Genomic DNA, 118,706 nt, shown 5'->3' with positions numbered 1-118,706 from the left:
CACACTCTTGTTTTTTTGCCCACTGTGGCCCCTCAGGCTGCCTGGCGCGGCACACACTCCTGCAGTGTCGACATTCTGTCGTGCGCCAACCAGTTTGTTCATATCTGCATCTCACGGACCTGAAGCAGCGTACATCTCTCTGTACACTGACACGCAGCTCACATACTGTGTATTGCAAATATAGCTCAAATACAGTAAACGATAAATAGATGCACTTCCTAGTGCAGTGTTTCACGATGGACAGGGTCATTAATGAAATAATTAATGTATTAATTAATTGACTGGTTGATTCAATGACTGGACTGACACAATCCTCTTGAGCAAATGGAAAGAGTTCATGGATGTGCTCACTGTTTTGCAGATGATGCCAATCTAAGCAAAGCCAAAAGACTGAAAACTTCAAAGAAAAAGTGATAATTAAAACCTTTATTTTTAAAAAGGCACATCTAATCAGAGGAATGCGGCGTTTTAAAATATATATTCCAAATCAGAGTAGGCTTCTTCAAGCATCATATTAGATTTTTAAAAACCCTAATTACTGAAGTATTTTTATTTTCTTCCTTTGAAGAAAATAATGCTTTTTTTTCTTTTTTAATTTTCTGTACAGGAATGATTTTAAAGGAAATATCATTCATTTTTCCCTCATATCTTTCTCTGTTGCCACTTACCTCTTGATGGCATCTCTCTCTTTAACTCCAGTTCACCTAAACTGGTAATTCTTATTATTCTTATTTTTCTTATTATTATTATTATTATTATTATTATTATTATTATTATTATTATTATTGTTATTATTGTAGCAGGTGTTTTTCTCCAAACTAACATACATCTCACTATGCAATCTTACAATGTGTGCAATATATCAGCAGAAAAAATGACTTTGATGCAGATGCATGATTCTAAAGTAGTTAGTCTTCTACTTTCCACCATATGAATCCATTGTTGTTGTTGCTGAAAATCTGTCCAAAGAAGAGATTGTGTCCTGTTCTTTACTGGTTACTGTTAAGGACATGATAGAGATATAAAAATGTATTTACAAAGATATTCATTCAATCATTTTGACTTATGTATTTATTAACCCAACATTGGCATAAACGTGTGCCACCTGCCCAGAAGCACTCTCCCTGTCCATGTCTCTGTCCCTGTCCCTGTGTGTTGCGCCCCGTCCGAACAACTGGTTGCTGTTCTGAGGCTCCTCCCGCACACTCAGCTCTCTCTCTCTCTCTCTCTCTCTCTCTCTCTCTCTCTTTCTCTCTCCCTCTCTCCCAGCCTCCATCTGCCCCCGTGCTAATACAGGGATATGTATATGACTTAATGGGGTCAAAAGTTTTCCTCCCTTTCTTACAATGCTGCAAACATCAAAGAACTTTAGCACTGCTGCAAGACCACCATGTTGGGAATTGTTACAATCCAAATGTGTCACTACGCAGTCTACTTCATTGTTCGTTTTGTCATTTGGCGCAATGGCTCTTATATGAAAGAAAAGAAATTCTACAGTGATGGTAGTCTATAGGACTATATGTTTTGATTTTCTGAAAGATTTCTGCATGGTATCATATTGGCCTTTCCTGTTGACTCTGATAGGTCCACCAAGTACGAATGTCCAAACAATGTAAGGTTTTACAAATGAGCATCAGCCGGTCACCAGAACTACAAAAATGTAACAAGAGGTGGACTTCAGCAACAGCCCTTGAGACATGAACACTGGAGCGGAGCAAGATCAGGGTATCTTTTTTATTTTAAGAGGCAGACAAAAGTGTGGCAGAGGCTGGGAAATTTCCCCAGCAAGTTGTCCAAAGCCTGCGAGAACATCCAACGGCAATATTAAGTCATATTCATATGTTGGAGTTGGAGGTCTTCATGGAAGCAATTTTGACCCTTGAGTGAAAATGCACAGGTTCTGCATGCGACCTGAGCTCATAAAAAGATGGCGGTGAGTCATGAGCCACGGCCTTTCCAAGCGCACCAGCAAGAGAGCCAAGACAAACGGCCCAACGATAACATCCAGGAGCCCGAGCGCCTTTGTGAGCTCGCAGCAGACACACACGGCCCTGTCAAAGTTTCCTTCAATGCGCACAGTGCAAACAAAGGGACGGGCCACTGATGTAGCCTGAAAATAATTCCTGGGAAGGGAGGGAGGGAGGGAGGGAAGAGTGTGTGTGTGTGTGTGTGTGTGTGTGTGTGTGTGTGTGTGTGTGTGTGTGTGTGAGAGAGAGAGAGCAAGGGGGAGAACTGTTGTACTGTACAGTTTATTACAAGCAAAATGAAATTCGGGACTGGGGTTGAACCCCAGCACCCACCCACCCTCCTACCACTTTAGTACAACCCAGGAAAAGCTTGACATTAAAGCGTGGTAAAATATACTCCAAAGGCTTTAAAAGTAAACTCTAGTTGTTATACTTGATCGGTACCGTAAAGATTATCGGTGTGTTGATGTAAATGTACTCAAAGGCTAAAAGTGAATGAAGGGGAATGAATGATAGGGGACACACTTGATTTTTGTTATCATTTAGGGATGTCGAAATAATGCATGTGAGTCGAAGGTAAACAGTGGTAATTCCTGCTTTAACAGAATGTATCGAAACACAGTAGGTTAGGGTTAGTGAAATCAGTTCAAAACAAGTCATGAATCTTCATTGCTGGTTGTGGAGCCTCTATGTAACATCACAGCTATTCTCAGCACAAATGATTCATGCTTTTACATTTATTAATTTAGCTGACACGTTTCTTCACAGCCACTTACAGTTATTTACTCATTTATACAGCTGGGTAATTTTACTGGAGCAATCCAGGGTAAGAACCTTACTCAAGGGGGAGGTGGGATTTAAACCAGCAACCTTTGGTTAGAAAGGTAGCAGCTCTAACCACTCCACTACCAGCTACCCTCTTGCACCTGTGTTTTTATAAATTATTTATCTAAATGCTGACTTATTTTGTTAAGCACTCAGAAGGAACCTGGATAAGAGGAGGAGAAGAAGGGACTGTGCTGGAAAGGAAACACTCGTGAGCTGGACTAGTATGCGTATTACCTCATGTCCGGAAATATAGTACAGTACTTATCTCTGATATCCCACACCTTGATTGTCTTTACACTGCTCTGTTTCTTCGTGAACTTTCAAAGTGTATTCTTTATATCTATTCTTTATAAAGGTTATTCATTTAAGTTCATTACTTCACTTTGCAGCTGGATCATTAAAAGCAAGGTTTGATTTTTTTTATTTACTTTTTTCCCTCTTGGTCTTCCTCTACATGCCAGCATAATTATAGACAAGTTTTAAATTTAATTTTTCAAAACCTTCTTCTTTTATCTTCTGGGGAAGGGAATCAATACAAAAATTCCAATCAATCTGTGAATTTAAATATGCAAACAACATATCCCACTTTGCATTGCATAACCTTTTCTGTCTCATCCCTGCCTTTTGCTGTCACATTGTTTCTGTACCCCCGATGTGAAGGTTTGACTTATGTTTACATTCATCACATTGTTTGTTTTATTCTGTATTTTTCAAAGTCAAACACCAGACAACTTTTTACTAGTTGCAAATAATCTATATATACAATATATATGTATAAATATATTTAATCCTTGATTAATTTTATTTTAATACTGGGAAAATGTATGCGACATTGCAAAACTGCTAATAATAATAATAATAATAATAATAATAATAATAATAATAATAATGCATGTCAAATACATACCTAAATGAGCAAAGCTCTGTCCAGCATTGAGGGTGGCAGAAGATGGAGTCTGTTTAGCAAAGTCATGCTGGTTTTCTGACAACCTTTTTCTTACAATGTCATTACATACATAATATCATAACCTCAAGTGTTCTGATGTACTTTATTTATCATAAAAATTCAATAAATATTATTTTCTATAAAATGTGTTTCAGGGAAGAATGCCTTTTTAACAGGTTGTAATTGTCTTCTCAGTACCTGTATAATGTTTAAAAATGCTCCACTCATTTCTGAAACCATATTTAAATGATTAATAAGAACATTAATAATTTAATAATTTAAGAACATGAGTGTAGTGCACAAGTTAAAACATATATGATATATATTTTTTTTTTTCATTTTTAAATTTAGCTACCTTTATTCGAGCATGGTCATTTCCAAGAGAAGTTACAAATTAAAAATTCAATAATACTTTTACAAAGACATTTCAGGAAAGATTTTTTTCTGTCATGGTATCATACATTGTATTTTAACAGTCCCTCTTCATTTTTTACCTAAAAAAAAAACAAGATGAAGAAAGTGGAATTTTTTTCTCAGTTGAAAATACAGTGTTTTCACAATATTGTATCAAAAGTTCCCAAATTTGGAATTTCCAGTAACTGGAAAAAAGAAACAGAACAATTAAAAATAATAAAATTGAAAATTTGCAATTCACAATTAATGTTTCAAAACACAATAAATGCTCTCTTTAAGTAAAATTTGCCCCAATGATCAACGTCATGTTCCTTTTTACTAAAATATATCTATATATTGAAGAACTATAATACTGTACACTACAGTATGAAATAAATAAAATTAGGAAATATAAAATGAGCCACATAAATAAAATGTTATTTAACCTAAAAATAAAATGAATGCAATTTTGTTTTTGAAAAAAAAAATGGGGGGGTGGGGGGGGTGGGTTGGTGTAATACTGACAAGACGTTAATGGAAAAAAAAAAAAAACTGAAAATTGCACAAAAAAATGTAAACTAAGGAACTGCTGCCTATTCTTCTAATACTGACATGGATGCTTCAAAGGACAAGGTGAACAACTTTTTTAAATACTGAAGCTGGTGCAAAGGTAACACAGTCACCCTCTTCACACTATACAAGGATGGCACTTGCAGAAACACACAGATTAAAAGGTTTGCATATAAGGCTTTTTCTTTAAAAAAAAAAAAAAAAAGGAAAAAAGGAAAAAAAAAAAAAAAAAACACCTTACAAAGGCTCTCTTTTCCTTCTGTGCTCATACCGACCTTCTACGTTTATTTCTTCATACCAGTTCTCCTTCACGCAACTGTCGCCTTAAGACTTCAACATCTTAAAATCACACAGGTGTCAATTAAGTTCCTTCACATAAAGAAATTCTGAGGCCCAAAACTGTGTGGTTAGTTGACCTGAAAACAGGGCAAAACTATAGACAACACATTAAGTGATAGATAAGTAATAATACTGATGTAGTGCGCACACTACCGTTTTTTTAAACACTGTATAAATATACATAGGCAATACTTTTTATTATTTTTGTAGTGATTATAGAAGCAGAGTGCAAGTTGTACAAGTTACTAGTTTGTGCTATAAATACTATGAAACACAGGGTTTAGAGGTTAGCACCACACATTTTTCAGGCCTTAATACTGTACAATTTTTAAAATGTATTTCATTTATTTAATAATTATTATTTTTAACTTTTTTGCATAATGCAGCTTCTTAAATGACCCTTCACCCGCCAACTTGAAATGAAAATTAAAGTCTCTGAAATGTGGCCCCACCCCACCCCCATGAGTCCATCCGTACAGCTTCCTGGAAGCTTCAGGCACGTGCATGTAAGAGCTTGAACACAGCAGCGTGTTGGAAAACCAAGCAGGTAACAATTCTACTGGGGAAATTAAAGAAACAGAAACGAAAAACCGGGGAAGCTTTCGAATGCAGTAGTTTCATTACATGCCATCCTCCATATTGTCCTCGTGATCGGATTTGGTTTCTGTTTTCCCGTCCACCGAGCTATCGTCCATCGAGTGCTCGCCGTTCTCTTCCTCGTCCCGCAACGTGTCTGGGTCCGTGTCCACGCTCTTGTTCTCGCTCTCTTCCTCTTCCTCGAACTCCTCGTCCCTCCGGCCTATCTTCGCGTACGTTCCTCCGACTTCCTTCTGTCGCTCTCTGATGGCACCCTCCATGCCATCCCTCAGGATGGTGCCCCGGTCCTCAAGATCTGGGTAGCCCTGAGGGGTCATACCCTGAAGGAAGGCCCGGTTCATGAGCAGCTCCGTGGGCTCCAGGTGGCCCTTCTCGCGTGCCTCCCGCTCTGCCGCTTCCCGCTCCTCAGCCTCCCGCTTGCAGTAGGAGTAGCGGTGGTTCATGTGCTGCGAGTAGGAGCCCGAGTGGGAGAAGCGCTTGCCGCACTTGTCACACTGGTAGGGCTTCTCACCTGAGTGCAGGCGTGAGTGCTCGATCAGGTGGTGCTTGTGTTTGAATGCCTTCTTGCAGATCTGACATTGGTGTGGTCGTTTACCTGTGGAGACACAAGCGACAGGAGGCGGCGCGTCACTACAGTCGGCCCACTCGACTGCTACATATTTCAAAAGAATTGTCAAGTAGGAGGAAAAGGAACAAACAAACAACACACAAACACACAAATAAAAGGCAAATTAAAGGCCAAATTGTTAAAAATCAAACCAAACAAAGAAAAAACTATTTCAGTTAACAATATAAGAATAAATATTTAGGTTTATGAACGGATTATAGATTATGGACATATTCATAAAGGAATGAAACATTCATTAAAACACAGTGGAAGCTGTGCTTGTATTCATGTAAACCTCGAAATTCCCTCCTATCCCTGAAGGAAGGTAGGAACAGTCTAGCAAACACTTATTTTAGGCTTGAGTGCCACACTGCAAGAACGTAACACAAATAAACCATTAAGCCAAACAAAGAAACAGAAGGGCCGAGGCAAACAAATAAACGAATATAAAATGAAATTAGATTAAGTCAGCAGCTCTTGTGACAACATCGAAACAAAAATTCAGTCTTCTACAAGGAAAAAAAAAAAAAAACAAATTCTATTTTCGGAAATCCCACTAAAATGTAATATTAACCCTGTTAGATCAGATGTTTAAATTGCTGAGGCGCGTGGACAGAAACCAAAGCAGGCGGCATTGATGGAGTGTGATTTCATGACATCACGCCTCCAAATTAACTCGCTGTGCGACACCTCCGTTGTGTCATTGCTGGGCGTGGAATGTGTCTGAGGGCAGGGCTTGTTTACGGCCCTCCCCTTCAGACATATCTAGAAATACTGTCTGTCGCATACAAGCCACGAGACGGAGTTCCTCCTCCGACGTGCCAATGTGCCCGCGATCGCCCTCGCAGCCGAAGCCTTGCCAAGGAGATGCGTACTAACACATCTGGCTTATTCCCCGCCGCAAATAGCTACGGAATGCCTGCTACACCTTCCATAGCTGCCATGCTTGAAGTTGTCTCCCCGCCCCTGCCAGTTCCAAAATAGTCAAGGCAGCAGATTCTTGTCGGCCGGCTGCTGTAGTGCACCGCGGAGGAATGCGAGTGAGATGATGCAACCTGGTGAAAGAGCGGCATGGAACACGGGGGTTGCTAGCTGGTTACACCGGTGCACGTTCAAACGGCCAACACGCGATACCAAAAACGCCGCCCGGTCTTTCATATGAGACAATTGGTTCGAGGGCAATAGCTGCACTCTTCCTACACGGCCCTAAGGCTACAAGGGCCGAACAAAGTTGGCTCGAAAGAGAAGAGGAAAGGCCAGCATCCTTCACACTTTCAGGCAATACAGATGCAAATATGTTTAGGATGTGTATATATTTCTATTGATAGCTTTTCCCGAAATGATCTGAAACATGTTGAAAAACTGACGGGGTTGCAGATATACAAAACCCACTTCCGTTCCTCCCATGCCTTCAGAACCATGTGGGTGGTTGCTATCGGTCAGGTCTGACTCGGTGGCACCGATGGCCGCGGCACATGTATAAAAATGGCCATGAGAAAACTGTTCGAAAAAAAATCTGGCAACTAACATCCATTTTAAAAATAAAAATAATACTGCCTTGTCACATTGTTCTGAAATAATTAACCATCTACATAAGAAATATTAACTTATATCTGTAAATAGGAAAGAAACAGGTTAAAGGATTTCAACTAAAGCTAACACATACAACTGAAATTTAAAACAAAAAGAATGAAACAAAATGCATAAAAGGGTTTAGTAACACAAAACATGAAAGAAGCATGGGGTAAAATAAGTGTCTAGAACAGTATATACCTGTGTGCTCATATTTGTGTCTTAGGAGGGAACTGCTCTTCTGGAATGTTTTGTCGCACAAGTCACACGCGTACATACCACTTTCTGTCTTCTTAATCTTCTTCCGGGACAGACAGGAGTCAGAGTCTGTCAAGTCATCCAGGCCTGACATATAATCTGCTGTTCCGTCAAGCAGCTCCCCCTATAAAATAACCACATTTCTTCAATCCACACCTGTCACCTATATATAGGAGCCCCTTTCTGCTTGTTTCATTCCGAGTCTGGTCTGGATGGAGCTTTTTGCAACCTGTTAACAAACTGCTCCCCAGGAGGTGCATGAAAAGCACAATATGAGCTTTTAATTGGGGCTCTTTTTAGAGTACGACATAAAATACGGGTATACTCATTGCAGAAATAATTAACTGAGACTTATGCACAAAAAAATGCCTCAAAAGTGGCATTTTTAAAAACTGTTTTAAAGAGTACACACACACATACACACACATATACACGACTGCTCTAGGAGGATTTGCCAATAAGATGCTAATATTCCAATATACCATATATTTGCTTTTAAGTTTGCCTTTAATTTTATACATGAAAGACTGTTAATTCCATATATATATATATTCTTCATTCACAGCAAAGATTAACCCGATAGGCTACCTTAAATTAATGGGAAAAAATATTATTACATTAGGGGGTCATAATAATAAGAGGAAGCCTTTGCGGGGCATATTGCCACAGTCTTCTAATTTCCAGCTTGTAATGATTAAATCAAGAGGTGCAGTAAAAGACCAAAATTGAGAAGCCGCAATGCCCTCATTAGAGGTTGCTCCGGCCTGACAATGAGTCCGTAGCCACTGCACCACTGGCTTTTAAGAACAGAGCACTATCATTCCACAATCAATTTGAGCTAAATGCCCGTAGCTGTATTTTTAAAATCTAATTTAATAACTTAGAATAGGAAACATTATTAATACTTTTTATCAAAATGGTTCCCTCTATGTTAAACAGCCTTCAGCATTCAGCAGTAATGAACATGGGGCCACTGCATTATTAATCCGCATGTTGAAACTCATTTTAGCTTTTCTCTCTGTAACAAGAAGAAAAAGCAAGAGAAGAAAAAAAAAAAACATTTGGAGGCGAGTCAGTCAGATCTTCCAGTCTTCTGACAAGGAGTCGTCGCCTTTGCTCGCATGATGCTTTCGCTAATTAATACCTGCTGAAAAAAGCAAACTCGGCCGCAGTGCATTGAGCGGAAAACGGGGCAGATGTGCACCCTAACTGGAGGAGCTCTGGAAACAGCTGGCACTGGGATGCCGGCTGCTCTCCGCCACGCAGACAATCCGCCGCGGAGTCTGGCGACACCTGAACATCGTATTGCCACCTCTAAAACACCAATTACACGGTGATTCCTCTAATGAAGTGTACAAGGGCACGAACAGACTCAGAGCCTGGGCAACAGCTGTTTCAATCCTCAGCTCTGCCAGCCCATTGTGGTGCAGCTGACTAACATGCTTTAGAGAAAAACAGCAAAAAGAAAGATAAAGTAACTGAGGCCTTAAGCTGTAGGTATCCAACTTACCTGGAAACCTGGCTTCCGCTGATATTTCCTCCTTTGCTGCATTTCGGCAAATGTTGCTGCTCCCGCTGCATATGTGTAGGCCATGTGCGGTAGGAAGCTCATCTGGTCCAGCCCTGGGTATGGCCTCAACCCTGGGATGCTGGCCTGAACCGGAGGCATGAAAGTAGCTGGTGGAAAAGCGCTCTGTGGTGGGAGTGACGTGTACAGAGGCTTGGCACCAAAGGGGTTAATGCCAAACATGGGGCTAGTGCTTTTATCGAGGTTGCCGTTGTTAGAGCTGGCAAACTCTTTCTTGAGATAAGCCAAGTTCAAAGGCTCTTCCAAGTGCTCACGTGGGGAGGAAACATTGTTGTGGTCAAGGGTAATACTGTTAGGTTTCAGCCGACTCTTTGCTGCCAGAATGCTTTTAGGCTCCTTCATGAGTTTTGGCAATGAAAGGTCCAGCGGCTCAGCCTGGAGGTCCTCGGAAGTGAAGCTGTTTGGAGTGTAAGAGCTACTGTGGGAGTTTTTTGAAGATGTGGAGGAGAGATTCAAAGGGGAAGGAGTGTTGCTCCTTGAGTGGTCCAATTTCTCACCCATCGGCTTGCTACCGGTGAACTGGGCAGTTTTTGAAACCCGGAGGGGAGCGTCGCAGTTGTTGACATTGTTGTGGAGCTCTGCAATGGCGGGGGATGTGATACGGTCGGTGGGCTTGACCAGGGACACCGGAGACCTGGCTGCCATAGAGTCTTTGGTGGGGGTGTGGTTAGTTGGATTCAACACCACTTCCCCATTGTTCCGCTCTAGTGGTGGGGTCCGAGGGTTGGCATACTGGTATACTTTCCGCTGCTCAAACCACTCTTTAACAAATTCCTGAGGGAGGCCGACCGCTATGGAAATCTTCAGTAGTTCCTCTGAGTTCGGCTCCATGTTCATGGCAAAGTACGCTTTGAGCACGGACATGTGGTCCTTGTAAGGGTGGATGGGGCTTGTTACTCCCTTCTCAGAAAGCATGGAAGAAAGAAGGAGAGCATGTTTCTCTGCAAAAGTCCCAGGTTTGCTGGGCGCAAGGTTCTCGTTTGGCTGGAGGACCGCCTTAATCTCCTCGTTCATCTTGCACAGGTATCGCTCATGCTGATGCAAAGGAATCGGACCTGGGAAGGTTTCCTTGCAGTATTGGCAAGAGAAAGGTGTAAACATAACGTTGTTTTCGTGCATCTTGTCCTCAGTACCTAGATCTACCATGTGATTTGACTTCTCCTTTTTGATATTGCTAATTTGTCTCTTTGAGTCTGTGGTCAAACTCTGTAGGCAAGCTTTGGCTTCGTTCACCTTTTCCAGAGTGTAGTCAATGATGCTTTTAGTGGCGCCATTGTGGCTGACGACTGGAAGACTGACCGGGGGTGCCACTGGGGGTGTCAAAACCTGCTTCTGCTCCTCCCCTTGTGAGCCAAGCTCCTTCATGTAAGCCTTCAGCTTGGAGATCTCCTCCGGTTTACAGTCCATCTTTTGCCTACACACAGTGTTGTCTACGATCTGGAGGACCTTCTGCACCTCACTTAGATTGTTTCCCAGGCTGGGGTAGCCGAGCAGCTGTGAGTCCATCCCCAAGCTCAAGTGTTGCATGGGGCTTTGAGCTGAGCCGTGAACCCCTAGTGGACTTCCGCTGCCGACTCCTCCATTCAAGAAGGGACCAGGGCCGCCAAATCCCTGTGAGGCCATCATAAGCTTGTAGTCATTGAAGTCAAGTGGCTCAGTCTTGATGTTGATGTGGCCAGCCTGGTCAGGCAGCCCCAGTGGCTTGCCGTTCTCCAGTTTGTGGCGCAGCTGCGAAATGGCCGAGTTGGTGGGTGAAGATGATGCTGATGTGGGGGAGGAGCCAGCCTTCATACCACCACGCATGCGTCCGTTGACCGTGATCAGGCCAATGCACTTCTTGCTGCTGATGTGGGAGCTGTAGGACCCAGAGTGGGAGAAGCGTTTCTTGCAGTTTGGACATTCATATGGTTTTTCACCTGACAAAGAAAGGAGGCAATTTTATTTCTCACATGCCTGAAGTAAGGAGAAGAAACATTCCCCAATATAATTGCCCTATTCCAAATATAATACAGAAAAGAAGTATGTCGTGAATAAAACACAGAAGTGTTGGTATTACAAAAAAGGATTATTCAGGAAAAAAATGTTGCTTTCTAGGCGCACTCATTCGAGTGAACTAGTAAATGATTGGCGGGCAGAATGTTAAAAAAAAAAAAACAGTGAGTCATTCATTGACAGTAGGAGGAATGAAAATACCCATTGATTCTCTAAGTTCCCTGAAGTTCAACAATCTCAATACAAGGTAATGAATATTCAAAGGGAGTGCAAAGGGCCCCCTCTGGCTACCCACCGCTGTGAATCCGCAGGTGTTCCTTCAGATGGTGTTTGTATTTGAAGGCCTTGCCGCATTCTGTGCATTTGAACTTGCGGTTGCCAGCTCCTTGGTTCAGCAGTTGGTGCTGTGGAGGAGACGGCATTTACTGTGAGCTCTACACAAACAGTTCTTCGGGGGAAGAGCGCTGCAAATAATCGCAGTCAGCCTGCATCGCCATAAGCCAAATGGCACAAGTTGCCACGGACCATCTTGCCTTTCTACTTCCAACACCAAAGAGCGGAAGTGCGCTTTTGATAACGCAGTGAATCACATACCTTTTCATTCCCCGACTCTCAGATCGAGGGGCGTTTACATTTAGAATTTGGCAGGCGGAGGAAAAAACAATAAAAAGCATCCTTTTAAAGAAGTTTTTCCTCATTAGAAGCAGCGATCTGATCTGTTTCTATTAATCTGTGGCAATCAGCAGGATGTAATTCTTATCATTTTACAAGCCCGCCCTATAAACCATCAACCCATATGAAATAAACATAATTATTTATAAAACAAGGTAGAGTTAGGTGAATCATAAATTTCTTAATTGGTAGCAAATTCACAGAGCACTTAAACCTTCAAACAGCCCTTTAATACATGTAGAACACAGAATGTGGGCTGGGTCTTGATTTACTGTTCAAAGGTAAACATAGTCCCGGCATTTGCAATTCAAACGAGACGCTGCAATCGGAATATGTAACAGCGGCAGCAGAACCAACAACAACAACAGCATCGGCGTCGGCGCGAAACCCGCGCACCAGCCGTGCTACATGTCCGTGCCGAGTGGGAGGTGGGAAGCACAAAAGATCTCTCTGGGTGCGGGGAGGAGCACCAGCCCCCCACCCCCCCAATCCAGGCTGACAACTGCAGGGGTGTGCTGACTCTGCCCACGTTCCCGGGGAGACAGATGGTCTCACACGGCGACACAGGGAGGTTTTGTTCAAACAGCAGCAACCTTCAAAGATCAAGCAGGACTCAGGGTGGCCCCCACGCCCGAGAGGGACCCCAGTGCTCACACACCGCCGAGTCGCATAAACAAACAGCAACAGCTGTTTCGTTCCCCCCCACCTCCCTCTGAGGACCACGGTAAACTTTAATTGTGCCACTGTTAATATGATACAATCATTTTCCTTTACTAATTGCAAATGCCACTAGCAAATGAGGGGATTTTTCCAAGCGGAATCTACTGTTGTCGTTCGCTGGAAAGAGGTACCACCCCAGGGACTGAAGGGCTCCACAACATTCACATCCTCGATCCTCCGAACACGGGACTGTCTTTTTTCACGTTAGTCCCATCCAACCTCCTTTTCACATTCCACGTTTTAGTTTCACATTCATTGTAAATACTACATCTAGAATATACACTTCTGCTGTGTTTGCATACCTTCTAAAATTAAATTTCAGACTTCAATTTTGAGATGTCTCTTTAACTTTAGGATTTCTTGCCTCAGCCTGAAAGATGGATTCTTTACATCACTGGCTCATACGTGTACTGTTGGCTCCTTCGAGTTTCTCTGGAAATTTCCGCACTGTATGTGATAGCAGAACGAGGTTTGTGGGGGGGAAGTATCGTTTGCAGAAGTGCTCCGCTTCGGGACTCTCATGCATTTCATCAAGGGAGATGTGACCCTGTCGCCTTCCCCAAATCGCCGGGGCTCACGGCCTGTTCACGGCGGATGGACGCCTTTGCAAGAATGCGACAGTGCTTCCACATTGCGGTCAAGCTCAGGGCAACCATGGGAGTACTCAGCAAGCCCCTTTAAAAAAGAGGAAGTACACGCATAAACAGGCACTTAGGTAATTTGGGGATTAGGGCATGAATGACAAAAAAAGGCCATCTGTTCATGTGTGGTTCACTCGGGGCAGTCAGGTGAGAGGGACAGCACTTCCGCTTTGCTCCGTCACGCCACGCTGGCTGCAACAAATCTGTCGCAGCTGAATGCAGAGAAAGGCAGTTTGCTGTGTAAACGGAATATCAAATGTTTAAGTGGGTGATTTACAGTAGCGGGGTGGTACATCAGTATGGTTTCCCAGGCAGGGCTCCCCTTGGGAGACGTAGGAACGGCTCAGTACTTTTTCATTTAACGCCAAGTGTGGTTGTGTTTCGCAGAAGACGATGCCGATGCTGGCCCCTACGTTTCTATGTGTCACAGAGCGAGCAAACTCGAGACCATGTTAGCATAAGCAGGACGGCTGTGTGTTTGTTTCTCTCATTCCCGGGTACTTAAACAGTGTCAGTGCGAAAGAGCTCAGTTAATTATATCAACGTTGTTATGTTTGTTTACAGTCAGATTCTCCCGAGCGCAATTTTCCTTCCAGTACTTTCGTTCTGAGCTGTGATGCAAGGGGTCAGGCAGTCAAAGAATGAATCGAAAACACTGCGTTATTTATTTACTTTTTTTTTAAAGAAGGAAAATATGTGACAAATAAACAGCGAAGAATAATAATGGTCATTGACGCAACGGCTGCTTTTGTCCAGTTTTAAGAAACATGAAAGCTTAAGAGTAAATTGAAGTTAAAGACCAGATGAAATTTCTAAATTGGAAATTAACACAATCATTCGATCGTGAACATAAGACTGCTAAATCATATCAGAGGAGGCCATCTAAAAACCATTTAGGCCTCAATTAAAGCTATTACCATTAAAAGATGTGCATCTTCAAAATGCCATGAAAAATTAATAATGATGGCCAATCAAAATGGTATCTTTTCTCCAAGGGGTTATTGCACATTAGAAGTTAAGAGACAGAGGGAAAGAGGAGAATGGTGTGATGGGAAGAACAGCAGAGACGGAGGGCCATGGGCTCACCTGATCTCGGCCTGGCTTGTGTGTAGCCATGTGCCGCTCCAGCTGCGTGCGGTAGGCAAACGTGTAGCTGCACAGGGGACACGCAAAGTTCTCCTCGTTCTTCTCATGTCGGTATTTGATGTGTTCCTTAAGTGACGTCAAGCGCTTGTAGCCCCGGTCGCAATACGGACAGGTCAACAGTTGGGCAAAAGCATCTGGAGTTCCAGGTGGCAGGTCTGCAGTGGAGGGGGAAGGGGGGGAAGGGGGAAGGGGGGAAGGGGGCAGGGGGGTGGGCCGAGAACGGTGGGGGGGGGGGCGGAGGGGGTCACGGTCCAAAGGGTCAGCAAAATCAGTGGCAGCTAATGGGCACGTTTCCCAGGATGCTATGGTAGGTGTCTCTGCAATCTGCCATGCACAGCACCGTCGTTGAAAACTGGCATTCATGCCCCCTGACACACACACGCACAACCACACAAACAAAACAGTACAAATCCGCCAGGTCTGTGTCAGCAGAATCAATTAAGAGACAAGTATAGCCTGCTATTTTCATGGCACAGTAAAATGCCAAGGGCTAGAAATGAACTTCAAATAGACCTGCCTGTTGTTATTAACATTCCGCATGTCTGGTGCTGTAATAAAACTACCATAACAAACAAACAGGGAAACATAGTGTACGTATGAAAGGTACATATAATATAAGCTTCCTAAAACAGAAAGTCACCCGATGAACCGCTAGCAATTTAATTATTTTTTAAATGACTGTTGGACGGATAGAAGTGACATCAAGTGAAGCCTGACTCATAGCGACCACGTGCATGGTTTCTCAAGCGAGGGAGGGACAGGAGTGGGTTATGAGTGCCTTCTTCCGTACGTGACTGCGGGGTTGGGGGGGGCAAACACAAGGAGAAACATGCAAACGCCACTGTACCTGCTGTGCCACTGTGTCCCAAAATGACTGCTACCACACTTACTTTCTAATACCTTCCCATAAATAAAATGCCTCTTCTAAATATTTGCAAGTGGCTTATTCAATGATACTGGAGCTAGCTTTGGCTATAGTTTTGCACAGTTTCGTCATTTCAGAAGTGTGCATTAAAAATTATTTTTTTCCCTTGGTGCTTTGGGCGCCCTCTCAGATTTCAGGCCCTGACAGCTGCAGCTCCATTCTGAAGGTAAACACAGAGGCATGCAGCAAATCTGCGGAGCCAACAGCTGTCCACGTCGCTGAGCACCCATCGGCGAGCGCCCGCCGCTCCCAGCATTCTTACCGCTCTCCTCGGGCCCGTGAGCCTCGGGCGTGCCCAGGCGGGACAGCTCCTCGGGAGCTTCCGGGTAAATGATAGCGGTGTCGCCGCGCTGCAGGTACTCAGCGATGCTTCCCACGTGGCCGTCGCTCTCATCCAACTTCCGTTTGCCAAAGAAGTCCTCGAACTCCGAAGCGCAGTCCATGTTCTTAACTGAGGAAGGAAGAGCGAAGCCAGTGAGCAAGGCTGTCCCACCCCCCGTGGAATCCGATGCTGAGGACCGGCACAGGGAGCACGTTTCTCCAAATGTGATGAAAAAAAGCAAGAAAAGCATTAAGGTAGCAGTTTGGGAAGTATACATCTAAGTTACCGTACTGTCTTGTCACATAATGGGCTCTAAAATAAGAAATATGACTTAATCTTAGTAAAGTACCATCTTGAATAGTGGAAAAGCTTTTAAAGATAAACAATTTTACTTTAAACATATTAGCAGCTACACTACAAATGCTCATGTGGAAATCAGTTTTGCTTGGGTTGCCAATTCCACTTCTTATTTCCCTCATCATACTTGAAATTAACTTGGATGTGATTAACGTTGCTGAACTTACGAATCTCGAAGGTAATGCGGACAGACAGATATTTATTAAATCGAGCGTCACTCTTTAACAGCATTGCGACTTTCCGCATTCGCGTTGTATTTTAATCGCTACGTTTGGATTTTTCGGCTTAGAGAAATGAAACGGTCTGCAGCCCATCGTGCGAGAGCGAACACGTGACACGCGGGGCACACAGGGCATGCGAGGAGAACGTCTCCATGCTCATGATAAAAGGCGAAAGGAGGAGCGGGGCGGCAGATGACGCGCAGTATGTCTGGGAATGCCGTGTACAGTTCCTGCTCTTCAGGGAACCCGGGGCTGCAGAACGAAGATAGTGACCCCCCCAACGGCAAACAAGACCAGTACAACAAGCTCCGCCTCCTTTAGGCAGGAAGCGACAAGCAATCGTTGGCGCACGCTGATTATGGGCCAACAACGCTCTGCCCTGCCAACCTGCCAAGTTCTTCTGCTCTATCTGCTCTCCATTATAGCGCAGCCTTGCTGCCCACTCATGTGACTCCACACATTGTCGTGCCCCACTCTACTTCTTCCCGCTTTCTTCTGTGTTTCTGACAGCTAAGCTAACAATTATACAGCCGCTACATGTATTTGCAAATTATTCGTTCATTATTATGCGCACAAGGGGGGCGCGGTGGCGCAGTGGGTTGGACCGGGTCCTGCTCTCTGGTGGGTCTGGGGTTCGAGTCCCGCTTGGAGTGCCTTGTGTCGGACCGGCATCCCGTCCCGGGTGCGTCCCCTCCCCCTCCGGCCTTACGCCCTGTGTCGCCGGGTTAGGCTCCGGCTCCCCGCGACCCCGTATGGGACAAGCGGTTCAGATGATGTGCGTGTGTGCATTATGCGCACAATGGACTTAAAGAGACTTATTCTCAGCTGTCTCAGCCTGGAAAACAACTCGTGACAGCTTTGCTGGGCTGGAAGCGCTTTTGCGCGGCAATTTCTAATAAGTCGAGGGATCAATAATTAGATTGACTTCCATGGAAACGAACGACAGCGCACAGGAAAAGTGCACAAAGGAGGAGCACTCTGTGGCGACGGTTTATAAGAGGGTGCGGCCGCACGTTGACAGCGGTCGCGATGATATCATGGAAGGAGAAGTAAATTCTCCCAGCGGCTGGTGGGCGGAAATCAGATTTGTTTGCTTGATTGGACATGGCAGGTAGGACTTGGGCCGGACCGTAAAGCCAAGACACTTGCGTGCGTGAGCACACACACTTACACACACACAGACAATGCAGCTGGCCATCTGTGCCATCCTGGAGAGCAGACTCACCTGTACCGTTTCCCACCGCGTGGAGAGTGGTGTCGGTCCCCAAAGTATCGTAGTCATCCTTCATTTCGTCTGTTGAAGGAACGCGGGAAAAGAAAGGGCTGCTCAGTGAGGAAGGGCCAGGGTTTTGCGTTCAGAAGCACACAAGCAGAACTCACAATGGCGCCTTCGGAGGAAAGTACGGCTAAATGAAAGGGCCGCTGTGCTCCCGCATGCCGCTGCCTTTTGTCGGGGATTTTTTTTTGTAATGAATGCTATCACCCGAACCAGACAGAGACTTATTTACCTTAAACATGACAACAAGCAGCGCGAGACGGCCTTCCGCCACGCCAGGGAGCCCGAGTCGCCAAACACAAAGATTAATCCAAGAAGCTCGGTCCACCTGAGCAATCAGAGCGAGGCAGCCAACAACAAAGGCCCCCGGCGGCCCTACTGCCGCGACGCCACGAGCACCGGCAGGGCTGGCTCGGGAGGGGGGGGGGGTAAACAACGCAGGCCGTTCAGCTCATAATGTGACGCCTTTATCTCCTGACCTTTCCCGTCTTATTGTCAATCGGAGCAGTCTCTACGTGCGGAGCTGGGGTTCCCACTCGGCCTACGTCTAGGTAAGACGCACGTAAACAAAAAGGCTCCTGACGGACAGACGGGCTTGTAAACACAAGGCCAAGCGACACATTTCCGCTTCGGGGAAACTCGCCCGGCACAGCCAACGAGAGCACGCTGTCGGTGCCCTCAGAAGACTGGTGAACTTGTCTGCAGTAACTCTTTCCGCCGCATCTTCAAAAACTCAGTCTAGGTATTTCCGAGAAGATGTAGCTATCGTGCTGGTACCTCCTTGCCGTGCTTACGTGATCCCGGCTGCTGGGAGTCACACGTATCAGCACCTTCTCCTTAGAGGGTACGTGCAGCAGCAAAGGAGAGCTCTGGCCTAACACCGCTTTTCACAACAGCGTCAAACCACATCGCTTCCTTCCTGCTCATTACCGTAACGTGCAATGAGGGAGAACTGTTCCGTCAGCTTCAACGGTCACTGTGGATACTGCTATGCAAAAGGCCACGGTCAAATAATGTGCCACATATTAATTATCGCATAAAACACAACTCTGGAAAAGTGCCAGCTGTTATGCAGGTGGTCCTCAACTTACGATACACGTGACTTATGACAACCCGCACTTTCGACAGACATCCCATAAGCCACATTACACTACTTTCAGGTCCTGAAATTTGGTCATAACCCTTAATGACGATCACTCCACCTGCTATATGACAACATTAACTGCTACGCTACTGCAAGGCACCATATTTCTTATTTTTTGTGTCTGAGTCAGTGTCTTAGTGGGCAGCAGCGATTGCGGTTTCCTTTGAAAACCTTTTGTTTGTGATTCGATTCAAGTTACTTTTTATTTAAAGTGAATGTGAAAATAATAGTGCAGGATGCAAATATACTGCATTGTACTGCTTTGATATTATCATCATTATTCCATTTCATTTTTAAAATGAATAATGTGTGAAATTAGTGGAAAGAATACAACATACATTTACATTTATTTATTTAACGAACGCTTTTCTCCAAAGCGACTTCCAACGAGCTCTCTGTAGTATTATCAGCCCACAAACCTTGTTCACTGCGGTGACTTACACTGCTAGATACACTACTTACAATGGGTACACATCCATACATCAGTGGAATACACACATTCTCTCTGTCACTCACACACTATGGGGAACCTGCACATCATGTCTTTGGACTGTGGGGGGAAACCAGAGCACCCAAAAACTTACACTGCTAGCTTACAATGGGTCACTCATCCATACATCAGTGGAACACACCCACACACACTCTCTCTCTGTCACTCATACACTGTGTATGAACCTGAACAGCATGTCTTTGGACTTGCTGATAACAAAGATAGCACTCATGCATGTTAGTCGTTTATATATCCTTACGGTTTATATAACACAGTTTAGGTGGATCTGCAACTCGATGAAGAAAACTTACAACAAAAATGGTCGGAACGGTACCCCGATCGTAAGTCGAGGAGCACCTGTATTTGCATTCTGCACCTGCACTGTATGTTGAGCTGACACCAAGCGTTCAATTTGCTAAAAAAAAAAAAAAGTAGAAAATAAACAAAGAAAATAAATACTTATATTTTGTTCATAGCAATCTGCACTGCACAGATTTCGAGGAAAAAAAAATCAACCTGCGGCACTGCGGGCCAGAAGGAGACCCTCCTAAATGAAAAGCGCAAAGCTATTTCTCGACTTGATTGAGCTCAGCTGGCAGCAACGCAGTGGCCGGCGCACGTGGGCACAGGTGTGGATTTCCGACGTGTGTCTCTCAGTGATGACATCACACGGGGCAGCTCTTCGAGGGCAGGGGCCCTATCAGCGGTGTACAATTCACACTCAGCTGCGCCTCGCTTACACCAGCGCGCAGTTCACACCCGCAGATTAGCCCAGAGCCCCCTGCACACACCAGTGGCAGCTTTGGCGGTACACAATATGCTGAATGGTAATCAAGGAAGTAAAAAGCCAGTGAAATCAGCATTACGTTTTCCAAAGGTAATCCAGTTTTACGCTCCGAGTATTAAAAACATGACTCAAGTCCTGCACAACTTGATTTGTTTGCCTTTCTGCCCGCTTGAAGTCATTCCTAGTTTACGCTGGTCAAAGGGTATTTACTCGTACGTTTGAATTGATCCATTCAGCAGATGTTTTCTCCAAAGCGACAAAAGACTCGGAGTAAAGAAAAGCGCATCTCAGCAACAGGTGAAGAATTTTAGATACAGACGTTGGTTGAGTTGTGGAACCACAGTTAGCCTGTTCCACACCCTGCCTTCACGGGCACGCGTTACACGCGTAGCTGCGTGTGGAATCGAGCCTGATAGGAAATACAGATGTGATCCCGCCAGATGAAGTGACGCGAGTTTATGAAGTTTTAAGGAGATCGGGAGAGAAGTTTGTCCGACACCCTCCCTGACCGTTAAGAAGGATTTAGCGATTCTGAGGCACAGAGGAAGCTTAATGGCACCACAACAGAGTTAAAACAGAACGGGCAGACTTCATTTAGGACCTATCATGAGTGGGACCAGCGGGTGGCCGGAGCACAGCGCTCTTCCTGAGATGTACGTGGGTATTAGCTCTTGAAGGAACTGGGGTGCGGATCCTTTGACTGCGATGTAGCCGGTAACTACGGCAAAACTGGAATATTTCCACCAAGAAGCAAAGCGAGACCACTCACCACAAACTCACCAGTATCCATTCAGTAGTTTAGGTTCTTTTAATTAAAATAATTTTATTTATTAATTTAATTAACTTGTAATTAATTTAATTAACACTGCCTGAATCGCTCCCTTCGCTGCTACACATGACAGGCTAAGGAGTCCCAAGTGCCAGCGACTGAGTGAAATTTGTGCAAACCGAGGGGCGTCTTGTGCACGTTCTGGAGAATCTAGACGACGGACCTGTTGCCTTTTTCCCAGCCTGTTAATGTGGCACTTTCAAAGCTGTTTCACGTTGCGAGATTGAGGCGCAATACAACCGCACAAGTTTTGCCCTTCTCTCATTTCGTGCACAAGACTCAGGCAAAAAAAAAAAAAGAGAGAAGATGCTGGCGAAGGAGGAACCAGGTGATTTATTTAAAAACCTCTGTCGGCGATAATGATGTCAGGGCTTTCCTGCACGCTGTGTTCGGACCATTGTGGGATGAAAGCATGTCGAGGACAATTCCCAACACAAATCCCTGATTGTGCCGGGACCGGAAAGGCACAGCGTGGAGCTCCGCCGCGCTCCCCAGCTCAGAACCCGTGTCCTGCGGACAAAGTGGTGAGGCGCAGGAGAAAAGGCCCGTAGAATGGAGGCGCTTATCTCAGGGAGAAGCTATGTGCTGAGGTATCGTAGCAGACAGGCAGGCACCGAGAGGAGGAAAAAAAGAAAGAAAGAAAGAAAAAAACTCCGGCCACAAGATTGAGCGTTGGCCCCGGTGGCCCACAGAAGGCCTCTGCTTGGTTTTCTCAAAAATGCTCCATATTTTATGCTGCACCACTGTAACACCACTGAGACACTCGCAACGAAAACATGCCCTCTGTTTTAATGTGCCATCGCTGTGCAAAAGGAGCACTTGTGCTGACTTTCTGCAACATCGCCAGTGTTTTCCGACCCCTTCGAAATCCATACTTTTCGGGCTTAATGTGGAGCAACTCTGGCAGCCGCCTCTGACATTGATAGCCTTTTACAGGCTCTCTGATGATGATTACATCCACCGAATCAAACACTTTCCACCACACGTACATTTCTTTTTTGACAGTATTAAATTTTTAAACTCCTGAAGGGTTCGCCTTTCAGCGCAGTGCACAGCTAGTTCATTAGCCGAAATGAATAGCCAACACCGGCTCATTTAAATGGGCTGTCGTACATGAGTTCTCGCCACTCTCTGTTTCTGTCACATGGCTCTGAGAATCATTGACTCTTATTATACATGTAAATGGCTATCATAAAAATAAAAATTTCATTTAAGATTGTTAATGACTTTTGCAGCAGCCTGGCTTCCTTTAATGATTATCCTCTGCCCCTAATTAAAAGTATTTATCTTTCAAGCATCCAGGACCTGGCCTCCCCTATCAGTGATGGCGTGTTGGGGAAGGGGGGTTTGGAGGAGGAAAGAGCCGCATAAAGATGTTGCCAGGCGTCACCTGTCCAACTCGCTCAGCATTTCCGGTGCTGACAAAAATATTATTTTTGGTTGCGCTCGCAAACAATTTTATATCAGAATGCGAGACCCTCCGTTCAAATCTGCGCTTCGGAGTCTGATTTAGTTATTTAGTTATACAGAGGTTAGAACTTACCAGAGGCTGAAAGCGAAATGTAATTTTCCGCAGCAGTGACGACGACAAAGTGTAGGGTTGTTAATATTTTAGAAAGAGAAGCCACGGAGCAGTCGGAGGTGTGGTGTAACGCAAGGACAAGTCCGCGGAGTTAGTGTGGCGAGAGCGTGTGAATATAAACCAGACCGCTGACAGCCTTTTAATGGTATGTGTGTGCAGATCTCCACTCGTCCCCGTGAAGCTAACGCCTCCCGACTTGGCGTGCTCCTGTCATGTCACCGTACGTCAGACTGGGATGGGGGGCTGTCCGACCTGGGCCGCAACCACGAGCTTGTGTGAAAGTGACAAACCTGCATACTGCGAGTGTAAGCGGCACCGTGCCAGGCGGGGGCACTCACCGGCACCGTCGAGGGAGGTGCGCAGCACGTCGCCGTCGTGCCACACATGCTCCACGCCGCTGTCCCTCATGTCGTCGTCCTCGTCCTCCTTGGCTGTCAGGGCGTGTCCAAGGCTTGGCGAGGCCTCCTGATTGAGTCCACTCGCCGGGCTCACCTCGCCGTTGAGCAGAACGTCTTCCTCGGAGACCAGCAACCTGTCGTCCTCGTCCGTCTCCGAACCCGTCTCCACCACGTTCTCATAGTTCAGCACTGCCAAAATAAGGGAAAACAACAGAACAAAGTGAAGCGGGGCCCATGATTTTCAAACTGGGCAGCAGGTTTTGTAGCGGTTAGAGTCGCGGCCTTTGGTCTCAAACGCACCCAAATTCGAAGAGCAGCTTCTGCTGCGCAGTACCTTTGATCGAGGTACTTACACAGACTAGACACAATAAAAATTACCCAGTTGTATAAAATGCTAAATTAGTGTAAGTAGCTAAATATTATGAGTCACCTTTTAAAAAAGCGTCAGCTAAATATACAAATGCAAATGTGATCTAAGTTGGTCGTTCACTTTATCATACAGTATCTTCTATTTTGACAACGGAAAGGGAAAAAAGACCGAAGCTCAGACCCCTGGCTGCCCTGATCATCAGTGTTGACCCAGAGACCCCCCATTTAAGGCACTGACGCTCAGTGGACATCGTTGCTCCTGAAGTGGAATGCGAACCTCCCCGTCTGGGCAGCGTGCGGTCGGCAGCCACGCTAAGCGCCTGCACCATAACGCCTTGCGTGCCAGAAGAGCTGCACCTTCTGGGAGCACGAGTCGCCCCAGTGCACTCCTCATTTCCAGCATGCCTCATAGGGTTCGGGCAGTACGTATTTCTCTCATCGATAAAAAAAAAAAAAAAAAAAAAAGACAAAATGCTGCGCTTTGGACATTAACTTCAACTGAGATCCAAAGTACACTCCCTCTATTACACATACAACACGCTTGTGTGGCAAAAAGAAAACACAAAAAATGGTACAAGTGTGTGACCACAGCTGGGCTTTAAGTGTCGCGTTCCAAAACAGACACGATCGACCACTGCTATTTTCTCAAAAAATTTTTCACCGTCTCACTAACGAGCGGGGGGGGGACAGAGCGTTTCTCCGAGTCGCCTCTGGTTTGGAATGTGTTTCCCGGGAGCCGCGGCCGGGAAAACGCGGCACCGTCCAGACCGACGTTAAAATAAGTGAAGGCGAGCGGGTCGGCCAGCGCTGCAGCTATTCGGGTGCAGACGCGCTGCACTTTTCTTTTCTTAGAGCAGACAGCCTGTAAATAAGGTCGGCAAACTCAATCGAAGGTGGCTCTTTCGGAATTAGTCCGTCCTGAGCGGGCTCTCGAGCGTCCATGCCAGTACATAAATCTTCCACTTTAGCAGGCCCGAAAGAAAGATTAGGGTTATAAGCGCGTGGTGTTAGCGCAGCCAGAGGAACAAGGCGTCCCACGCAGGCTGCGTCCCCCGACAAAGCACTCAAGGCACACGTATGGGGAAACACTGGCAAAAGCAGAATAAAAAGCGAAGGCATGACATCATGGGAACTGCTCTTAGGAGAACGGCTAAGGGCATAAAAAAGCCGGCACAATTTTCGGCTTTATTTTGAGCTTGGCGTATGCCTAATAAAGTAATCTCCACAAGCTCACTAACACGTTATCTCCAGTATCTCTTGGTTTTTTTTTCTTTTTTTTTTTTTGCCATTTAACTACGTTCCTGCTATTTTTCCTTCCTTCCCAGTTTAAAGTTGTTAACCTTGTTCTTCATATCTGCATTTTTTTTCGACAGATTCCCAAGGAAGAGCAAGGAAGAGAGAGGGGAAAAAAAAAAAAAAAAAAAAAACCGCACAAAAAAGCCAGACTTTTTTTTTTTTCTTCCAGGCTCTACTAGGGACAAAAAGATTACACTGCGCATATCTGTTCATAATATGATCTTTGTATAATCCGCGGGCCCGCACTTGCCTTCCGAACAACTGCACAACAGGTGCAAATTAAAATGAGAAGGGCCTCGGAGGCGGGGGCCGCCGGAATCCGCTGACCTGGTCTGAATACCAATTGATGGGGGAAAACAAAACCTTTTCAAGAGGTGTGACCACAAGGGTTTAGGCAAGTTCGGGCCGAGTAATGCCCTCCGAGATGAGAAAAGAAAGGGGAGGGCCAAGAAAGTGAGACATTTCAACTCGCTGTGTGGTCCACATATACCTTGGCACAATTGATAATGCATTTTTATTTTAATTTCTCACTCCGATTCCCCCCCACTCAGGAGCCTCCACGGTCCCCACCCAACCCCTCCGTCCCAGTAGCAGCGGAGGTTTAACCACTTCCTAGCAACGTGGGGGGAAGAGCCCCTTTCTCCCTGGTTTCTATAGGTGTCCAGGCCGGGGGGCACCAACAAAGGGCCAGGAGGCCTGGGAAGCCATTGGCCCACCCCGAAAAACTGATCTGCGGACCAAAAGAGAATAATGGCGGGGCCAGAAGGCCTGAAAGACATTATCTAAGGCTGGACAGGTTCTAAAAGCCCTTTGTTCTAAAAACCGTGCCTTTTGGAGGTTCGCTTTTCTTTCCTCTCCCCCACCCCCGTTCATGTCATTCCCGAGGTTCAGAGGAACGCATTAACGGACCTACGGTCCACTATGTGGGCACTTTAAATGGAGGTGGGAGCTGGAAGGCAGCAGGAGAAGGACATAAGGCAGGGCGTGTCGAGTGGGCCACGACGTGTGGATCGCTGCACACTCAGAGGCAAGAGCCTCACCTTCCGGCAACTTCGTCTCTGCACAGGTCCTCCTGCGGACACAGCGATAAATGTATCTCACTTCCGCACAACAAGCTGCTCTCAGTCAGATGCAGGTTACAATCCTGCCCCTTGCTGTAGTACCTTTGATCAAAGTACTTACCCTGAATTGCTCCAGTTAAAAATTACCCCGCTGTATAAATGAGTAAATCACTACAAGTAGCTCAACGTTGTAAGTTTCTTTGGAGGAAATCGTCTGCTAAATAAACTCAATTGTAAATGTAAACTAATGTCTTTACCATGGTGAGGTTCGGTTGCAAGCGCACCGGTGTTTTTAAGGCATGCTATATGCCCTGTGCCCGCAGACAGTCCAAACGTGTGTGTGCCTGCGTGCGCGAGAACGGGACTACTCTGAATTAAACTCGGTGACAGCGCAGCGAGTGCATGTTCCACAGCGCCGAGATGCTTGCGTAAAGGTATCGACTGCAGAAACACGCAAGGCAGCAGAGTGACGGAAATGTGATTTCTTTGTTTCACTGTCACCTCACTTTGGATGTACTTTGAATCTGGAGTACATTAGAACTGGCATCTTAAAACTTTCACAAAGATAAAAATGGCTCTCACAGAGTAGAGAAACGCACACAGCTTTAAAAATGTAATGTGTGTGTGTGTGTGTGTGTGTGTGTGTGTGTGTGTGTGGGGGGGGGATGCTTCATCACACACTGGTGTGTGCTTTAGACGGGTTTGCCTTTAATATAGAGCTCTCACCAAATCTAATTGAACTAATTTTTTTTTAGTTGCTTATCCCTTTTTTATCCAGAAAAATGGGTGCCGGGTATTCTACATATCAACGGTTGAGTAGAGTAATTCTACTTATTTCTTCAGTTATTTCTTAATGGTGTAAGTTAGTTTCACAAAGGCAGAACAGTAAGGCACATCACAGGGAGTGGTGGTACATTTACATGTATTTATTTAGCAGACACTTTTCTCCAAAGTGACTTCCAATGAATTCTGTAGTGTTACCAGCCCACACACCTTATTCGCCGCGGTAACGTACACTGCTAGATAAACTACTTACAATGGGTCACTCATCCATACATCAGTGGAACACACTCTGTCTGTCACATAGAGTCACCAATCTACCAGAACATCATGTCTTGGACTGTGGGAGGAAACCAGAGCGTCCGGAGGAAAGCTGAGAGAACACGCAAACGCTCCACAGGCTGATCTGGATTCAAACCCACATCCAAAAGGCACCGGCGCTAGCCTCTGAGGCACTCTGCCGCCTGCCTTCCGCACACCGGAATATAAAAGTGCTTCATAAAGCAGCGAGAGACAATGAGAGTGAAGTGCGTGAGACGGCGTAGGTTCTCGGGGAAAATAAAAAGAGCAGCAAAGTAGGAGAGACAGTAGAAGTCGGTGGAGTGAGGCTTGCGGCACGGCGCGGCGCGGATGACGTCCCTGACAGACAGGCGCTATAAACAGCGCTCCACTTGCTTTGTGCGCCTCTGTGCACTAATTCTAACCTGCTAATGTCACAGAGGCCAGTGCTTTGTTTCCTTTACCTCTTTACCAATCAATCTTTTTTGTGCTCATCCAAGTGCGGGGGGGGGGGGGGGGCAGTCGGAGGGATCCGGGGGGGGGGGGGGCAAGAAATGATAATGTTTACTTCTCGCCTAAGCTCTCTCCAGATGACACTCGCTATTTTTCCTCCCTTAGTTTAAGTGTCACATGTAACAAAGGCAATTACAGCTGACATTTTCTGACTGATGCTACCTGTTTGATTTCATGTGCTTTCTTTTTTCCCCCCACCGGGTCTCGGGTAAATAAAAAGAACGTCTTTTATTTGAATGCCAGAGATAATTAGGATGGCATTCATAATTGCCGGAGCCTCGTCTAATATTAGGCGTAGCGCTGCCTCACCTAGGCCGGCTACGGCGGCGCCATTGTGCTGTCAGTTCGCAGAGCGAGGAGGGCAACTGTTGACAATGTGTATTGTATTGATTACGACAACGAGCACCTTCCACAATGACTATTGGCACGGAGAGGTGGGGCGGGGGGTGCGAGTCATCTTTTTAATGTCTGCAGCTTTACAGAAAAGACAGAAATGGGGAGGGGAGGGGTGGGGGGTGGGGGGGGCGCAATTAAATACTCATCAGCCTTTTCTGCGTTCGCAGAAGTAAATAAAGAAGCCGGACAAACAATGCTTCTTATGTGACGCAAAGTCCTTCTGGAACTAATGGAAACTATCATAAAATCATTTGTGGCTCAAGGGGAGACCGGGTTCAATAGCCTCGGAAAGCCTTCTTGCCCCAGAAGAATGGGCACCATTACTCTCCGGCGCTGGAAGCCTCTACAGACGGTGGGTCCCGTCTGAGCTCTCCCTCCCCGGCGGAGCGCAGCAACGCTGTGGCTGCAGACAACACGGGCAAATAAACGAATAAACAGATAACAAAGTGAACGAATGTTTGTGGCTGTTTTTTTTTTCTTTTTTTTTTTCCTTCGGGGGGGGTATGTTGCCACGACAGATGCAAGGAGCTCCCAGGAGAAAGGAGAAGCAAACAGAGGAAAGTGTGGAAGACGCTGCACCGCTGAACGCCACTCTCAGGACTGTTCACGCTGCTGCTGTCGTCAAAAAAAAAAAAAAAAGAAGAAGAAAAAAGAAAAAAAAAACTACAGGAGCAGCAGCAGCCCAACACAAACAAACATGAAAAGATCTCCGCTGCACGTCTGACGGAGCAAAGTCGCTGGTCTGTTCATAATCCATGTGGTTCACAAGCACAAAGATGTGTGAGGAGGCTGGGGATAACATGGCCTAGGCTGCAGCTCCTGGGTAAAGCACTGCGGTAAAAAGCACGAAACACACTACAGAGGCACCCATCGCACGGCTACACGTTAACACCTGTTTCTCCACAGCAGCGCATCTTGCGTTTCTGCGCCATCCGGAGAAGATCCTGAAACACCAACAAGTTTAACGGAATGTGGGTGCAGTAGGGCAAGAGTCCGGCTGGGGGCCGCTGCCTTATCGCACCCGTTGAACAGGGTGTTGCAGTGAGCCCCGAGCTCTCAAATATTCATCTCACAGAGTACACAAGTAACTGCCGCAGTCATGTGTCGGGAATAACAGTGACACACACACACACACACACTGTTTGAACCACTTGATCCATATGGGGTCGCAGGGAACCAGAGCCTACCCAGCAACACAGGGCGTAAGGCCGGAGGGGGAGGGGACACACCCAGGACGGGATGCCAGTCCGTCGCAAGGCACCCCAAGCAGGATTCGAACCCAAGGCCCACCGGAGAGCAGGACCCAGTCCAACCCACTGCGCCACCGCACCCCCCCATAACAGTGATTATTTCATGGGATATGAAAAATAAAAGTAAAGAAAAGGAAGTGAAATTTAAAGAAATAAATAAAATGAAGAAAAAGAAAGAAAATTAATACAAAATCCATTGCCTGAAAATGCCTACATGGCATCACAAAACTACTGTGCACAGCATGTAGACTGATAATAATAATAACAACAACAACGACAACAATAATAATAATAATAATAATAATAATAATAATAAGGACTGACATCCCATCTCGGGAATACCCTCGTCCTACCCTGACACCCAGTAGCTTCACAATAGACTCTGGACTACTGCGACACTCAGAAGGACAAGCGGTTAATGAAAGTGATAGATAGATAGATAGATAGATAGATAGATAGATAGATAGTGGGTAGAACTCCTGCTGCACATGTTTGCGTGTGTGGTTGCACTGGTGCAGGCACACCCAGGGGTGTGTGCGCACACACACTTCCGCAGACGAGTCAGCAAAGGGGGCGGTTACATCTGATGGCCCCAGCCCACAGAAGCACGCCTCTAATTGAATTAAACTCCAGTTCGTTCGCAGAGGCCCGAGCAACAGGCCGGAGGGCGGAGGCTGCGGGGTTTCCTCGGCCTCTCCCAGGGCCCACCTTTCCGCGCCCTGGTACGGCTCCGCCATCTGTGCCTCCGCGCACACATGTTCCGGCCCTCGACAAATGTTCGGGGCCCCCAGCGCGCACCAAAGCCAAAAAAAAAAGGGTGGGGGGGGGAGAGCAAGACACACAAAAGCTCCCTAGACTGCCCTTAGGAATCGAGCAAACAAAAAAAAAAAAAACGCAAAAGGAGAAAACAAAGCGGAGGGAGCGAATAAAAATAAAACTCGGCGATCTCTGTCGACGACGCGCTGCACAGGTGAGCCTAACGGCAGGAGATCCTTGCCGATGTGATGCCCGACAAGCAAAAGAAAGGTTAAAATTAGAAAATTTAATTTATTTGATAATTTCCCAGAATAATTAGAGTTAATATGGGTTAATTAATATGCAAATCTCTCAGCAGATGTTCTGCAGCGGGGCCTCGCGCGAGAAAACAGCCTCCACTTTCTCCAGCGCGATGCTGGCTGTCAGTTATTGCCTATAATTACTGTAACTAACCAAATACACACAAAACCTTGGGCAGGATGAAACCGTTCCAGTTGCAGTCTCGATCAAACTGGTACTTTGCTCGCACAAAGGCAGACAATTTCTTATTTTCTCTGGGTATAAAAGGCTTTTTATGGGTTTTTCCCCCTCTCCAGCAGTGAATGCATCGCACTACTTAAAACATGTCAGTTCCACGTGCTTTTGTTCGCGCTTCCAAATGTAAATCAAGAAACGCCAAACAAAATGGAAAAATAACAAGGCGGCACCTGCGCGTCCGTACCGTCTGGGCCCGGCGACACGTCTCCTTACCTATTCCCGCGCGGAGCGCCGCCAAACGGAATCTGCAACTTTCCGAACGAGCCAGATGGATAATTTGACGTTCCAAAATGAGGGATCAAAGAGGTTTTAAAATGGTGCTTTACGATCAGGAATCAGGCTGCCCATCTAATATTCATGACGCTCCAAAAAGTGTTCAGCTGGGAAAGGCCTGTTTTTTTTTTTTTTTTTTTTTCTTTTGTTGTGACATTTAAACTGCAGCAAATTGGAGGAAAAATGAAGCAGACTGTGATTTTCTCACTTTATGAGGGACACGTGTGCACTGGTACAGGACTGGGTGCATGAGCACATCCCAGCCATAAAAAAGAATGGCACCAAGGTGAGTGAAGTGCTGCTCATCTTTAATAGAGGCCTTTTAAATAATGGATGGACAAAGCGGAGGCAGAACGCTCCTCCAGCCGGCCGCCATTAAGACCGTCCTTTCCGCTGCTGTATCTGCTTCTACCTGTGCTCATTTCCTCCTGCTAGTGACTTGCTGCTGGCCTGATCAGTCCCCGAACCCCAGTGAAAGCAATACACTCCACCACTTCTGGCTGCTTGGCGATCCCACGCACAAGGGATCCAAAATCAAAGGGGCGTAGGTTCTCAGTTGTGACGGCATATTGGAACGAGCTCCTTTAGCCCCTCAACACTGCTGAATCCCTTGCGATATTCGAGAAGGGCGTCAGAACCCATCTCTTTCAAATCCACTTCTCTCCTCATCTCCTCATAGGTGCATACATTAGCATCAGACCATCGGTCCCAATCACTGTTTTATTTATTTCCTATCAACTCCACATGCAGGTACTTGTTTGATGTGCGCCAGCAGAAAGGTTATACCAAACGAACTGACTGCTTCAAGAATTGCATGTCTGCATCGAAAGCTCTTCACCTGTTGTGAAATAGACATCTGTTTGTCGGACTCAGATGTTTTGGAGAAAAGCAGCTGCCAAATGAATAGATGTAAATATAAATGTGTGTGACAAACAGCTCCCGGCTTGGCTATGGATGCCCACAATCGGGTCCATATATGGGGTCCGGCGCTCCACTGGAAACCCCTCTCCCAGTGTCTAACCTGGCTGTGTACACACAGGCTTGGCAAGCCACAAAGGGCAGACACCTAACCCCCCTTACATGCACCCGTTTTTGTCCACCCTCTCTCTCTCTCTCTCACACACACAGACACACTCACTCCCGGGTCCAGTCTGGCGATTCAGGTACAGGAATCCGCTGACGCGGCAGAGTTTCGGACCTTATTGTGGTTCTGGTTCAGGGGCGGGGTGCTCGCTGGCTCCGCTGTCAGAGCGGACCACCTGGCGCTTGGCTTCAATGCGGTCGTGAGCTGCTGTAGTGTACAGCACCTGGCCCAGTCTTGCAGGTGCCCCCCCCAATCCCTCCTCCCTTGCTCAGCCTTCGTTTATTTATATTCCTCCGTCTTCAGTTTCATTTTGCTACAAGAGAGGCGTGGGGAGCGACCGCCAAGATCCATACAGAAAACAAATACCTGAAGCTGGAGGCAGCACAGTGGTTATGGTCAAAAAGACCCAGGTTCGAATGCCATCCCCTGCTGCCGTACCCTTCATCACGGTACTTACCTAAAATGATAGAGTAAAAATGACCTTACTGTATAAATGGTTAAATCACTCGGGAACAATGTACAAACCAAAGACTCTTAGGAAGAAAGGAAGAAAAGCATCAGCTGAAAGAATGAGCAATGAATAATAAATAGTTTTCATGACTGATCAATGCCATGTCACCACAGCGAAGTTCAAGACCTCTTGGCACAACCAACAGCTAAAGGACAGAGAAGTGTCCCCTTTGACACCACTTCCTTCATCACATGTCCAAACTTACCTCTACTAGATACCTCTTACAGGCCTTTTGCGTTCTCATATAAATCTAAGGTGTTCAGAAGCACTGACTGCATTTCATACAGTTTAAATAAAAGACGAGTAACTAGGTAATCGTAGGAAAAATACCAAATGCACAAACTGGAAATGATTTTTTTCCCCCTCAATGGCTTTTTAAAACAGTTTGTTGAAGATATTTAGTGTAGAAATCAGCAATGTTTTGTAGCTGAAGGCCCGTGCGTCACATTTTAATAAAAAGGAATCCATAAAAATAAATTACTTGCACTAAGCATATGCAAATTCAAATGTAAGTAATCAGTGCAAAATTAATTTTGCCAGAACTGATTAAAAGCATTAATAAATCCATATACAGTATTGCCTCAATCTGATATTGTAAATTTATTACACTTTCTGTATGATTAATTAGAATGCTACAATAACATATTGCTCTGCCAGAACAGATTACTGTACGTTTTTGTTAATAACAGTTAAGCAGAACCTGAGTTGTAATTACACACTGTAAAGAAGTCATTTGATGGTGATCTTTTTTTTAATGCTAAGAAGCACATGAGACGAATAACGGAAAACGGTGGAAACTGCCTGAATGGCTTCCTCAAACTGTTATTTTTTTTGCCCTTCGCCGAGCTGTACAAAATTACACCTTCGCAAAGTTCTGAAACATCTAGTGTGGTTTACGTTCCCACAAATTCCTTTCACCTTTCCAGACACGCCAAAACTATCAGGCAGTCCCTGAGATAAGGGTGGCTTGAAAACAACACTTTGCTCTGGTCAAGGCTGCACTGCATTCCTGCCGAAGCTCCTGCGGCCTGCAGTTTGGAGATGGAGACGTTAATCATGGGAACACCGTGGATTCACCTGAATCCCGTTTTAAAGCCTTGGAAGACTTAAAGACGCACATTATTTAAGGAAAAAAATATATATAATAAAGCACCAGTGAAGGGTTGTTAAAAATAAGAAAAAAAAAACTGCTTTCAGCTTTTGTTCAAATTCTCCACCACACACTTTTCCGCCAACCTCAGTGAGTCACTCGCATAAATTATAACTTTTCTGGCATAAAGTATTATAGCTTCCGTGCGTATAAATAAAAACAAATAGATTTAAAAAGAGGGTTCTGCCTGCAAATGATTGGAGGAACGAGCGAGGGGCTTGCTGTCAGGGAGCATCCTGGAAGACTTCCAAGCGAACGAGCGCAGTCCAGCGTTATTGTGGGCCGAATTTTCCTGATGTGTTTTAAACACAATGAAGGCGAAATCGGTGCGAAGGCACATTTTCCAAATAGCATCTGTGCTCCGAGCTGTGGAATAGCGCTTACTGTCATAAAACTCTGCCAGTCACCAGCTGGGGGTCTAGGGTCGGGGGGTGGGGAAGGGGGGTTAAAGGGGTCAGAGAGGAGGGCAGCAATTCAAGACCCCCGAATAGCAGGATGTGAGCAGGACCGGTGCAGGTGAGGAAGAAGGTCCCCTGTTTGGGCCAATATGAGCCGCTCATTCAGATGCTAATGAAAGTATGAATCACATCTGTTGCCCCCCTTCGGCGCCTGCATCTTTGCCACCTGAATAGCATCCCCCCAGGTAGGAGAGAAGCTCCAGGAAACGGGCCCTCTTTCCATCACGACCCCCTCGGCGCTGCACTCGGCGAAGCGCCCCAGAGGGAAGTGAGCCTGGCACTGCAGCCTTGCTCATTAGTCGGGGAAAGACCACTCTTAAAAGCCCACTCATGAGCACCAGGAGTGGCCATCTTCTCGCCCTGTTTTATTTTCGCGGATTAATGCTGCTATCTCCACATTGATGGTCTTCGTCCATCGGAAGCAAGAATCGCTCTCCTGGAAAAACCAAAGATGAGCCCACTTCTTGCTTCGACCTCTCGCTCCCCAGATCAGCGCACCCCTCCATCCTCCACACGTAGGACGGGGGATTGGCCGCTGGAACTGCAGCGTAGGGGGGCACTGGCCTTTGGAGTCTGCTCTAATTACGATCATGGATGGGACAACAGAGCACCCTGGGACCTCCTGTGGTCCTTTCATATGCAAAAGGGACCTTAAAAAATATAATCTTTAACTGAAACTGTTAAACAAAACAAAAGGGCCTCTTCTCACTCATGTTTATTGCGTAACGAAACCGTTTAGCATAACAAAGCTCTTAAACTGAGTAATATCCATCTTATCTGTTTCGAACTGCAACAACCCTTTCCACTTAGAAGATCACTATATACTTTAGCTCATTAATGGCTCTATGCTTGAATCAAGTCCTGGAAATTTTCATACTGCTGCTTGACCAGGAGGAATAAATTGTTTAATCTATATAAGGAATAAACAAAATGCTAACACGTCATGTGCCTGAGCTGTACATTCACGTGTAGGTTAGAATCCCACTCAGGGGGTTTGGAGTTTCCATGTTCTCCCCATATTTGCAAATGAAAGTCACTACTAGAAAAAGGCAATGGTTACTATGAACACCATGTAAGTGGAGTCCATGACACTTACACTGACCCTATTCAGAGGAATTATTATAAGGAAATCAATTGTCAAGAAATCCGTTAATTGGTGTGTATTTATCAGCTGCTCTGGCGCGACTGATGTTTCGAAGGGTGAGGTGTGTGTATACCAGAGGTGCAGTTTTTTATGTGCCAGCCTGTATCTCACTGTTTCTTTTTTGACCGAGAGCATGAAAGGAGGAGGGAAGGGGGTACCAAATGCCTGGGTACCTGGGGTACGGAACGTAATAATTAGCACAGCAGGGTAATTGATGTGTAGATGACGGTGAGAACAGATGCCCTGGCCCTGTTTCATGCTCTCTCTGCTCCAGTCCCAGCCTCTGTTTCCCTTTCCTGTCCTCAATACCTTCCCTCTCCTTTCCAGGGTACTCCTCCTGTCTTGATAAGATAGCAGATAAGCCCACGAGTGATTATAAAAGGGGCATCTATGCCCAAAGGGGCAACACCTTGACCTCCTTGCACCTTGCCATGTCTTTTTGCAAGGGCAGAAGCAGCAGGCCCCGTTCAGAGAGGAAACAATCTAGGAGTGAAAGAAAACATCATCAGACCTCCACTGGGCCTCCATTGTGATTCCTCTACACCATTTCCTTGAGTCTTTTGTCTTTGGGAGACTATTATAAGGTAAGCGCTTACAGCTGTAAGCACATTCAGTCGGTATAAATTGGCTCATTAACAAATGAATATCAGCAAAAACATTTGTGGTAAAAGCGCCACAGCCAATAAACTAATAATGGTGACTTCATTCTTCAGTAAAAGGGATGAAGAGACAGTGCTGGGCAGCAGCTCGACTCACCAAACTATCACCATGAGCGCTGGGATCGGTCTCCCTGCTTTCCTGGAGTTAAACGCATTATTTCTATTCTGGACTCGTGTTCCTCCGACTTCGCTATATAGTCATCTTTCTGATGAATTCCCTCAAAGGTGTGTTTACACACCAGTATATGCTCCTTCCAAGGACTGCATGCATGCTTCTTGGAAACTGTGTCTTCAAACTTCAGAAACCCCCCAGTGACTAAGCATGTATCAAACTTCCATCCAAAACCGGAAGTCATATTAATTCACTGTACCGTGTTAGTGCTCTCTCAGGCAAAATGATTTGCACAACGTAAACGGGAGGAAACACAGGGGAAAAATGCTTCCAGTCCCTCCATTAACTCCTTTAGCGCCAGCTGAAAGTTGAGAACAAAAGTTTTTTTTTTTTTTTTTTTAAATCTTATTTTTAACATGACGATGTCGAATTTCTAAGCAAAGGACATTGATGCAGAACACAAAAAGCAGGAGAGAAACTTGTTAGGCATCCTGTTCAACCCCCCCACCCCCTTTCTCCACCCCCCTGCCGGAGCCTAATTGGCTCAGCGCTGTGTGTTTTTTAAGTGTCTGTGTTATTACATAAAGCTTATTTTATGGGCTTCTTTGTATCCTTGGGGAGCCACAATTGAGAAGATAAGGTGAACAATCACAAAATGATTCCCAAAATAGTCCAAGTCAGCTCCTTCAGTCTGGACCACACTTAGTACTATTGAAAAGGGTGTGTGCGGGGGGGGTGACGGAGGGGGGGTTCGGTTTGCTGCTACATTAGAAGTCAGACAAACTGGCAGTTTCCGTCGCCAACCTGATAATTCTCCCAACATCCCTAACCCGGTCTGGCCTTCTGTTTTTATTCCCAACCCTCTTCCTGTCGCCATCTCGGTATTTAATCTAACACCGGCAGGCCGCTGGAAGGGTTTACTTTTCCCCTCGAAGACAGCATGTGCGAGACAGCGGGAGGAAGAAGCAAACGCTTCGAGGGGACAGGGGAGTGGGTGGGCACAGGAAGCCTGGACTCAACACAACTTTTCACAAAAACCTTTCATCTTCCTTGCATTTCCTGCAGCATGCCATGCTCAACGCTAGAGCTCTTTCAACTTCCTACCTGGAAAGGAAGCCGCCTTAATGTAGAAAGAAAGATAAAGTATCCCCACTGCCTGCTTTTAGGCTGTCATTTCTTTGAACGCTGGGCTCAGCTCTTTTACCCCCGCCAAAGTGTCTCCTTTGGCTATTATCTCAAATTTGAAACAGTTAATTAAGTCCGGCTACCAGAAATGTGGCAAGTCTCTGGATAAGTACTCTTCAAATCCATGCTGGCAATCAAAAAAATAGTATAAGAAGCAGAACTGAGGAGCAGCTCAAAGGATCTGCTCCCCAATACCTACAGGAACCGATCATTACCTACACCCCTATAAGAGTGCTGCATACCCCACCTCTGGCTGCCTGTTGGTTCCATGGTGGAGAGGTCCAAAATCGAAAATCTGCAGGGTATCGACTGGTGCTCTGATGTAGTGGAACGAGCTCCTCTGTCCCTTAGCACTGATGAATCCCTTTCAACATTCAGGGAAGTTCTCAGAAAGCACTTATTTTGGACCCACTGATCTCCTGACGGCTACATACATTTGCATTACAACATCTGTCACAATCACCTTCGCATTTCATCAGTTCTGTAAACAGCCACTTGTGAAATGTGTGCCAGCAAAACTGACTGTGCTTCGATAATCATGTTTCTGTATTTAAAACTTTGTCTGTTGTGAAATACACTTTTGGTAACTTTGAGCATTTATTCAAATTTCTTTGGAGAAAAGCATCTGATAATGAATAGGTACAATGTAATGTTTAAGTTCACGAGAAATGGAATTGGTAGTTAATAGTGTAATGAAAAGCACACAAGAGTGTACCCCAACAATGACACCTACTCACTAAAAGAGTAGACCCTCAGAAGAAATCCAAAATCTTTGGTAGCTATCGCCGCCACGATTGAAATAGTTTCTCCAGCTGCTCTATCTGTTAATATTGGGTTTCCTGATGTTGCTGTTGGGCAACTGTTGGCCAAGGTGTTATAGCTATGGTCATTTCCCAGTGTGCCTATCATCACTGGCTGCACTACTGTTATCATTTCTGGTGCTATTGCTTTAGCTGTAACCACTAGTCCTAGAATCATATCTATCATTGTCGGACTAATCGCTAAAGGTATCACCAATGGCCTTAGCGCTGTAGCCATCATCACCAGTAACTACCCTTATTGGTCCCACAGCTGCAGCGATCAGCTTTTCCTTATCGCTGTACCTATCACTGTTGGCCATAGCGCTCTGACTAGCACTGCCAGTCCCACGGCTGTAGGTACCGCTGCTGCTCTTGGTGCCGTAGCTTATTGGTCATAACTCTCTAAGTGTCATTGCTTCTCCCATTTCTATAGCAACAATATTTGGCAGAGTCACCAAGCACACCCCCCAAGTAAGATAAGGGCAAGGATGCTACACCAGTAATCAGAGGTGAAATGTTGGTTTCACACCCATCTTGTCATCTGAACAGGAAGCCTGAGACATGTTTGGCACTGCCCCCTGAGAACAAGAAATTCTTTTCTTTTTTTTTTCTCTTGCTGTTGGTCTGACTGTGACTTTCATTCCTTTTTGCCTGATGTCTATTTGCAGATAGGTAAGGCCGGGCCTCCTACAGCTACATGCCCTTTGTTACGGGAGATGTTGTTCACTGCTCTGCTCCATCGTCTTGTGACAAGTTAGCAAAGTTAGCTTTCCAAAGCTTCAGAAGCCTGTACCCTTAAAGCGGCTCTATTTTTCAGAATATAATTTAGAACTGACGGAAGGTCTTAAGGACACTTCCACAAATGAGATGTGCTCCACAAAGGAATCATTTGTTGGAGTGAGAAATACCAGGGCCTCTGTCTCCAGAAAAGGTCTTTATTGTATTAATACTCTCAAGGTGACTAATACATGTTATACACACCTCAGGAAACACACTTTTTCAGTACACTTTGACATGATGGGGTGTTGTAGGAATGCAGGTCTTCTAGGAATGCAGACACAGAAGTCGCAAAGCTCTGCACTTCCTGCAGTGTGAAACGGGGGGACATTACCCAGTCATTTTGGTCAGGTGCTGAAATTGCTCACTGTGTGTGTCAGTGTTTTTCTTCCTCTGAGATCTTATCAGTTTGGGTGTAAGGTGTGATGGAGGGAAAGACCAGTTCCCCTTTTGAGCGTCATTGCAGGGCGACAGCTGTTAATACTCTGCAGAGAGGAGCAAATCAGTCTTTTACACCTTGAACCATTTGCTCCTGCTCGCTGGCAGCACGGCAGAACTGGCGTCTTTCTTCCGCGTAAAGTGAATAAGAGCCACTGCACAAAGCTCCGAATTCATCCGTCAGCTTTGCGTGACAAAAAAACAGACCCGGCTTCAAGTTTTTTAAGCGATTTGTTTGTTTTCCCATAACTAAGCTATTAATATCATCTGATCTTCTTTCTTTTTATTTCAAACAAAGTGTCCACTTTACACAAATAACCAGAGAGATTTGATTTCTGGTCCGGCGATCACATGGTGTTCATTTAGTAATTTTTGCCGTCTACATTTGCTCATCAGTGCCAGCCTCGAAAGTATCATAGAAAAGCCTGAATCACTCCTTGCCCATGTCTCAGTACATTTATTTATTTATATACACACACACACACACACACACACACACACACACACACACACACACACACACACACACATATATTTAAAACGAAAGCTGGCTTCATTCAACAATGTCCTTTTCTCACAAATTCTACGTAAATTCTACGCGTTAAAAATAACGCACAAATACGGCAGGCATGAAAACAGACACCTGCGCCATTGAGTAAACAAGCGTGCCGAGGCAAAGCCGTCGCCCGTTAGACAAAGTAGAAATCTCGGCTTGACAGAGAGGATTATATTTTGTCCTGGTGCGACTGGGGAACCGATTTCATTTCCTGTAAAAACCCCTCGGATCCTCCGGAGCTACCTGACTCAGCTGCTTGTAGGAATCAAATTCAGTCAGAGATAACAGCTAATCATTTGTCACCCTGAGAAGCAATTCCCGGCGATTGCTGAAGAGAGGCCCACCACTTTATTCTGCGGGTCTGTCAGGTGGGAAGAAATTGCATTCTGCGCCACCTAACCTCTGCTCTCGGCGGTGCTAACAGCGGTGCTTCGACTTCATCAGAAAGGCGATCCGAACGAGACCCTCCACCATCTCCTGTGCCTCCCAACCCCCACGCCCCTGGCCCCCATTACAGCCACAGGCAGCTATCGGCTGCCTGCGTACACTCCTAGAGATGTAACACAGCATCACACACTCGCTGTGTCTTCATCAACCGTGCACTTTGACTCTTGGGCTGCTATGACCTAACGTCTCTTATGTAGTTATTCTTTTGACTGAGACAATCGAGCAAAGCAACTTACAAAGCTACTTACAATTATTTACCCATTTACACAGCTGGGTAATTTTTACTGTATCGTTTCAGGGCAAATACCCGACTAAAGGGTACGACAGCAGGTGGAGGGATCAGAACGTGGGACTTTTGAGTGCACGGTGGCGGTTCTAATAACTATGCTACCTGCTCCCCGCTGTCATCACAGTGCTCTCATCTGTGAGTAAACGAATTGTTTTAAACGCAAGCCACCCCAGCATCATTATTTTGTTTGCATCGCAAGAACTTCCTTATTGGCAAACGTGTTTTTTTTTTTTTTGACGGTTTGCTGGGAAACACCAAAAATGACCTGTTTGCAGCTTTCAAGTTCCGCAGTACATGTTAGCAGAGAGAATCAGGAATGCAGCCATGTATCGTGGGCCATGGTTAATGCCATTACGTGTATCATGGGAATGACCAGAGCAGACAGGAAGACAGGAAAATACAATATTACCACTGTGCCATCGCGCTGCTAACAACTAACACATTTAGCGATTTGCTACTTGTTAAAGCAGCTATTCTATTGGATTAGTGATGGCACATTAGAGACAGTTAGGGGAACGTCCCGAATGCCATTAAAAAGTGGTAACGTCACCGCAATGGCGCCCTGTCGATTACATAAAGGCAAGGGCTGCATGCTTCAGATAAGGCCTTGAGTCCAGACACACGGTAGACAGAGAGCTCGCGTGCACGCACCAAGGGGAAGGCCAGAGGTGTAAAATATCTTATCTGTTTTCCAGAAAAAGAAAAGAACTAGTTGGTCCTTTGGTTGTTTCAAAGGACACCTCGGCCTCCCTTGGCCCAGGAAGTTACAAACCTGACACTTTGTGGTGGTTCACAGGTTCAGAGCTAAGCTGAAGGCATCTCAGCTTTTCTTCCCTTTTGTTACTTCTCATCAAAGCCTAATAAAATGCTGCACAAACCTACAACTTATTCTGGTTATTCTGAAACTCACGCAAAATAAAGGTCTCGGCTTTGTAAACCACAGACGATTCTGAGAGTATTTCTTCAAAATCATTTTGAATACGTCTCGTTATTTATTAATAGCTGAATTATTTATTTGATTATTTATTAATTATTGCACGAGGAGGAAGAAAATGTCCCGAGTTTAAGCTGCTGTCCCAAGGAGATGTCTGATTTTCTCCAGTTAGGCTGAATAATTCATGCATACTTTGGTTTACTTTGGTTTGATGAAGCAATTTTAGCCTTAACAACACAGAAGTGCTCATGCGGGAAAAGGGCCCACTTCCTGCAAAGCTAAATAATTCAAATGTTCAGGTGGAAATCCTTCCACTTTTCTCTCCTTTTGTAGACAAGTATGCCAACATTCCAAAAACCAAGAACCTCTCATAGAACATTCTTTAAAAGAACAACAATAATATATTCATGTATTAATGTATTATTTTCATTTATTAATAAAAAAGTATACATTGTTTTTTTTTTTTTTTTTTTAATTACATATGTATTTGATTTATTTATTTATTTTAAATTCCTCTGTGAAAGAGGAATCTACCTCCTTGCATGCTGCCATGATTAACCATTCTTCATGGTCTGAATATGTAACTGGTTAACAAATAAAATAACCAGTTACACAGAAATGCACAAAAAGTGAATAATACTGAAAAAGAGTGAAAGAAGAAAAGCCTAATATGACGGAAAGGAAGTGCTGTAATGGGAGAAGGTCACAGTTGGTTACCTCCCTGGTCCGCGAGCGTCAGAGCAAACTCGGTTCAGACTCGGGGTAAAAATGGCATTCTGAGTCAACACCCTCCTGGCCTTATGTCAGGTTTCAATATGCGGCCCAGGGGAGTTGGCCCTCCCTCTCGCAAATCTGTGGTGACACGCTCAGGATAACTCATCGCCCCGGATGCTTTTCCCCCCACTTCAGGTCGTCCTTTTTGGGGAAGAAAAGAAAAAATGATTAGAAACGTGTTAGGAAAACTGGGGCTGAGGCTGGGCCGAAGGAGGAAGGCAAGGCAGTCCCCCCCTACCCGTGCTCCCATGTCTAGGGCACCTCCATGGCTGTGCCATGAACAGATGTGGGCCTTCAGGACAGAGCCAAGAGGCCACGGGGACAAACAAGTGACATCAGCCTATTAAATGGAGGCCTGCTGTCAGAAATTTAAGACGCCTCACGACTGCCAGGCCCACACAGAGGAGGATTATTTTAGGAGATTTTACAGGTAGCGCAACCTCCAAATGGGCAAGCGAAAAAAATAACATGCTAAGCACACACCTTGCATCCGCACAAACCGAAGCGCTGTGTCGCTGGTATAATTTTGTTTGGCAAAACAAGAGCTGGCTGATATGAAACTCTTTAAAAAAATATCATTTTACTGCTTAATCTGTCACAGAGTTTATTGCTGACCCCTACAGCACCCCTTGCTCCCACTTTAGATGAACGGATAGTGTGATAATTTACTTCAGTTCAAGTAAAACTGAACAGCATAGGAGTTTTATTTATTGCCCTTAGTGACCAAAGAAAAAGAAAAATGAATAAAGCAGGCATACGCCACACAGGCCCAACCCCTCGGCCTCAACATGTTGCAATAGTTTGGACGCCCAGTGATGCAGCCGTTCCCACACCACCAAAGTGACGGGGCTGCAGCCAGCTCCGCCGCATCACTGTTTGCCCAGGAGTGTCTCAGGGAACAGACAGCCCCCACGCCTGCCATACCCCTAGGGACCATCACACACTCTGCAATGCGCACAGTTCCTTCAAAATCCAGCGGAATCTCGTGCAGCAGATGAGTACAGACGGACCATAGTGTGTGGGTTACTGTCCTGCTGATGTTCAGCATTTATGTCCACACCCCTGATCCTTTCCCTTGAAAGCCCGCCCCCTCCTCTTGAGACCTGTGCCTGAACCTTAAACATCTTCCAAGCCATTTTTTGTTCTCTTAATGGACAGCTGGAAGCATGTGACCGTGGATCTGGCCATCTCAGCTCAAAAGGCGTCCAGGAAAGCCTGTTTACCTCACGTCCATTCATGCAGCGTGGGCTGATATGCTTCTCTTGTGTTCGTCGGCTCTGCCTCATGAGAGCCACAGAACTCAGACGTGGAGCTTATGAGATCAGTATGCCTCAGCTGTGGTCTATTCCTGACGTGTAACTGCTTTTAAAATGTTTGAGAGCGCGGTTTTGCTGGTGTGTTTTTGTATGGTTTCCATCAGGGGAACGGTGTCTCTGTCGGGCTCGTTCTGTCATCTTACTGGGGCCCACCTACGTGGGGCCCTCGGTGGGAATGGGCAGGGACCACTGCAAACTGACCGAGGCCGAGCTGTTCTTTTCAGCAAGGAGGCCGACACAAAGAAGCACACTTTGTCCAGCAGTACAGAGGAAGGTCCAAGAAAAACTCACCATCACTCTTACCTCTTGAGTTTGCCTTTCAGATGACTGACAAAAATTCCAGACAATCCCTGCCCATAAGAAATGTTAGTGCAACCAGTGTCTTCGTGTCACACTTAAGGATTATCAAGACAAGTTAAACAAATATGATCATATTTATTGTAAGCACCTTGCTTGGGAGTGTCTTTTCGATTAGTGTTTCAATTCCCAGTTGATATCTGCCATTATTAATCCTTTTCCAAGGGCCACAGAGAAAAAGAAAAATGAGATTCAAGTGCAGTTTTGAAATGTTGAGCTACATTCCCAAAAGGAGGCCTCTTCTCCTTCACCCCCTTCCCCTTGAAGTGGGAAATTTTGAGGACAAGGACAGGATTTTTTTTTTTTTGGTTAAATAAACATGACCCTCGTGGATTCTTCCAAAGAACGCTGGCTGCCAGTTTTGAGAGACCCTTGTCGAGGATGTGCCCCCCAAACAAAAGGGACGAAGGGTTTTATGAGGCACAGGTCACCAATGATAGCACTCGGGCTAGCGGAGTGCCACTCACCGACACTCAGCAGCGCACCGCAGTGCAAACGCAGAATAAAGTCATGCTGTAAATGAGAAATTATAAGACAGAGCAGTACAAGTGTTCTTTCTGGTTCCCTCTCGGGGGAAGGAGGGGGTATGTGGAGTGGTACTGCCACGGGTGGGGGGTTAACTTGTACAGCAGTATTTGCAATCTTCCAAGGAAGACTTATGACACAGATAATAAATATACTCAAGCTTATAAATATTTTAGCTTGGCTACTCCCTCGGCTTAATGTGCTCTACTGGCTCTAATTAAGCATGCATCTGATAGATGCCACTACATAATGATGTACTGCTGTCTAGTGGGTTGACCAGAGGCGAAGCAGTTGTACAGCTAATACTAAAGCTAATACTACTACATCTACTACTGCTAATAGTAGTAAACCGCTCTCTCGTATGATAGGGTGTCATACAATGAAATACCGCAACATCTTATGAAAATTGTTTTCATAAAATGGACTTAATATTTAGTACAATGGCAATTTTAACAACTAATGAAATGGTCAGCCTGGACTGTCCAGCAGCAATGGGTAAAAAGCATTGTGGGACACGACCATGTTTTGTTTAACTGCCGCCACTCAAGGATGGGATGATGTAACAGCTGTAGCCAGTATTGGTCAAACAGAAGCCTAAAAAAAAGATATTTGGACTGCAAGAGTGTATTCTGTAAAAATTATTAGCACTGAGCTACTAACTCAGACAAACACACATAGACACACACGCAGTGTCTATAAATGCTCATCCCAAGCGGGGTCGCGGCGAACCGGAGCTTAACCAGGCAACACGGGGTGCGAGGCTGGAGGGGGAGGGAACACACCCAGGATGGGACACCAGTGCGTCGCAAGGCACCCCAAACCCACCAGAAAGCAGGGCCCGGCCAAACCCGCAGCAGCACCCGCGTCCCCCTGCACATAGACACAGAGACATACAAAAATGCCCCTGTCACAGAGTGTGTCGAATTACGCTGCTTTCCCTCTCTTCTTGATTAGGCAGAACTAGCTTTTCAGCAGTTAACGTATGTTAAGAGGCAGTATTATTTCAGTCCACCTATTTGTACACATCCTGCTAAATTTTGCAGTAGTGAAACTAGGTACGTGTTCTGCTGATGAGGTCAAATTGACTTTGCAAGACTTGCTTTGCCAAGCGCTACCGAAGCCACGGCATAATAAGGTTTACGGCAGCCAGAAACATCTCTGGCAGTCTGAACCTGAGACTTGTACAGCTCTGTGCTCCACCAAACATGTGCACCATAAAGGAGAAGTTAGAAATGCTGAACAAAGCCTCTTGAGCAAAAGACACACAGAGTCCACTTCTTCTAACCTCAGACATAACCATAACAGAAGCAGCTCTTGATCTATCAAGAAAAAAAATGTTGCTGAAATGGGTAGCTTATGGGGAACCTTATAATTTGCTCATGTCAAAGAAAGTTTGACGAAAGCTTACGAGTTTCAATCTTCCCGGAGTTTATGGTATTACTGGACCAGTGGCACAGTGGTCTGTGCTCACAATCCGGCGTGTACTAACCATCTGCTTCCATTACCAAGTATAAACGCTGACATAACCTAGCAGGAGAGTGAAAACATGCTGGATAAGAAGAGCCCACAGTGAACTGTGATCTTTACGTGTGACTGTTGAGCTGGTCCATTAACTAGGGTAGGCAAATAAATGTAGCACTGCAGAAGAGGAGCTCAAGAGGTGTATCAGTCTACCAACAGACCGATCCTTGGATGTGGACACCACTCCCTAGATGTCATGCGTGATGAGCCCTGCTTACCATACTGATCCACAGGCCAGCCACAGGTAGATCTGCTCCTCCACTATCTGATCAGCAAACATCTCAACCAAGTGCTCGTGTAACAGCCCTAATGAGGACATTATTGTGTTTACCTGAGATAAGACCAGGCTTGAGCAGATAAAGCCCACATAGGATCTGTTTGAACAAGCAGAGGTTTACATAGGTGGCCTGCCATTTACACCTCTGGCCCTTCTTACTGTTTATATGACAAATCAGGCTGCCACAAATCGATCAGCTGTAATACGACAATAAAGACACTGAGAAATGCAGCTGCAGTTGCAAGGAGGAAACAACACACACAGCCATGAAGACAGATACCATTTATTACTTTGGTTCCTTCAAGACGTCCAGTTTGTGCGCGACGATTCAATCTAAAAACTGCCTCTTAGGTGTGCTAATTGCTAACTGATATTTTCACTGGGAGCAACCCGAGTTTCGGCGTAGCAGTGAGAAGTGACCTGGTAAGCTCTCGCAGGGAAAAAAAGGTCACAGAGAAGTCCTTCATTTTATCATTCCCACTGTGTCAGTTCCCTTAGCGCTTCGCATTTTGGAGCTTCCCTCCAAAACGACGGGAGCGCAAACCGATCACTCGCTGACCAGGGTCTAGCTGAAGGTCACCAAGTCCAGGAGCTCCAACAGTCAAGACATCCACAGTTCTCTCACTTCAGTAAGAAGAACAATAAGTGGGGAACAAAGGACAAATACGCAGTTGTGACAAGGCGGGGGGGAAAGGTATCCTCTCCTGTCATTTTTATGTATTTACACTTCCCAAATCAAAGAGCTCTGTCCCCGGAGGCACCTATAATGTGGCAGATGTGTGTCTCCTGCATGTGACCTGAGACAGGCCCTGAGCAATCGCTGGATAATTTCTCGCTCGCATTCTACACCGCAGATCGCGGCGGCTTTCTGAGGTGAGGGGAACTGACAGCACCAACTCTCCAGGGCAGAACTTTCCAGTCAAGTGGATCAGCAGACTGAAAATCGCTTATGAATAGTCATTAGGCCTTCATTACAAACCCCTCACAACCCAGTTCTTCCCATGCAACCAAATGCCTTTTGTCATCTTCACAAGGTGCATCATTTAATTGCCAATTGATTTTTTTTTTTTTTTTTTCTAATATACGACAACATGTCACATACCAAAATGCAGCCTGGCTTCCCTTGGGACTGTGACACAATTAACTGTTTGCAACCTGGACGTCTGCAATATATTACTTTAAGGAAAATCCTCCCTCACTGACCCAGTTTTTACAATGATTACATTTAGATATAACCATTCCTTAAATGTGGCTTCCTGTTGAAATAATTGTGTGTTGAGATTTACTACATTTTGTGTGCACATAATGGAGGTGAGTCATGCTGCTCAGAATAGGTAACATACAAGTGTGTCCTTCCTCAGAGGCATCTGAGTGGCCGCTGTCAATTACATTGACAGATACAGTGTACCTACAAGCTTCGCCGTGAATGTAGGACAATCGCCCCGGTCGCAACAGAGTAAAGCCGTCAAAATGTTGCCGGGCTACATTTTTGTGACAGGTGAGCAGATAGCCTTTCCGAAATCCTCTTTCCGACATTCTCTCCCCTGTCGGCATGTTTGACACACCTCATGTTTGAGCTGAATGACCCCTGAGAGCGAAGGGAGCCCAAAACACACACACACACACACACACACACACACACACACACACAAACATGTCACTTTCCTCGCCTGTCCAAAACGGCAGGAATATCTGTCTTTCCAATGACTGCGAGCACATCTGTCTGGCTTTTTATGTTAAAGAATGTGACTGCGTCCTCTATGGTAACAACAGATCCAGATCAACGGTGCTATCAGTCAGGTGTGCTTCGCCACTTTGCCTCCCAGAGGATGAGTACTGAGCGAGCAGGCAAAAAAAAAATGCAATAAAATAAAATAAGTTACAAAACAATTGCATATTCCTTACCAGCCTGAGCCGGCGCGCATCACCCCCTTCAGATGCGGCAAATCGGGACAGCCCCCCACCCCCGCCCAAGCTCGAAACGCAGGCACGATTATCGAGTCGGCGCAGCCTTAATAAGCTGAATAATGAGGGAATTTCAGAAATGCCCAAGCGCTATTATAACTCAACAATGAGAGCGAGAAGTGAGTAAACCGGCACGGGGCAGGAGGTAGGAGTAGTGGACATAATGAGAGCAGTGTTGCAGTAATGCACTCTCCATTGTGCGCGCCCGTAAATGCCCGCTTCTCCGCTGTACACAGGCACGGCATTAAGCCTGCCTGAGATGTTCGAAGAATGCCGCTGTGGTTTCCTTATGCCCCCCGCCCCCCGCTCCCCGCCGTCCCCACACACTTTTTCCCGGGTGTCTGGCGGTGACAGACACCGGAGCCTGTGCTGCTTCTCCAAAGCGGACATTATACTGCAAGATGTGCTGCAGGTGCAACAGCCTCCCCAAAGCGCCCAAATTACACATTTATCCGCTAAGCGACAATTAAGGTCACTGGAATGATTGCGGGTTTTTAATCCAGCTCCAGCGAGGGACAGATCCACGTGTGGCGTGTCACTGTTTGGACTGTCGCCTCTTGTTGGGCTTGACCCCTACGCACCGTGTTTTCCCATAAACCCACGTGCCCTTTTAAAAAACGGGAAGCAGGGCATTGTGGGAGCCATTACCATATAGCATCTATGACAGTGAGATGGAGGTAACGTTGTACTTTTCTGGTTGAGTGTTTCTCGCAGCATTAAAAGCTTGGCATACGCATTTCTTTTGACAAAACGGCTCGTTTTAGAGCAGATTTCCTTGTTAAAACAGTGAACAAACATTTGCCTATTTTAAACTCCACAATTTTGCAAAATGTCAGAGTTGGACAAGAGCAGGAAGTTGCCTGACTAGACAGATTTTTTAAAGAACTTCTGCTATTGCATCATGACGCAGGTGCAGAACTTAACAGCGCAAAAGTGTGCTGTTTTCTCTTCCTTCCCCAAAAAGAAATAAACTATTCTCAGCAGTCATGTTCTTCTCGAACAAATGTACTGAGAGAAGCATCCCGCCCCGCTTTCATTTCGCTGGCTTCTTCTGGCATGGGCCACCACTGTCCAGGTGGACCCCATTTATGTATCATGTTTCAAACGTTGAGGGATGCAAACAGCCGAGCTGCACTCCTAGACACGGAAATGCCACCATCTGAGGCTGAAATGCAACGTTAATGTTGTGCGCTGTGTGGAGCGCAGAAGCTGAAGTAACATGGCCCCGGAAACTCCACAAGGCCCTTGTTGTAGATGTAAAACTGGACACAACGCAATTCAACCTGCCTCTCATTCATTCTGTTCTCCCCATTCTTGCACTTGTTTCCACAAAGCTATTGATTGCTACAGAAGAACAGAGATATTCCAATCACAGTAACAGCAGGCTATTATAAACTTGGAAAGACAAAGCACTACGTGTGCACCTCACAAAGAGCAATGGCCTCAAGTACAATCAAACCGGCATGACACCAAATTATCTGCGTTTCGATAAAGAGAGACGACACCTTGACGGATGCAACAGTCAGTCTAAAAGAGGTCACCATATGCACCGTGTGTACTTTCTGTCATTCCCAATAGCCAGAACTGCCGAGTGAAATGGTTACAGTTCCATGTTGATTCAAACAAATGTCCTCAGCGGATTTCCTCGGGAGGTGTGAGTGAAATGGATGGAACCACAGAAAAACACACCATCAACAAAAACCTGATTCAGAGAGGCACAGTGCATCACATCCAATAACGATTCTCACACCAAGATGCACTTTGACTTAATTAACTTATCACCAAAATGAATGGCTGCCCTCCCCATGATAAAATATGTTAGAACCTCTCTACTGAACTCCTATGCGTGTGTGTGTGTTTCTTCAGCTTCGCTGTCTTGCGCCTACTTCTTTTTGATGCATGTCAGCGCGAAGACAGAATCAAGATGACAAATCAAAGTGAGGCAACTGTCACTCCAAGCACAACATCCCATCTATTTGCACATATTCAGGGCTGTCTTATTTCAAGCAAATGCAAATAAATTGTGTACCAGCTTGGAAAAAAGAAAAAGGAAAAAAAAAACTCTTTTCACTACATAAGAACACAAGGCCAGTGTAGATGACTGTTATTTCATTTCCTGGAACTAACCAGGGAGGGTCCACCTATTTAACAGTGAAGTCCTCCAATGTCAAAGGTGTTTTGACTGTCATAAGGAGGAACCAGCATCAAAAACTGCGAAGGGAAGACTGACGTTACCCCTTGGCTTTGAAACTGCCAGTTGTTTTTTCCAAACATCAGTTCACCTACAAACAGTGTCGTAGTTGGCATCCTTTTGCATAGTTATGATCGTAATAAACCTTCAACCCTTGTCTCGAATGCAGAAGGATGACCTCAGCTCAAAAGAATAACATATGACCCACAATGTAGTCTCCAGAGAGCGGCTATGTTGACTTTTGAAACACCGCATTCCTTCAACCGCTTACAACCGGAAGAGCGCTGGGCTGTTCAACCATTTGGTGACTTAGCATGGAGCGGGGATAATGGACACTACCCTGCCTGCTCTCTAGGGGCTTCAATGGAACGCCCGTCTCAGGGGACAGACGTTACCAAAAGAAAGCCTTTTCTCAATGGGCGGGCTGACACCTGCCCCCGCGAGACTTGAGTAAATAATGGGAATGTAGGTAAAAATCAATGCCAGTTTGCATTTCCATCCCAGCCCATATTTGCCCATGAGCTACACATGCTCACACATTACGAGAGGTCTCCATAGACAGCAAACAATCAAACAAAGACTACAAACAGGTAAAACATGACCTGTTTTGTGCAGCATATGCAGAACAATAGCAAAAACACATTCGGTGGTGCCTTTCTCCACGCAATGCATTATGCAGCGTTTCAGAGCACTGATCAAAGCATCTGTTAGGATTTCAAGCCCCCATATGAAAGAAACACTACTGTGTATTTTTGTGATCAAAACAGCAGTGTGAACAGAGGAGCTCTTATTTAATCTAATTCAGAAGTAGTCTCTGGTGTCTCACCTACACACTGGGCCATATGCCTGCACCTTTTTGTAGTTTACTTCTGTTTGTTTGTTTAGCCCACACTTCACAGCTGAATACACACATAGATTAGGAGTTTCTGAGCAAACGGTCAAAAGTGGTTTAACTTTTACTGTATTTGTTTGTCTCAAGGAGGAGCGACGGGGGGAGAGTTGTGTATAAGCACAGGTATTTGTGTGTGTGTGTGTGTGTAGTGTGTGAGTGCCATATTCCTGAACTTGTGTACAAATATGGGAGGTAGGTACCCTCTGTGAGTGTGTGTGTGTGTGTGTGTGTGTGTGTGTGTGTGTCTGAGACTTTGTGCTTGCTCATGGCAGTGACAGCGGTGGGAGAGAGTTCCATGCAGGACAGAGGATCAAATATTGAAGGCCAACAAAAGGCAGTGTCATGGGGGCTCTTGGTCTCGGGCCCCAACTACTCCACCAGCAACATACCTCCCAAACCTCTCAAATCTGCACCCCCATCACACACACATACATAGTCTGTATTTCATGGACACACACACAAATACACAGTCTGTATTTAAGAAGCTCATTAAAAAGGACAGAACGTAACGTAGTGGTTAGAGCTATGAATTTTCGCTCAAAAGACCCAGATTCAAATCACCACTACTTCTGCAGTACCCTTGGAGAATGTACTTACCTTGAATTGATACAATAAAATCTACTCTGATGCATAAATCACTGTGAACAGCTTAACATTGTATGTCACTTTGGAGAAAAAATGTCAAATAAATCAATGTAAATCTAAATCAACACGGCACCAGAACCGTGCTCATGTTGTAAGGCCCACAACACAGAGATAGATGGTCAAGACTTTCCAAGCGTGACATTAACACTGCCCCAAACCCAGAAGGACAAATGGACTGAACAACTCCCAGCACCAACTGACAAGCCATGAGTGGAACTGCTGCTGAAACTTATGTCATGGTGTCAGGGCTCAGGCAGAGCCAGTGACCCACAGCGCTTGCTCCTGCCCTCTCACAGTACATCATCTCATGCTTGCTTCTGAGCTAGCATGAGCTCCACGCAGTTTCTCCTCAACTTTGAGGTCTGGCTTTCAAGCTGGAATGATGGAACTGCATGTGTTGTTACAGCTGGGAGCCCGAGCGATGTGCGACGATGAGCGACTGACTGATTAAGACCAGATGGGTGTGCGCACATAGGTGCGACAGAAATAGAAGCATGCTGTGGGCATTCCTGAGCACCCTGCCTTCCAGCGGTGGGAGAGGCAGCTAAACTGCATTGCTCCTTATTGTCCTCCTGGAGAACTTACACGCAAGACTTCAACCATCACCCACATTTGTGGAGAGGCCTAGCACTAAATTAGTTTGTAGGATGTAACTCAATCGCATACAACACACAGAGCATTCAGAGTCTCTAAAATAGCATGTAGGACGTTGAAAACCTTTCTCGGTTTCGCCTCTGGATTGATAAACTAATTCAGCTTGGTAAAATCGAGGGATTAACAAATGAAAATGAAAACCAGCCATGGTGTATCGGTTCACACATAATGCCATTGTAATTCCTTAATTGTATGCATTTAGTATTCCCACAGCGGTAACACTCAAGGTGCACTCCAAATAGTTTGTCAGGAGCGCTCATTTTTTTATTATTCTGGCAGGCCATCACGGCAATTAAGCACCTAAATTAGATATTGGCTTATCTTATTGTTGTATGTCATCAGTTTCAAAACCCCTGGGTAAATCCCACCTAAATCCAAGCTGAATACCTCACAGTCCACACACAGACCTCAGCGCTCAGGGTCGCACATGCAAAACGCCAGGGCAGTGTGACACCAGCCGTGCAATTAAGGGTGGCTGGGCTCTGGCTCGCTGCTAGCCTGGCGAGATAAGTCGCCTTTTTAAAAAGGCATGCGTTTGCCCAGTAATTCGGATCTCTGAAAGGTGCCATTATAGAAGGATGGGGACAGTTGTGAGGGAGGGTCAGAGAGCTGAAGCCAGTTCTGCAGCTCTCCAGTGGCCATCTCCTTCAAGCCTGATGTTTTATTTCACACACCGAGCCACAGCCTCAAGCCCCTACCTTCTCGTTATAAACTGTCTCGGGTTTCACCTTCGGGCGCCTGGCCACTGATCTCTGCTTGGCATTCCCAGCAGCTACATACAAATCTTGCCTCCAGGGCACTGGTGAAGCTGGACCCTTCTGTCCTTGCTCTGTCATACCCTGTTTCAAATGAGCTATCCTTTTTCCAAGACGACTGCAGTCCTTTCAGAGGAGATGTACATGTTTTGCGCTGGGCATGTGCAGAAAGGATCCAAACACCTTCTCCTTGCTGGGCTGGTTACTTCCAACCAGAAGTCAGACTAGCGACAGTTCTGCAAGTGATGAGGCCCATCTTACTGTGGCACCTCTGACACGTGTTTCTTCTCTCAGCTGAACCGTGGACTCAACGTGCATGTGCCTTGCACACTTTGGTTTTCAGCAAATTGACACATTTTCAAAATAGTACAGTACTTCAGAGTTTGTGGTGTAGGTGTTCAACTGCCATGTCTATTGAAGACAATGCTTTAACATTTAAGGCTTTTTTGACATCTCCATCGACAGTTATTGTCACTGTAGCCTTACAAATTGAAAAAAGAGGTCTTCCGTGTAATATTGTTGTCTTTTTATGCAAAGGCACGTCTGTTTCAGCATTTTAAGTCAAACCATTCCTGTAGGAATTTTCATTTTTTCAGTTTTTTCTTAGCACAATGTCTGCATTGAGACTCACTGCAGCCAAGAAGACAGGTAAAACCACTTCTTCTGAGGTTTTGTCTAAGGTAAGTATAATACGAGGCTCCCCAAGAGATAGTACCTTTTACCTTTCAAGTGAAATGGTGAAATGGTAGAAGTAGCCTTGAAAAGATGTGTGATACCGCCCTTCAGTCCCTTATGACATTCGTCAACGCCTTATTTCAGATGCCGAAATGTGAAATCTATATACTGTCATAGTTATGCTTTTCTTCCTCATTACAGGTTCCATTTTGTGAATCATTACTGCTTACTCAAGGGAACCCACCCTGTGCTCCGTAGTGCTAGTCGGAAGTGCTTCCTCGCGGATGGAAAAATTCATTTCAATATATTTACCTCTATGAATACATTTTTGTATGGAACAATAATAAAAAAATCATGGAATTCTGTTCATGAATGCATGCCCAGCTGCCTGATGTTAGTTGGAAGCCCTAGCAAACATTAGAAAGGGAAATTGCACTCAGCAGGAAGAGAAATCATTGTGTTACCCCAGGTGAAAAATATTGTTGCTTTGCTTAAAAGTGCATGCAAGGCAAGCCACATTATTAGAATGTTTAAATATTAATTCTTCGGCTGGGTAGTAAAGATGATCAAGTGGCAGTGTCAACTGCTTCATTTTTCTTCGAAAAAAAGAAAAAAAAAACATTTTTCCAAGAAACTTTAGTATTAGTTACCAAGCAAATAAACAACTCTTTCTCAAATGTGTTTCAACACCACAAGCATGTATAGATATGTAGGGCTTTTCTATGGGAATTAAAAAAATAAAAAAATAAAAACAATTAAAGGATCCCCCCCATCAAAAGCAGACAATTCAAACCATGCAAATTAAAACTGATCTGTGGAGCTGATTCTTGCCTTTTCCAACCTGAGCTTTTCCAACCTTGCCCCATTACAACATACTCTTCAAATAAGAGATTAAGGTATTCAGTATCAATATAATGTCTTGCCTTCATCCTTTAAAGACCCAGTCACTTTAAAGCCTTTCAGTTCTTTCTTGTTGCAAAAGACATATAAACAGACAAGGGTTTAAAGGTTTAGACATACCAAGCCGAAATGTTATTTTAATGGATCTTTTTCTGGCAATCAGGTAAAGGGAAAAGGAGTTCTTTTTCTTTTTTTTTTTTGCATGTCAAGCTCAGTCAAAGTCAGTGGTTTTGAGAGGGATATTAAGGATCTAAGCTGTAAAACACTTGGGGAGTCTTAAGAGCGAAGCAGACAGATAGAGAGTGAGAGGGAATGAGAGGGATGCTGGGAGAGAAAAGCGCACGAGAGAGAGAGAGAGAGAGAGAGAGACAGAGATGTTGAGAGTAGGAGCTCCAGCTCCTGCCAGTCACCCACGGCTGCTCTGCCAGCGCTCCTCACCTGAGACAGATTGCGACGAATGTTCGACCCGCTCATGCGCGAGAAGCAATACACAAGTTCAGTGTAAAGCCACTTTAAAAGCTCATCAGGCGCATACTTGGCTTGTAGGAAATACCTAATTCATGACGGAGCAGCCGGGGCCTAGGTAATTACTCGAATCAAGGTGGCCTCGGAAATGTTTAAATCTACAAGGACGCCGAGAGCATGAATAATGCAATATAATTTGCATCTAAATTTTTTAAGTGTTCTTTATTCAAAAAACGAAAATGCGGCTTCGATTAAAGTTTGATGAGTGAAAGCTGAGAGCGGGCTGCCTGCTGTGAAAAGCTACTTATTTGTAGAAATTATTTAAAATAGTGATAAAGGCAGCAGCACAGGAAGGAGGCCAGGAGAAATGCCAATAGATAGTAATTAAGAGAGAGGCGACGTCAAGGTCCGCCGTGTAAAGAGGCAGCGCTGGCCGGCCTGGGCCGTGTTCCGACGGGGCCTTTTTTTGGGACGGTCTGCGTGCTTCGAAACAAATGGCAAACACGCATGTCCGTGTGAGACTGTAGACTGCAGCAAGCCGGTGTGCTTCAAATAACCCCAGTCTTCGCTCTTTCAAACCTTTCAATTTACGCATTCCCCGTACACCCGTACGCCTTCTTTCGGAACTTCCCATAGAAAGTGCTTCCTACATTTTTTATATTCACACCGTTTCTAGCAACTTTTTTTTTTTTTTTTGTGAGTGCTTGGCGAACTATGCGAAAAGTTAAATGTTTCTTCACACCACAAAACACTGCTGCTCACGAAATTTTTGGCCTACCTTGCCTCCCCACAAAACTTTAAATTACTGCAAAGTGACTGAAGGTTGCGTAATATATCAATTACACCTCCCGGACAACCGACATTTTGGGTCCTGGTTTATTTGGACCACAGAGAGATGTCAGGAATTCACTTACAGTCAAAAACGAGAGGAGAAAATAACATGCATGTGCTTCTAGCACATTCTGTCCCAAAGCGGGACAAATCCTGAGCGACAACACTCAACGACTCTTTCGGTGGAAACCGACCTCAGGACAACCTGGAAGCACTGCGATGGACAATACAAATCAAACTTTCCTTACCTGCTTCCGAAGTCAGCAACAGCCACGCAAAGGCCCACCGCACCGGAAAGAGAAAGAAACATGATTCCCATTAATTTGAATTCATTGTACTTTCCCCTCTCTGAGAAACCTGACAACTAAAACACGTACAGTACGTATCACTGAAATGCATTCATTCCTCCAGACACACTCCCATGCCGAAAATAAACACGAACAAATGTATCTTGCTTGTGACCTCAGGTTTCTCACCTTCTGTTTCATATGTCTCAGTTGCCACTATCGGGATCCTCGGCTAAGAGTGTAACGTTACTATAAGCAAGTAATTTAATTATAAAAATCTGAATTCCTCTTTCATACAAACCGGCGATGCTGCCCCTAAACAATTGTTTGCGTTGCATGTATTGATTTTGAAGGCAAATAATAAAAGTCCCCTGTTGACACAGCTTCTTTCCGGTCTATTGCACGTATATAAGTAACGTGTTAATTACCGCTGTCTGGTAAAGCTTGACTCATTTGGGCTATTTGCATGTAACCTAGATTCCGAGTCGAACAGGACCGTGCGGTTTACTGCTACACGCTTTCATCGCAGAAATCAATACAATTCATCCAGCACACCACGCCTATATTAAAAGATTAAAATACACACAAACATATTGTACCTGTGTTTTGCTACCACTCAGGGTTTCTTTCACTTTAACACAGAAAAATGCTGCGCGGCCTAAACGAACACAGTACATGGGACACAATGCGCCGTTTTTTGTGCCCTTCCCTCTGCTAAGGTTGTCATTAAACAAACGGCACGTCGGCAACTTCTCAGGCAGCCAGCAGCCCAGATGCAGGGCGACCGTTTGGAGGTGGAGGAGACAAAGGACTTTCCCCAGGGTGGACCCCCTACCCAGTGGGTCACCTATGGTTGCCACGGCGCCCCTTTTCCCACGGTAACCCCAGGGGCTCATTTGCATGGGGCTGCCGTTTGGGACGATTATTTTCAGGTGAGCTGGTTTGTATGGACGTAGCATAGACCCCGGGGCTCCCTCGATCCTGTCCCTAATTGCAGCCGACTGGCACCAGACACAATCGGCCCCTTGATTTAGCCAACCGTCCCCCTGGCCGGCCCGGGCTGACCCCGCGCGGGGCAAATCATCTCGCAGCAGCTGGCCGAGGTAAACGGGAGGGGGTAATCTCAATGCAGGGAGGACACAGAGGAAGCCCCCTCTTTCTTTCTCCTTTTCAAACGCCACTCGTGAAAAAGAAATGCGTGGCGGCACGGCAGAAAAAGAGCCCCATAAATCCGCCCAGTTTTGTGAGTGTTTTATATGAGCTGATATAAAGGGTCTCCCGTTGGTAATGGAGCACAGGAAATGATCACATGACAGCTGACTTCACTGTGTATTCATAGTGACTCAGTAACACCCCAGTCCATTGAGGACCTCCAGATATGATCCTAAAACAGTGGCACGGAGCAACCCAGCCATTTGTGGCCCAGTGTCCTGAAGAACAATACACAGCAACCAGGTAAATTTCGGGGACAGAGGCAGGAATTGCCACTGTGCATCTCTAATATAATCGCTAGCATCTGGGCCTTTCCCTCTGTAGCACTGGGCGGCCACCAGTGCTCGGCGTTCACCACACACCAGCGTAATTATCGTGCATCCGAAACGGAGGGCGTAATCGCCAACTCTGATTAAAGGGAACGGAGAGCAAGCGAAGCGTCCCATGCAAGTGTTTAGAGTAAGGGGCACACCTCAGAGTTGAAAGGGGCCCTCCGAAAGTGTGGCTTGGTGGGGGTGAGGTAGCAAATGACGAGAGACTGACTGTTCATGATGCAGCAGAGTGCTTTCTGCTCTACGGCTATATTTTTCAGTTGCCCCCAAAATATGGAATGAGCTCTCTTTGTCCCTCAGACCTGCTGAATCCCTCCCAGCATTCAGGATGGGTCTCAGAAATCACCTCTTTTGAATCCATTTCCCTCCAGAGCTCATGCCACCTCTGTAAGTTTGTCCTTCACCACCTGCTCCTTTATAAAAAAAAGCTGAGCAAAAAAGCTGTGTTTAATAATCATTAAGCCCCCTGTCTGCTGCCACTTTGGAGACAAGCGTCTGGAAAGTGCACGAATGAAAAGGTAAACTTCCTGCGGCTCTTGGACTGACTGGCCTCCTCCATGGAAAGCAGTGAGAAAGAGTTAAATGTGAGCATCAGTCATGCTTCACGGAGGTTTTCAATCTGCCGGCGTGTCAGAACACCGTGCATCCTGTGCAGCGTCCATTTGAACTTCCCTTGAGAGGCTTCTCGACACACCAAAGACGCATCTCGTGTGACACACTCGCATTTTTTACGGAACGTATGGCTGATCTAGAGCCGAGGCGAATAAAAAAAAAAAAAAAAAACTCGGAAGGCAAGTACCCTTAACGCGGAGCTGCTTCCAAGCACGTTGGTACGGCGCTTTGAGTTGATTTCGAGAACTCGCCCGAGCCTCTGTCAGACACCTGCTACATCCAACCGTTACCAGTCCATCGCTTTTCACAGCCCTGAAAGTTTCTGTGTGTCACACAGTGTAGTCATCTCCCGTGGCCAAATTTCGGTAGCGTGGGGACCAACGTACAGTGTCGTGCGAGGACATCCAAATCAGCGTGCCCTTTCTATATAAATAAATAAATTAATTAATTAACTGAAAACCTTTGAAATGCGAGAGGAGCCATTTGGGAAGACACAGAGCAAACACCTGCACGGTCCACCTCGCTGGGACAGCCATTTCCCCCAGACTTCCTGAAATTAATCAAAGAAAAAACGGCGGCGGCAGAAACGGCCCTCCCCTCCACTTTATTTCATTTATACATTACAAGGAAGACACTATTATATATGATCAATTTGTGCTGTTCTTTAGCCGAGGCGTGCTCGGCGGTGAGCGGCGGATGTCGGAGCAGTTGTAATTACGTTCTAGCCGGGCAGTCATCCGTTTCCTTTCAGAAAAACGTACGGGATTCTTAATGACGCCGCTCATTTGGCCGCGCGGCAGCGGCGACGGCACAACGCAAACAGGGCCGCGTCTGTTTACACAGGAACACCTGCTTAGCATTGATAGCAGATGTCAGTCAGTCAGACAGAACAAGGAGAAGAAGCAAAATGGAATTAAAAATGCAGGCATCACCAACTTCGTATTATAGACCGCACTGAAGATGAACTGCGGTAATGGTAAAAATGGGTGACAAACGGCAGCTAACGAGGCACAGTAATTGTGCTTCTTGGGCTCCGCCTCCAACGCCCCCCCCCCACTCCCACCACCGCCCCCCGGTTTATCCCACCTGCCTCGAATGAGGGCAGAAAGGCAGCAGACATGATGCGATTTGACTGTGAAATTCAGAACCCTGATCCCCCTCCTCCCAAGGAGGCATCCATGTGTCTTATATTTCTATCCGTTTGCATCAGTATTTACTGCATAATTCATTTACATTGTACCATCGGTGGGTAATTAAATCTTGCCAGGGTTGTAGCTGTATTTAAATGAAATGTGAATATTCAAGTGATGAAAATGTGAAACGCCGCTAATCTAGTTTCCCGTCTCTTATAAATAGATGGCTATGGGCAAGCTCTGAACCACCACATTGTTCGCCTCGGTTACAGCAAACAGTTTATTTTAAGTATACTTATCATAAGACAACAAGCGCATTGACAAGCATATTTTTGCCAGATTGAAGTGAATGGACATAGATATGTAATGAGGGCAGCCCCTTCCCACCTTCATTTACTTTGGAGCCCTTTCTCTGTGCAGCAGATTGATATACGTATATAAATATATAGAGTGATGCCGTGTCTTTAATGCCCATCTGGCCTGAAGATGTAATAAAATTGACATATTGATTCCTTTGAATTTACGAATGCCTGTTTCATAAACTCCATTTCCAAAGCTTGGGCCTCTATAGAGCGCGGCCATTTTCCCCCCCAAATGGATCAATTATGGGCCCACGTAATCCTGTTACCTGTGAAATCCACGCATACTTCTCCCATTCGCGGCGCTTCCCAGCCGCTCCGGCGAAACATTACGGGCAAATAAACAAACTCAAGGTTTTCACTTACACCACACATTGTTTCTTTACCGTGTCTTAGAAACTGAAGAGCAGGGTTCCCCAAGGGCTTTTCATAAATAATCTATTGTATATAGTATGTCTTTCTCCATGTCCCTGTGTGTGGTGTGTGCATGTTCTGACGCGTGCGTGCGTGCGTGCGTGCGTGCGTGTGTGTGTGTTGCTGTGCACAAAGAGATGTGCATTTGCTGTAATGTTAATTGACTGAAGCATTGATAACCCACGTCAGGGACAGGGTTTGAGTCCTCGTAGTGAATGCGGTGCCCCATTCTCATCCCTGAACCCATTACATCACCCAACCCCCGCCCCCACTTAGCCCCCTTATCCCTTTCCCACTCCCCTCTACACACACCCACACACACACTTTATTTCACAGTCCCTAAAAGCCTCTTCCAGGTCCCTAAGTGGCTATAACTGTATATACGGCCAAAACAGTGCTTTTGAGGCACACACGGAGAACACGTAGACATGATATCTCGATCTCCAGGAACAGGCCGTGTTTACGCAATGCTGCTTCCTATCAGATTGAACAAAGGGTGGAGAGGAGTACCCCACCTCGGCCCGCTTGGCCGCACAGCCCTGATGAAATTAGATGTAACCAGGTGGGCATAATGCGGTGCCGTGGACGACGGCGTTGCAGCCGGTTGGGGCTCCCTTGTTCTCCACACTCCAGCGGGTCACGTCGGCTTTGGCGGCACCACCCTTCCACTCAGCAATCCGTCTCACGAGGGTTCACCGAACTCTGAACTACCTCGTCGGACAGCGGGCAGACCTGTTTGCCACAACGCCCCGGTAAATCATGAAACAAAATAAAAACAACGTAATGAAGGGATGTGCCAGGGAGAGGAGGGGCGGGTGGAAGGAGGCTGGCGGCTCCCCACAATCAGGCCCGCACACCCCTGGTGCTCCGTGAGAGGCCCTTGCAAGATAAATGGCTGCACGTTAACCGCGTTTGACATGCTCCACAAAAGCAGGCACCTTGCCCCCCCTCCCCAATGCAGCCGTGGCTCAGGGAGGGGGGCAAGAAAACATGTCCAGCATGCAGGAAAAGCTCAACAATTTGTCACGTAGCTGTAAAAGTTTGGGCCTTTGTGGCTGCCTGGAGAGGGTCGTCTGAGTGCACGGGGGGGCGGGTCTCCATGGGGGGTGGAGAGGGGGGTGGGGGCGTGGGTTGGTACATTAAGACAGCTCCCTCACCGCGCTGGACGGCTGCCGGAGCGCGGACTGCAGTGAGACCCGCGCGGTTCGGTCACCCTGATTCTTCGACGGCTCATTTCCATTCCCATTTGCTTACGTTACACAACAGAAGTGGGCAAAACGTACGGTTTTTCCTGGCAGCGTTCTTCACCCTAGAGCTTCCCACTCTGTCCAGAAACACACCGAACATGAGAGGCCCGCTGTCCGCTTTCTAATTTTCATCACATGTGACACACAAATGAACACGCACATCTGAAGTGGAAAAAATGGGCCCTTTTATAACCCGAACCTGGGTGCGAGTGCAGACCTGGATCTGAATCCTAGTCTGTCACACAGTCATGTACATAAAGCAAACATCCACTTGGCCTCATTCATTCATTCATTCATTCATTCATTCATGTTTAATTTTAAAACACGTTTACATATCACTTTGGTAGCACTGGATAAATTCCAAAGTATCCCGGTAAAATCACTTAACCCTTAAAAACATTACTTTTTTTCGTAAAACCATGCATCGCTCTTTTTTAAACTAAAACCGTGCATTTAATTTTCCTTTCAATATAAATATTAATCACATTAAAGACTTTTGTCTTTATGCTCTGCAAAGCACTGTTTCGCTAAGCGATTTTTTTGATATTTTGATATCCACGACGGGAAATGACATGGCATTAATACACATTGGGTGAACAAAATGCATTTTTAAATGGCATGATCGCATATCCTGGTACGCATTAATGAAATTCTTTGAAGTCTGAAACATTTGGCTCCATCTAATGCTGGCGCTGACTTAATCAGGGCAGTCTGATGATGAACACTACATTAATTAAAACACGATACATTTGGAGGTGCGAGCCATCAGCGTCGAATCGGGCCTCCTCGTCAGACGAGCCCCAAAATGTGACAGGGAGCCGGGCTACGGGGCGAGAGCTTCATTAAAAAGAAGCATCGCTGCCGAAGCGCCCCTCCGTCGTCTCCATATGCTGCTCCGAGGGCTAGCGGAAGAGGGCACCGTTAAGGACGACAGCGCCACGGCAGCAGTGCTCCCACTCTTCCTCTAATAAAGCCAGGTGCTCGCCACGCTCCGCCTCCCACCTGTGACCTCCGGCCCGCCATCAGCCACCAAACGAATGCGAAACCTGCCGCTGAACTTCCAGAGCAACTCCACTGGCGTTATGGGACAAGGGCGAAGCAGAACGGCGCGGCGGCGGACGGACTTTTCCGCCCACCTCACCTCGCCCGCCCCTGAAATTAACACCGATTCTCGCAGGCTATTTCTCAGTTTCTGACGCTAATTGCGTTTTTTTTTTCCCCCTTTTACTTTTAAATTCCGTACCACCTGTTTAGAGGAAGACATCCAAGCCGGCATTGCTGCATTTAATCACAATTTTAATTAACCACCCCGTAGATGTGAAAAAGAAGCAATTATAATACAGATGAATGATGATTTTTTTTTTTTTTCCACATTAAACTGTTTTGTTTCTTCGTTATGTTGATTGCATAAATACGGGCAAAGCGGCCTACAATTTCTGTCTATTGTAATTTTGTAATTGTTTTGCTAAAAACGTTACAGACTGACTCCAGTTCGTCTATTTATAAATTGCTTAATTTTGTTAACCCTGTAATTGCTTTTATACATCTATGTAATAATTTCCATTCAGACTTCTGTGATTGTCCCATTTTTTCCAACAATGAACAGCAAATAAGAGAGAAAGGCTGGTAACAGTGTGGTAAACAAACATAGAAAGAGGCAGTTAATTGTTGGTTAAATTACTGTGATGTCAGAATTTGACCTAAAGGCAAAAAACATCTGTTGGAGACATTTTGTCTGTGGTGAGCTGCTTTCAGAACTTGAATTTGACTCGAAAAAGTTACATTGTTCTTAAGTGTAAAAAATGAGTTGAGCAATAATAGGCGATGCAAGGCACACCAACAGTGTCGTAACAGTTGCACTATGATACACAGCGAAACAGGGCAGTATGGTGGCTCAGCAAGTAGTGCTGGTGCCCTTTGGCCCTGGGTTCAAACCTGGCTCAGTCTGTGTGGAATTTGCATGCTCTCTATGTGTTCACGTCTGTTTCTTCCCACGGTCCAAAGTTGTGTTGAAGCTGTGTTGGGGAATCCAAAATTCCCTGTGTGTGTTTACGTGTTACGTCGGTCTAGTGCGTAAATGGGTGAATGACTGTAGGTGGTTTAGAGTAGATTTAACACGGTAAGTCACCTTGAATAAAGGTGTTGGCTAAATATCAGTTAACAATCATTTTGTGCCTCTTTGAGGAAACACATCTGCTAAATGAATAAATATGACCGTAGATTGTTCTTACGGAAGTGTGAGAGGATAACTGTTGGGATAAACGAAGCCAAATAGAGAGCTCCACTGCACAGTCATTTAAAATGGGATCTTAAACTTTTACTGCTGTTTTTACCTCGCGTTCAAATCGGAACATCTCTACACAGAAGGTCCTGTTCTGAGCAGACGTGCGTATGTGTGTTCGACGGTTCGACCACACTGCCGCAGGAGAACAGCATCGTCTTCGCCTCAGCCTCAACAAACCTTTTAAGAAAATCAAAGTGGCTCACTCCCGACTCGTATTTTTCAATTTAGCATACCGTTGCAAACAGAATCACAAATGGGTACTAGAGGAGCGCGCTCATAATCTTTAAAGGGCCGTAAAAACATCATTGGATTTGAAGACGACTCCTGTAGACCGAAGGACTTTACAGGCCTCAGTCTCCACGGTTTGCATTTATATTAACGTCCCTGGCTGGCTCGCTACATTACTCTAAAGTCTGTCCATTCTGCCGTTCGAGAACCACCCAGACACGTGCTATCGGATGTTCTATAAATATCCTTTCCGCCGCTCTTCCTGCTACTGTGGCTCTCTCAGGCCTCCTCCATACGTAAATGTCTGAGATGCTCCTCACTTTCCCGGGTGAGTGTGTTTCTACGTGGTTGTGTGTGCTTGAGAGATTAACAGGGCGGAGCACTTCTGACATCTGACAGGAAGTGAGATAGCAGGCCTGGCGTCCCCTAACCTGGCTGCCAGCGGTGTCTAGGGCGACCCTAAGGCACCTTCCAGCAAAAAGCCGCGGTAGTTCACACACGGGACTCCGCCCAACGTAAACCTGACAGCCTTTCCGTAAGAGCCTTACGTGTCCAGACACTACGCACGTTGTTTTCAGCTGGATTGATACTGAACATAAAAAAGCTCCAGCTGTATCCCCTCCACTGACCACAACAACTGATATGTGCGGAATTCGAGGGATCACAGAACATCATTAGTAGGAAAAAATATGCTTGCTTCTCATGTTACGAATGTTCAAGGTACGGATTTTTGAAGATACAAACGCTTTCGAGTTTATTTCTTTCTGTCTTATTTATTCACTTTTCGATTTTCAAAAATGTGTTTGTCCTGGACCGGACGTCACCTGCACTTGTTAGCACTCAGGGAATGGCACGCAAACAATGTGTGTGTTGAACTAGGTTAATTCAACTCCCTTCCACTGTGCTTAGAGCCCATGTGTGGTGTTCCACAGCGCTAGAAATTAATAACAAGACTTTTCCGGAACCAACTCAGCAAATAAATCAAGGTGTATCCAAAGCATAACACCTTCGTTGATCCTGCACATAATAATGCAAACTGCAAGTGGCCAGATACTGACAAATGCTTATGTGATCAGTCAGCAAATGGTCCTAAAAGGAGGTTGTGGTGTTCTGTTTTTTTCATAATTTTAAGTAAACATATTTGAATATTGTTTCAAGTCAAGGTAATAAAATAAAATCTCTGGGTGTATGCTATATACCCTGTGCTTCCAGGATAGGCTCTGGATCACCGCAAACCAGCACAGGATGGCAGGTTCATGAAAACGAAAAAAAAGAAATGAAAGTCTTATAGAATTTTTGTCCGTTATAACTTATCTGAGTTTCAGGCACTCATTTCAGTTGCCTTTACACACATACACAAATGCACATGAACACACAGAGATATATGACTCTTTTGAAAAAAGAGCCGCCATATGAAAATTAGCTCTGATGACTAGGAATAAACAGAGCATTAAATCCTGCAAAACTGTGACAAGGCCAATATGCTCCCAGACAATGGTGGCCAACTCTCTGCAGTCCTTTGTTCCCAGCTTAACAAAACTCCGCCGTCGCTCCACTTTAACTCAGTGGTGACTGTCGGACGCACATCAGCTTGTCACGCTGGGCCACTGCATGCAAAACTTCCTGGGAAGAAAGGGAGGATCTAACCAGGAGCACAGCGCACTTCGCCAGGGGTCTGCAGCTAACACCCAGGGAAACAGGGGAGCGGTAGTTTGAGACCCAGTGCAATCCCAAAGCTAGGATAGGGGTCAGAGGTGTATATGGCGCACATCACGCCCACATACAGGTGCATGAGTGAGCAGACACATACACGGACACAAACGCTTCCACCCTGAAACATCAACACAATATCCATAGCTGCATGTGCTTTTGGGTTCCAGCCAAAGCAAAGACATTCACTGCACTGAACTACATGTTACAGTGCATACATCACACAGGGAAAGAGCCAGGGCGCATTCAGAGCCTCCGGCACCCCGACAGTCCCTGTTGATCCAGGAAAAAGAGCTTCTTTCAGAGGGCAGGGAGAGCAGGATGCTGTGCCCCGTCCCGCTAACTTTGCGCCCATTACCCCTGTGACCCGAGTCGCCCTGAGGCCCGATGTGGCTCTTCAGCTCCACTGCCGTCACCTCGCTGCCTGCCCCCCCCTTCCCCCCCCCCGGCCCCCGCCCTGACCCAGCCCAGCCCTGTCAGGATCAGTCCTGCCAATTCCAACTTGAAGCCTGACTGGGCTGATTTGACGCACGACACCTCGGGGGGCAGGGGGGAGACAGTCCTGAAACTGATGAACAGTTGTGTCAAGTCGATTTTGCACCGTTGGGAAAAGGTAACCTCTGCGTCAAGAGGAGAGGAAAAAAAGAAATGAGGCAAGGTTAAAGAGATGGCGAGGCTGTGCACATGTACGGGCGTCTGCCCCCTCAGCCCCTCGCCTTGCCCTCACCCCCCCAGAAAATGTAACTGTCAGTCGAAGTACTAATTGTAGACGTGCCAAGCTGCCATTACAATAAAATCGGCGGCAGTGCGGACATTAACTGTGGCTGTCTCATTTGTGAGACTGCTGAAAAGGTAGCATAAATGAATATTTCATTACTTTAATTACTAAGGAATACTCCTTTCCGCCTGTCTCCGAATGAGTGCTGCTGTAACTAATTATGAGCACAACCCACTAAAACATGAAGTAGTAATAACACAGGAAATTCTCCGATTGCCACTTCGTGAGCTGCCGTGAGAGCTGAGGAATAAAATCCACACGTGTACACTTTATAAAGCAGAGTGGTGGACTTGTGAAAAAGTGCATGTTCCGAAAACGGCGAGAACGTAACTTGCCACAAACCTGTGTTTTCCTTCAAGGCTTTGATGCTTTCAGGCGCCTGAATCGTGAAGTAAAATTAGATTAATCTCAAACTCAATGACTAATAACTGCCCAGCTTCATCCTTACAGCTGAGCTATGACAATGCATTTATTAAAGCCCAACAATCGAATCAATGTATTATTATTATTATTATTATTATTATTATTATTATTATCACGTCCAAGAAGAGAGCCCAATGCTAAAGGCATGCTAAATGGAAAGCGCTACCCTGGGGCCATTGATGAACCCTTTGATGAACATGTCCATTCTAATGTCTGCTAAGAGGGAGGGCAGGCTAATGGATGCATAGTTCATCTCAGGAATGGTGGATTGAGGAGCTCCGCAGACAGCCAGACCGTCCTCCCTCACGGCGAGAAGCACGCTCTGGCAGAGCCAGGCCAACTCACGGCCCACAGGTGAAGGGGTCTGGAGACCGCGGGAGCCCAACACGGCATGGAAAAGGCTTGGGGCGGGCTGTCGCTGCGATTACGCTGCCGCTACCTGAGGAGGTGTGTGTTTGACATTTGCGTCTGACAGCGGAGGGACGCAGCCCGTTCCGCCCCGCTCCCTGCCCAGTCAGGTCCGATTAGCACGTGAGTCCGCCTTGCCGAGCTTCACACACCGTCGCCGCCCGTGTCCTACTCCGTAGCTGACATTTAGGGAGGCGGCAAATCGCTTCTTCCGTGGCCCCCGCTGCGCTTGCCAGTCCGTCGAATGGAGACGCTCCTGGGTTTGTTTCTTACTGAAGGTTAAACACGTTTTTAAACAGCTGAGTGAGTGCGTTGACGGCGTGCTTCCCTGGCGGTTCAGGGCCTCCACGATTACTGATGCGATGTCAGCGATGCTCCATGGACTAAACAACACTGCTTAAGTTCATTGACTCTCCTTAACAATCGCCTTAAACCCTTTCGACACTGCACCTCAGAGCGTGTCCATGCTACGTGAGGGCAGATGACGGAAACTGAACCGGACACGGAGAGTGTTTTTCACAGCCCGAGACAGGTAGCAGCACAAAAACATGCCAACATGCCCATTACAAGTCAGCGAAAGTGTAATGAGATAATGAGAACAAGTTGCAGCCTGGTCCTGCTCAGGTCAGCAGCAGGTGATGTCCGTGGCACCCATGGCAGCAGGCGTTCGCCCACATTCCCAGACGCCATGATGCTTTAATCTGCCAGTCTACTATTGATTGTCCTACGCACCCATGACCTTGCCCACAGTGGTCTTCCACCCTGTGATGAAACACACATCCCAGCATGCCTCGCAGTACGCACACGTTCCAACACCAGCCCACATGTGTCAGAGGGTCCGGACCATTATATTAAGGGCTGCAACTTCTTTTCACCAAAACCGAAAAAGGAAATGTTGGTCTCTTTCAGTCGAAATGTGGAGGTAAGAACCCTGTTTCTCTAATGCTATGACAAATTATGGATTGTTTTTTGAGACCATTCTTTTCTTGTTTCTCTTTTTCCCACAACTCAAGAGTGGGAAACTCCTGTTGCAGCCAGGACCTCATCTCTTAGCTGACCTTGCAAAATCTGTGCCAACTCGGCTAAGCAGGAGAGTGATGCTGCACATGCAATAGGCCATCACAGCACTTGTTCATATAGAAAACACACATACTCCTCCGAAAGAACATCCTCTAAAAGACATTCCCCAAATGCCATGAATGATGAAATGTTACATTTCGTGGTTTTCTTTCAGCTGTTTCTGGTGAAGTCCAAACTATAGCCTCTGGGTGGATAGAGAGCAGAGAAACTGCCCTTTGACATGTAAACGATGGAAAAAACAAATATTTTCTGAAATGCAAATTTGTTTCCCTTCTCTATTCAAAACAGCAACAATAAAAATAAAAATAATAAGTGCAATTTTTACACTGCCTTTAGATGACGTTGAAATCTCACCTACCATCATTTTGTACCAATACAGAACAAGAACTGGATTTTTCAAATAAATGACGCACAGCGCATTGCAAATCAGCCCGCTCTGGTTACCAATTAAAGAGTGATGAGGAAACAGGAGCAGAACACAAAAAGAGATCTAATTTTGTCAACTGAGATGAAAAAATCAAGGACAAAAGAAAGCTAACATTGACATGTCAAACTGAATGCATTAAACATGACTTCTCTGTATCATAGGATGTGAGCTGATAAAACAAATATCCTAAATACAGGAAACTTATTCAAATGCCAGATCAGTGACGTTTTAATTGTGACAGGAGGAAAAAAGAATAATATGTGTGTGGAGCTGAAAGGCTCTGACAGGGAAGGGGACACAACTGTCAAATGACAGGAGCGCCGCGGCACAGAAGCTTAGAGGCCCAACACAGCCAAGACACGCAGCGCACGCCTCTGATCCCGCTGCCTGATGACACCCAGTAGCGATGCTGCAGACTTGACAACACACATGCACACAAACACATACACACACACATGCACAGACTACTGCGCACAGCGCTGCCTCGCTGCGCCTGCTGCGGGGTACAGCATCACGGGGACCTGGGTGTGCACAGCGGCTGGAGACAGCGCCCAGGTGAGGTCATCGGGGCGTGAGGCAGCAGGGGCCGGCCGCCTTCTCCGGCTCCTCGTGGCACCACCGCACTTAGTGCTTCCTCACTGTTTTTTCACAATCGCTGCTCCATTGCAGCAACATGTGAGGCACTGCGAGGGGGCAGCCCTGCTCCTGCGTGAATCATGCACCCGCCTTAGTCACCGATGACGCCAGAGAGCAAACGCCCCGGTGGTGTTCTCCGCTCCTCGGTAGTGACAGATGTCAGGGCTGCAGAGGACAACGAAAGCAAACCCGCAGCAACAAAGGGCGTAGCACTCGGTCAGGGACGGGTCCACCATCCACACTGTAATTAAGAGAGAAGCCACAAAGATCCCCATTTACTTAAACATGGGACACCGCGTTTTATTTTTTTTTTAACTGGCGTGCTTGTTTGACTGTTTGTGTATTTCTGAGCAGAAGAGATTCGTAAAGCCAGCGACAGTCCTCAGTGAGCTGGACTCTGTCCCGATATCCCCACCCGGGTCGCCCCGATACGAGAGCGCCGCTGAAGGGGTTAAAGCTGAGGACCCAGTGAGCCGCGACGGCAGGAGGAGGCACTGTGCACCTCCCCCATGAGACAGAGACAGACAGAGAGAGCACAAAGAGTTAAGCGGGAGCATGGGTTAATATCACGCCTGCCTGGTAAAGCATTCTGCTCACCTCCTGGAACAAAAGGCTCCTTCTCCAAACACACCCATACTTTGCCCAGTGTCCAAAGGTGTTTGCTGAAGTAAATCTGCCTAAATCCCGCACAGCTTGGGGGGGGAAGGTGTGCAGATAATCCTTTTTCTTAACAAAAAAGTTCTGAGAGAGGAAAAAAGCAGGAATTCATATCACATGACGCATTTAAAGTTGCCGCATCCTCTTTCATTCAGCCCGGCCATGGGTTCGAGTGAAGGATTACAGGCCAACTGGACAGGAGGACTGAGAAATCACACACAATGAAGATATGCTCTCAATACTTCGATAAGAGCGGCGGTTCCCATGCGCGCTCTTAGAACTTCACCGCGTTTAATCCGGAGCGGCACGGAGAAATGAAAAGTTTGGGAGGGCTGAGGGATGAGTTAAAGCTGAATTACACAAAATTGGATGTGGTCTATCTTATGCAAAAAAGAAGTGGTCTGGTAGTTTTCTTTTTCCGCTGCAGTCTGAACCAGCTTCGAAACCCCCGGTCTCACTTCATTCACAGGAAGGCAAAGTTGCCTTAGCAAAACCGTAGGCTGCCAAGCAGAAACAACACATTAAAATTTGTTTTTTTCTTTTTTCCATAGGAAACCATAAATATAAATAACAGGGGAAACCACAACACGGTTAAAAAAATTAGGTAGAAAAATTAACTAAGTCGTTAAAATTAGCTAAGTCGTTAAGATTCCATGTATCTCTTAAAACAAAGAACCACCAGTCAGAAAAAATACAGGCACATGGATATACATTTAACACGGTTCTGTAGGACAACACAGCTATGAGGCATAGAGGCCTGACTGCTGTTAACATCATGAGTAAAATTAAAAATAACAACAGTATCAATAATAACAACAGGCAAAAAAACAACAAAATTACAAGTGCAGTCCCTTCTCTTATTGTCATCATCATCATCTTCATTATTATTATTTTTATTATTATTATTATTAGATTACGATGTGCATGGACCCAACTGCTGTGAACGTGTACAGATGCTGTACAGTAAAGCTGCTTATGCCCATTTTGACCACTGTGGCCAGGCGCTGAGAGCGTGGCTCTCAGCAGAGTGCCCATGCCATGGTGTAACACTATCTGCCTGTCGGAGGGGTTAGGCCCGGCTCGAGTAGGAGCTATATAAGGCCTGTAACCAGGGAGGCCTGACAAACAGCCACAAACACCTAAGTTATTTTGCTCGCCACCCACCCTTCCGCGTCTTCTTCTTTTTTTTTCTACTCCTCTCCTCTCCTCTCCCGCTCTCCCTTTTCTTCCCCTTTTCATCTCGGCCCTTTCTGATGCTGAATGCAAATGCAGCCTGCTGGCGGTGAAAGGGCTGAATTGTGATTAAGAAGAAGAAGAGCTCCTTTCTTTGTTCTCCCCTCGGGGGATGTTTACTGGGAGAGACACGGCGGATCAGATATGAAAGGCATTCAGGTCAGCACTGATGTGAGCGAAAGTGAAATCATACCTAAGGCATTCCAAAGAGCGCCGTGTCAGGGGTTCAGCTCACGGTGCCTCTGCTGTGTGTGTTCTCCCCGTTAGGCGAAAATATCTTCACAGGCGAGGCAACGAGAAAAAAAAATTGGGGAGGGGGGGGGTAAAATTAAAAAAAAAAACCTCGAACAATTGAGAAAAAGGAGTTTTTCGATTTGCTACTACTGACGGTTGGAAGAGATGTTTATTTTCTTGTTGTTTATTTTTCCGGTCATCGGCAAAGCCAAACGGCAGCCTGGTTGGAGTGGCACACCATGAAGGTCTGTGGATAATTATATGGGTCCAAGAACAGCAGATAAAGCCTTCAACTTGGTGTCACACCCCTGGAATTCCGGCCATGCATATCAGTTTGGGCAAGAAATTCTGCGTGTTAATAAATTGCGAGTCATGTGTCCCCAGACTGGAAGCCCCAAGTAAGTAGAGCCTGTGGCTCCGTCAGGCTGCACAGCCTCTCTGCTGCCTTCCTCTACAAGTTCACCGTCAGAACATCTCATTCTCCCTCTTTGGCCGTGATGTAAAAGCATGCTGACACTAAACAAAGTGTGTGAGCTCTTCCTATGATGGACACACACCAACATCACAACACCATATTTGTACTGTGGGTTACATATCACTACACAGGTTTTTATTTTACGAACATTATCCTCGAAAGTATAGTGCATGTACAAAATGTACGAAGCACTGTAAATTTTAAATGAATAAAATTATTATTCCAGATAAGTTAGTAGAAGCACCGCAAATTGGTCACAGCTACAGATAAGTGTGCTAAAAGTGGCCACCCAAATGGAGGCATCTGGGGACATGCGTGTAGTGCAGACAGGTAAGGGGTCAGTGAAGTGCGGTGCCGTGCTGGTCACCGCTGGCTGCCTTGCTCTCCAATGGCCTAAAAACAGGCACACTTACGATAAGCACAACTCCACAAGATATAATTGTGGCGTGGCACTCTGAAAACGGCGCAACCGGCAGCGATGTTGCTTATTCACTTTGCTGTGTAAATAACTGCAGCTGTTCAAAGTTGTATTATTACGAGTGTTGTGCTAAAAAAATAAATCCCAAACTGAACGTGGTAGGAGTGGATTGACAGAAAATCATGTTACCGTTCGAAAACACTGAAAACTCCGAGGCTGAAAACGTGTCTCAGAAAGGGGCAACAGAAGTGAGCGAGACGAAGCGGATATGAGGACATGATCTCGACAGCCCCAGTAACACAACCGTGTGAGTTTGCCCGCGTTACGGTCGCGCAGCTCTGACAGGCTGTCATGTCATCGAATGCCTTCATGAGGCTAATAAAAACACTCTCAACATGCACAGCAAGTGAGAGAATAAGAGCGCATCCACAATGAAACTTCTAACCGGCCTAAGAGGCCATCCCAAATAGTGGCGCGTCTCTGTTTGACTGAAATTACATCTCGGCCCGCTCGTAAGACCCATGGTAATTATTTCACCTACTTAAACAAAATAATCCTTTTCTAAACAGTGATTGACAGTGCTCCTCTCCTCCCCCGTTTTCTGCCCAAAGCAGGGCAGAGCCATCCGAAAAAGGTGTCTGCTGTGGCCCCGCACACAATCGCACCCTTGTGGGACGGCTGGCATGAATGGTGCAGTGGGTGCCCCTGCACGGCTGACGTTATAAACATGTAAATGAAACACATTACGACTGACAATCAATTGTCTGTGAGCACGGCCGACCTGCTCCCTCTCTCTCCCTCTCTCTCCCTCTCTTTCCCTCACTCACCCTCTCACTCTCTGTCTCTGTGACCGCAGAGAATCGCTTTCTACCTTGGGACGCGAAATTCGTGGAGGAGAAAGAGCTTGGGAGAACGGGTCTTTTCTCTATACCAGAGACCAAATGCACCTTAAAAGCAAATGAATAATGGAGGTGGACAAAATGTTTAGGCTGGAAGGAGCGTGCCATTGTCATTGGCTGAAAGCAGGGCCACGGCGCACAGATCGGTGGGCCTCCCTTTATACCTTTACCATGAATTCACAGCGCTCTGATAATCACATCCACAGCATTGTGTGGAACTCCTGAAGCCACAGAAAGAGACATGCGAGTTCCTCTGTTTTTCTCCCTTTCTTCTTTAACCTTAAATTATGTAATCAATATATTGTAGTGGGAAAATCTATAATTAAATGGCTGTGTTGATTGAAAGTGAACAACTCTTTGTGTAGCAGGAAATCCTAAAGAAACTAATTGCATAAAGAACTTGTGTCGAAATGCAAAACAAAATCTGAAATGCCATGAACTGACTGCACACTGCGCATTGAAATGTGGCACTCCAGAAAGGGGAGAAAGACAATTTGATAATGCAAAAGTTTCCCTAAACTTTCAAAAACTACAAAATTACTACACTTGCAGACATATGCAATACACAAGTTATTTTTCTATTACAATACCCAGATATTGATGCAAAACAAGTCTGCAGGGGTACCGCTCTTTGATCTGAGATAACATTTTAGTAAAATCCGGACATAGAGAAACAGTTATATCATAATAAAGGGGGAGGAAGCACTGGTTGCAAAGAATAGCTTTTGCCTGTTCTGGTTGACTAATCAAGTTAAGAGAGCAGGCTTTGTGGAGACACTGCCCAGCTGAAGTGACTAACATGGGGGCACACACTCACAGCTGGATAGTACCATGGGCACCTAGGCTCGACCTCGCACTGCTGGGGTCGCGGCCAACAACATCGCCAGCCTACTAATATCACTTACACACACGTGATCCGGACCTTTCCTTTGCTTCGTAAAGGCACCGCACGCGTGGTACGCAGCAGCACTTTGTGTATATCAGTCCTTCCAAAGACCACCGAACAAGATAAAGAAAAGCACTGGCATGCAGCATGTGCCACATCCACAACGGATGTAAGACATGTAACGCAGCACATGTGGAAACAAACACTTTGACTGTGCATTACAGAGGATGTCCAAGGAGGGTACGAGCCACATGTAATATTAAGACATGTCAGAATACACACAGGTCGGGAAAAATTAAAAGGACTTTACTTTTCCCATTGGTGAAACACAGACACACATGCTGCACATTTTACGCTGCAATCTAAATTTTAAAAAAATCAATAATGTAAAGAACAGGACAGAGGTGTCTCTTGCAGTTAATGTTAACTGTGTCCATATTTTTGTTTTAATTATGACCGTGTAATATGTAACGAGTCTTTAGGTTACAGACGCAAGATAGGGTCCTGTGACTAGCGTGAGGGCAGAGAAATTATATGGCGAAGTGTAAAACATTCACCAGTAGTTCCTGTTTTACCTCTGTACCTGGTCATTCAGGTGTGCGGGACCATGTCCACTCTTGTGTAAGTAAACCGTCACTGCGTTCTAATCTCTTCAGGCGTCTATTTATGTATTTTTTCCTTCAATACTGGAAAGGTAGCTTCCTGATAATTTCCATTTCCCCACATTTTTGGCTGAATGTGCCCCCTTTTGCCCTGTATTTAGTTATGCAGCAGCTGGAGGAAGCTGGCGGTGCTTCGCGCTGGCAGCCAGGATGCAAAGTGACATATTTTACATGTTTTTCTTTCTGTCCACAATGCCATGGAAAAGGTGTAAGAGGAGCTGAGAGGGGAGACAAAGCCAAGACCCGCGCGGCCCCGGAGGAGAAGACAGCGGACAGTGGACGCTCTGCAGGACAGGACACAGCGGACAGGGCCACAAAGCGACTTCCCTGAGCCCTGCACTGACAAGCGAAAATCACTACATATTAATGACAACATTCAAGCTTGGTGTTACTGAATTTAAAACTGTCAGTAAATAAAATCTGATTTTTTTAAACAACTTCCAACTGGTATAAGTGGTGACCATGTACCGTTTAAGGCACATTTTGTTCCAAGTTGTAGACATGTCGGTGTGAGCCTGAGGTCATTTAAAAAATATTTTTACCTCAGAAATATCAATTTTAATACGTTTTCCGTTTCAAATGGACATGGCTCCCGCAACAAAAGCTGCGAATTCCGCGCGGCCGTTTTAAAAACATTTTGATTAAAAAAGGAAAGTATGTGAGACACAGCAGCAACGGCGTTGTGCGTTTATTGTGTTTCAGTGCCCTCTTCACAACACTCTTCTTCTCCTCCTTAAAGAGCTCCTTTAGTCCGCAAGCCTTTGTTATTCAATAGATCAGCAACGTGCTTCAAGTCTTACTTCTGAGCAGAAAAGGAGGCTCGACTGCTCACATTGATTTTAACAAATCGATAGGCAGCATTTAATAAAGAAAAGGAGCTCGGCGCGAGGCGAGCGCGGCAATATGACATTAAAAAGAGCAGCATAATAAAGCACTTGCCATGTAAATCAGTGTGTGTACAAGGCTGCTGATGTGCTCTAATAAAGGCTTTGGAAATGCACGGCTATTGTGCTTCAGCAAATGCTCGGAGTTGTGTTTTTTTTTAACATCTTGCCATGGTAAAAAAGGGCAGAAATGCACTTCATTGCGAGCAGCTGAGTACCGTGGCGCGTGAGGGAGTTTGTTAACAGAGGGGGACAAAATAAAGGCAGCAAGCCGGCGGTGCTGCTTTCTTTTTTGTATTTTAAAAATACTGAATTAATAATTTTAACTAAAACTCCCCGTTTTGAGTGAAATCCCTGTAAAATTCCAGTGAAATTCCTCAGTGCCTGCTGCCCCCCCAGTCCCCCCCCTCCTCCCCGGCGCGGTCCAGTGAGCGTGGGACACGGCGCGCGGGTCGGCGGCTCGTGCTCGCCGAGAGACACCTCGAAGGGCAACGCACCGACAAACAAACAAACACGCGGGAAGAAGTCGCGTAACTACAACTACAAGAGCAACCACAACATTAAGCGGCCGCACACGCGCCATACACTTTGACAAGTGTACAGGTACATGTGTTCCTGCCCCAACACAGCACACACTGCTGTCACGCTCGAAATGGCCACAGATACTATCACCCAGCAACTCTTCGTTTCAGGGTTACTAGGACAGAAACCTCTCTCTCACACACAAACACACACACCCATAAATGCCTGGCGAACATATCCACAATATGGAAAACACACTTTAGCACAGCAAGATGATTTCACTGGAACCCACATGTGGTTCGTCCACATACACTGAAGGATGAATGTCATAACGCAGAAAACGCAACGAATGAAAATGTCTTTCTGCAAAAGTGAGCGACACGGAGTAAAGTAACTCTGACTAAAGTAACTCAGTTACTAAGTTACTCTGACTAAGCGCTCTCTCTCACACTCACACACACACAGACACACACACAGGGAGAGCGCCGTGCGCTGGGCTATCTACAGGTAGGGGAGAGAAGTGGGACATAACGGTCCCACCAGGGTTGCGCGCCCCGCCGGCAGGAGCCGCAGCTGGGAAACACGAGCCCCACGGCGCCGGGACCCCCAGCCCGGCTGCACGAGCACCGCCAAACTTCTCACAACTTTCGCGAGGCGCAGCGAGAGGCACGCGGAGCGCCAGTGCGGCGGTGGAGGCGCCGGCCCGCACACATCATGACAGCGGCGAAGTGCAGAGCAGGCAGCCCGCGAGCGACCGCGCGCGATGAGGAAGGGAGCGCCGCTCTCACTCAGGGAGCCTCCGCCTGGAACACATGTGAGGCGCGCGCACACGTCTCGAGGTAGCCCCGCTCGCGCCCGCGCTCCGCTTTGTTGACGTGCTTACCGTTTTTCCTCCTCGGGTTGGCTTGTTTTCGCCTCTTACACCTGGGGCCATCCGCCATGATCTGCTGCTTCATTGATAAGAGCGGATCAGATGGCAGCTCGCATGGGGCTCCGCGCCTGCGATGGGCTCCACTCCTCCTTCTCAGATGGTGATGTTGAGGATGGTGCCGGTGGTGATGATGGGCTCCCACTCCTCGGACCTCAGTGTCTCTAGAAGAGCCAAACACACGATGACAGTGTGGACAGTGCCAGGTTGCCCCCTCACTTCGCACGCCGCCAGCGCGAGCCGGTGTAGGACAGGATCTCCTTCAGCACGCGCGCGAGAAGACGGTGGAGTCCACCTCCGACATGACTCACGGTCCAGCCACCCCAAACACCGCACAACTTGACACCAAACACACACACGCGCGCGCGCGCGCGCTCACCCACACTCGAGTACACACAAACACAGCAAACAACAACGGCTTGGGCTGCAACAACTGAAAAAGCGACTTAAGGCGCTAACAACCGCAATTTGTACCATTTCCAACAAAACACTGTTCTATTATTGTGGAATTACTGTTACTTTACAGTACAGCACTGCTTTTGCACAAAAAGCCACCCGACATGGGAAAAACAAACACTGCAACAATACACATCTGAATATATCAGAAGTAAATATAATGTCATGATTAAAAGTTACATGTACGATGCAGCAGCACGGCTTCTACATTTTGAAAATTCTGAACTGGACAATACTAATTTAATTCCAACAATTATAGAAGAAGAATGAATTGTATCATTTCGAGCTTTTGAAACATGAAGCACTGAAAGATTCATTATATGATGTAAAGTGGTTAATGTGCAGAAAGGAGACGAGGAAGAAATGCGAAGGAAGCAAAAGTTTTTCTGTGCTGGAGCTACAAGCATCGTGAGGAGCATATTTGCGAATTGCTACAGAAACGGGGCTGAAGGGAATCAAAGCGAAAATGAGAGTTAAGTGGAAATTGTTCACATGTTGTTACAATGTGAAAGAAAGTTAGAAAAACTGCATCGCGCACTAGGAAACGAGTAAACTGACAATATAGCAAGCAGAACACTGAACCGAGAAACTGTTGCTGTAACCTCTTTTCATTTATAAAACACATACATTTATTTATATATGTATATATTTCCTGGATGGCGAAGCTGTTGTGCACACAGCAAAACGGACCCGAGGAACAGTGTCCGTTTAAAAACAAACGTTTCCAAATGACAGACGTTAAAAGGGAAAATTGCTTCACTGAACTGCCTCCTATCTCTTTCTCTACAGTCAAGTTTTTTTGGAATCCGAATGAAATCCACTAGCGAAACAGTTGCAGAATTTCACCGAAAAGCCTGAAGATCACGTGCATTTTATCGCATTATTATTATGAATATTATTTTATTATTATGTGTATTATTATGTGTATTATTATTACGTAAAAGTTGACGCACACCTTTCTACCTGCGCAGGTGGACAAACTTTAAAAGACTGCTTTCAAAACTAGGTTTTAATATGATTTATACGCGAGAGCGCATCTCGATCATGATAATAAGGCAGTCGTGCCAAAAGACAATTAAAGAGAAAAGGAAGCAAATGACACCTACCTGGTAATTTGTGCGTTTTCAGGCGGTTCGGTGGTGGAAAACGGATCGGGATCAACAGCGATGTGGAGAGAAAAAAGAAAGGATCCTCGAGAAACGGAAATAAGCCTTTGAAAACAGTTGCGAGGAGGACCGTTAGTTATCGGGACCGTTATTCCTGGCGGGCAGGTTACAACTGATCTCTTTCAGCCGGTCCAGGAAACAAACCTGGGGACGGACGGGCTGACGTGCTACGCCTCTTCTAATCACATCTTTTTTCTTTTTTTCTCTCCCTTTTTTCTTGTTCTGTAACACAGAGAAGAGACCCTGCATCACACGCCACCTATCTTCACGGGGAGGGATAATTGAGGCGCACACCAAACGTGAGCATCCTCCTCTGGAAAACGTGATCAGTTTTTTTTTCTTTTCTTCTTCTTTTTCTTTTTCTTTTTTTCCTTTTTTTTATGATCCGGGAGAAATGAGCTGAGTCGGATTACCTTGCAATCCAAGCAAGAATAATATTTGAAGAAAGTTGGAACAGCACCCCCTCCCCCTTCCTGCCCACCCACCCCCACAGCCTCCACAGCCATGATGAGAAAGAGGGGGGATCATGGTGCGTGGATCTCTGACCCTCACACTCCCACCCAGGACCGGCAAACAGATCAACGAAACATCCACTCTCGTCCAAGTGAACATCCGCGTCTCTTTCCTGCGTGTCTCGTCCGTGAACGCGCGCCTCTGCGTGAATTTTACCCCGCAATGTTCCCGTCTTCATATCTGCCTAAGGAAGCGACGTAGCAACACCAAGAGTATTTACTGCATCTTTTACCTTTGCTTATTTGTATTCTCTTTAGGAAATCGAACGGCTTTTCTTTAAACTAAAATGCAAACACAGTTTTTTTTTTTTTTTTTTGCTCAGTTTCAACTTAAAAAAAATCGTGTTATTGTTTTCACTTATTATAGACGAGTATCTAACCCTTTAAGCAGTTTTTAATGAATGTTTTACTGTTATGATTGTGCGAAGCCGGACCAAATAAGTATTTTTTTTTTCCGTTAAAAATAGTCAAACGGATTATATGTTCATGAGAAGCCAAAACTCTTTCGGAACTGTAAGGTCTTAGTCGCACAGGAAAGCTAATTTTAAACTCTTTTGTTTTAAAGATAAAATAATACAGTAACTTTGTCTTGAAGAACGCGTTCCAAATATTGTTCTTATAAAGTTAGTGTTTTTGTTACTGTTACTATTTGTTTCACATGTAATTATTGCACATATATATATGTATTTCAGAGAGTGTGTGTCTGTCTGTCTGTCCGTATGTCTGTGTGTGGAAGCTCCACCTTTGAAAGGCACTGATTGGTCATGTAAATAACATTTCTCCATCTCTCCTTCTCCTATCTATATGCACTCATCTACTGTATGGATAATTAAATCATCAATCAGGGGCGGGGGGGGAGGGGGAGGGCGGACTGTTTGATGCCTTTGTTCAAAGCCAATCGGCTTCCAGGGGACCGACGAGCACGGAGCACGAGAAAAGATGTTCAACATCTGGAAGTGAGCATTTTCCCAAAGACTCCAGATTATTAACCAATTCTGAGCCCTGCTCCCTGAGGGCACTTTTAGGGTGTAATATTTCAAGGCCAAGTCAGTTATTATTATTATTATTATTATTATTATTATTATTATTATTATTATTATTATTATTATTGGTATTTCATCTCTGTGTTTGTCCGTTATATCTGCATCGATGTTAAATTCAAGTGTTAAGAAACCCAAATCTTCAAGACAGTTACATGTTCTGCTGTCATAATCTATTTGTTGTTAAAATGTTCTAAAATGCGACAAATGATTTTATTCTTCTTCTTCTTATTATTATTATTATTATTATTATTATTATTATTGTTATTGTTGTTGTTGTTGTTGTTATTGTTGCTGTTGTTGTTGTTGTTGTTATCGTCAACAATAATAATAACAACTTCCAGGCACACCGGTGGCATTTTCAAAGGCAGGTGCATTGCTTACCGCAACTTTCTAGGTGAGTATTAACTCTTTACCATAATAGATCACACAATTGTATATTTCAGTAAAATCATGTAGCGAAGTCTTAGTGTCCGGGAGGGAAAAAGAAGCGAACACACGGTGTGAAAGAGTAATGAGAAGGTACTGACGGAAAAGTGAGTAATTTGAACAGGTACGGACCACGTTCACCTTCTGAACGATTCGGTAATTTGGAAAAGAATATCTCTGGAATTTATAGTGAAACAGTTGTAAAGAGTGGTAAACTGACTGCTTGGTGAGGATGGATTACTGGGTGTAAGGGCAGTCAGGACGCTGGACTCGAACCCGGAGCCGCACCACTCCGTTAGGTGCTCCAGCAGCATCTTTTTCACTCACCGGGTGCTCACAGTGCAGCGGCGGCGGCCGCACTGGCTACATATTCGGGAAACTTAGAGGAGAAACACAGTCACGGACAGCAGAAACGAGAGCGCATCCCTTTTTTTAGCGAATGCACGTAAAGGACTGCTTGCAAGATCTGCGTTTGCTGGACGAGCGTGCGTGTGTGTGTGTGAGAGAGAGAGAGGGAGACGCACGCACGCGCGTTGGGTGTTATTAACCGTTATTTAGTGGACAAAGTGCGACGTGAAGTTTTTGGCTTCTGCCACAAGGTATTTATACGTTTTTACCCATTTATACAGCACGGCATTATTATCAGGAGTGGGATTCGAACTGAGGACCTGCAGACTAGGAGGGGAAAGTGCCAACCACTACGCCGCCTGCTGGGGAGTTTGAACAAAGCTGGATGTTGCGGGTCCTTGGACTGCTCTGGACACATTACTCATTCACTTTGGGTCCGCTGCTCAGTCGTCCCATGAGCGTTTCATAATGCACTAAAAAAGATAAAACAGCATATTTCACAAGTCAGGAAGATTAATTTACAGTTGTATGCACAAACAGCAATACAAATGCAAATGCTTACATTTTTAATTAAAGTCACCACCTCCGTGCTGCTGTGGAAGAAAACGAATACATATTGAAAAACCCAGTAAATACTTTTTTTTTTTTTTGTTTTTTTTTTTTTTTTTAACCAAAAATATTATTGGGTTTCATTTTTATTCTAGGTGTAAAATAATATAGATGGCTGAACAATAACACTGTGAAACTGTAATGTATTATTAACATTGCAACGGTGCATGTGTACAAATAAACCTATGTCCACATGAAGCATCCACAATACTGCCTGGACACTGTCCATATTTCAGGTGTCATTGTAAATGTTATTTTAATGTCACCATCTGAACTTCGCGCCACGATGGCAGTCCTTCCCTGTAAAAATTCATATCCATTTCAATATTTGTTGGTTGTATGCAAGTAGAAAGAATGAAAAGGATAAAAACCATATCTTAAAATAAATTCTAACAAAAAAAGTGATACACGTTTGTGAATGGAACTCCATTTAAACTATACTCCTTTCCTGTGTGAAACACTCCACCTTTTAACCTTGGCTGCTGGGGCTTGGGGAAGATGCTGAAGCTGAGTCATTAAGGATGCTCTGGAGCACCTGGTCAGAGTCACAGTAGGAAACATAACGAACTTGATCAGCCCCGTCGCCACGTCTTTAACAGGCTGTTCCACAGGTCTTGTGATCCGCTCACAGTTGATAAGCCAAACACGCAAGAGGAGGGCCTTTTGCAAACTCACTGGGATCAACATAGTTTTTTTGTTTTTTCCCCTCACTAAAATAAACAGTGCCTTGTGGTCCGCATTACGCCACTGTGCGTAAAAAAGAGGCCTCCTGCTCCTACCGATGACACGTTTCAGATGGAGAGCGCCATCTCGTTGGAGCAGTTTGCGCAGTGGGAAATCTGTGGTCTTACTGCTGCTCCCAGGAAATCTTACATCTGTGCAAAGAATGGAGCGGGAGAATGCGCAGGTGGTGGGAAAGTGGGCCGCTGGAATCCCCAAACTAAATAGAAGCGAGCAGGCCGAATGCAGACACTTCCTGCCACTGAGCAAACGCTCCCAGCAGTCCCCTTCTGGCCGCTCGGCGGCTGTGCGCTCGGGCCACACGATCCCGGAGGGCTAAGGTAAACCTGCGACAGCATGCATGAAAGCACCGCCGAGTGTGATGGAGGAGAGGGGGCACGGCGAAGATCTTATCTGACGATTAAAGCAAACATCACTTCCCAAACTATTAACGCATGGCAGGTGATTTCCTATGACAATACGTGCAAACTGTAAACGAGCGCAGTGAGAAAGTGTCTTTGGCAGGGGGGCCCTGGACTACATTGTGCAGCACTTTTTTTTTTTTCCCGTTCGGTTCCCATCGAGGCCGCCTTTGTAACCGTGCGATCACAGCGGCGTGGTTATTATGTCATTTTGTGGACTGCAGATACGTGTACCAGAAGAGGAACATGACAGATTGACGGACAGCTTAATAGCAGGCCGCGCCGAGCGCACGTATGATCTCGAGGACTCTCGAGCTAAAATTAATTTGGTTTACATTCCGCTACAGGCCTAACGGGCGAGGAGCACTTTGTTTCTTCCACGTTCCTCGAATCAAAACACTTCAGACGTTTTTCTCAGCGTGTATAAAAGCTGGGAGAGGCTACTGCATGCCGCATAGCATATTGCTGAGAAACAAATGCTCACATCAAATAGGTATTGATTTTTTTTTCTCTGTTGGTCTCGTTAAATTCAGAAGTGGCACTCCACAAAGGAATGACCACGTTATTAATTGCACTTATACGTTTGGCCAGCTCTATCGTGGGGCTTGCGGTGCTCTGAGGCCGAACGTGTTCCGCGGAAGCAGGGTTCCTTTTCCCGAGTGGCCATGACGTTCCCAGCTCATGGAGACAGAGCTTCGTGGAATCCGCCATCTCTCTGAGTGTTTTGATGTTGCGGCTTTGTGAACCATACCCTGAAGAAAAGGACCACAGCACACTTTTCATTAATGTTTGACACTGACAAAACTTTCTCCCGCATATTTTTTTTTTCTTTTACTTAACAGCTCTATCTAAAAAGGTAAGGCCAGGAAAACAGAAAAAGAAAAACTTTCACTTAAGAAAGATGACTTATTGCTGGTAGGAATTAATAATTGACATGAGCTATGATGAATTATTAATCAAACATTGGAATAGTTGTTGTATCTCTAATCTCTACACACATTTGCATATTTGCCTTTTAATGTCTGTTATGAGAGTAGCTCTGTTCTCCTAGGACACAAAGATGTCATTAATATACCAGAAGCAAGACCAGATCATGCCTTTGTGTACGCAGGGTTCACTTCACCTGACACAGCATGCAAGGAATCATACAGGGGTCTCACTCCATGCTACATATTCTGCAAATGTCACCGGAAAACTATATTATATTTGAAAAGTGAACTTTTTAGACTCAGTTTAGGACCTCTGAGCTTAGGGACATTGCTGTAGGGTGCACACATAGGGGTGCAACACAGTACAGGCTGTTCGCAACACATTTTTAACCTGACGTTTAGATTATATCATTATTATTAACCAGTATTTAACTGATCCCTTTATCCAAGGTTAATTACAGTGTTAGATACACTGCAGTAAAGTGCCTACAATCATTCACATATTTGAACACCAGAGCAGTGTCACACACACAAAGGACAAGCAATTCACTTGAAACGTGTCTTTGGATTGTGGCTGGAAACCAGAGCACTGTGTGGCAGCCACACTACCTACTGTGTCACAGTGCTGAGCATTACACAAAAAATATTACCTGACCTTGATGGTTGTATATAAATAATATAAACTGACAGCGAGAGACATTATTTTAGTTTACTTCACTATGGTATTATGTTATACTTGAAACAGTGCCCAGTACCCTTTTGAGAGGGAATTTGTCAGTACCCAACTAATCTCTGGACAAAACGCTGGAGAAGCAAGGCGATTCTGAGTCACGGCGACACTTGAGAAAGTCATCTTCAGTTAATGCGGTGTGCGGTGCTCACGCTGTCCGAGCGAGGTCGGAACAGTGTGAGATTGCACAAGCCCCCTGCTTGCAACATAGGAGGGGTGCACATGATTGAAAACAAATGGGACCACGGCAGCATCGAAAGGTGAGAGAAGTCAGAGAGTTTCAGTGTTGAGCAAGCGGGGTGAGTGTTAGCGTGTGTCGCGACATCTGCTCCCTCCAGTGTCACACTTTTCCTGGGCGAGGGGTGGCACGCAAAGCAGAACCAAGTGAGGTGGGCACAAGCCAGATGGGTGTTTCTTTCAGGGAGACCACTAAGCTCTGCTTCAACCTTTCATTTGACAAGATGACAATGAGAAACAAACAAGAAACTGGAATGAAATCAACTTTACTCCTTCTGTATCCACTGTACACTGAGATATGTCAAGAGGAAGGGAGAAGATTTTCTGCCAATCATACTCATTTCAGCTCTTATGACTGCTTTTAGATTTTGATGCTGGCACTTCATAACTTTATTCATTCTATATATACATATTGTGGCAAGCAGCACCCTGGGTTTGGATGGGGCAAAGAAGGACACAGAGGCAGCATTCATCTCAAACGAATATTAGAATACCAGCACAAAAGGAAATAATACACTCAGTCCAAGGACCCCATTTCTTTCAGGATCTACAGATCCATCCAGCCTTCCCAACCTCCTTAGTACTCACTCACATACCCTCACAGACACAGCCACCCCATCATTTCCCCTAGAAGTGCCCCCACTGGTTGCACACATTATTTAGAAGTTACCCACAATACAACTATTTAGATTAAGCAAATCTTCCCACCCAAACACAGTAACGTGGGTCATTACAATATACATATATGTATGTATGTACACTTTGCACAGTCAGGAACTATATTAATGTCAAGCGGAAGGCAGAAGACTTTGAGCCAATTTTATTCATTGTGGCATTCATAACTGCTTACAGATTTTACAGATTTTGATGCATGTACTTCATTAATCCTTCATGTTATACAGGTGTTATGCATGCTCTACATATATATATATATAAACATATTATATATATATTATATATATATATATACTGTATCTGCACGCACACAGACTATTTCTTATTGTGTGAAGCTGTACTACATGGTTTTTGTACAGTGTCACACATTTTGCCAAGGCCTACTCAGCGAAGTTTTGAATTGCTTTCATTACACGTCATTTTACTTTTCCCAGCATAGCCCACTTATCTCGCCGTCAAAATGACGTACGATCACCGGTCCGGCTGGGGAGTTTGCAGTCTCACAGATGAACACCTACACAGCTCATCTTTCCAACCTAGACAGTTCAGTCAGCCAGCGTGGTTTTCTGCCAGACCCAGTGCTGAGGTCAGGGAAAGCAGCATCCGTAATAACAGTAGTTATCTGTCTTACGTGTGATTTGGCAGAAACGGGATGGCCATAAGTGATTATACATGTTTCCAAATGGACTATTTTAAAAGGCGAGCCATATGTTCGACAATCCATTTGGGCTGTGAGAAGATATTTCAGCCATCCACTGCTGTAAACATTCTTCAGTCTAATTAGAGACTAGGCAACAGGGTGCAAACCAGAAACCAGTATCAAGGAGGTACAGAAGGCTTATTCCCCTGTAATTACTGGATAAGGTAAGAAATGATAAATCAAGGAACGGTTTTTTAAAAGCCTCCCTTTTATTGAAAAAAGGTGAGCGGAATTTAAGAATGAATGTGGACTAGTGGAAAAACACGGATGACTCGGTTATGACTAAGCCTTTTAACGTGAGTTTGATAAGCAACACGCTCCCCTACACGGGTAAGTCCATGGCTATGTTTCTACACACACAAAAAGCGCACTGCCGAGGAATGACATGGGCTCTCATCCTAATCTGTCTTATCGAAATGTTGCAAAAGGCTGCAAACAGAGGAAAAAACGATATGGTTCAGTCTCGACCATATTTATCCTTTGTCCTTTTAATAAGCAGAAAGAGGGCCGACCAGCAACCAACACGCGACTTCAGATATGAAACAAATTACTGTTGTCATAATTTTTTGCACTCAGTATTCCTTCACAGCAGCGCCCTTCCACCTCTCGCTCGCTGCCTTTTTTGTAGTGCCCTAAACAGAGGGGAAATTGAGGGGAGCTCATTCGACTTTGATCCCCGCGCCTGTTGTCAAAGAGCTTGCGATTGAAGAGACTGTTGCTTACAATTGACTGTGACAATTAGGAGATGATCAGAGCCCTGGAGTGGAGCACTTAAAGGGTAATTTACATGTCAGTTTGCCGAATTTAGAAAAAAAAGGAAAAAGGGAAAAAAAACTGGGGAAAAAGATATTCAGCTCATTTTTTATTTCCCTGCGTCTAGTAAACTGTAATTTGTCCTCCGCTAAGAAGAACCTGGGTAAGAATGTGGGATGCCCATTACCATTTGAAAAGAAGCAATCACAAGGCCACTGCTGAGTCTATTGTCCACTGAAAATGCTGATTTGCAGCCAGGGAGCAAAATAAAACCTTGTGGAGGTAACTCCCCCTGTAGTTCTCTGTCGGAGTTGGGTCTTTCAGCTGGCGTCTTAAAACCCGGCGGCGGCCATTCTTAGACCTCCGTTTTATTGCTTGGGGAAGGTATGGACTCGAGACAACCTTGGGGTGCTCAGCAAGACAGCAGGGAGGTGGTTTACAACCCAACCCCAACAGCAGGTTTACAGGATAATACTAGTCATCTGTTGCGCTGTATCGTTCCTATTGTGGACCCCTGCCCACCGAAGCCCCACTTAAAGTCTTTATTCTAGCCCCACCCCCACACACCCTCATTTTTCCTGCCTTGTCAACTTTTTGTCTGTTGCTCCACTGTTTGGCTGTGGCCGCCTACCCAGCAAAACAATGAGCGTGTACCCCTCTCGTGCCCCATTCCGGGTCCACAGGATGAGTCGGGGTGACCCTTTTTGTCTGACACGCGGGCTACCTCCAACACATGGTCTCCTTCATAATAACCTCCCACGCTGCAAACACACACACACACACACACACATACACACAATCAGTAAATGAACTAATCCAGCTTCTGCCGTCAACATAAACATATCCCTAATCTAAATCTGTGTAATGCCGGTGTACATGGAAGAGAGAGGGATGGGGGCCGGACGGTATCGACTAATCCCGGGAAATTAACATTGATTAATCGCACGGCACACAAAGCAAAACCAGACTGAATCTAGACGCAGACGTGAGGTGGGGGTTGGCGACTTCAGTAAAATGAGACAATGGCCTGAGATTGACCTGGTTTGTTGGATCAAAACACATTTACAATTTTCCCTCCCAAAAAAAAAAAAAAAAAAAAACTCATGTAGTTTAACCATATTCTGCTTTGGAAACCCACCCATGTATGTTTCCTTGTAATTTTCACGTTTTAAAGTTAACTGTTGTATGGGTTTATGTGTGTGGGATGGGTGGGGGGAGTGAGTCACAGATGCTGGAGCTGCAGTTACTGCACCTTGCCAGTGCTGAAAGAGATCGAGTTTTTACACCATAGTGTTAGATAACATTTCACATTTTTACTGTATTATGGTATCGCTGATGGTCATGGAAAACCAATGAAATGTTTCTATTGGAAATGACATGATTTGTACGTCTATACGTTTATCTATACGTATACGAGAAACTTCAGGGTGTGAACAGCTTGCGATCGAGGTCAGCCACTCTGGGCTCCTGCAATCGGGATGTTCTGTAATTCTCAGAAGGCACTCAGACAAAGGGTGCTGCATACTTTGAAGCTGCTCGCTGTGCTGAATCACATCCTTTCAAAAGATGACTGCTTTCCTCCCATTGCTACGCCTGCAAACTATCGCGTTGACTCACAAACACCTCCTGTCTCGTTGGCTTGGCCTGCACTAATAGCCATTTTCATACTGGCAAAGGTGAATAAATTTGGAGTAGAGTAGCTCAACAGGAGACAGGAGGGGAGATGTTATGCAAGGAGGGTGTACGGGGAGAGGGAGATTGGTGTGGATCTGTCACAGAGAGTCACTGGTGTGTCTGAACGGAGCCGTGTGCGTGCATCATCCATTCACGGCTCAATGGTGAACACATCCACGTGCGTATTGAACCCGTCTGTCCTGGCCGAACAGCTACCTCTCACGTTTTCGTTCTCCTAACAAAAGGTTTGTGTTAGATGATGGACATGACGAGAGCATCACACTGAGACCCTTTACTTGTTTGATTATGAAGGTGAAAAGAATTTGCCTACCTGAAAATAGAGCAGTAGCTTGGCAGCGCTTGATCGAAGGTAAAAATGGTGTGGGATGCTCCAGCTGTTTTTGGTGGCCTGTGGAGGTGTGGGACAACACTGCCAAAGCCGCAGGCTAACTGCCTTCTCCCTATGAGATCTCCATCAGCCATGTGGCCCTGCCCGGGGTCTTGGACAGTAAGGATCTCAACTGAGAAGGAGCACGTTTCAGCCAAGCAATGGTATCTGGTGACAGAGTAGGCACTTTGGGTCTCGTAAATGGGGAGTACAGATCTGGTGTTGAGTGAGGCTGCTTGTCGCTTTGCTCAATGCCGTATCCTGGCTGTGAATTTAACAAATAAGTTTGCAGCACTGTCATATAGTCCTGTGTCATCGTCTGTGAAGATAAATGGGCCTGAATGTAAACTATAAATATTTTATACGAAATAGGTGGCACAGCGAGTAGAGCTGCTGTTTCCCAGTGCCTGGGTGGTGCGGTAGGACGTGAGTTCGATCCCTGCTCAGTCTGTGTAAACTTTGGATGCTCTCCCCGTGTCTGCGTGGGTTTCCTCTGGGTGCTCTGGTTTCCTCCCACAGTCCAAAGGCATGCTGTTCAGGTTCACCCATAGTGTGTGTGTGTTCCACTGATGTATGGATGAGTGACCCATTGTAAGTAGTGGATCTAGCAGTGTAAGTCACCTTGGTGAATAAGGTGTGTGGACTCATAATGCTACATAGAGTTCACTGGAAGTTGCTTTGGAGAAAAATATCTGCTAAATAAATAAACGTAAATGAATATGAGTGCAAAACCTCTAAGAGGAACCCAGTGTGCTGAGAAACATATTAAAGTGGTGCGTGAGCATATTAAATTGGACATCAATGTTAAGTGTTACATAAAATTTAGGGCAAGCGCTATGATTTGTCACATGCTGTATGCAGAACAATGAATATTCAGATGTGCACACCTCTAACTCTTCTAGTTAAAACAGCACATACAAAACATCTATACGGTGTCATTGCTACTTATTTAAGATCTCACAAAAATATACTGGTAAATCTCATATATGTATAACATACTGTATTTCTTATCAATAGCTGCTTTAAAACATTATTAGCAACCTACACATTTTTATACATTTTTTTTAATATTAAAGAGCTTCTTCTGTTGTTTCTCGTGATGACAAAACTTGTGGTTCTTTCTTTTTCACTCCTCTGTCCATTTTCGTACTTTCTACTTACACTAAAAATGCTCCCCAGCATTTGTTCAAACTTGTTTTTGTCAGTGTATCTTCATTGTTATTACTTATGGTAATTGTCACTTGTCTCTGAGTGAATTATTTTCTTTTAAGTGCCCTGATGCATCCTTTCTGGGTGGTATGCATTGATGGACCACAGTAAAGAGCTGAAACCTCTAGATCAGTCTTAGTCTGACAGATTAGTACGTTTTCAGTACGGTATGTAAAGTCCAGTCTGGTATGTAAAATCCCAAAGGGGAAAAGGAAGGGAAAGTTTTTTTTAAAAAAACTATCAAAATATGCTTTTTGGAAAATGTAGCTGTTTCTAAGTGAAAATAAGTTTAGACCAATCACTGATCTTATGGAATTTTTTATGTTCATATGGTGGAAAGAAACTAACTGCACTTAAGAACCACGTGTCTGCATCTAATTGACTCTTTCTTCTAATGTAATGCACACATTGTATTTTCTATAAGATGTACGTCGCTTTGGAGAAAAGTGTCTGCTAAATGAATAATGGATGGATGGATAAATGAATAATTGTAAATGTTCAACTTATTGTCTCCGGGTACCATTTGTTCTTCCTACAAATGATACTAAGAGAAAGGCACCAGACTGTTTTCATGAGGGAGCTATATATGTGTCTCCACCTTATGTTTTTTCCTGTCAGGTAACTGCTTATAATACATGATGATGCATAAGAACATGGCCAAGTAGCACCGGACAGGCCCACATGCACCGGTTTGTGGTTCACGAGAGCCTGTTCTCTGCAAGCCTGTGAAACGTTTGGAGTGGAGACCCCTGTCCCTTCTTGATTTGAAAGTGATTTATCAAACTGGCAGTTCAGCTTCGCGTCTCTCCTGGAACGACTTGACCATTCAGGAATTGTCTTCTGCACTTTTGTTCCCCTTGAAGACGCGTCATCAATGTTAGGTGAGCTGCTAAGTTCTTTGAGCGGCAACTTCCAAGCAGCGTTACACCAGAAGACCATCAAGAAGAGATTCATGACAGTAAGACAGAATGAATATGAGGGAATTAAATAAGAGCTCAGTGGGGACACCCATAAAAGGTACTTTTGGCAGCATGCTGACAAAATACAGAAAAACGTAGCCCTGGCCCTTAACATCATCTGTTAAATATGTTCAAAAATATTTTGTAGCTTTAGAAAGCAACAAACAACTTTCTAGGAACCCTACAGTCTCGATGTGTTTTACATCTCAGGCCTGAATTAAAATCATTCTTAAAGCTTTAGAGTGTATTTACATTGGCATTTTACATTCTGTCATTTAGCTTTTATCAAAAGTCGTATACACCTCAGAAAAAAAAAAAAAAAAACAATTTTGCACCAACAGACAGGCAGCATGGTGGCACAGTGAGTACTCCTGCTCTCTCATAGCACCTGGGTGATGTGAAAGGACGTGGGTTCGATCCCTGCTCAGTCTTTGCGGAGGTCGCATGTTCTCTGGGTGGGTTTCCTCCCACAGTCCAAAGACATGCTGTTCAGGTTCACCTGTAGTGTATGAGTGACAGAGAGAGTGTGTTCCACTGATGTATGGATGAGTGACCCATTGTAAGTAGTGTAAGTCATGTTGGGGAATAAGGTGTTTGGGGTGATAACACTATATAGAGTTCATTGGAAGTTGCTTTGGAGAAAGCATCTGCTAAATAAATAAATGTAAACAGACAGGAAGATATAGATGCAGACTCATTATTCTCAAAGTATAGTCTGTCTGATGTCACCATTCCAACCAGCATGCATTTGACTGGTAGTCTCATACAGAGCTGATGGAGAGTACACCATTTTCAACAGAATATCAGTAACATTAGATAGTAGTGTAAAGTAGTAACATATAAAAATGATAGGAAATGCAAAGATATTTGTGACAAATAATGTAAACATATTGGGTGGATAGACATGAATTAAAGTGAGTCTGAACGAAGTGTGTTTTGAGATGCTTCTTGAATGTTGAGAGGGATTCAGCAGTTCTGAGTGAGAGAGGAGGTAATTGTCCTCTATTAACAACAGGGCAGGGGGTGCAGTGGCACAGTGGATTTGGCCTGTGCCTACTCTCTGGTGAATGTGGGGTTCAGGTCTCGCTTGGGGTGCCTTATGTCCCATCCCAGGTGTGTCCCCTCCCCCTCCAGCCTTGTGCCCTGTGTTGCTGGATTAGGCTCCGGCTCGCCATGACCCCGCTAGGGACAAGCGGTGTGTGTGTATGTGAGTGTGAATGACAACAGGACTTTTGATTTTGCAAAAAAAAGCCAGTGGTGGAGGTTGGGCAGCCTGGTTGGGGTGTGGTCAGTTCCTGCAGGTGTAAGGAAACAGATTCGGTGACGTCCTTGTAAGCCATAACCGCAGTGTTGAACTTGATAAGTGTAGGCAGCTACAGGCAGCCAATGGAGACAGACGAGGACCTGCATCTGCTAAAGTACGTGTGAAACAGCTAACTAATGAGCTTTGCTGCCAAATTATGAAAATATTAGTGCACATTGATGAAATAAAGAGCTCTGAATTTGATTGAATTTTTTTCACATTTTCATCTTAAAAAAATTCAATGATTGTTTTCTAATACATGTTTCTTAATTTACCTGATGGTAATAATAATAATAAAAATATTATGAATGTGTTTTGTGAAAGTTAATCAGACCAGGGAATTCAGATAAAAAATAAATGTTTATTTTTTATGTGTTTCAATTTTTATTGCTACATTTCTTGTTTTAAATGTGTCCAAAAAAAGCTTCTGATTAGACCAGAAAATGTTTTTGTTTTTTTCTTTTTTTTTTTTTTCTGGCTCTTGCTCGTTTGTTCTCGCTCTCAGCTTACAAATAGATGTTTGTGTCACAGTAAATTCAAATTTGATCGAAAGCCAGACTCTGCATGCTCCATAGACCTGCAGCTTTCTGTCCGTCCTGCCTTTTTAAGGTGGAATGCCCTGGCCGTTCTGCTGTGGGGCAAAGACTACAATTTTTCACTGCTTTCTGAGGGAACAATATTCACAAATATTTCACGGAGCGTGACGTGAGACAAACAAAAACAAAAGCATTTTCATAACAGGCCATGTTGCTTTCAATACAGGACACTTTATCATGTATTTTATCCAGAAACAAATTTGTAATTTTTCTACAACTTTTTGCTGAATTCTATTAAAAGATATAATAAAAAAATGAAACAAATTAAGAACAGAGACTATTTTAAGGATATCTACCTTAACCTCAGGGCCTGTCTGGAACTCTCGAGTCTCTACAGCATTAATCAAGTTATTAGGCTTTTTTTGGGTGCCCCTCATTACGGCATTGTTTATCAATAGGTGACCGAGTGTCACTAGTTTTTCTCATCAAAGGAGGCCTGACAAAGTGCTGCGGTGCCTGGGAAAGAGGCAGCTAGGTGAAACTAATGCCATGGATGTTTGATTCATCAGGGGCGCATTGTTAACAGGGACGTTTGATTGTAAAGGCTCAGTCAAGCAAAAGAGTGCAGAGTAATCAGTCGGATTTATAGTTTGCCGGGTTCAGAAAAATCAACGCGAACCTTTTGGGCCCAGCCGAAAAGCAGACCCCCGCCCTCTCTCAGCCCCCGGCTGCCCTCCCCAGCCCTAACCTGGAACCTGCCTAATAAGGTCATACTGTATGCAGGCTTCCTGTCAGGTGGTAGGAGATATTGGGGGATTAGGGCCATATGGCATGACATATCATACCTTCTGACTTAAGATAACAAGGGTTGCTTTGTACTGGGCTGTGTGTTTTTCCCCTGTCGTACACACCACTTTTATTCCTTGTGGTCACCTCCGGAGAGTGGCTGAGAGAGGCAACGAGTGAAAGAGAGGAAAAACGGCTGAGGGATGCTGCACCCAATGGATGCCTCAAAGCTGGCTTTGTTGGAACATTCTAAGAGGCCTTGGGGGGGGCAGATGTGGGGAAGTCTGTTTTTCTCCCTTCCACCTCCCTACCCTCCCCTCAGACCCCCACCCCTACCTTTACCATCACCCATGCCGCATCACTGCCCCCCACCTCAGGCTGTACGCAGCATATCGGAGATGGAGTTGTTCAGAACCAGATGCACAGCTTCTAGAGAATGGCTGGTAAGCTGTTGTACTTTAAGCCTAATGGGAAGTTTTATATGCAAGGGCCTTGAACTGATTAGTATAATTCCTCCTTTAATACAGCTGTCCCTCCAGATTAAGGTAAACCAAATGTTGCAATCGGAGATTAGTGTACCTTGCAGGTTATTAGTATCCCCGCTCGTTGGAGCGAGCTCATCAGGATCTAAATCCACCGCTTAAAAAGAGGCCAACTTGGACTTCTGCACCTGTCGGGACAAGCCTGGACCAGAGGGGAGTTTGTAGGTGCAGGAGTGTGTGGCATTTCTACCTGGGCAATTGTTTGATTGTGTCACAAGAGCTGAACTGAGCCTTTGCCAGATGGTTTTACATCTCCAAATCCAAGGTGCATGGATAATGGGCGAGGCCTCACCATGGTTTTCCTGCTTTGACAAGTTTCCTGCTCTGCAGACCTTAAAGAAGGTCTAAGGGATATCAGACGAGGTTGGGATGCTCTCACAGTTTCTGCCTGGCCTTCATGATAATCCCTGAAAGTGGTGATAGCACTCTTTCTCCTTCCTTGAGGTTGCTGTGGATCGGACAGGTTCAAATGGTTTCCTGTAATCCAGGACGTACTGGTCAATAGCCAACGTCCGCTGGGGCTGAGAAGGTGTGTGTAGCACCCAGCAAAGTCAAAAACCACAAACTCACAGCTACATCTGCTCTCAGTAACATTAATGCGGTTCCATCACTTTTTGCACATCCACAGTATTTCACCTGAATACAGAAGCATCAGTTCAGTTGGGCTAAAGGTTAATAACACTTGATTCAAGCCCAGTGCAATTGTCTGGGTAGCATTAATTTTGAACACAGACCTTAAATGTAAATCCCATTAACCTAGCAAAGTTTATTTAAGCACTCAAACTGAAAACCAATTAGGCATAATTTGAAACTCTGCTAACTAGTCCATAGTCCTCAACTGATGTAATACTCTACCTTTTACGAGACTGTAATTCAGCAGCTTATGTTTACCTCCTATTTTGCAATGAGCTTCACTAAAAGAAATCTGCAAAGCCTCAAATAGACAACTTTACAGAAACACTGACACGAAGCACAGCGGAGGGAGTTTCGGGCAGATCACTAACAGGAACTGCTGACAAGATTATTTGGTGTATTCCAAATATATCAATTACCTTAAAATGTTCTGATTTTGAAACAAAAGACTTGCCAGGCTCAGAAATGTACCTAGCGTAATCTTCTTAAATGCTAAGCCTGGGTAGGAGAGTCATGCCCATGAGTTTAGATTCAAAGCTGAAGCTTAATGCTTGCACCGCTGCACTTTGGGTGATGCTATTAAGGTTAGATGCTGGAGGTATTCTCTGATATCGTGCATGACACACTGCAAAGATCTGCACTAGCGTCCAGTCCCCTGGGCAATGGCAGTGTGTGAAAGGTGCAACTCGCCCATGGTCATGTGCATTGACCGTGCCATTCTGGGCCTGAACATCAAAGTCGGGAGCAGCTATGGTGACAGTGCTCTTGGACTGCCAGAAAGGAACATGAAGGCATTGCACATAAAACTAATTCACTGTTAAAATTCTGTGGCTTTTATTTTCGAGTTCTGCTTTCTTTTGCCAGGAAGGTTTCTACGCTGGGGAAGAACAGAAATCAAGAAGATATTTGCCATTGGATGAGTTTAGAAAATTTGCTCTTGTGGTCCAGGCCAATGCAAAACATTTATTTATTTGTCATGCAGCCTGCATGCTTTGCACATCAAAAATACTGGTCATTTGCAGAAGTATTTCTGGATTTACTCTTTTCAGAATGGGCCTTTCAACCTAAATTAAAATAAAACCCCTGAGCAGAATGAAATGTATATTCATTATTTAATTTTTCTTAAATGGAAAGTTGTAAAAATATAAGCAATATAGTGTATAGGTAAGTAATGGCAATTTCTATACTTGTTTCTTGACATTGTGTAGTAGTGCAGATAGAGGAACAGCCTAATAGACCTTTAAAGCTGCCGTGGTGGTGCATTCCTGTCAGCCCGGTGGTTAGGCTGTTGGCCTGCCGGGTCATTGCTAAATTTACACACGGGTTGGTCCCTGGCAGTTCCCCACAGCTGTCAGCCCGTCTCTTGGCTTTTCTGATAAAGGAGCCTCGATGCTCAAGAGACGTGACAGGCGTGACAGCGGGAGTGGGTGCAGGACGGGACATGTGGTTCCGGGCCTCTGTGTGTGACCTGCTGTAGGTTGATACGAGAGTCAGTGTGACCATGGATGGGGGTGGGGGGGGTCTTGGGGCGGAGCTTGTCACGGGTCCCCAGACGTCGGGCCAGCGTGGCTGTGGTGTCCTGCTTTTTCCTGCCGGGACGCTGACACGTGGGGCAGTGATGAACTCAGCACAATGTTGAATGGGGGGTATTTTGGCAGCAGGGACACAATGGCTAAAGCTGCAGGTCAGAGATAACACGAGCACAGATCTCACAGCGCTTGGCGGCGGGCGGCCATCCCCTCGGTGTGCAGGAAAGGGCCCCAGCTAAATAAGCCCAGTGGGCTCTCTTCTTCTCCCTGCCCTTACCTTTTTTCATTTTCCTCGAACCACAGCCCCACACATCTGGGACTCACCCCCCCGGCACACTGAAACTCTGTCCCCACCCCACACCCCCACCACTCCCCCACTCACATTCACCTCTGTGTCCTCAGGAAGCAGAGACCTAATCTTGGACAGGAAGTGATAAGGTGAGGTTTCTCCTTCTATTTTTTCCACAGGGAGGTGTTGAGAAGTCCAGAAGCAAGAAGACGTGGGTGAACTCATCAGCCTCGTCTGGCTATCCTGTCCCTCTGTCCCATATGGCCCGGCCTATGCGACTGCGGGGGATAGTTCCTCGCACCAGTCAAAGGTCTGTGTGGAGGAATGCAAGGACAGTTAGTGAAATGTCATGCTCAGGAAGGAAGAAAATGCACGGTATGATAATAAGACATAGCTGCCCCATCAACCAACGTTGAAGGATGACACCACAAGTTAAACTCCTCAGCGTGAAACCTCATACTCAGCCACAGATATGAGGATCGGCCTTTCGATTACAAATTCATGCAAGAAACGTTATCGAAGGGAATAGACATTTCATTTAATGCAAAACCTTTTTTTACATTTGGGGAATACTGCAGTTTCTTCCCCATTTGTGCAGTTACCTTAAAAAACAGAAAAGAATAGGAGGTTGTCAATCCAATGGCATTACGTGCTGTATCAGTTCTGAAGCAACAGTATTTTTTTCCACTACATTACCGGTGCCTTCAATTCCTAATCTTCACTGAAAAGCAGAGGAATAGAGTAATACTCTGACATCCGCTCAGCATGTAACAACCCGTGTTTACTATTGAACAACTGTCATGTTGATCGCATGTGGAAAAAAAAAAATCTTCAAACGCGTATTCAAGAAAAACATGGTTTAGGTGGGACTGTGTTCACTTTGCGCTTTGACGCCTCGTGTCATAAGGTGGATCAGAGCAGTACATTTTTTTCCTCCCTAGGTTGAAAGGATGTGAGGCCTCTGTAGCAACCACAAAAAAAGGATAAGAGCTTGATCTTCCTGTGGAGAGAGACGGCTTCCTGTCGGTCGCAAAAAAATGAATTAAATCAGTGGGATTAGCAGTACCTGTGCAGGGCTGTCAGGTAGATTTATGGGATGTGCTGATAAGCAGGCGGCTGCAAGGAGGCAGAGATGATCCAACCAAAGCTGCCAAACAGTCAAAAGACACCCTTTCCCCTGTTCTTCCAACAATCACCTATGATATCGGTCCTGACCACAATTCCGCTGATGAAGACTTCCTGTTTGCACAGAGTCACTCCCAGGGTGATAAATTTACGCCACAGGCGCCCCAGCTGGAAGAGCAACAGCTGCCTTGATCCAGGGGAAAAGGCCTGCATTCCAATCAAAAAAACTCAGAGACGAAGGGTACGCAGTGCGACCCGACAGCGTGGAGGGAACAGCACGGGACGCACTCAGCTGAGGAATTAAAGGCAGAGTCGAGGAAGCACTCCTCTGGTACCCAGGGTCTGTACCGAGCACCTGGTAACCTCACTTTCAGAGAGGTGCAATTTAAATTAATGCCATTGGTTAAACAAGATGTCTAAATTGCCGTTCAACTGTGTAACCACTTAAAAAAGAGAAAAACTCTGCTCTGACTTAAATCCTTTCATAATTTGGCAGATTCATCACCCATTTGACTTTTTGGTTGTTTGTGAAGGATATAAAGTGAGCTTGTCCATACAGTAGCCGGAAGGCAACCGTCAAGCAAAGCCAGAGGCCGCCCAATGGCTGTGGTAAGCCAAGCTGCCTTTCCACCAGCTGCAGAGAATTGGACTTTTAAGAGAAAAGTTCAAACTTTATGTGCAATGTTTATTTAGAAATTTTACTCATGCCTTTTCCAAGACAGTTCAGCTTTGCAAACTGAGCCCTTAACAACAATTTACCCATTTGTATAGCAGGGAATTTTTACTGGAGGAATTCAAGGTAAGTACCTTGATGAAGGGTGCTACACCATGAGGTCGAATTCGAACAGTGGTCCTTCGACTTCAAGGTAATGGCTTTAATCACTGCTCTACCTACTGTCGATGTTTATGTGTGCATTGGCCCTTTTCCATTAATGCTATGTTATCTTTGCCAGTGATCAAATGATTCATAGTACGTTAATGTGCAAACCTCAGGTAAGCATTTTACCATATTAAAGGAAATATGAAAGCCCACTTAGGGATCCATCTGCGACAGAGAGCAACAATGGGGAGCTTTAAGTTTGATTATGCCTGTGGCGTGCATCACTCCTCTACTCTTCTACCTAAGTTTTAAAAGAGGATTACAGAGAAAGGCTGTGAAGCAACGGGAGGGAAGATTAAGTAAAGATGTCAATAGACGTCCTTGGTGTGTAAAGAAGGCATGTTCTTGGCAACAGAGTCCCCGATTGGGAGTAACCGGCAGGTCATGTTAAAGTCAACTGTGCTGTCATTACTTATGAAGTTTACACCCATCTTCCTAGAAGTGCATTCCTCACTGCGACTGGCTGCTTATGAAAGGTATACAACAGGAAAAGCATGCTAAACAAACAGACCTCGAAGGATCGGCTCGGAAAAGTATGCCGTGGATACAATAAGTCCCTGCTGTGTTGCTGAAATCAAGAATGTAATAACATGGCTAATGATAAATCAACTTGAATGAACCCATAAGGGATTATTCATGGAAATGTGTTTAAACAACTGACAAAGATGTACATTTGTTGCTGTTCTACTTTTGGTGCTCCTGCATATTCTGCAAACATCAAACTATAGGGCTAAAAGCAGAACGTCAGTAGCTCAAGCTCATGGACACCTCACTATCAGTATCCCAACTCCTACCGGTGTTCTCTCACCATATGTACAGCCTCGTGTTCTCTCCAGAGACCGTTAATAATTCTGCCAGGCGCCCCACATAAAGGGAGGTAAGGAGAGTGACTATTTGCAGAGAGACAGGTATGTGCCTTTATCTCCTAAGTGCTGCAAAGCAGTCTGATGCTATCAGTACACACAAGGAGTTCCATAACTCCCCCCCCTAGATATCCTGGAGCATTTCTCCAGCCTGGCAGGCACAACAGATGCAGAGCATAAGGTCATGCTTGGCTGACTAATGCATATTTATATATATATATGTGCTTTACATGGTCATCTGAAACAATTTCCTCTTTGTGATTGAGGCTGCATGCTACAATCGAGGTCCAAAGGGTGCTCATACAGAGGTATTACACTGCTTTTGGCAGAGTCAAACCTGGCATAAAATCGCTTATCAGCCAACAGCATGTAAATCAGTTGCAACAGGAGCTCCTTATTCTTCACAAGGCTTTCTTGAGACTGTTCAAATCTCAAGGCCCTTGCACTCTGTCACAGCTCAAGTGTTAGCAAAGGCCTCTAAGGTCACAGTGACAGCATGTTAGCTGGTTTTGTTGAGGGTACGTGAAGTGGTGTCGGTAAATCTGAGCCTCCGTCCACGCAATTTCAAGAAACATGGTTTCACGTACAGCTAAGTTGTGTCGTATTCTGTAAGAGACATGTGGTGCACGTTGCTGATGTGGGACTGTAGTTAAAGCCAGAACAAGTACTCCCCAAGGCACTGAGTCTTTTCGATTCTAAGGCCTATGCTACCAGACAGTCTGTCTCCCAAAACCCTCTCACTGAAAGAGCCAAATTCGTCTTTTCTGGTTAGTGCTAGCTAGTCCTCCCAAGACCCTACAGACTATGTGTTAGCTGATAAGTGGCTTTTTTTTTTGTCAGCACTGGGTTTCCTTTGGTGTGGCTCACCTCCATGCTGTCTCCTCATAAAGCATATTTTGCCCGTTTAACATCTGAGTTATGACTTGGCGAAAAGTCATTAAAGCTCAGGGCACTGGATTATAAAGGGCTTTGCTTATTTTAGGCATCAAGGGTAGAACCCCTATTCTGAGTCATTATAATTGAAAACATCAGTTTGCAACATTTACAAGGTGGCTGTAAAGCGTATTCCCTTGTGCCATATTAAGTCACTGCACCTCAGTCTATCCACAATATATATCACTGTGTCTTTTCACCGTGGAGCTTTGCACGGGAAAGCAATTCATAACCGTTAGCTATTTACTGTATTTTTTGGGTGGCAATTTATGTTCTCAGAACAGCCAAGTGTCATACTAGGTCATGTTTGAAAGGGAACTGATATAAGTTTGCTTTTAAACCTAGTATGCAGCAGCACAGAATATATCATCTGTATTTAGGGCGACACTGCAGTAATAATGTTCTCACCCCTGTGCGATTAGGTAATACATTATATCACAGCTTTGAAGGACAGGTGGAGAATGGCAAGGGACCAAATTACAAATAATTTTATGTCACGTGTTTTCTTTCTAACTCACTATAAGTAGGCCTTCAGCGTCAACTGCTGATGAAATAACGTAAGCTTGGGGAATTTAGGTGAGAGACCCCCAGAGTCCATGGCCTCATTTTCAGGTTTAATTTATTAAAAATTTTTTTTTAATTAATATAAAAGCAGGTCAGTGTAGCTTCCATCTAAAAGTGCTATTTTACCAACCTTGTACAACTCCATATATTTTTTTTTTATTTCGCCAAGTGCAACAGGAGATGGCTGTACATGAAAGGCTCAGGCTTCTATAGCTGTCCTACACAATCCAGATTCCATCGGTCGTTGCGCGAGCCTCTGTAGTATTGGTGAGAGGTAGGCATACACATGCTTACATACAGATTCATTACTTCTGGAACAAAAGTACAATATACTTTTGGCTGTGTATGACTGGCTGTATTTGTGTGACGAGCCAGAAGAGAACATACAGTTATTAACTGCGTATCAGAATAAAAGAGTCAAAAGGTACTCTTAGATCGACACTGGTTCTTTGTACAGTGGATGTACCTTTGTACAGCGTCAGACCAAGTAGTTGTTGACCATTCCGTAACACAGAAGACCAAGATCTTTATTTTGGAAAAGAATGGCTCTCAGACCTGTTTGCGTTCCGTTTAGCTATCGGGCAATGTCCTTTGAAGGGTGCCCTCCCCTTTGTTAAAGAGTGTGATGGCAAGCCTTCTCTCTGGCTCACGCGTGGGAGTGCTTCCTATCGCCGCACACCGCTTGCTGTTCTGTTTCTTCTTGTTTTTGCAGAGGCATTGCTCTTGGTGTCTTTGGAAAAAAAAAACAGAGGAAGAGAAAAATGCATAGAGCCTGTAGACACTGAAAGGAAAGAAGAAGAAGTTAGAGAAGAAGGAGAAGTAGAAACAGTTTGCAGAGTGACTTTTGCTTTGTGTTGGTGGGGGGGAAATATGAGGGGAAGGTGGAACTGCAAAGGGTTGGGTTGGTGACAAAACCTACTGAAAGAAGGCCATGTGAGAGGTTTTTGGCTTTATATATCTGAAGAACGTATTTTATTTGCAGAAGAAAAGGCCGTCACCATGTCCTGTACTGCACAAACTTCCATCTTCTGCCTTCCTCTCCTGCACTGTAACAGATAATGTTGACACGTGTTCCCGGCTGGTTAGAAACACGATACATCTATGAAAGGTGACGTATGACAAACTGTGTTTTACTTGGACAGAACGGCACTTGCTGGATTTTACGCCTATGGGCTAGCGGACAGGCCTGGAAATTCTTTTCTTTCTTCATGGGTGACCTTGGCGTATCCTGCTATTAGTTAATAGTGCAGTCATGCACAGCAAGAAAGTCATAAGATTGCATGTTTGATTTGTAAACAGCAGTGGTGGGGTCGCAAGGGTTGTGCCAATATGAGGTGTTCTGCACAGTACTGAATAGTGGGGGAAACCCCCCGGAGCCTCCTAAAGGTCTCAGTGTCCCTGTTATGACAAGTCTGTCTTATAATTTCAAAAACTGTTTTTTGCATCACTGATGGCAGCAAACTACATTTCTAACCTTCTTAATGCAGAATGTTTCAGAATGCTTTAAAAACGGCAGAAATCTTCCATAGAAACATTATGAGCTCTTCTGCCAGATACAAATAAATGTAATGGATCTGGCATTGGTTGGTTACTCCTGATCAAACAAAATAATGACATATCTGGCTTGCGTCAAAATGAGTAAGTTTTCAAAAACACTGAAAATAAATTTTAAAGAAACTAAAAAAAATAGATGCATAAGGTTACAATAGAATTTCTGTTCCCTCAGACATGACTGGATTTATGAGATTAGGATGAATGTGAAAACTGACACTGAAGACTTTGAAAAGTCTCCAAATGTCCTGTGTTTGAAAAGTTCTCCTCCAACCGAGAGCGTGTAAATAGTCACAGAGTGGTAGGAAAAGGAAACTATTAGTGATGTTTTCTTTTTCAAGATTAAAGCACTTATGCAGTGGAAATCATCATAAATTCTCAGATATGACCATTCTCTTTAATTTAAGGAGCCATACTCGCTGGGGTAACAGGGAAACACCTAAGGAACAAAGTTTTTAGATTGGATCGGGTTCCTGTTTAGAAACAGTCCCAGTCATCAGGCAATGAAACAGCAGTTAAATGGAGAGTAGGAATCTAAAAGGCATTTCCCCTCCACATTCTGACAGCATGATATATTAACAAGACAAAAAGCTGAAAAGTGCCCACTGTCGAAGCTTGCATTGCCCCAAACAGGGACCTCTCTGTGTTATATAGGAAGAAAAAAGCAGTGATTGTGACCTCATCTGAAAAAGCGCCTGGCACTCATGGCTATTAGGAAGGACAGCAAGTTGGGGAGAGTGGAAAATGAATATTCCCCTACGACATACCTAACCATGACCCTCACCCAGGCAGACAGTGGCAAGCTGATGACGACAATGATAACCAAAAAGAGAAGAGCAATCCTGGAATGTTCAAAAGTCTGCTTTATGTTCCATATTGGTGCATCTCACTTTGGGATGTTGGGCATAAATGACCAATTTTCTTTTCAGTTTCATTTTCAGAGCACGAGTGCTACAGTTAATGTTCTTTCTCTCCTTTCAGCTTTTATATCTTTGTTTCGTACGTCAAACTCAAGGCTTTTTTTTTTTTTTGTAATTAATACCCCCTTCAGCCGTGACATCACTTCCTGTTGACATCTCTGGTTACCCTTTATCCACCCAGTTAAACAACTCCTGACCAGGAGAGACTGTGCCACTGTACTCCATTGCTGGGAAAGATGGCATTTTCACAGCTAGACCAGAACACTCAGAGGGAATTGATGCTATATTTTACAAACCACAATAGTCTGCCCTTAATAGTCTTGGAGACATGGCTCTGCTCCTTGTAGATTTATCGTAAACAGGAAGCCGTGTTGCCTCCCATATTTGCTTTGTTATGTGTGTGTCACTGTCACATTTGCTTGGGACTGTGTCAGAGCATGCAGGGTCACCCACTTTATTTGTGTCCCTCCATGAAATCACAGTAGGCTTTTTCACCGCAGTATCATGGAAGGTTTGTAATGGATTAAATACGAACACAGTTTTTAGTTTTCGGTGTTGTTTGTTATGATGTCATCTGGAAATACTCCTCCAGGCAAAATATAACTGGTTTTTTGAAAGTGTAGTGGGTTCCGTTCATCATTTTAAAAATACATTTTATGTCTTTGCATATCTAGACCAAAAAAAAAATCAAAATAAAAGTATATGTATATTTATATTATTATTGTTACGCAAACAGATCTACAGGGACTTCTGTGATGTCACTGAAGGCCAGTTTTAGGATACGGGAAAAACTACATTACACATAAAACTGCATTATTATTTATATTGAAAGGAATCACTTTAAAATCCTTCTTGTGACTTAAAAGAAACAGAGAATTTTAATGTTACGTAGAATCTTTTTTAAATTTTTTTTTTCCCCTGGAAATTTCTGTTTTTAATTCAAAATAATTAAAAAACATATTCAACAGACATACAACTACAATACACAAAACACTTTCATAGTCTTCCAGCTTTATGTGCCATTTGGATTTTCTCAGGTCTTTTTTTTTTTTATTTTTTAATCCAGGCAACTGCGGCAGGCTTCCTGGTCGGCCGACTTCCTGCAAATCCGTGGCGAGCAGGTGGGCCAAACAATCCCATATGGGGAGCCTGGTATCACAGAACACCCTTCCTCTGAACCGTTTCAAACTGAGAGACATCAGAACAGCAGGTGCTGCCGCGCCGTCTCGCTGCTCTCGGCCCATCAGTGTCGGCACCCCCCCCACCCTGCCCACCCCCAACAATCCCCTTTGATGGGACACATGGTGTACCAGGAAAGATCTAACAGTCCTTGTGGTGCTGGGTGATGCTTTGCTGCAGATCCTCAATCAAACTTCCAGCATGCAGAATGGCACCTTGTATGTTACATGCCAAGAACAGCAGGGGCATCGCAGCAACAATCACTACCTGCTTATCATGTTCCGAGAATGTTTATACTTCTCCCTGGGATGAATTAGGCTAATAGGCGTTTGGGACTCATGAAACAAATTGAGGAGTGGAGGTAACTTGAAATAAAATGACATGAGAGCAGAACAGTGGCAATAAAGACAAACACTGTCAAACAAAGCTCAGCATGTCTTCAGATTTAAAGCATTGTGTTCTGGCATTGAGAAAAACAACCTTGTCGGGGTGAGCTGTGACAAGCAGCCGGCAGACAGAGATGAAAGCGAAGCTGCCCGTTTCCCATCTTATAAAGAGATACCTAAACGATTATGCCGCAGAACACAAAAGAGACACAACTAAAGGCTTTACACGAATCGACGGCTCCATCAGCAGAGGATCTCAGAGGAAACAGAAGCCAAACGTCTTATGTTGCGGGGAGAAAACGCCTTTGAAATTCAGATGATAAGCATTTTAAGCGTCACCTGTTCTTGGCAGTTCAGGGGGGCTCACTAAGATGATATTTTTCGAAAAGGGGTGGGGGTCGGCAGGCTGTGGGGGTTCTCTAAACTGGTATCAGCCATCATGGTGCAATGATGGCTTTATTGTTCTTGGCACTGCAAGAGAGATGTTTGCATTCAGTTTGCTTTAACGCTCTAAGGGACCTTAGGTCTTTTTGTTTTCTCACCTTCTACATATGAAATATTCTTCTCACTTTTCACACCTGTTGCAAGTGTACAGATTTTCACTTTTTTGTCTCTTATCATTTAACCATAATGTGCAAAAGTAAAGCAAACTTCCTTGTAACCCTGATCAGTCCATGTCACAGGATGGACCTTGCGGTTGAGTTCTTGGAAAAGGTTTTTAGTCGGATCCATTCCTGTAAAAAACTTACTGTACACATACAGTAACGGTAAAAAGTGTTAGCACACCTGGGCAACATGGGAGGCACCACAAATGGACCGAAGTGTGAAACCAAGTGACACGCAAGCATCCCACATCTCTTGGAACTGCTGCAGAAGAGCTTGGAAAATTCGGTGTCAGCTAAATGACTCTTGAATAAAGCCAGTTTCCAATAAGGATACACAACTTTACACTGGGATCGAAGGTAAAAGTGTACATGGAAGGCTGGAAAAATATTTCCTAGTCAAGAACAACGAAATGACAGTAAAAGTAAAAGAAATAAGCAGAAGAAATAAAACAAATAGAAAAATAAAACAAAATCAAATAAAAAAAGACATTTCAAAAAAGTAAAAGATATAAGCAACAATTAAAGATGTACGAAAACAACACAGACCCACAAGTATCACTGTTAGCACATGGTATGAGGTACCACAACTCCTCTCTTACCTATGCTGTATCTTCCCAATTTTTTGCCCTGTACCTCCTTTCATAGACTACAGAAGGACATGGAGGCCAAAGTTAGCTGGCTGCCCCACGGTATAATAGTGGGAACTGGGAGAAATTCTGTCTGCTTTGTGAAAAAAAGCATTTGTCCCTCCCTCCGCGGTACAGTGACTCATTTAGGATAACATTCCAGAGGACCAAATAGTTACACCATTGCTGCAATTGATGTAATGGGCGTTTTTCAGGATTCCACAACATTTGCTGTATTTTAGGAGGAGACTAAAATGCCCCTCAATACCTAAAAGCTCTGCTGACAAGTCCCTGCGGACAGAGTTTGGGAAGAACCACAAAACCACATTTGGGTGGTAAATCTTGTCCGTCTTCAGCAGGGAAAACGTACTTTGAACGTATAAAATTTTAGAGAAATGCAATACCTTCTCAAGTTTTTTTGAAGCAGGAAAAGAACCCCCAATTTAGCAGGTTTAAACACAGTTTTCTTGAGAAGTAAGCTGGCGAAACAGTCCGTGTTTCTGAGAGCAAGCGCTAAGGTGTGACTGCTCACGGTTTATCGGCACGTTCTGCACATGTGTTTGAGAAATGGCCTAACACGTGGGAAGGGATGGGGAGGGGGTTCGAAGCATGTGTGAGCCAGGGTCTGCTCACAGTCACCCCAAGGGTCTGGCTGCATATTCACGGCCTGGAACAACTGCAGTAATGGCACACCGCTCACACCCACCCAACCAACGTCTGTTAGGGGACCTGTACCGGCATTGCCTGCCCCTTGATTGGGTTTTTGGGCCAAGGCGTTTGGACCACAGTTGAAAAGAGTTGTCAGAACTCCGGTCACACATCCAGGGAGTGCAGCCATAGCAGCAGAGGCTGAAGGCACTGCAATGCTCTTGGGGTAGACTGCATTCCCTGGATGGTCCCTGTCTGAGTGCGCTCAAACACAAGCGCTCCCAATGTACTCTTGCAAGGGTCCTGGTTCATTCCAAGTAGTTGCTGAAGATGAACTCCTGTTCTCTGGCACATCCCTCCCAACGTTCTGTGTCATCAACAGCAACTGAAGGTTACCTCTTCAGCACAGTGGGAAGAACTTTAGTCCCGTCTCATGCACAGTAAAACTGGTATTGTTAAATTAGCTCTAGGAGAGTTTATATGGCCCCAGCATATTCAAAATGAGCTCCCTCCCGAGTTCGGTTAACTCTCTCACTGTTGTGACATTATTGTGTGTGCTCTTCATGTATAAAACAGCTGGAATGTAAGGAATTTGGTTTGAAAATGGTCAAACAATTCAACAGAGTTTGGATAATTTCTTTATTTCTTGGTAATTTTCAATTTTTTTGCATAAAGTCAGCTTGTTCAAGGTTACATCCTAAGATGTGTTACGTTTGCTAAAATTAAATTACGATCTATTACATTGATAAAAACGGAGTAGATGACATTCGACTATTTAATTCATGCAGGTGTGCCCGCATACATGTAATGGTGGGTTTATAGACACAGATCTTGTGCTTATGAAGCTGCAGAAGCACTAAACAAATATACACTCAGATGCAAGTAAAAGGATGCTCCTTCCAGTAATGCATTTCTAATGCTATCACTATTATAGCTGGCATCCTCTGTATGAAATGTATTACTTCACAAACAGAAGTATTCCCCAGTGTCATAACAGTAACATTTCATATTCTACCAAGGCAAAAAAAAAATGTGGAGGAGAAGTTGGTCATTATCAGTCCATTTTAATCAAAGAAGATGAAGGAAGATCAATATAGCTGGGTCCCAGACGATTCCACTTCCTCCAAATATCTAATTACAATGCAACACGTAGCTCTCGTATTGCTGGACCTGTCTTTCACCGTTATGCTTAGGAAGTTGCTCGACTAATGTGCTGAAACAATGACGTTTCAGAGGTGATCGCACTACATCTGGCCACCGCATTACTGTATCACAACACATGTGTTGCCTGGGCAGAGCATACAAAATAAAGTAAAATACACACACACACACACATTTTCAGAACCGCTTGTCCCATACGGGGTCACGGGGAACCGGAGCCTACCCGGCAACACAGGGCGTAAGGCCGGAGGGGGAAGGGGACACACCCAGGACGGGTAAAGTAAAATAAAATAAAATAAACCTAATGGCTGTTCTTACAAAAGTGAAGACTCAGTAACTGTCTGGAAAATCACATTTAAATAACGGAAGCACAAAAATGAAACACAGAATGCTGCTTGATAGCTGTACTGTACTTCCGTCACTGTTTTTCACGAAGCTGTCACTGGCATTGAATAATTGGTCCTGTACTACCATTGGTATACATTTATTTTAAGCACTAATTTAAAAAGGTTGTACTTTTACTTCCTACAACATTACATTGTGTCCACATGGCTTTTATTATCTTTGCTGTTTATTTTGATGGCTTGAAAAGAGGGTGGAGAGTATCACTTCTGCTGTTTGAACAAGCACTAGCTTTTACCCGGCCCACCTGCACCCTATTAGAAATGCATGGGCAATAAAGGGGTTTATCTTTCATAAAGGGCACACAGGGGTCAGACCCTTTATCAAGACAAGCCACCCTCTTTCCAATTTAATTTTCTTGCAGACATCGTTGATGGGAACTAATTACACTGATTTATACTGCATTCCTTTCATTGCAGGATTTTTGCACCTGCTGCTGTCTGGTTTTCCATACCGGCTACAGTTTGGGTACCTTGCTGCTCCTACTAGTACATGAATATTCATAAATACAAAGCTCTCTGCTAAAATAAGAGACTTTCATGCAGCCTATGACCTCTGTTATGTAAATACATTAAGTTGTTCATTGCCTGGCAGAAACTTTTTTCCAAAGTCATTTATGTAACAGAGTTTTACACATTTTCTCATTTGCACAGGTGAATATTCTACTGGCAAAACAAACCCAACAGGGATTTGAACTTGCAAACTTGTGTTTACAGGAATATTACCTTAATTCCTGCACAGCCAGCTGGCTAGAATTTTTGGACATTAGTATTTAGTGTCTGCAATGTTGTTATGCAGTGTTTATAAATGACACCTACACATTAATAGACATCTAGCCAGGTTTAATGTCATCCTTGCTTTCTTCCAACACAGCCGGCTTGTTTTTGTCTGTGTTCACTTTTCCACTCAAGTTTACCCAAGGTGTGTCTGCATGGTGCCAGCTTGATTCATTTAGCATAAGCGTGGACCCGTTGTGGTACCTGACGGTCTAGGACAACAGCCAGCACGCTTTTTTGAAAGTGGCCTCTGCCACCATTCACACCATCCTCACAAGGTGCAGGGCCCATGAAGCCGTCACCATGTGTGTAGGCTGAGTCACCTTTGACAGGAACCCCCACAGCCAACCTGCCAGCTGCCACCTCTTGCAAAGACTGTGTTGCCCATCGGGTCTCTGAATGGGCAATTATGAGAAGCAGTATGAAAAAATCTGTGAATGGGAACATACTACACAGCCCTGAGATTGCTGCTGTGTTGAGGTTGCACAGTTTTGCTATTGTTTCTTTGAGACACACACCATTTTTAATAAGAATGCAGGTGAAAAAGGCCTGTAAATATATCTCTGTCTGAAAGCAATAAGCATTTATGAAAAAGATGGATGGAGTATCAGGTTTCCCAAGAGCTGAGCCAGATGCTCAAGCTAAAGAGCATTTCAGATTCCTAGTGTTGCTGGCTGTCCAGTAATCTTTACTTTTTGTTCATTTTTTTCTCTAATAGTGTATGAAACAGAGAATATTTTCAAAAATTTCACAGAAATAAAATATGTTCAGATCATTTTTTCATAGTTACATTCCTGTTATTCCAGTCTCAGATTACAATTTCAAATAAAGATAAATATCCTAACCTGCGTGAAGGACCAGGTTTTGCTCTCTAGGTTTGAAATGCATGTCAAGTTTTTTTTTTTTTTTCCAGACAGAAGCTTAATGTTAAGCACCCATAAATAAAAACAATTTTATGTTTAAGTCAGTGTTAGAATCTCATTAGTAAAGACTATTTGTGAAGCTTAAGACATTAAAATGATTAGCTTATACTTAAATTTCCAATATGTGAGTAATCTGCTTTCGAGTTGAGGGTATGTTGAGTGACAGCATGACATAATACAGGGTGTCAATTGAATTATGACCTGTTGTTTTAATAACTGCATGCATAAACACAGGGCAAATAAGCATTTGGAGTGACATCTCATCATCATCCTCTCATTAAGTAAGGTTATTGAAGAGGTGATATCCACATTTTCTGGATAGCAACCACTTGTAACCTGACAAGTTATTTTAGATGTTATGATTCAGTTCCTGACTTAAAAACATTTTGTATGGGATTATTGTACACAAAATAACACCAAATATTTAATTTTAGGACAGAGCGACAGAAAAATACAACTACATACTGTCCTACAGCAATGACTCCCTACCTAATACAAATTTTAGCAAAATTAGTAATTAGAAAATCAAGCTTATTAGATACCATTTCATTAAATGTACCTTATACAGGCCTTACAGCGTTGCTTACAGTTCTGCTAGGAGAATGATGACATAATTCAAAAAGAGAACCCCAATAGCACTACTCTGAAATGTGAGATAAATATATCCAACACTGACCTAGTGTATCTGTGAAGCATGAATGCCACGGTATTTTCAGTGTAAACGACTCAACCGCCCCTGGCACAGACATCTGGGGGAATTTTGGCTTCTGCTTGCAGATTCCCTTTGCTACCCAGCCTCAGTTACCCTTCATGTGCCTCGGCCTTCATTATTTACATTGGGTTTTGATTTCATGACCTTCAAGTGCATGTAGAACCCAACTCCAAGAGCCCGTTATAGGCCTACCTCCCTAGGAGTAGAGATATTAACTGAAACCGAGATACCATACATGATCTGGTTTGAGAGACATCTTTATTTTTCTTCTGAGGCATCCAAAAACATGACTGCTATTCAAGAAACCAAACTTCTGGAATGAAAGTCTGCTTTTAAAGGCAACTCTGCCAAGTTCAGATTCAACAGGAGAGTGTTTCTACACATGAATAACTTTTATTTTCTGAAAGATAACGTATTAAAAGGACTGAAAGGTACCTTACAGCAGTCATGAAATCCAACAGCACATTTATGGCCAACAAACACTTTTGTAAGGAAAAAAGGATGCAATGGGAAAAATCTGAAGTGACATTCTCCATACAAGTCATTAAGTATGTCAGTGTCTAAGAAACAACCTGTTAGTTGTTACAGGAGGACATACAGAACAGGACTTTTTACCATCATCGCTGCAGTATTTTGTTAATGTTCAAATTGTGAATAGTGTGATAAATACTATAGTGCAGCAGCATAGCAATTGAAAACAGATTCAGGAGTTATGCTGGCATAGTGTTTGGATGAACACTGAAGCAAATTCCTGTTCACTTTCAAGACCCCTTTGGCTTCTGCGACCGTAAAAATCACTGCTACTTCGTGTTGTCTGTAAATCAGAGATTTCTGTGGAATTACGAGAAGCTGGACTGCCACGTGGAGAGCCTGGGTGGCACCACACAGCCAATCCGTCCGACCTGACTGGATAAACCACCAGACGCTGCGGTTTCTCTGTGAAAAATGGCCCTCTTAAATACATTCACTGTTACCATGAAATATTAAAAACAAGAAGGGATTTTACGTCTCACCTTCTCGTTTTGAAAGGCATTAAAAATACATCTTTTTCGAGGCAATACAGCTGTAGTGTTAATAGAAGTAGGAAATGACCAAGAGTCGTTGCATAAGTAATCGGTATGGTTCGATTTAACTTGTCATCACAGAATCTCCATTCAGCCAAACTGATTCTGTAGAGTGAGAGAAGAGCCCTTGGGGCTGACAAGGAGATTCCTGGAATGGAACTTCCACACATGCTGAAGAAGCATAAAAATAAAAGTTAGCCCCTTTTTCAAAAATGAATCTTATTTCTGTCATTTGAATCATCATCACTCTGAGTCATAGTGCTTGTTGCCAGTCAGTCAGTTGATGTCAGATGAAGGAAAACAGCTTCAAATATTTGCGGCCTTGAACATTTAGACAGGGCATCTATAAAAATCAACTGAACTGTTTTGTCTGCTGTTTTAAAAAAGGTAGATTTTTAGAAAGAGAAAATGTCCACTGACAGCTTGTTGCTTCGATATTAGGGGGTCTACTTGACAGGATCAAACTTCGTTGCTTGTTTTTCTTTAGCCTGTCCAAGGTCATGAGGCACCAACGATCTCATTGTTTCTTGTGGTATGACTTTTCCGGAACTGTAATCACGTTACGGGACAACTTGTTGTGCTTCCCTGTAGTACTTTGCAGGGCGTTCCCAAACCACTGGAGCTACAGCCAGGCATGATGTTCTGGCAGGATCACCATGGAAGACTCTTCAAGCATGCAATGAACAGAGCAACAACCAGAAAGCAGTCATTTTGCTTGAGTTTCTTATACAGCAGTCGGCCATTTCTTATGAGTCAGTTGCCATAAGGAATCTTTACACTTCAGTAGTGCCATTAACAAGTGTTATATTAACAAACACAATCTATTGGAATAAAAGTGAATTTCTAATCTACATAATTGCCATTGTGTTTCTTTGTTCTATATGACAATGTTCCTTTTTCAGTATTACAATCTAATGGCTATTCCTGTTCGATCCTGATTTGTTTTTAAGTGTATTTAAGATTACAGAACAGTGACTACTGTGTTTTTGTCAAATGCGATGCATAAGCTTTTAAAGTTATGAGATTTTGGAAAATTAAGACTGCAGCGAGTTTCAGACAGACAGTGCAAACCTTTGCACGACATCTCACTTCACTGACTCTTATGGTACTGCAATGTAGTTTGTTGCCTTGATGCTCTTCTTTAAGTTCAGTTTAAATAGATTGCACTTTCATGCATAATTCACAGGGCAAATGTTAGCCAGTGGTTAATTAACAAAAAGGCAATATAACGGGTAACTTGCACTCCCACTATATGTGCGATCTGAAGTAGACAATTGTGTAATCAAAGCTGTTCAGTGTTGTCGCACAATGGCTATCTCATTGTGTGCTGAATAAAACATGTGGTTCTGGCCTATCTGTGGGCGCACCCAGCAAAGCCAAGAAACAGCACTTATAGCCCACGATGTATTAATCCGATGTGCTCGGCCATCACACATACATCACATGCAGTTTCCTCTCAGAGAAGACATCTCAGTAGCTGACATCCATCCATTGTGTTAATTTATCAGGAATAATGACAATGGCTTCACCTAGTCAGATACCATAAAGCCAAAGGGAATAGTTTACTGCTGAGACCGAGACTAACTGGAAACATCAAATAAGCTTTATTCTACTTGTGCAAACTTCAGAGCACAACAGCAAAGAACAGAATGCTTATCGTTTACCTTTCATAGCTTTTCCAAGAAGGTCCAAAGACCTCATTATTTCAGCAACTGTATCTGTTAGCATCAGCAAATGAAAAGACATTTATGTACCCATGCAACACTGTTTAAGTGGTGCTGGCACAGCGACTAGTGCTGCTGTCTCACACTGCCTGGGTAGTGTGAGAGAACATGGGTTCGATCCCTGCTCAATCTGTGTGGAGTTTGTGTGTTCTCCCCATGTCTGCATGGGTTTCCTCTGGGTGCTCTGGTTTCTTCTCACAGTCCAAAAACATGCTGCATACTGGTAGATTGGTGACTCTAAATCACCTGCAGTGTGAGTGACAGACAGAGTGTATTCCATTAATATATGGATGAGTGACCCATTGTAAGTCGTGAATAAGGTGTGTGGGCTGGTAACACTACACAGAGTTCATTGGAAGTTGCTTTAAAGAAAAGTGTCTGCTAAATACATAGATATTTAGCATAAGATATTTTAAAAACAATTGTTTTTTTAACAAGGTGTAGCATGCCGGGGCGGTCTGAAGGGGGGCGGAGCCAGGGACGGGCCAACAGCAGCTGAACTTAATCAATGCCTCTACTTCTTTCCCCGGCCAGTGAGACAGGAAGAGCGACTGAGAAGCCGATGCTGGAGACGACCCCGAGACATCGTCGAATCAGGACACGACCCCGACCCCAAACGCAACCCCCCCTTTCGAGTGCCCCCACGACCTACCAGTTCCCTGTGCCCCCGTTTCCCCCTTTCCCCTATCTGTTGACTCACTCTACTCTGAATAAACCCCCCCTTTCTCCCAACCCTTGTGACTGTGCCAGCGCTTCTTCCTTACACAAAGATAATGAAGTAGTTCAGATTGTAAGATGTCCTGATAAAGGTATAGCTCACGTCAGCAAACATAGCCTGTCTTTCTGTGATCAAGGGTGCAACAGTAGGAGCAGGATGCTGAACTGGACACCTTCAGACTGCAGGACGAGAGTCCTAAACTCTACAGTACCTGCTGCTTCTCAAAACTAAAAACTGTGCATTTAATGCTATAAAATCGTACTTAAGTGGGGTACACTCAAAACCCCTTTCAGCCTTCAAATGTCAGGAAAAATGTGATCCAAGCTGGCATATTGTCCAGCCACATACTAATTCATGGGAAGAGGGCAGAGTGGACAATTATGGAAATAAGGATAAAGTTGGAATGTCTTTGCACAGATGGAACATTTATTCTCCACAAAGGGAGGTTCCTTTGTAGCCCTCACTGTTACAGCAAATCTCGTCTAGACACATTCTGTAGGAAAAGGAGTATCCCCTACTGCTGTCACTGAAAATTCATAATAAAATAAAGAAAACCATCAGTATATCATTTGTGGAAGGTATGCAAAACCAAAGAAATGTGAAAATTTCAATCAAAACAGCACATTGTAAATGTTTTAACCTTTTGGATTGTGTTTAGGTCAAATCTGAGTCATTTCACAACGTTTAGCATCATACACAGGATTTTTTTCTGATCGCCATATGGCTTCATGACATCTTCCACACCAGCCATCTGAACACATAAAATTACTGATCAACAGTTTCACAGAATTTCAGTTTTAGTCACATTTTGTACATCTGCTGTGTGTCCGGTCAGTTCTGGATGACTGTAGGAAATGAATGAGTGAGACTTTATTAGAGAGTAAAGAGCACTAGATGTTGATTCAGGATCTCTGGATCTCTCTGTCTCTCTCTGTCACACACAACTAACACTATAAATTTGAAAAAAGAATAGAAAAGTGTGAAAGCATTTAATGACAAATGTGTTTTTTAATCGCTAAACAAAAAAATTAAAATGGCCTGACGAATTTTGGAATTTTGAACACTAATAATAGAAAGCTGTTTCAGACACAACCCAATGGTTAAGAAATGTGTTAGACTGTGAATTTTTGTAGTATGATCTGTCTGTGTCTCTCTATCAAAGGTATTGTATAAGAAGGGCCCCTCTGAAGTCAGGGGTGACTGTTTCTTTTACACTATATCATCGGAAATAAAATATTTTTGGCAATGTTGGTGGGCACAGGTCAGTGTCCATCAGCCCAAGAGACCTGAAACCCATCTATGGTGGAAGGGCGATGAACCGCTAGCTCTGCTAGAGAAGGGGACGGGGAGTAGAGGGGGGAACCACTTTCTCCAGGGATGTGGGTCTGACAGGAGGATTATAGAAAACAGATGACTTACGCTTCTAATTTGTGGCCTTAAATTGCAAACAGAATTTCAGGAGTCAAGTGGAGTAATAAATGGCAATGGAGGAAGCCACACACAGCCAAATCAGTACGTGGTGACAGTAGGTTAAACTAAATGGGAGGAGACAAGTTATGATGATTTCCTATATGAGAATGGAGAAAATCTTAAATTACTGATACCTGGAATGGTATTGTGTTACAAAATGGAATGTCCTTTGTATGGTTTGAAAATCTTGTACATCAATTTACGTAAAAGATGTAAAAACACCTACCAGTTCAATGAGATGCAGTGTAAATTTGATGGAAGCAACAATAGCGGAGAATGAATGTAATATGCATCAGTTAAACCAAACCCAACTAAAAACTTGACCTTAGTCCAAAATTTACTACAACTCCAGATAAGCTTCAACATAAATTACCGAACATTTCTGCTTCGATCTGTTAGACAGCCGACATTCATAATAATTGTTTTCTTTAAACAAACATGATTCTCTACAGTTACTGACTCCTTGATAGGATCCTTGGACTGCTGTATGGTAGAAAATATGAAATAGCGCAAAAACATTTAAAGACCCGCACCAAAACGAGGAAGAAAATAATGGTTCAAAGTATTCATTCCCACGCTCTTAAATTTTTCATTTCACTCAACAATTTCCAGACGTGTGCTTGTCTGGTTAGGTGAGGGACTTGGAGAAAAAGGGCCAATCTGAGAGGGTATACATCGAAGAGCAGCTCTCTACTTTAGCCTACTGTGTCAGAGTGAAAGAGAATAATTGAGGTCATGTGGATTACAGATTATACAGATGTCACTAATGTTTTATCTGAGAGCTTGAGTGATGGGGGGAGCTCCAGGTTAGCTTTACTTGGGTCACTCAGCTGCTCGAAGTAGGCGGAGACAGGTCACTTAATAGGTCATAGAGTCCGGAAAGCTGACACTTTTGATGTACAGTCTGGCCAGGGAAGGTGCAGCCATATTTCACAGCAATAATCCAACTCCAGCACAAGGTCTATTTAGCAAGAACATGGGGAACACTGGCTCTACAGGGTTCCAGTGTGCCCTAATTTTTGCTTTAGCTCAGCTTGCTTTACCTTACTTGTCTAATTGATGTAATTCTTTGGATTGTATTTCAGCTCACCTGGTGTTTTTGGCCTAAAATGCTAATCGGAATGCTTCCTTTATAACTGACTGCCGTGTTCCTCCAGGACTATGTGTGACGAACCATAATTTAACAGCTCAAAAAGCAATCTGCATGTTTTTCAAAGGTGGACCTACATACAAATAAATAATCATGGTGCAAACTTCAGGGTTGTGATATCTTCAATTACATTAAGGTATACACTTTTGCAAATAAAAATATCAGTTTCCCCTGAGCTGAAACTATTTTTAAGAATTGTACAATAGAAAACAATTGCTGTGAACATTTTCGTGCAAACCTCAGACAGTTAAAGCCAGACTATGATTCTAAATTTGCCAGAATGTAACACTTTCTAAATTTATTGCTGGGCCCATAATAAGATATCCAATGTGCTGCAGTTGCTAAATACAAACAGTGTTCATTCAGCACTTCTTACACCATAGACCTGAGCTCTGTAATAGGCTGCAAAATCGCAACACAATGCAAGGCCAACACTTATTTTCAAACTATAACTGGCTGATCATAAATAAAAGTTCTCCGTTTCCTATCGCTGTGGGTCATTAGAAGTTACTGTCCAAAATCCAGCCCTTTGCACTGTTTTTTCAGTTAAACCTTTGCCATGTTCTCTACAGCACAGGGGACAGTGTTGCTTTCATTATCATGTCGTGTTTCTGCAGTAAAGACTGTACTGTTCAGTAGAGATTGTTTTTCTACAGAAACTGTCCACAATTTACAGCAGTACAAGTAGACATGTGAAGAAAAGTAGTCTAGTATCCAGACCTTGGAGTTTAAGTGAATTTTTTTTTCAAGGTTACCACCCTACCAACTATACTACCTGCTGCACCTGAAGGGCCAGAGGTTAATCACAGGGAGAACAGCGATTCCCCTCTTGGGACTGTTTGGACAGCTTCCTTAAGTACTCATCGGCCTGTTGCCATTAAGCTCTTAATTTGCATTCAGTTCTGTTGAACATCCAGTTACCTGTGAGGGACATCAGGGTGAGAAAATAACACCTTTATCAGCAGTTTAGTGGTATAAGACGGTGTGTGCATAGATCCAAGGATCTGAAAGCCTTTGGCAAATGTCTTTCCTGAGATTGATCTAACATAATTAGGCATAATCTATCACCTCTGTATTTGAAGATCTTAAATATAAATGCTCTTTCCATTTATGATTCTAAGCAACACAAGAAAACACTGATATATTCATCCATGCATTACTTGGTGGCGATGCAAGAACCTTTCCTGTTAGTTTTAGTCAAGAACCTTTTGAAAAGATTCCAAATGGTGAAAAGATATGTGTCTGTCAGTATAAGAATGTTGCCACCTTTGTGGGAAAAGTGATTTTTCCAAGCAATGCCCATATGATAGCCATAGGAATACATGAATTAAAAAGCGGGACCAATTGCTTGCGGTGTCCCAAGCAAAACACATCAACAATCCCAAAGGTTTAACTGAAGTGTCCTTTTGAGAGTGAGGAT

At 44.7% G+C, this 118,706-nt stretch overlaps 1 protein-coding gene and 2 long non-coding RNA genes across 9 annotated transcripts; 2 read left to right on the top strand and 1 right to left on the bottom strand.

Moving 5' to 3' along the window:
- Positions 1–4,629: 4,629 nt before the first annotated feature.
- Positions 4,630–79,074, bottom strand: LOC108924224 (zinc finger E-box-binding homeobox 2-like). 5 transcript variants are annotated; one of them, XM_029247397.1, is made up of 10 exons: positions 78,895–79,074; positions 77,288–77,496; positions 23,108–23,359; positions 17,887–17,955; positions 16,024–16,212; positions 14,777–14,991; positions 11,953–12,061; positions 9,588–11,581; positions 8,021–8,201; positions 4,630–6,235 (listed from the first exon to the last, which is right to left on the bottom strand). In XM_029247397.1, the coding sequence occupies exons 2-10, from the start codon at positions 77,358–77,360 to the stop codon at positions 5,664–5,666; spliced, it is 3,654 nt and encodes a 1,217-aa protein (XP_029103230.1). In that variant the 5' UTR covers positions 77,361–77,496; positions 78,895–79,074; the 3' UTR covers positions 4,630–5,663. The 5 variants fall into 5 exon arrangements, with proteins under 5 accessions (XP_029103230.1, XP_029103231.1, XP_029103232.1 ...); XM_029247398.1 differs by having other exon boundaries at positions 23,108–23,356; XM_029247399.1 differs by having other exon boundaries at positions 8,099–8,201; positions 23,108–23,356.
- LOC108924277 (uncharacterized) lies at positions 71,264–75,960 on the top strand. Its single transcript, XR_001965288.1, has 3 exons — positions 71,264–71,583; positions 71,867–72,056; positions 75,205–75,960. It is a non-coding gene; the product is annotated as an uncharacterized LOC108924277 (long non-coding RNA).
- On the top strand, positions 76,871–81,946 carry LOC108924276 (uncharacterized). Of its 3 annotated transcripts, none has more exons than XR_003797198.1 (3): positions 76,871–77,218; positions 79,188–80,422; positions 80,851–81,946. It is a non-coding gene; the product is annotated as an uncharacterized LOC108924276 (long non-coding RNA). The 3 variants fall into 3 exon arrangements; XR_003797197.1 differs by having other exon boundaries at positions 76,871–77,243; XR_003797196.1 differs by lacking the exon at positions 76,871–77,218 and having other exon boundaries at positions 78,998–80,422.
- The last annotated feature ends 36,760 nt before the right edge of the window (positions 81,947–118,706 follow it).

The sequence above is a fragment of the Scleropages formosus genome, chromosome 21 (assembly GCF_900964775.1).
Source record: "Scleropages formosus chromosome 21, fSclFor1.1, whole genome shotgun sequence".
Classification (NCBI taxonomy): Eukaryota; Metazoa; Chordata; class Actinopteri; order Osteoglossiformes; family Osteoglossidae; genus Scleropages; species Scleropages formosus.
The sequence above is the reverse complement of the archived record's forward strand: the minus strand, read 5'-3'. Positions and strand labels throughout refer to the sequence as shown.

Excerpts from the sequence above, each read along its gene's own strand:
- LOC108924224 (XM_029247397.1), bottom strand. The coding sequence starts at position 77,360 with ATGAAGCAGCAGATCATGGCGGATGGCCCCAGGTGTAAGAGGCGAAAA. Across the intron at positions 11,582-11,952 it reads ACACCTGCGGATTCACAGCG|GTGAAAAACCATATGAATGT; the intron begins GTGGGTAGCCAG and ends TTTCTTTGTCAG. Across the intron at positions 8,202-9,587 it reads AGCGGAAGCCAGGTTTCCAG|GGGGAGCTGCTTGACGGAAC; the intron begins GTAAGTTGGATA and ends GTTATTTTATAG.